Here is a 108021-nt window from a genome sequence, read left to right on the forward strand (position 1 = left end):
ACCCTTTCCAGGATCTTAACAGAAAAAAGTCATGAAATACATAAAAACACTATTAAAGAAAAAAAAAAACTACTAAAGAAGTAGATACAGTGTGCCCTGGTTCTTTGCGGTTAACAAGTTCCAGGAACTACACGCGATTAACAATTTCCGCGATAGAGTGACAAACTATTTGTCTTATTATTAAACATGCACAACTCTCCCCATGCTTATATTAAACCACCTCCTATCTGTATTACCTTTTCCCGCACTCTTACCGACTGTTTAAAACACTTTTGTGTCCCACATAAGTTGGAGACTCACAGAACCGAGCGCACTTCCGGATGCTGTCAGCCAATAGAATGCGCGTATGGTATCACGTGACTGCCCACCAAAAATCCGCGATGAGGTGAAGTTGCGAGCGTTGATGCGTGAATGCGTGAGGGCAGACTGTAATACCCAGGCTGTTTTTCTGGTACTATTCAGGGGGCCGCGCCAAATGTGGAAGCGGGCCGCATCAGGCCCGCGGGTCGTAGTTTGGGACCACTGATTGAACATGTAATGGAGAATCTGCTGAGGTGGACGTGACATCACGGTGCTTTTTTTATGTATTCGGTGGGACGTGACGGTAAACACAACCTGGCCACCCCTGCTCAGCTCAGCATGATGTAACAGGAAGCTCTTCACTCCAGAAAGCCTACCTCTGGGGGTCAAACTGAAGCCTCGTGTTAATTTTTGGACTCCAGCATCTGAATGACAGTCAGCTGAGGACAGCAGGTTGTTCTTTATGTGAGGGGGCCATTCAGCACTAAGGGCTGCTCTTTGATTCTTTTTTAACGGTCTGCCATCTGCAAACACCCTTCGGGGAAGCTTCAACCTGCGCACACACACACACACACACGCACACATACGCACACACACACACACACACGCACACATACGCACATATACTGTAGATACATCATGATTACCATGTCTCTGCTGTTGCAGGCATTAAGTCGTCCAAAAGTGGCGTCTATTTCTGTGAGCCCATTAAGCATGGTTGTAATTCTTTCTCCTGACAAGGTGATGGTCTATAGTGTGAGTAGATGTGGAGAGAAAGAACACACCAACAGTCGTCCCATATTTGCTAAGTAAGGCCTTCAAGCCACAGAATACAGTCCTGTTACAATCAATCTTCAGGATAAAGCAGGAAGGAGTCCAACTCATTTGTCCAGGAATTGTTGCCTCCTTCTCTCTGCGGGCTGGGGGTTGTAGCCTTCCCTCCAAATAGAGTCAGGAACAAGGATCCCTCCATGCCAAATTCTTTGACTTACAACTGAGTGTTGCAGTGTCTGTAATAAAAATGAAAATCAATGCTGGCGGCAGCAGAGATGAGATTCACTTCTATATATCAGAGGGCTGATTAAAGCATTGGGGAGAGCTGTTTGAAACATTTATTACTTCGCTCCCAAAGCATAAGCCCTGCAGACACTTCCTCACCAGCGTGAGGTGCAGCAGTGTCTTTTTTTTTTTTTTAAATCAAAATTGTCAAAAAATCTCTGCAGCAAGGATAATGACATTGTTAAACATTCAAAACGACGGAGGCCAGGTAACAATTTTTAATCTATTTTTCTATCCTGGTTAGAGATGAAGACGGCAGCTTGGAGACACAATAAATGAGTCATCGCCCTCTGTGCCTAACTGTCATAATGTTCTCTGCACCTCCTGAAATGAGCTGCTCTGGAGAAAAATGTTCAATCTGTTCTACTGTTTTCCAAGAATGTGACTTTAATTAAAAAGAAGACAAAAAAACAAACAAAAACTCCTCCTGTGTACATAAATGTGGTGCTTTTCTTCTGCACCATGGTTTAAAAACCAGGGTTTTTGAGTCAGCATAGTCCTGACCAGCATCTAGGCTCTGACATTAAATCCTGAAACAATACATGAATGTCAGCACAGCAGCAGTGAGGTGAGGTTCAGATCTTCCCTGGTGGAACGAAGAACCTCAGCCTTCAGATGGATGCGCCTGTTTTCTTTGTTTAGTAGACACTCACACAGACTGCCTGGGTACCTGACCTGCCCTCTGGTGCAAAAGACTGAACAGACTGACAAAGAAAACTCTCCTGTTCATTCCTGTTATTTCATCGGCATCGACATTTCGTTTCCACAACAGTCTGGTGTGGGTAAGTGGGAAATGTCAGCAGCTGATCGCCATGGCAACTCTTCCTCTACCTCAAATAAAGTTTTCACAGATTAGAGGACTGAGAGGATTTTTCTGATCACCTGAGGTAGGTGGATTTTTATAATCTGAGGATTAGGACAGGGACCCAAGAAAGTCAATCCCCCCCAGGAAGAGTCAGGGACATAACCTCTTTGAAACATGAGGCTATTAACTTGTTTTTCCTTAAGAAAGCAAATCTAAGACTCGAGGATAAACCTTGTGTTTGAACAAAGAAAACTGCAGTTATTATCACCTGAGAGATGGGAGAACATCTGTGCAAGGAGGAAAACCCCGTCCAGTTCAGACTAGAGTCTGTAAAACGTCGGAGAGAATGAACAGATTTAGAACCATCTGTAAATGTCTAACATGTTGAAACTTATGCTAAATATAATGAGGATGCCCCACAATGCTCTTATTGTACAAGGTGTTGACATCACTTTTTACAAGTCACCCACAACCAGCTAACCCCCACCCCTGTACAGCTCATATGTCTTTGGGCCATGTCCATGACCTTAAGCATGCTTTCTCTGATGACATCAATAACCACCTGACTATGTGAACATTGTAGTGCAGATCCATGTCCAGTGTTGTTTCTGTCCCTTTGTCAACAAGTCAACAAATATCTTTGAAATTGGGCAAATACTGCTCCACGTATTTCACATATTTCAAAGCCGCACACTGATCACAGGTATTATCTACATCCATTGGTGCTAGGAGGCCAGTAGATTTCTGATCGGAAACAAAGCTCCGCTCCAGCTGTCACATTTTGTACCGACCCCAATCACATTCAAGCAGCGTCTCAGCGCCGGGGATGCTGCAGAAAAATCGTTCGTTTGCATCACAAGATATTGTTAGCTAGTCTTTGGTGGTTCCACATTTGGTGTCTCTCGTCCAGTGAGAACAAAACAATTCACACCTCTCTGCTTCTAGACATCTTAAATATTACACTTAATTGTTGGACTTGTTTTACATGTCTAACTTCCAGCTGCTCTCCTTCCCCTTCCAGACGATGGAGATGAACATGACTGCGTTGCTGAACTACAACTGACATGTACTTCTGGACTCCACCTTTCTGACTCTTCCCAAATCAATCCAGATTTAATTGTTTAATGGATGATTCTGCTTCAAGGGACTGTATTGTGCTGGTTTTTATGTTGTTTTCTGGTTCCTCTAATATAAAATCTAAAACAGGTTTATTCTTGGACAAAAACTATGTTGATTGTGCCGATGCATATAAGAATGTAAAAAAATAACACAACTTGTCTGCAATTCCCACTTCAATGAGCTGCTGAGTTCTAATGACAACCCCAGACACAACTCTGTGTGACGATACATTACTAATCTGTTGCATTAACCTCTCCATTATGGGAAACAGGTTTTTAGTTATGCTCCCACATCCTACTACCTTTAGTCCTCCATCCAACCAGGAGAAGAGTAGAAAGAGAAATGGTGTCTGAGCCCTTCAGCAGTTCACGTGACAGAAAACTCCACATGGATGACACGCTTCGCATGAATTAGTGGCAGGAAATACACCAAGCGCCAGTAAGCAGACATACAGTATGTACGTGGGTGTGACTTTTCGAGGTAAGCACTGAGTGACTCAGTATGCTGTGTCCCCTATGCAGTAGGAAACTACTCACAAATTACCTCACAATTATCACAATCGGTGCAGAACCAAGACTGGATCACAGTACAGTGATCTAAACCTGTAACAGAAACCGTCCAAGCGGTACAGACTTCTCTTTGAATGTAGACAAAACCAAACTCCTGCTGGACGTCACGAGAGTTTCTGTGAAGCCTTTGGGCCGTGAAGCACCGCGTCTTGGCCCCGATCATGTGGTTGTTAACACCTGTCACCTGGTTTACAGTTGGTCATGATGTACTGAAGATACATTTGATTCTTCTGGTGATAATGTGTCAGGAGGATAACAATAAATACGTTTTTATACTGCCGTTTTCAAATTTCTTCACAGCGATGTTTTCGACTCTTTGAATGCTGTCTGACTGAAACGCTTCACAGGATCGTTATTTTGCTGTCTGAAGGTCAAAACTGCTCAAAGAACTCCTCACTAGTTTTTCAGTTTTCATTCTACACAAAGATTACACAGCAGACCTCACGCCTTACACGTTCCACAGCTGTCCTGCATACACAAACATCGACTATGCTTCTTGTGTGTGTGTGTGTTTGTGTGTGTGTGTGTGTGTGTGTGTGTTGAAACCTTTTAATTTCCTTAGGCTGTAACGACACAGATGATCGACGCAAGATGATGTAAGAATTCAAAATGAAGGAAGGAATCTGACTAAACAATCCAGCACACCAACAAACGTGTGTTTCTATTTAATGATCATTTTAACTGGAGACAATACTGGATGTTTATTTGTAGCCCAACACAGTGTAAACAAAAACAGCACGTGAGCTGCTTCTGGTAAGTACAAATAATATCAGGTAAATAATTAGAATATAGAAATGAATCACAAAAACAACTGATACGACAAACGAACAATATTTCCAATTAATTTCTCGTTTTTCACAACCTGAATCTACCCTTTTTGGTAAAATAACCCACTGCCCTGCTGTGTGACAGCTTTCTTCAGGGCAGTGCTTAAATTTTCTGTCCCCTAGAAAGGAGAAGCATCAGGTTCATAAGTCTGCTGCTGTGTGAGCATGTGAGAAAACATAATGGACGTTAACCAAGTGGAGTAGCTGAAGATAAAGAGGTGAGCTGCTGGCTTCAGTACATTAACAGACATCCAGCTTCATGTTCACACAGTGTCAGACTGGAGAACCGAGGAGCCCAATATTTATTCCACTATGTGACGACAGACTGGCATCTCTCTTAGGGTTAGTTAGTATTAGTTAGGATCAGTTAGGGTTAGTGCTGAAGACGAGACGATAACAATTGTCTTGTCTCTTTCTTTTTGGAGGTGGGAGGAAGTTGAAGGACCCGAACAGAACCCACACAGACACGGGGAGAACACACAAACTCAGAAAGGCTCAGGCGGGATTAAACCACGGACCTTCTTGCTGCGAGGTAAGAGCGCTACACGCTGTTCCACTCTGCTGCCTCAGCCTGCTTTAAAAGATAAAAACAGATAGCTCATATCCTCCACTGCACAGAGACCATTTTAATATCCATGATGTCTGATAATCCAGGCCACCTGTTTTCATAAGGCCTTTGTGATTCTGTGTTCCTCTCCACTCCGCGACATTCCTGTCTGGGACAGAAACAAACAAACACACATTCTGTTATGGTCTAAAAACCATCTGCTTCCATAAATGCGGGCTGGGTTGTCTTGATGATGTGCTCTTCCTGGAGCACACTCGTCATTTTCTTTATCGTCTATCTGACCTCACTTCACATTACTGGCAGCACTCACCTCTCTTTTATCCCATTGTCTCATCCCTCCTCCCGTCTGTCACTCTGTCCATTCTGTTGGATTTGTTGTACCGGGTATAGGGATGTGGGATTAATATTGCTACCAAAAAGTATTAACCATCTCCGATCAACTGAGAGTTAGACCAGGGGAAATATAAAAATAAATAAATAAAAAGAATACTCATTCTGGAATGCTGAGCACCTATTCCAGAAGATTCCAAAAGGCCCAGAATTTATGTTGAGAAATGAATCTGATGTTGTGGGTTTCAGAAGGAACTTCATGAACTTTATGACTGCGCAGGAAGATTTTTGCAATAAAATATTGTAATTCTAAACACCTTTCTAAAAGCATGGAGCAGGTTGTGATGGATGCACTTGTTGAATAAAAAGCAACAAGATCTCGTCATATAAAAGCACCTACTGTAGGTATTACCCTTCACTGAGACGGCTGTCCTGATAGGAAGGGCTGCGGGAGTGGAGGACGGTGGGTGGGACCAGCCTTGGTGCTATATGAGGCTTTCTAATGACAAGGCATCTTGGAGTTTGAAGATATAAATAATTTGTAAAAAATGTGACAGGCTGGGCGGACAGGGAGTGTGCCAACGAACTCAGAGTAGACATTTAGACCCTTTAACTTGACGTTCTTCCACGGATGTTCTCATTTTAAACACCTACAGAACACACAATCCATCCTCTGCTGTAAAATTGTGATGACGCTTTTAAAACGTGTTGCCTTCATTTCCTGTAACGTTTTGCCTTCTGCCAACTCTGTGGGTGAAGTAACGAGAACTACATTTAGACAGAAGGACCTTTGGAGTCAGACAGAAACCTTTTAGTTCATGTTTCTTGGTAGTAAAACCTGCTTCGCCAAACAAAATATTTTCCTGTTCGTCATTTTTTACAGTGATTCTGACCAGACGCTCCTCTTTCAGCTGAACCAGATGTGTCATGTTGTGTGTGTGTGTGTGTGTGTGTGTGTGTGTGTGTGTGTGTGTGTGTGTGTGTGTGTGTGTGTGTGGGTGTATGGTGTCATTTGAAGACCACATTTGAATATATCCTGTACGAAGTGATGAACCTGAAGCTCCTGTACTTTATGACAAATCACACTAATTCGGTTTGCAGCAGTAACGCTGATTCATTCTTTGACACTTTACAGTCTTAGAAATAATTTTGTAGCTTCAGTTTTTACATTTATACACACAGGGACAAACATGACTGCCCACGGCAATCCCATCCCATCGGTGGATTTGTGAAATCAGAATAGTTTTTTGGAGGCAGCATTCAATAGTAGAAGGACAAATGACGTCAGTGCATTCCCAAGCTCGCAATACATGAACCTTCATAACATAGTCAACAACATTTAAAACTAGAACCAAGGCAGTCAGAGACTCCAACATCCCACGACTTACCCTGACCTACTTTCAGGGTAGGGTGTGTGTGCTTGGTTGTTACAGGGGCCTGTATAAAAAACATATGCATGATTACTGACCATGACTGAAATCATAATCATTTCCCTACAGGAATAATAATTTCCCTACGGGAAATAATTTCCCTACGGGAAATTATTAATATAGGTAGGGCTAGGTTCATGTTATCATGAACCTAGCTCTACCTGACCCTAAATATATTTTAACATGCTGTGAAGTTCATCCTCTCACAGAATCTCCTTTTCAACCCTGGACTATCACTTAAAATAGTAAGACCATCACTAATACTGGGTGCGTTTAACCGGATATACAGTAATACACCCAACAAAAAATACTGGTCATCAAAATATGATGACATGTGAAGAAATGGTTTTCTTTCATTTTAAAGTGTGACATGTCTGACGAAATTACGGTAGATAAAAGTGACCCAAAGAAAAGTTCCTATATTACTGAAAAATTAGAAATTGGAGAACAAAAAATTCCAAAAAAAAAGAAAAGAAAAAAGATAATGATACTGGAAGCTTGGTCTTAAGTCTACTTGTTTGAGACTTCCATGGCGAAGGCACAGTCTGTAGGAAAAAGCAGGCTTTTGGGTAGGAAAACAGCCACACCAAGCAATGGTGCTCTAGGGTTAATGCAGTAGTGATGAAGCACCTACAAAATAAATGGTCACCACAGGTCAGTCATGATCCTTCATGCATTTACTAAGCTCACACATACATCACATGTTTGCATGTAACACTGCATATGTGTAAGCCTTATATAATTGATGTATTTATTAGGCTGCTAACCTCCTGCTGCACAGCATGGTGTTTGATGGTGTGAAGCTAAGGTGCTAACAGTGTGTGACAGTTCAGCTGGATCAGCCCCAGTGTTTTATATAGAGGAGGAAAGGACAAAACAAGTACCCCCCCTGTTTCCTCTTGACGGAGCAGAGAGCGTCATCTGTCTGCTGCTACGCAGAAGAATTGGTTCGCTGCTTTACCACATACTGTATATGTGTATGACATCATTGACAAACAAAAGAAAATGACCTTTGTTAATGGGAACTCTTCTGTGACAGATTTATACACAGCTTCTTGTAGATTTTCACTTATCTAAAGTAAAAGTGGTTAATATTAAATTTCGCAGTTCAGATTCAACACTAAACTTTATCCATTCTTAGTCAACTACCATTTGCCTATTCAGCTCATGCGTGGCGGTAGAGTGTAATCCAATAACTGGAAGGTTGCCGGTTTGAATCCTGCTCCATCTGGAACATTCCCCACTTATATCACACTGGTGTATGGATGTACGCATGAATGTGAATGTGTGTTTGGTGGTGCCCAGAGAGGCTGCTGGTGCAGACTGGCAGCCATGTTTCTGTCAGTCTAGCTAGTTGTAGTTTACTACCGCTGGTGTGACTGGAGTGAGTGAATAACGGATTCAGTGGAAAGCGCTCTGAGTTCTAGACCCAATCCATTATTATTAAAATATACACATTCTCTTTTCAGACTATTCACAGGCTGTTTGAATGCAAGCTGACATGAAAGCATTAAGAAATCTTCACCTCTATTGTTGATATAATTCAAATTTACTGAATCTAATACGGGTGTCCTACATTCAGACTAAATGTAATTTAGATGAAATTATATTTGGGAGCAATTTGGGCTTCAGTTCTTTGCCTGAAAGCATATCAGTATGTCGACTGCTGCTGCTGGTTATTATTAAGAAAAAAATAAAAAATAAAATAAAATAAAATATATTACTGAAAGTCTGTAACTGTGAAGCATGAAATCATCAGGTGCGGGTGATTTTCAACAGTCAGCAGGGACATTTTCAAGGAAGTGCTGCTATAAATATAAAGGTGTATGGGTGTGTTTGTGTTGTGGGCGGTGGGGGTAATTCATTTGTTGTACCATTTTCACTGGTGCCCGACCCAGGACTGCACCGTCCAACACAGCAGCACTTGGTTACCTGAGCTATGAATGGGTCCCACCCATGGGTTTGACTGGTTGGCTGGTTGGATACGTAGGTGCATTGGCTGGTTGGTTGGTTGGTTGATTGGTTGATTGGTTGGATGGACAGTTGGCCAGCAGGGAAACCTTGTGGTTTCTTGAGCCAGACTGGTTCATGTTGGTAAGGATCCAGATAAAGATCCAGGGTCTGACTTAGTGAAGGGAATGTAACACAAAGACTCGTGTGTTATTAACAAATACAGACAGTTATACCACCAGTACACACACAGAGCAGTCGCCATCAGAATGTACAGCATCCATTGTCAAAGGCTTTGGGTTTTCAAATGATGAGGGACAGTCATGTGTGAGGAATTCAAACAGGTAGAAGACTGAAAGCATGCGGACAACGAATCAGCCCAGGGTCTCTAATAGTAAAGTCTTTATAGAGTAGCTGTTGTTAGCTGCTTCTGACCTGGATGCAAACACCACAATGACTCTGATCTTCTGTTGTGACCTACTGGCATCATATCAACATGCATTGAGACTTACTTCCTCATTGACATGCTGATACTGTAACATGTCAGACTCGGGCAGCGAAACACAACCAGAGATGTTTTTGGTTGTTTGTCTTGTGTCATTAGCGATAACCACCGCTCTGCCTTCTAATCCGAAAGTTAGCGAAACACACCTCACACCTCCCTGTCCTATTATTCAAAGCACAGTCATCCTTTAGTCCTGCTTAATGTCTGCAACTCCCCTGGGGTCAACCAATCATTCTATTCTTTGACAAGTACTTCCATCAGCACCAAAGCTGGAGGCTGCTCTACTCATTACTGCATACACATTATTCATTAATACACCAAGTCCTCTCTCACTGAAGTAGGGGGCAAAAAGTCCAGATGAGCTTTGTTAGATCCAAACGGGTATAGATCTGTTGCTGGATTCTATATTCTCTTTGTTAAATTAGTTAGCTGCTCCACAGAGTTGAAGTTCTAATTTTCTATGACTATGAGAAGCCAAAACTTAAAACAAGTGCTTTCACAGTATTATTAAATTGTCATGTATTTTAGAAAAAAATCCTTTATTTAACAAAAAAAAAGAAGTAAAAAATACTTTCCACCATTAAAATAAATACATTTATTTCTTTTAGTGATAGTCCCTACATCTGCCATCTAAATCTGTCTTGTTCCTGTGACGGTGGAGACAGACTGAGGGAGCAAAACACTATAAGACTGTAGAACATGAGAAACAGATTGGAGTCATTGGGAATTCTCAAGTCTTGGTGTATGAGGCAATAAAGTCTGATCAAAATATAGCCAACATTTTGGAGGTGACACATTTTGTAGATGATTTTGTAGAGGCATGAGGTCAGTCCTGTGATGTTAGTGTGTCCATCCAGTAGCAAGATCCATCTGATCCATTGTCTTCTGATTGGCTGACTCTATCCATGTTCTAGCTGGGTACTTGGGTATTTTAGCAGTGAGGACAGGGAGCTGAATGAGTACACTGTGGTTTGGGGGTTAGACAGCAGTGCAGTAAGTGTGGGAAATGATCAGTGTTACAGACAATCCTCCATTGAGCAATCTTCAGGAGTCCTCAGCAACTTTTAAAGATCAGTCGCACTTAACATGGACGTGAATCAAATCTGTTTCAGCAACATTTGAGCCACATTTTCACAACTCAGTATAAGTATCAGTTGCTTTTCTGACAGTCGGTGGCCACTACGGGGTGGAAAACCCAAGAGTAGAACCAGTACTTTCCAGTTGAAATGGGACTTTTAAGAGTTGTTGCACGTCTAAGTTTGTGCACCCCATAAATTTGAACATTTGCAGAATTCTTTAAAAAAAAAAAAGTCTGGATCCCGTCGATGATCCACACCACCACTGAAATCCCAAAAATCCCAAACGTTTCTGGATTGATCAGACTGGCATTGGAACCAAACAGACAGACATCCCAAGTCTGGGAACATTTTGAAGTGGTGCCGCAGGTGAAGCGTTTGCTTTGTTCTTAGCACCTGACGTCCGGTAACAATTGGTGACATGAGGTCAGGGGAACGCATGTCACCGTGCCATGTCACTCATGGTAGGGGGCGCTGGTGATCCCGGGGATTCGGCCGAGGATTCTTCTTCCTCGGCCGTAGAAGAAGTGACAGCGAACTACAATCTATAGTCAGAGAGTCAAGTGCAGCCATTCATTTTTCAGTTTTCCGCTCGCCTTGCCTTACTATAAAAATGGAGGATTACACAGCTCAGCTCCAAATTTTTTCGATGCTTTTGTGCAGAAAGAGCTGCACATGGACTTCATTTATAAGTAAACGTAAAATATATAAATGCTGCCACGTTTACAATGAATGGGGCGCCGAGTAACGACACAGTTTTCGGCACAATTGTCCCAAACGATTTGAAGCCCCATGGGACGCCATTCGGACGTCACTACCCACATGCAGGACAGCAGTGGAAAAGCTTTCACTTACAGTTTAATCAGATAAGCCAAAAGTCCAAGAAACACAAGAAAGCTCAAGAAGTCCAACAAACTAGAGACGTGAACAAGGATGCAAAACAATCTGGCACAGAACCAAAGGAGAAGCTGGCTTAAGAAGCCTCAGGCGAATCAGTCTGATCAGGTGTGGAGATGAGGAACAGGCGTGGGGACGGGGCTCTGCCCTCAAGTTCAGCCTACCAAACCGTGACAGTACCCCCTCTTCAAGGAACGGCTCCCAACGTCCCAAAAACAATCCAGGACGGGGCTCCAGGACAAAACTGAGATCAGGTCCAGGGTCAGGATCAGATCTGATCAGGCCCATAAACAGACTTGGGTTCAGGCTGGGGAAATTCCTCAGACACAGACTCAGAAGGAGGCTCAGGTCCGACATAGGATACAGGCTCAGGATCAGGATCAAAAACAGTTTGGTCCAATACGTGTCTGTGAACAAAATTAGGAGGACAATATCAGTGAGTCAGATTAAAGATTTCATGTGATCAAAAACAGAGTCGATCACAGCAGAGGAGGTGCAGTGTTAAAAGGCTTACATGAAGAGGACAGATGTGTGTGCTGATGGCTGCAAACAAAGTGGACGTATTTTTCATGATTTTTGACAGACAAGCAGACAATGTACTTTTATTAAAACCTCTGTACATACGTACAATGATTTACTGCAGCAGCTGCGTTTCAAGATGTCTGAAACAGCTACAACATGGAATCAGAGTGATGTTGGAATGCAAACGTCCTCCACCGCCCCAAAGTCCTTGACATTATTCCACTGGTACCAGGTCCCTTTCACCATTTCTGTTACAGTCTGATTATTATATATCTGCATCTGTGTCAACAATACAAGAGATACTTTAAACTTTGGAAGGGTTTATGAAGGTTTATCAAAATGTTTGGTAGACACATTTGCATAAGTCTGAAGATTTATGCCAAAATTCCAGGCCCTCATCAAAACTGAATCACCTCTAGGATGGTTAGGGTCTACCTTTGATAAACACTTCAAATCCATCTTTTAGTTTTCTACACAATACTAACAAAAAGTCAAAAGCAGGCAAATACCCCAAACCAATCCTTGATGGAGGTAATGACTAGATCGAACATGTGACATTGCTTTCATATTGGACCAGTAACCCCTCCTTAAAAGATTAAAGGAGTGAATGAGATCAATAAAATATTGAGGTAACAGCTTATTAAAATATTAGATAATTTAATCTTACCATACTTTATTCATCAATAAATAAAAATAGCCTTGATTGTTATTATGTGTAAAAAAAATAATTTAATAGATGTGAAAACATCAATTGACATGAAGATGTACTTATTGAATAAACGGACAGCTACTGGTCTGCAACGCTTTGCTTCTCTAATCTCTCTTCCATATCATCATCTATTAGAATAATATCTACAGTGTGTACTTCATGAATCAGCTTTGGAAGAGGTCATCCCCCTGCAGCAGCTTGTGATTTAAGCCGATAAAGCTTGCTTACTCTAACATAAAAAGCCACCCTACTGCAGCTTAAAGGCACCTCATTGTGAGGTCGTCTCATGTCAGTCATTCCTGGCAATTATCTGTACTTGATACTGGCAGAGTGATAAATGGTGTGTGTAGAGAATGGACTCTTTAATGTGAGCATTACGTATTTATAAGCAATGATGGTGACGATGATAATGATGATGATGATGCATAGAGGCTGACAGAGTGTAGTAGTGACGTGATCCTGCCTTAGAGGAATCAGGATGACTTCCTGGCAGTGAGTACGATGATGTTCTCTGTGTCAGAGCAGCGTCTGACACAGAGAACATCATCGTATTCGTCTTCTACTTCTCCTAAACTTGTTACTGTAAAGTCTAAAGGAAGGCGAGGCCACACCTGGGGACACATGAACACCAGAAATGGGCTAGTGAGATGACACATATCAAACTAGCAGGGAAAAAGAATGGAACACAGGTGAAGTGGGGCACAGGTGAAGACAATGAGTACGATGAGACAGTCAGGATGATGGGAGGACACAGGAGGAGGAGACAAGAACAAAGACATGGTCCAGCAGGACTGATGTGTGGTCAGTTTCCTCCTCCAGTTACTGCGATATTTATTTTTGTTTTAATTTGTCAGAATTTATTTCTAAGACACAGAAACTAATGACGGGAGGGAACAACATGCAGCAAACCAAGCCTGTCGCTGCTGAGGACTCCCAGTGTTGTTGCTATTCAGTAATAATTTTAATAATCCAGTGGGCAAAATGCCTGCATGGTGCGCATACTTAAAATGAGACCTGGAGAGGGGTAAACTATTGGAGATGTCATTGGGACACAGAGAGGGGATTTAAAAGGATCCCACAGTAAACCATGAGTTCATGCAGCCTGTAGTGATATCGTAGAAAAGTCTAAAAAAGTGTAAGGATATTTAGCATCAAGCGGATCTCCTGAGATTCAAATAACCCATAAAGTCAGCTCAGATGTTAAATCGCGCGTTTTTATTCCTATTCTGTCCCTAGATGATTATCTTCCAGTGACTGGTCTGTACATCTTTGCTGACAGGGCCTGGTTTCCACAACAAAAGAGAGGGTTTGAAGATATAAATTGCTACTGTGAAGGTTAACAAAATGTTTCAGTATCCTAGGGTGTTATTACAGAACATGCATGTCCCCCCAAGGCTATTTTCGCTGAACAGAACCATGAAATCAACCTGACCACAGAGGCAGTAAAGAGCCGACTGTGAAGTTGAGGTTCTGTTTAAGGCAGCAGGTCTGTCATTATGTGAGCCCAGCTCTGGGTGTGTCTGAAAGGCAGCCAGGCAGAAACGGGAAACCAGGCCACAGCAGCAGAACATCTGTCCCTCTGCAGGCGAGGTAAGAGCACGACTCCCCCTGCAGGACTCAAGCAGTACTACAATAAACCCCCTCTGATGTGTATATTGTGCGCCACACTACAATTAGCAAAGAAAATGTACAAATCTTGAGAGGAAATATAAAGTATGATGCAACCTCATAAAAAAGAAGCTAATAAACGTGTTATTTTGAAAAGGGGAGACGTTTTCTATACTGCTGTGTTAAATGGTATCAGAGAAAAGGATCAATGTTCATAAAAACACTCTCAGAGTGTCCAGAAAGGGGATTAAAGATTGTAGTGAAGATAATCTGTTTTTTAAAGGATAAAAGAAAAAGTAGGTCTGCAAACTTGATTCAATCAAAATATAGCTTTCAGCCATACTTATGTATGTCACCTTCTTTTATAGGCTCATTTTATATTTATTTAAGCCTATCCCTCCTGGCTACGGGCGAGAGGCAGGGTACACCCTTGATGTGTCGCCAGCGCATTGTGGAAAAAATGCTAGTTTTGATCATTAAAGGAAGTTACAACCATCTCTTGGTTTGTAGATTATAATATCGCTGTAACAAGCAAGTCAAGTAAGGTTTGGTTCTCTCCACTGAAGGAAAACTTAAATTTTTAAAATTATTATAATTAATTAGTTATTCAACCATTTTGCTGGTATCTCAGAGGCATCGGTGGAGCTGTCAGATGCTCAGGTGGGTTTTAAACCATCTGGGAAGTTAATCATCAAACCTCTTTACTTTGAGACAAACTGAAGATGAGAATCCAATATTTATTGTAATCTTCAATGCTCATTAATAAAATCACTGCACACAAGTTCAGTCAATCAAAGCTGACAGGAAGAAGGTTCACCGCTGTGTAGAGTTTGTATGTTCTCCTGGTGTCTGTGTTGGGTCTCTGGATGCCTCGCACCTCCAAAAACCTGTAATTTATGTGAATCAACCACTCTGAATTTGACCGTAGATTCATTCATTCAAGAAGATGAATGAATGAATGAGTGAATTCATGGATGACTGAATGAACCGCTTCAGACAGAGGACTTGTTTCTATACTGGTTCTCTTGGACCTTAGTGCGGCGTTTGACACAATTGACCACAATATTCTTCTGGCACGACTGGACCAAACAATTGGTATTAAGGGATCAGCACTGATGTGGTTTAAGTCCTATTTAACTGACCGTTCCCAGTTTGTTCACGTTAATAACAACTCCTCTCAGTCAAATACAGTTAGTTATGGAGTTCCTCAAGGCTCGGTTCTTGGTCCAATACTGTTTATCTTGTACATGCTTCCTCTGGGTAATTTGATAAGGAAACACTCCATCAACTTCCATTGTTATGCCGATGATACACAATTATATCTCTCGATTAAACCTGACGAAGTCAGCCAGTTGTGCAAATTACAGGCGTGTATCAAAGGGATTAAAGATTGGATGACGAATAACTTTTTGCGTCTGAGGTTGTTGTGCTCGGCCAAAAAACTGTTAGGGATGTAGTGCCCAGTGATGTAACCTTGGATGGCATTACTTTTGAGGCCAAAACCACTGCGAGGGACCTAGGTGTCATCTTTGATCAGGATCTCTCGTTTAACACACACATTAAGCAGGTTTCTATTACGGCCTTTTTCCATCTCCGAAACATTGCTAAAATCAGGCATATTTTAAAACAGAATGATGCAGAGAAATTAATCCACGCTTTCATCACTTCCAGACTAGATTACTGTAACGCACTTTTTTCAGGCTGCCCCAAAAAGTTGCTGAAGACTCTTCAACTAATTCAGAATGCTGCCGCCCGTGTTCTGACCAGGACCAGTGCCAGAGACCAGGTTCTGACCAGGACCAGTGCCAGAGACCATATTTCTCCTGTGCTGGCTTCTCTGCACTGGCTTCCTGTGAAAGCTAGGATAGATTTTAAAATACTCTCTCAACATACTGGCCTACTGGTGGTTCCTAGAATTTATAAAAGTAGGACGGGGGCTAGAGCCTTTTGCTATCAAGCCTCCCTATTGTGGAACCACCTCCCTACCTCAGTTCGGGGGGCAGACACACTCTCACTATTTAAGACTAGACTTAAAACTTTTCTTTTTCATAAATTTTACAATTAATGGCAACTTAGGTTACTACGTTTATTTTCATATAGACCTACACTGCTGGAGACCCAACGTCCAGACTCACTGAGTTCCTCTCTCCTCCCCCCTTCTCTCCAACCATCTCTGTTACTCCTCCTCCTCTCTGATGTCACTCTCCAAGTCTCCAATCACACCCTACTAACTAAACTTCTTCCCTGGAGTCTCTGTGCTCTATGTCCTCACAGGTTTTTCTCAGGTTCACCCCTCATCCGCCCATCTGCTATGGACCTGCTCCTCCCATCCCACCAGTACCACCCCTAACCTAATTATCGCCTGGGGTCCGGCTTCCTTTTTCCTCCGTGCCACCATACTGTTCCACCCCTCATCCGCCCATCCGCTGTGGACCTTCCTCTGTGGACCTGCACCTCCGAGCCCACCAGTATCTCCCCCATCTATCCATGTACTGTGGACCTTCTCCTCCAAGCCCACCAGTACCACCCCTCAACTATCCATCGGCTGGGGTCCTGCTTCCTTTCTTCCTCCGTGCCACCATACAGTCATCCACGCAGCTGTAATTGTGCCTTGACTTTAGCAACCTTAACCATATTGATACTGTCTCTATCTGGCCTATCTGTCACTCTCTCTCTGTCTCTCTCTCTCTGATGCTGTTCTTATCTTCCTTTGATTTCTTTTCCACCCAACCCGTCGAGGCGGATGGCCGCCCAAAAGAGTCTGGGTCCTGCCTGGAGTTTCTTCCTCATCGAGGGAGTTTTTCCCCGCCACTATCGCTTATGCTTGCTCTGGAGGGTTCAGTTGGGTTTCTCTGTCTGTTAAAGCGCTTTGAAATGTCTGCTGCCATGATTAAGCGCTATATAAATAAAACTTGATTGATTGATTGAGTGGTTGAATGAATGCATCGACACACTCACAAAGCCATCTCTAGTAAAGCACACATAACAATTAAAAACAATGGTTGTGGATAATTTGGTCGGACCTGATCTTTTAATAATTGCTCTGTCTGATCCACAGGTTGTTTATTTCACAATGAGCTGAATTTGTGATTGTGTGAATTAATGAAGACCACCGAGCCCAATGGAGCCACTGCTGTTTGTTTCTAGCTGGTAGCGCACCCTAGTGGCCAAAACACTCACTGGTCTCATGTATGTGCTTCATCTATTTTGAGTTAATACAGTATATAATAGTGTGATCTATACATTTATGTTGTGCCCCATGAGCCTTGAATAACAGTTATAGATGTGTTTACCTGCAGCATGAAATACATATTGACGGCTGTAGAACAGCAGTATCTTGCTTGGGAGAGAAAAAAAAAATCAATAAACTTCACATGTAATTTCTCCCACACTCCAAATGTAATATTTGTGTTTAATATATCAATATTTTACTTGTAATCTCCTAAGGGCTATTCTGCTGTTCTATTCTATTCTTTGTATGCATATATTCTGTTTTGGTTTTGTAATTATTATTTGCATGGGGGAAGTTTTATTTTGACAAGGTGCATCTTATTTTGTGACCTGACTTCCTTTTTGGCTTTTTCCTGTTTCCCCCCTCAGTCAGATCGAGGCCCTCTTGTGGAGAGTTAAGGTCATGCGCGAAATGGCTAATCTTAGTGTTTCAAAACCCCTGCCTTCTATAATTTAACTCAACATTAAACCATAAATTATTATTCTGCAAATTTTTTTAACCAATATTTATGATTTTATCATCATTTTCCTTCATTTATTTTGGTCTCAGCTACATTGTGTGACAATATAGCCAATATAGCTGTGGGGTGGTGGCCTGTGACAGGGAATGAGAGATTTTAATGAACACCCCAGTCAGCTCACTGGCATGGACTTTTGGTTCCTTCCCCAGTACCTCGCCTGGGCCAGCAACCCTTCTGGTATTGACATCTCACTTCCTGTTCCTGAAGCCTCAGTTGGGTACCACAGGACAGCGGTAAATACTGTGTGACCATATTTGGCCTTACAGCCTTAAAGCGGGCAAAGAAATGGTTCCGTTTATCTGCCTGTGAGACGCCGCCATGGCCTGTTTATTGTCACTGTAGTTAAACATTTGTTGTAATACCACACTTTTCTAGGTTTATTTCTAGTGAAGTGCTCCTCAATTTTCCATTTGTAGGCCTCCTTGGCCTCTTTTATGCCTAACTTTGTTTATATTGTCCACACAGTTCTTCATTTATGAGAGTGCAGTGTACATGTGTACTTTTGTACTCATATTGTGGTTGTAATGTTCAAAGAATTCCCAAGGTGTGCTTAAAAAACAGTGCTGTAACTAAGGGAGATTATCCTCATTTGTGGCTTTGGTCGCCTCCACAGAGATTTTACCTGAGGCTCTGGTTCTGTCTTGCTGGTGTAGCGTGCGGTCCACCAGCTGAATTGCAGTGTCGGGGATTCATGACTGAAGTCATGTCTCTGATGAAGATAATGCTGCAGTTATATACATAGTTGTTGGTGGTGAGTTATCATTCTAGTTCATCCACATTGTGGGTGATGGATCTGGTTTTAATCAGGAAGATTCTCAGGAGCAGTGGGCTATCCTGATGTTTTGTCAGCCTACCATCCAGACCCGACCTGGTCCTACTTCCTCTCTCTCCACCATCTTTGTATCACACTGGACATTCTCACCATCCATGGAGATCCATATTCTCCTCAGCTCTAAGGTTCCCATTAAATTTCTCTTTGAGACTGGGAATGATTTAAAAAAAATCAGCAATTGTTGTTTGGTTCTACATTTGACAGAATTCTTTTTGGTCACTTTTTGAAACTTGTGAATCCATTAGCATAACTTTTTTATGTGGTTTAAGACTCAAAAGTTTTACCTCTCAAAGCTTTTCATCATGTGGCTTCAACTCAAAAAATGTATGACACACAAATATACTCTTTGTTCTCCAGCCAGTACAGAGTTGGATGGACAAATAATGGGATATGGGGCCTACTCTTACAGGTCTATGCAGATGAAGGACCTAATGCTAACAACAGATGATAATGTTGTCAAGCAATGCACCAGAATAGAGTGTAATTGCACATCTGCTCCAGCAGGTGGCAGAGGCGATTTCACAGCTGCATGTAATGGTTCTGCAATTAATAGAGCGTACACAGATGCAAAATGTTTTCTTCTCTGTAGGGGGGACTTAACAGAAAACAGAAAACAATTGAGAAGCCCTGCACTAGACTAAACCCAGGCAGCTTGGCATATAAGCTAATGTTGCAAAGCTAAGCTAATACTGAACACCTGAAACAAGTTTGTTAAGAAGAAGAAGAAGTATACTTTATTTATCCCGCAAGGGAAATTACATCATCACTAAGGTTGGTATAGTATACAGTCCCCCTGAACACAACACACAAGGGGGCCAGTAAGCATGCAGTTAGTACATACAGGTACACATCAAACTACACGCGTCAGGAGGCAGAGTGACGGGCAGCGGCTTCTGTAACGTGCCCCAAGGCAGCTTGTAGGGGGGACGGCGCCTTGCTCAAGGGCCCTCGGCAGTGGCCGAACATCCAACTCACACTCAGTTGGATTTTCTGGCAAGAGTGGGATTCGAATCCCCGATGGTGGGGCGTTCCTGTCTTCAAGACGATTACTCTACCGCTGAGCCATGGTTTAACATCATGAAGTAGACCCAGTATAAACGCACTACACAAACAATAGAGTAAAGGTTTATATTTATTAACTTTGATATTTTTATCTCACAACAAAAATAATTGCATTTCTGAAACAGAAAACAAAAGTATTTTTCTAAAAAAAAAGATAGTTGAAACAGATCCCAAATCACTACTTGCACACCTACATCCAACAACACAATCACATATTAACAAACAAATGTTACAGAAATTAGTCGCCACATGTTCTCTCATATAAATTGGTCATAATGATTAATATTCTAAAATACTAAGATGCTATTTGTGAATATTTAATAAAAGAGCATTTTAAACCAAGGTGGCGTCCTTGTCTGTGAAACAGTAAGTAGTCTTTAAGCTCGTCTTTCACCTTTGTTTCTTCCTGTAGTGAACTGGTTTCTTAACACGACTATCCTAGTAATGGTAACACAACCGCTTGTAATCATTAACAGTGTTTTAGCTCAGAATTTGACCTCGTAGGCCAGCAGATAGCCGTCATTGTACATGTAGAGCTGCTTGTTGGTGGGGTTGTAGCTGAGACTGGCCACACCTTTAGCCACCTTCTCCAGTGGCAGTGCTAGTGTGTTGTCTTCCCTGCCTGTTGATGTGTCAAAGGCGTAGAACACCTCTTCACGATTTTCATCCACGTAACGCGTGGCATACATCACGCCACACACCATGAAAGCATTGCTCACCGCCTTCTTGAACAACCTAGTCTCCCACGTTTGTGAGACATTGAGCGTTTTAGCATCACTGTCCCATTCTAGCCGGCTCACCACTAGGTTTCCGTGGTTACCAACAGTAGCATAGAGGGCCCAAAGTCCTGTCTCATCTGCCTCCATGTCAATATCACTATTGGCACGGCAGTCATAGTAACAATAGGGGAACTTGTTGTTGAACCCCACTCCGGACCCTGGGAGAGTGACCCGTTCGATGGCGTTACTCTTCAGGTCGTAGCGGCAGACGTCCGCCGAGCGGTAGCAGTGGTAGTACAGCGCTTCACCATATAGAACAGCATTAGGACCCTCATTGCTGTTCTTATGACTATGGGATGGAGCAAAGGTGAAGTCCTTGTGGTTAACTGAGGCCATGAAGTCTTCATAATGTTGGTACACACGCAAAGTGTTGCCCCAGATGTGGTTGTGGACAAGAGGCTGAACCCAGTAGCTGTTCTTCATCTCCTCTTCATTTATCTGCGCCTGTTTGCCCCATGACCCAGAGATGAAGTTCTTACCGTGGGGACTGATCTTACTGATGATGGGATCACTAATTTTGGTGATGAGGCCCTTGAGACAGTACTGGTCACGACCTGGAAACAAAGACAGTTGAAAGAACCTGAATATCAGGGATGTACCCTACAGTCCCCAGTAGAACCCTGGATGGAGGACTTGTATTGGAACACAGAAGACAGGATCATGAAAATTGAAACTTAGATATAACAGATGTACATACAGAATACACACACCAGGATAGCTCCACTCTGATCAATGTGTTGCATTAAAAAAACCCTGATTTGTAGCTAAATATTCAAACTTTCATATCTAACACTTGAAAGTAATTTTTATTTACTTCTCCAGTTTTGATCCATTAATCCTTGTATCTATCTATCTATCTATCTATCTATCTATCTATCTATCTATCTATCTATCTATCTATCTATCTATCTATCTATCTATCTATCTATCTATCTATCTATCTATCTATCTATCCATCCAGCTATCTGTTTTGATGGTACTGTACGTATCACCAGTCATAGCCTGACACACATGACCTACGAAGCTGTACCACGTTTAAAGTTTGATGTTTGCTGTTTCTATTTAAACACTGTGAATGCACTGAAATATCTACATGTGATGGCATCCATTAATGTTAACATGGTCTTGGAAATGTTTCAGGGGCGGCTGTGGCCTGGCGTCGTTTATTAAACATTACTGAATAATTTACGAAAGATGAAAATTAACATATGGCTACCACTGACTTATGCATTAGCTTCAGGTCTTAGATAATGTTAAGGTTCCGGCAGACATTTTAGACTTTAGCTTCTGTTTGTCATGAAGTGTTGATTATAATTTGACTGTTGACTGCAGAGGCACAGCACACACCAAGGGCCAAAATTCTGAAGGTGCTACAATATGGATGCAGAACATATAATCATTCCAAGAAAAAGAATCAATCAATCAATCAATCAATCAATCAATCAATCAATCCAAAAGACTTCTGAAGTTTAGTATATTTATCAGTTTGTATCCTGTTTTCTTTCATTCATTTAAAAAAAATATTTTTGGGTGAAACACCGCCATCTGCTGGTGGTTCATGTTTCTACATTCTGTATACTGGGCAGGGGGAAGATCCTCATAGATCACCAGCACTTTAAGAGGAAATTTATTTCCAAGAAACTTCACTCTGACTTTCTGATGAGGACTTGCGCTGTCATGACACTTAAATTGTTTTACAATTTTACATGTTCAAATATTTTTTTTCATTTAACAATTAAACAATTAAAAAATATTATGATTTTCCTAATGTTATTTACACCACAACTGGCCTTTCAATAATTTATTTCCAAATGCAAACTGTGGCCTGTGGATGAGCAACAAGGTTTCTTTTTCTGGCAAATTTAAGGCATATAGGTATGACTGACAGTTGTTGTAACGAATGAGTGAGGGCAGTTTTACTCAGGTGTTCAGTACATACCTCTGAAGTCTTTGGGGATTGATTTGCAGGACTCGGCGCTGTTCTTCAGGTAGCGTAGTTTCTCTTTAACTGTCTTCATGTTGATGGTGTTTGACATCTGCATCTTGTCTACATCTCTACGCAATTTAACCACCTAACACACACACACACACACACACACACACACACACACACACACACACACACACACACACACACACACACACACACACACACACACACACACACACACATAGTTTTTAGTTACAAGGTAACCAAGACAATTTAAATATACATGTTGCGTTACCTGTTTTTTCTGCCTGTCCAGTATGATGGGAAGGCAAAAATACTGGCAATACTTGTCAAAAGTGTCTATTTTGCAATATAATGTGATGTGATAAAACAATTTACTGCAATACCCAACTGTAAAACCCATTAAATGCAACTTCAAAAATTTCAAATAGCTGACCTCCTGTTACTTTGTGTTATTAATGTGTAATGGCTTAATTCCAGTGATGAGATCTTATTTTGTTGTTAGTATAAACTCAATAAGGGTAAATGTGTTTTAATCTGCTCTATTAGATTCTTATTTTTTCTACTGACTGGTGACGTTTGCCCTCATGTTAGTCTTGCAGGCTGTTGCTCAACCTTTTCTGGAGACATTTCTACGCGTTCTGCTCTACCTCTTTGGAGAGCTTCTGTGTTTGTTCGTTGTTCAGCTGGCTGTGGACGGCAGTGATGTCAGTTTCCAGTTGGCTTAGCTCCTTGCCCAGCAGACGCAGAGACAAGGCCGTATACAAGCCCTGGTGGTGCAGGTACTGGTAAGGCTCCAGTCTGGCTGTGATATTCTGAACCACATCTTGAAATCGAGGGAGATCCTGATTGGACAGTTCCACCTGCAAAAACACAAACATAAGCTCTTCCCTCTCCGTAACTGGACACAGAATCAGGATTCTTCCATCTTTTCTCACATTTTCCTACATTGTGTGATGTTACTTTTTTAAGTCACATGTAGTGCAAGTCAGGTGAGCTGAGCATTCAGTCACGTGATAGTTTCAAGAATCAGAATGTGAATCCTATCACAATACCAATTTAGAATAAATGTAAGTCGGGCCAATACAAACTAATGTTTAAGTTACTGGGTACTGTGTACCTTTACTTCTTATTGGGTTCTACAGTGAGTAAACATATATTTCTTACCAACATTCTAAAGTTGTCTTATATGCAATTTATGTAATGATATAAAAACAACTTCAAAGTTGGATATAATATACAAAAAACAAAGATATGGCCTTTTGGAAAATCATGACAAAGAGCAGCTAAAATGGGAAAAATAAGCTCTGAATAATATAGATAGATAGACAGATAGGCAGACAGACAGACAGACAGATTGATAGATAGATACTTTAGTAATCATGCAGGGAAGTTCAAGAAATCATAAAGAAACTTCTAATCTAGAAAATAAGATAAAGATAAAAAAAATAGTGAATATCTGTCAAAACAAGTGAAATCATGTCCTTTTTTCCAGATCTAAGATTGTGAAATACGGAGCAGTTTGCAGCGGTCCTCCTGTACTCCAGCTCAGGCTGCCCTACAGCCGTGAACTCTGTGGACAGCATGAGATGCAGTCTGCATGAAGAAGCAGTCATCCTGAGCGCTCACCTGTTCCTGCAGGGCATCTAAAGACACTTCACACGTCTGAATCTGCTGCAGCACAGCTTCGTACTTCAGGGCGGGGAACGACCACCGGCTGAAGTCCACCGGACACACACACGATCCGTTCCTCCTCAGGCCCAACACACGCTGAGCCTGACTATGACCCTGCAGCCACATGCGTCAAAGTGGTGGAACAAAAGCAGCAGCATAGAGTCATGAAAGGCAGTTATCTTCCACTGTTCTCCTCGATTTAGGACATGGAATAAGACTCACGGGTGCCAGCAGCAGTAGAAGCAGCAGCAGCATGTTCAAAGCTGGTGAAGAGACAAAGTCAGAAGTAGTTAGTGCTGGAGTCTTCTCTTCCTCTTATCGCTTCAGATTCAAAAACAAACTCACTTTCCTGTTTCTCATTGTCAGTGAGTCACGACAGAATTTCAAAACCACAAGGATGTCAAACTAATGTCAAACTGTTTCACACAACTGATTGCAAACTCAGGAATTTCTGACATTTCCCCCTTAATTTATGCAACACTTGTTATCTACTCACAATATCCTCTGCAGAAATGTTGCTAGAATATTACACAAATGCACAATACATTCAGTAATCTATGCAGGTTATCGAATCAGAATGATGTAAAATCGCTGCTTCTCATCAGGGCACCAGTAGATCTGAATATAATAATAATTAAATATTCTATTAAATCAACTTATTCCTACAGAGTCTGTGTGATTACTTTATTTTTATTGTTTAAAATTGAGATTCCATCTACAGGGTGGATGGTAAGGTGTGAGTTTATCCCTGATGCAGTAGAACCTCAAGATACAAGTTTAATTTGTTTCGTGATTGGGCTTGTAAGTCAGACAACATTTCCCAATTTAAAATAAATACAATCATTTTAATCCCTTCCAGCCTTGTAAACCCCCCCCCCCCAATCCCCCAAATTACGAAACAACAAATGTATTTATCAACCAATAGACACGCAGACTTTACCTGTGGGTAATTAATTATATACAAGTTATGTAAACAATGATAAAGAATGAAAAGAAAGGTAAAAGTCACGTGAACACACGAGCTACGTCTTTACTCCAACAAAGAGAACGAGATCCGGTCTCAGCTGATGTTATATCCATCCGCCAACACGGTAAAGAACGAGATCCGGTCTCAGCTGATGTTATATTCATCCGCCAACACGGTAAAGAACGAGATCCGGTCTCAGCTGATGTTATATTCATCCGCCAACACGGTAAAGAACGAGATCCGGTCTCAGCTGATGTTGTATCCATCTGCCAACACGTGGGAAAGAACGAGATTCAGTCTTGGCTCATATGCTTGTGAAATACTGGAAATTAACTTCAGTGGTGGAAGTTCACCTTCACTTCCACATTTCCACATCACGTTTCTGGATGTGTCTCAATTACGTTCTTTTTAGCCGCTGACCACAGCTGCCAATCAGTGTTGTCTCTGTCACCCAGGCGCTATGACCTGGGTGACAGAAACGCGCATTCAGAAACATCCTCATTGGGGTCTTAAACAATCCAGATAGATTCATTCAGTCTACTTTTAGCACTTTTAGTCAGTTTTTCTTTATCTTTGTGGGCTGGGGGGGATCCAATGTTCTTAGTCAAAGTGGATTTGATGCTGTTTTGTAGAAATTTCTTTTTTGGTTTTTGTTTGTTTGAAAAGTGCTGAATAAATAATGATTGACTAATAATTGTTTAATCTGCCTCCACTGGTGTTGAAATTACACATTTCACATTCCAAGCCCGAAGTATTACTCAGTTCACCATGTTCTTCTTGCTTTTATGCAATGTCCAACAGGAACATTTTCTTTTCAAAATATTTTTGAACTTTTTTGATTTAGTATGTGGAAAATTTGTGAAGCTGCTGCAACCTCAACCACAAGGAGGAAGTGATCAAATCTAGAAGGAACTGTGATACTTTACACTTTTGCTCACAGTCAGTGCTCACTCTGTAGGAGACCCACCATGATGTTGCGTGGGATCACTCTTCTGTGGGCTCTTGTCAGCCTCACTCAACAGGTATGAAAACTCTGGAATATATACAGTATATATATATATATATATATATATATATATACGTATATATATATATATATATATATATATATATATATATATATATATATACGTATATACGTATGTATATATATAAAGATGACTTGTTAATAATCTTAATTTTATTTTAGGCACCTTCACAGGACAAGTGTGTGTGTGAGTTTGAGAATTCACAAAATATATTCCCACGTGAAAAACTCAGTACGGTGGAGGAAGGCGCTTCAAAATGCAACAGTGACATCACGCCACAGCAGGTAACTCACTGCATGATGTCTTCAAGCAAGACTGTGAAGAACAAACCGTTTTTATCGGCTATGATTTCTGCTTTTTCTGCAGACTTTAGACCTGGAGATTCTTCTGCTCGGTTTGAAGCGGCGTCTGCCCCAGCTGGAAGGAGACGTGTCAATTCTGGAGAAAGAGGATGATGGAGATCTGTATGGAGTTGTCAGCCTGCAGGTGGTGGAGAACGAGCTGCTGGAGATCCGTCAGCTCCTCGACAGGCTCAACAGCACCTCCCGGCGATACCAGCGTCTGACTGTTGACGCCACCAAACAGGTAAAGACAGCGACATGCTGATATGGGTGTTGACATCACTCTGCAGGGCAACAACTGTGTGCAAGCTAGATTTATTTATTGCATTTGAATGAAAATACACTGCTGCCCCAAAACGTCAGACACACTCTTGCTTCTTCAAAAACAAAAACACAATACCTTCAGAGCTCTCTCTGCAACTTGACTGAGTTTTTATCTTTAAAAGCTGGGTTCCATGGAGGAGCTGTGTTCCAAACATGAGTTAATGTGTCATTTGTGTTGGCTGGGAATCAAGTGTTTTATTGAGACGCCGGTGAATCTGAATTAGATTGATCCCACACTCAGCATATTTGACCGGACGTGTGCTCTCCCGCTGTCTCTCAGCTGGAGGACCTAAAAGAGGAGATGGAGGAGATGGAGATGTTCGACACGTTGCAGGTGGTGAAGGGACAACAAGACAACCAGCGCTTGAAGAGAGACCTGGACCAGTGCAGGCATGACTTACAGCCCAGCATCCATCCCACAAGACGTCCTGAACGTGGTATGTCCAGGAGTCACACTGGAGTGTGGGGATGTGTAGTCTGATGTTTATTTCTGAATAGTCTGATTTTGATAACTGATCCAGAACGAACACCTTTTGGACTCTCTCATCTCCCTGATCTTCATGATGGTCGATATTTGTACTATTTCTCTCCTTGTTGTCATTTCTTCATCAGCAGATTGTCCCCATGGTGATTTTAAGAACATAAGTGGGCCCAGGGTGTATACAGCAGGGGAGTACCCTGGCTCCTACATTTATGGAGCCTGGGGTCAGGATCCCAAGCCAGAGGTGGGGAAAGAGGATTGGTACTGGGTCGTAATGTTGACCTCTGGGAACAAATTCTCCAACTATGTCCGTCGTTACTCCAGCCTGAGCTCTCTCGTCATTGGGAAGAGCGTTCCAGGTAAGGAGCTGCAGTGTTTTAGCTTTTACGGCTTGATTTGTCAAATATACAGTGTGAAACACTGTGTGTTTGTGAAACATAGTGTTTCACAAAGTTTCACTTCTAGTTACTCAAGTCATCACACCTATTGGCGAAAACAAACAAAACAAAGAAATGCTGCCAACCAATAGCTAAATTTCATAGAGAAAACATTCTATAGAAAAAAAAAGGATTAGAGCATGACTTGTATTGCCTACGCTGTCATATGATGTCGGCTTGTTGTTCTAATAGTCAGGCAGCCTAATGGAGATACTAAACATCAGTATGTTAAACATTTTACCAATTAGACAGGACAACATAACATAAATATAGGCAGAAAAAATAAGTCATTCATTACTTTCTTTGGGTTTTTTTTTAATGAAAAAAAATAAAAGAATAGAAAGTAAACTAATACTTCATTTTTTCATTTACATGGTGTTTTATTTCCTGCAGGTAATACCCTGATCCACACTGCTAACCCAACCACCAACACTATCCAGGGTCCAAATGCTGTGCTGTATGGTGAAGCCTTATACTACAACTGTTATAACCAGGATGCTGTTTGTCGATTCAACCTCACGGCCAAGACTGTAATCAACCTAAAGCTTCCTCCGGGCACCAGGTACGAGGCTTCAGGGTTTCTAGGGGTTCTGCTGATGCAATGTAGCTGGGGTAGCTTACCAATTACTCATAATTAGCACATTAGTCAGGTATTAACATGAAAAACAAGAACCTGTTAGTTAACAACATAAAATATAAGCATGAAATACTTTATCTGCGACTAGAAAACCAAAGTTTAGACTGAGTGATGCCAGAACATCAAGTTGTTATATCTACGTCTTAGGAAAAAAAAATTACTTCTCAAAATTTAGAAAAAAAGATTTATGACATTTTAAATCACCACATGAGATGCAAACAGACAGCATTGATGGACAGACACACCCCAGTCTCCAAATGAAAGTTCAGTTGGTAACCATGGTAACAGACGAATGGAAACCAGGGGTGCTCAATGCATCAACCAGTCGATCTTGACGGTATTTTGGGTTTAAAAAATGACAACAACAACAAGTTAGCTAGCGAGTTACCTACAAATTTTGGCCCTCGTTTTTTTTGTCTGAAACTTTAAAAAATTATAAAAATGAGTGGGGGAGTTGGACCAAGTAAGAAAACAACAACTTAGCATTTTCATGTGGAATGGGAGGGAGGGTCTTTTTTTTAACTATGACTTTTTCGAAATACTGTTGCCTCATCTGCCACCATGGCAATATCCAAGAAGCGCAATGCAGTGGGGGCATTTTTAGACCGTTCACAGAAACTACAACGACAACTTTGCTGAAACGGGAGCTGAGAAAGAGAAAGGTGAAGGAGCTAAAAGGCTGGTTGTCCGGATAGCAGTGATTTTAAAGGTGTTATAAAGAATTCCCCTCATATTTAATAAACATATGTTTTGCATTTTTGTAGTAGGAAGGTCATTTTGACATGGTCATTTCATAAGTAGCTCACATGCTGAAAAAGTGTGAGCACCCCTGATGTAAACAGCAAAGGTTCGAAAAATTAAATAGTGGAAGGTGTTTTTGAAAAATAGTATGAGAAATGGCACCAACTACTAAAATGACCTTACAGTCAGTCGAATTTATAAACCACCATAATGCCCCCCAAAAAAAGGCTTAATGACAGATGATGACCCCCCCCCACCGGCAGCCGTCCTGTCCCCCTTGGTTTAATGTGAAAACATTAGTGCACTGCTTCTGTTTGTAGGTATAACTCAAAGAGTAACTTCTGCCACCTTGATGAGTGCTACCACTTCACCGACATGGACCTGATGACAGATGAGTCTGGCGTTTGGGTCGTCTATACCACCACTCAGGACCATGGAAACATTGTGTTGTCAAAGATGACGGATGGCGAAGAACTGAGGCTCACCCAAACATGGCACACCTCAGTTTACAAGCAGGGAGTGACCAATACTTTCATGATTTGTGGTGTGCTGTATGCCACTCGATACGTAGACAAAACCATCGAAGAGATCTTCTACTCGTTTGACACCATGACGGGTGTGGAGAGGTTCGACATTGGAGTCTTCATCACCAAGATGACTCCCAACATTTACTCCCTGAACTACAGCCCCGTAGACCAGATGCTACACGTCTACAGTAACGCTAAGATTCTGTCTTATAAGGTTATCTTCTCATGAAAGAGAAAACACTTTCTATAAAAACTTGTTTTCAAATGAGGTCTGCAGGAAAATGGTCAGCAAAACGAAGATCGATGATAAATAAAGCATTGGCAAAATGGTTAAATTAGTATGTTAAATTTATCCTTGTCTATACTTAAATTTTATTGAGTGTAAAACTGTTGTTGTCAGCGCTTTGCTTCCCTCTTTATCATCTCCTACAGTTTCATTTATTAAACTGAATTATTTCTGTGGTTGAAACCAAAGACTTCATGTAGATGTCAGAAGTCTACCAGAAAGGAAGAGACTGACTCACGTTTAATCCTCTTTATAAACGACTATTTGGGAAAGCGATGATTAAATAAAGTTTTTTTTACTTTTGGAGCCAATTGCTGGAAATTTTACTGAATAACCACCTTTGTAGAAAGTGTCGCATCAACGCCACAATGGACAAAACAATTACCAAAAGCACAATAACTTGTGTTAAGCAAACTCTTGTCAGCACAAATCTGCGTTCAGACCGGCAGCCAAAATCCGATTTTTAGCCCATCCAGATTGAGAATGACTGACTTTTGACAGTTACATTTTTGTGAGACGGATTGAAACCACATCGGGGAGGTAGTTTCATATCGCATTTGTCGCTCCACGTGATGCAAGAGCCAATGCGCGCTACGGAGCTTGGACGAAACCTCCGTCCCGACGTTGTTGCTATGGCAACCTGTCAGCTCGGCCAATAATGTGGCCCAGTCTGAACAGAGAAAGATCCCATTTGGACACTTGCTAAAAACAGTGTTGAACAGTCAGCCCTAAAAATCAGATATGAAAAGGAATCTGATTGGAATCCGATGTCTGCAGTCTGAACGCCGCCATAGATGCTGCATTCATAACACTGTCATTATAAAGATAATTTGAGATTATATTTCATTTTGATGTGGTATAAAACATCTAGTGTATGAAGATAAGTATTTTATATTGCTACATTCTTCCTCTTATTATCATCATTATTATTATTAAAACCAAATACTGGATTACAAAACAAAACAAAGTAGTGTTCATGAATGAAGCCGTGTTTCCATCTGATGACCTGTAATTAGAAAACGCTGGTTCAGAAAAAAAAAAAAAAAAGGTCACCTGACTCTTGAAGTTCTGACAGGAAGTCTTTATTTGTTACTTGTTGCTTGACCAGTACATGGACAGAGAGAGTTTACTTTGTATATGTATTTACATCATATATTTAAATTTTACATTACACATCTGACAACAAAGCAGGTAAGAGTCTTTCTACTGACGTGAATTGAAACAAGCTCATAGGGAAAATTCCCACAATATGAAACAATTCAAATGAAAGAAAACAAAGTTATTGCTCAATACAAATCAATAATAATGGCAGTAAGAAGAATAGTAGTAGTACACATGAACTAATATTCTACCAAGAGGAGACTGCAACCTATTGTTGTCATAAAAAAAGGGAACTAAAGTATATGAAGTTGGGTTTTTTTTTTCACAATACAGCAGTGCTAGAGCGTTCAGTTAGGGTAACTCACTCTATAAATAAAATGTATCTACAAGTGCAAGGAGGACCAAGGTCTATACAAACTGATCCAGTGCCAGCTTACTGTTGACGTTCAAAAATCACTACTGAACTACTTATAGACCTTGAAGAGGAGCAGGAAGGAGAGAGATTTCAGATACAGGGTTGAATGTCAGGGATGGAAGTGCAATCCATAGTGGGGGGGGGGGGGGGGGTTCGGAGAGGCGTGGGTTGACGATACTGTACACCACTTCAAGAAAGGGAAAGAATACATTCAGGAGCCCCCTAGGCAGTTTGTGTAGAAGTGGTGTAGGAGGGAACCGATGTGTAGATGGCAGAATATAGCTTAGTGAACATGAGAAAACAGTGAAAGATGATTGTATACCAATTGCATCAGATTCATCTATGAGGCTCTGAAAGGAGTCACTGAGGCCTTTTATCGTCTTCTCATAATCTCTCCCTCCACCTGTTTGTGTCTTTCTAAACAGACAGCTCAACAACTCTGACAGAAACACATTCTTTTTCCATTAACATTCACTCACAATCTCTCTCCGTGTTCTGGTGCTATCCCCCATCGATCTGCTGCTGTCACTGGGCCCGTGGTGCTCAGACACACGACTAACTCTACCAACATTTTAAAAGTGACTTCAGCTGATAGCCCTTGAGGGTGCGACTGGGTTTGCCTGTGAGAGCCGGGGCACCTTGCGATTTTTTTTTAGAGGGAAAGGGGTTGTTTTTTTAAGGTGGCTGGGAGTTGCCCTACATTCTGAGCTTGGTGCCCAAATGGCTCCAAAAAAGCCCCGCCCCTTACAGGCCACCCTTGGAAAGCGCACGCCTTAGCGATTGGAAGCTATTCCCCTTTTGACAAGGGGAGCAAAGGGTAAAACTGGAAACAGGACAGGGTGACTATGAACACTGCACACTAACTAGCACACCACAAAACCAAGGGACCCCATCTCCCATTGACAAGGTGGTCCAGTATTACAGCAGAAAACAGCACACAGCATCACTAAGTCTAGACCTACACACATGCTATATCAATGAGAGTATGTTAACTCAGCGGATCAAGAGACACATTGACCACATCATGACTTCCATCTTGCGTGTGATGGGTTTGTGTATTTCTGTCTTTGGCTTAGTCCCCTTACAAAGCACAGCCCACAGTGCCTCCATATGAGATGCTTGAAGTGTTGTGCATGTGTGTGATTTGTGTGCTTGTGTGTGTGTTTCTATAGTCAATATGATATTTAGTATAGGTAGCTTTGGTATATCAACAAAGAGGGGCAGAGCGTTGTAAGGGAAGGCTGTGAGTTCTTTGGTGGTGACCCACAAAGGGAGTGGGGTCAGCCTGGTCCTGCCTCGGTCCCCCGGTGGGGTTTGGTTTGAGTCAGGGTGTGATTGTCACTTTAGAGACCACAAAGAGCCGACTGTGGCCAGAACCACGTCTATACACTGGAGTTACAGACTGATGATGCATCAAGGGTCTATCTAACCCACCAGCAGTAATGGAGAATGCTCTATCCCTAGATACTACTCTAACATTACTGTCACATTCACATGCAAATACATATTAATAAACACTCAACACTATATTTAATTTCTGTTTTGTCTATGAAATATGGGATGTTACAAAGCTAAAAGGTGCACTCTTAAACATTACTCTAATGTTACTCCAGAGGGAAGTAAAAATGGTTTGTAGTCGTGTGTAGAGTACTGATGGGTGCGGATGGGATAATGTCTCATAGTTGTGGATTATCCGTAGTGTTGTGAAGCAGCTCAATTCTTCTGCTGAGATAAAAATATTTCCCTGTTCACAGTAAGAGTCCAGCCTAACGTCTCAAACCCTAACGTGTAAAGATGTGTGAGATGGATTTGAAGTCCTCAATGGAGAAGCATGCTTGATGACATTCCATCCATACGCTGACATGTGGAATACACGTGACTGCTGAGAACACTCTTTCTCATGCATGTTTACAAGTTTGACTTGAAATATTATGGGGCGCAGTTTAAATCAATGTGGTGTGAGCTAGTAAAGCACTAAGTAAGCTAATAAATCCTCTCTAAGCACTACAGGTGCACTCGGCTACAACAAGCTGTGTTCTGCTGTCTGTGGAACTCTGGACACACCTCTTCTGAAGCTGACCTGTGACTCATGGACAGAAACAACCAACTTTCCTACACCAGAGAGAGATATGTCCAACATTGCTTTACTGTTTACAAACTACTAATGCATAAGAAACCCCTTCAGTCATTCTGCTGAACAATAAAAGTTCTGCTTCTCAGCTAAATCTGCAACTTTTACTTGTCTCACAAGATTTACAGCAGCTCATTATCACATATTGCTGTGTGTGTGTGTGTGTGTGTGTGTGTGTGTGTGTGTGTGTGTGTGTGTGTGTGTGTGTGTGTGTGTGTGTGTCTGTGTGTGCGTGTGTGTGTGTTTTGTCGGGGGTGCAGGTTATAGAAGTTCAGGCAAAGAATAAGGAGACACTTTGCAAACACAAGAAAGACACTGTGAGGAAACCAACAGTTAAACTGTTTGGGTGAGGTGACAGGAGTGGTTAGAGGTTCTTAGTATTACTTATGGTATCTTACAGTGACTCAGGGCAGAAGGGGGCAGACAGAGAGACCTGGAGGAGACAGATGAAGGAAGAGAGCCATCCATCTTGGTGAACTTCACCCATCATTCCTTACCGCCTCTCTCTTTCACCCATCTACCCCCTCCCTTCCTCTTTGCACAGCTGGCTGACTTCTTAGCAGGACACCTCCATGGTGTGGGTGACCGTTCCCACTCCCTCGGTGCTGTCAGAGTGGGTGCAGGCCCGGGAGCGGGACCCATCCATGGAGCTGGCGCTGGTCAAGGAGGCCGTCCTGGAGCGAACCAGGCGGGTCATACTGGCGGAGGGCACTGGGATGACGGGGAGAGGAGGGGTGGAGGGAGAATTCAGCATCAGGGCGTCTTATTAAAAAAAAACAACTGCGTTCTGTTGATGTTGGGGAGATGTGGGGAGGACATGCTAATGGGGAAGGATACTCTTTTTGGTAGCTGGTGAGAAAAGGTTGCTGAGTGGCTCCAAAAAGCCGCAGGTTGTTCATGAATGCTGTTCACACAGAGAACCAGCACCATGCACTGAAGCAACCCCACAGCCGAGTTCTCCTCCAAGAGCAGAGCTTCACCACGATGGAACCGCACCAGATCAGATGGAGTGCATTGCTTTAGTTTTATCAGGTCTGTATTAAAATTGCTTTTCAACACGATAGTGGTAAAAATTATATTCTGGTGTTAACAAAGTGACAAAACCTTCACTTGTTTTTATTCTTATTCTATAGTAGGGTAATAGCTTCCTGAACAGACACTGCTGTCGTCCTCTGACTTTCTCTTCACATGTTTGTGTGCATTAATCCTCTCTGTCATCTTTTATGTAGCCGCCTGGTAACAATTCTGACTGTTGTTTTCAAACATAACACAAAACAGCCGCTAACAGGTGTCAAATTAAAGCCTGATAGTATACTAAAATGTGGTGGCTAAAACATTTAAGTAAGAAATAGGTTATGTAGTGGAAAATCTGTATTACATTTGATCAACGTTGCCTAATTTAAATCTTAATCTGAGACATGTGAGCTTTCATTTCAAAATTAGGCTGAAATATAGTTTGATTCAAAGCCAAGGAAAGAAATATTCAATCAAACTTCTCCTTCATATTCAAACGTAGCTTGATTATATTTGTCTTTATAGAGTGAACAACACCACTTGCAATAGTTTTGGTCTAAGTCTGAAGCGCTACTGTCACATCTCACATCAGTGTATGTGGTATATTATATTAATCTTTACATTTGAACCTCAAAGGACATCTGAAGGAGTACTACATTAGTGTTGTTTATTATTTGTGTAACACTGACTGTTTTTGGTAGGTGACAGAAAGTAGTAATAAATTTGGCCCATTCAACTTTGACTTGCAATTATAGGTGTCATATGAAGTTGTTAGGGTGAGGTTGTTGTTCCTGAGTACATAGAACAATACTATTATCATATTTGTGGTCAGGAGTAGTCAGTCCAACACCCCAAAAAATGCACCACTATGGTGCTGATGGGTTCACAAGAGTTTAAAAAAAAATGTATAGGTCGTTGTTTTAATTATGTTAACTTTCCATTTTATTACAGATTAAGAATTATGTTTTGTTCTGTTGACCATTCCCCTTTTTACCTATTACAATCGCACTGTGGGAGACGCCGTCATCTGTTAGAAACTTTGCTCAAGGCTAGCTGAAGGCCATGCAAAGAGCAGTACTGAAAATGCAATGGCAAAAGGAATGAGGGGAGGAGAAAGTGAGGGCAGTATATTTTTCCTTACGAGGAAAAATTATCTTTTGATAAAATAAAAATGGGTTTTAATGTCCTTGGAATCAAACAAAAAAAGTATATATAAATGATAGCAAACATAAAAGTAATTTTAACAGCCCAAAAATATTGTATTCATCACAAAATCTAATTAAATTAAAGTTTAAAATGCCAGAGTCGTCGAACAGGGCAGCCATTAGAGGTCAGAGGTGAACAGGGAGGAGGAAGTACCTGGCCCTCCACTCAACCTCCGATCCTTCACATAAGCGACTGAGAGAACGGGGGCAAGGGAGACAGAGTGCAAGATTAACACGTGTCCCCCTGCATCAAACACATCATCTGAAACAGTGCTGCTGAATCAAACGGTTACAGGAAATCTTAGACGGGCAGAAGTATTAATATAAAATGTGACACGGTGTATTTTGATTGGATACTTACTGTAGCCCATTCCTTGCAGGAAGTACTTGAAAGCTTCTGTCAGCTTGCCAGGCTGGAATACAATAGGTCAATGAGCTGAAGGGGTCACATATGGATGGTGCGTTTGAAGACTGCTGGGATTTTTACCTGCGTGAGCTGAGGAAGTCCACCAGAGTCGGCCATCTAACACGAGAGGAAAGGTAGTGGTTGGCATAGGTAGAAGAACTAGAGCTGTATACATGCTCCCCACATTTCAGCTGCGGCTAAAGCTACAGCTAAATGTGTTCAAAGGATTTTTGTTCAATGGTCTATGATGTCACATCCCTCTGACTGAAGCTGAGGCGGCCCCAGGTAAATCACCAGTCTGTCCGTTGCTGCTCTCGCAGCAGAACTGATCAACTATTTATTTGACTATGAAATATTTACTGTTTTTGACATCAAATGAAAAGAATTACATGGTTGGTACAAAAATAAAAAAAGCTGGACTACATAAAGGCTGCCACTGACAACTCTTTTATTGTTCAATAGTAAAAGATGGCAGGTGTAGATTGAAGTGGAGCGCGTTACCTTTAGGAAGGTGGTGTTGGTCGGGTCCAGTTTGGAGTTACACTCCACCTTATTAAAGACAAAACAGCAAGTTGAACAGAAAAACCAAAACAACTACATCGTCTGATCTGCAAAAGGTGATGAGAGTCGAACGTGTGTATGGAGACTCCATCCATCCATCCGTGTGTGTGTGTGTGTGTGTGTGTGTGTGTGTGTGTGTGTGTGTGTGTGTGTGTGTGTGTGTGTGAGTAACCCAGATGCTGCAGTGTGCTGCAGAGATGAGTCACACAGGCTGACAGTACAGCCGCAGTGCACACACACACACACACACACACACACACACACACACACACACACACACACACACAGACACACAGACACACACACACACACACACACACACACACACACACACACACACACACAGACACACAGACACACACACACACACACACACACACACACACACACACACACACACACACACACACACACACAGACACACAGACACACACACACACACACACACACACACACACACACACACACACACACACGCACGCCTACACACGTACGTGGATAAACACATGAAATATGGTTTGACATCTTGTTGAGTTTAATCTTTAATCCTTAAAAAGCCAAAATAAATATTCCATTGCCCAAACATGTTTAATTTCTATAAATAACAGAAATATCAAACGTCTTAAAGCTCTGGTGATGAAGAGTTTTATAAAGAAGCTTCATTTGAGGATAAAGTGTCGGACGACAAACCACCTTTACACCTTGCAGTGGCGAATGCTTTGCATTGCATGAAATAGGAGTGTGAAATGTGCAACGGTGTGTGAAGGGATGCGTCCTATGAGTGGAGGTAAAGGCAGCAGCCTCAAGTGGTCATGTGTGTGTGTGTGTGTGGGGGGGGTATAAAATATTTACATGACCTCCATCTGTCATGTCTAGTAAACAGCCCTCATTTCCATCCATTGCCTTCTCTCCATTTCCCCGTCACTTTGCATCTCTCCATCTTTCTATCTGTCCAAGATGTTTTATAACAGCCCCCTCCCTCCACACACCTCTGCCCCATTTCTCCACTGGACGGAGGAGTGATTTGATTTAAATTCCAACATGCAGCAGATTAACTGGTGCAGAAGCGTAAATATCTGGGCCAATTCAAACTAGGAAACCCGTGAGACAGAGCCAAGCCATCTGGTCCCCGGAGAACACACACTGACACACACACACACACACACACACACACACACACACACACACACACACACACACACACACACCTTTAGGATCATTCAAATGCAGCGTTGTAGAGAGGGAGAACCAGACCGACGCTGGACGACTTGTTTCTGTTTCTCTAAATAAGACGAGTTGCAGTGAGGATCTACAAGCTATATTAGATGTTGGTACGATGTGTTTTTTTTTTTTTTTTTTTTTTTTTTTGGGGGGGGTGTGAGGGGGTGAATGACTCACCACTCCTTCCTCAGCGGGGGCATTGTCCCCCACCACCAGCATCACAGGACACCTGCAGGAACATTTCAGATTTTGTTTGCCTGGAGGAGATCATTACTGAGCTTACATTCACAATAACTGCTCTTTATACTGTATATTTGCCACTTTTTAAATAAACTTGATATTTATTTTTTCCTGCTGAGTTTATTTTTGTTAGAAAAGATATACTGTACTGTATTTCTTAGATAAATAAAAGTAAACATTGAAATCCATAAATTTTCTAAAAGTAAAACCCATAATTACATGAGGTGTGTGAACAAGTTTAGTTTGGAATATACTGAAAAGTTTTGGGGTAACGATCTGGAAACTGGAATCTCACTCATAGTAAAACGCTAGATGATAAATACAAGTTTTAGCCGTGGAAACAAAATACAATCCTAATTAAACTCATATTCACAGTAATTGTTCTTCATAATTTATCATCCTGACCACTCTCAGCATTGGTATTAAGCTGCAAATTATTACCATGATAAATAAATTATTTTTAATTCTAGACAAAGCAAAACGCTGTATTTTAACAGTTTGCTTTTAAATTCCAAACTTCCAAATATTCTAAAATTGCTGACTGATTCAGCTCTTCTATGGAGCACAATGCTCTCAGGTTAAAACAAACACATTTTTCCAGGTATTCGGGTTATTCAGGTTGTTGCAGACTCACTTCAGGGTCTTGGCGTTGAGCACCGTCCCACTGCGATTCATCTCCAGGTCCCTCCGGCTTTAGAAAACAAGACACAACTATTGTTAAGATAAAGTGTTTGGGTGTTTGATAAAAGCATATAAATGTGGGAAAATCCTCTTCCTCCACCTGTTGTACATGTTCCAGAAAAGCTGCAGGTTGAACTGGTTGATGGTGTTGTTGATCTGCTGTCGGTAGCTCTGCACCAGCTCCGTGTTGTTCATCAGCTCCTCCTGAGAGACACAAAGCACATCAGGCTGCCTCTACACAAAAGTAACTTCACTTCCTTCATTTGATTTGGGAAAGCCATTTTTTAAAAATTTAAGATTCACCAAAAAAAAAAAAGAAAAGAAAGAAAACAGTAAAAGAACGCCAAAATCATCCAGATTGAATCCTTCACAGTAAAATCACCTGGCTGAAAAGATGAGGCAGCACAGTATCTGGCAGAGCGCTGGTCAGACCTGACAGCTGGGGGTAAAACGAGAGATTATCTCTGTCAGTAAATAGGAGGTGTGAATTTCACAAAACCCCAGTATGTTGCAGGAGATGACACCTTGGTGGCTGCCCAGTCAATCCAGCCTTTGCCATTGGGGTCTATGTTGAGCAGAACCAAACCCTCCACCAGGTCGGGGAAGATTAGCTATGAGCAGAGGAAACGTAGAAATATAAGGTTAGTCAAGGAAGCAGTTTTAGTATAATTAGCATTGATTAGCACGAGGGAGAGGAAAACAAGGATGTAACTTACAGCAAACTTGGCCAGAATGTAAGCCCCAGCTCCCACTCCGATCCCAACGATGCTCTTGAACCTGAAAAATATGGTTATTCCATTAAAATAAGGCAGTTATAAGGAGAAATAATGACATTCAATTGCAAAACCTTTCAGAAGCTAGAAGTGTCTGCTGCCTGAATGCTGGTGCGGAATGCTAATGTTGGCAGCGCAGACTCAATGTGCTGTCTTGTCTGCTTGTGCATAGCAAAGTGCAGTGCATCTCAGAAGTGGCTTCAACCGGATGGCCAGATTATAATCAGATGCTTTTGGCAAGAAACAACATTAATTTGATATTGTCTCCTCTACAATCCTCTGAAAGTGTTCAGGAATCTAAGTATGCATCCGCAACGCAAAGAATCAGGACTGCAAAGGAGAAGTGTCTTCTTGTGATTGCTTTATGCATCTTTGAATTTGTTAAAGGAAACACACACATTTTGTGTCAGTATTTTACTTTTATTTTGCAGCAACAAAAGGTCTTTGCTCCGTTTGTTTTCACCAGCTCGTGGTAAAAAGAGTTCACAATGTCCCTGCAGACTCTTTAGCTTTGCCAGCTCTGAGAATTCATGTGGAATATGTTTAAGAGCACCAACCCAAAGTGCTGCACCACAGTGGGCAGCATCCCAGCCAGCTGGTCCATAGTGGGGTACTGGTACCTGGACGGAGAGAACCTCTAGTCACAATGGCATCAAATTTCAACAAACACATACCAGTAATGAGCAATTATTAATCTATTAGTGCTCACTATCAAGTTAATGTTGGGTCATGACCGTAAGTATGCATGCATTAGTTCCATATTTTTTTTCATACCCCTGGGGCAACTGTGACGCTCCAATCTGCTGTCCTGGAGCATCAACATGGCAAATCACAAAGTGCTTGGTGATCTCCTGCATGTCCTCATTGTTGAAGAACGTGTTGAAGCACAGCTTGTCTGCAGGAGAGCAAAGGGGGGAGGAAAAATACTATAAGCAGAGGAAGCAGAGGTGAGAAGATGGAGACATGCAGTGTATGTGTGTGTGTGTGTGTGTGTGTTTGTGTGTGAGGGGGGGGTTCAGGGTGTGTATGGAGGGATGAGATCGGAGGAATGTGATGGCATCAAACATGAGTCACACTCAGACAGGTCCTTGAAGGCACCGTCTGTGCAGCTGATCCTGTGCCAGAAGGAGAAGTCAAAAACATTTGCGACATGGAAAACATTAAGTGCAGATTCTTGTTATTGGATTTAGTTAGAAAAGGTTAGTTTTCTCGTATATCCAGGTTGGATTAGACAGATTTCTTTATCGTGTTCGACTATCTGTCGACTGCTGAAATCATTCCACCTGTTTTGTAATCTGTTTCTTTACCAGTGAGGGGTTTTATAATATGTTTCATACAAAATAGTCAAGAACTGTCAAGAAATATCGAGGTGTTTTGAACAGAAACCGTGATGTGAGACAAACCAAGTCAGAGAATGATGGACATTTAAATAACGAAATGAAAAAAATTAAAGGAAATAAATGATTAAACAAAGGCCATTCAGTTCTGAAAGCTTTGTGGAAAAATATTTCAAGTATAATAAATTTTTAAAAAAAATCATTGAATGTATAAAATATTTGAAACCCTTTTTTTCTCATTTAAATAATATGCACAATTTTTTTTTTCTCAGATATAAAAGCTCATGACAAATTTTAATTTACTGGATGGACAGACGGACGGATGGATGGATGGATGGACTGGACCAATTCCTCCTTTCTCCTCCTCACCTAGCAGGGGGTTATAGGAAAGGATTATGAGGAATTAGAATCATATTTAAAACCTAAAAGACTAAACATAATCTCTTTCCTTGTCTTATTTGGATGAAAGCTTTATTTTGAGAAGGATTCAAGAGGATTTCTAAAATAAAATGCAGGACTGAGTAGAGGAAGCCTGAAAAATTGCATTCTGAAATAGCTCCATGTTTAATAGATGTGGGTTTTTCCTCCTCCCGCTGCCTCTGGAGCTGGCCTACTTTAAGCACATGTGTGTCAGACGCAGTCAAACGCAACAACTTTGTTCCTTCCTTGGGCTCTGCTTGATTTCGTGCTAATTAAACAGACCGATTAGCATGACAACTAGGTTAGAGATGAAAAGCACGCAGGCTATAAAAGGCCGCGTTTGGTTCGCTCCTGTCACCACGTGAGGACGGAGGTGAGAAGGCGGAGTCTCTTCCTCGTGCGATTCATGCTGAATCATCGATCGGCACTCACCATTTGCACTCCCACTGGCTCCGTGACCCACTTTCCCCCTCTGAACTTTCTTTTTCGCCCTGTTTAAGCCGCTTTGTTTGTCATCACTCTACTCCCTGCTCTTTTATCTATTCTTCTTCTTCAGTCATTTTGCCCGCCTGACATTTCCAATCTATCTCTTTTTTAAAAAAAATTCCTGTTCTTTTATGTTCTGTAGTTTTAATCATGTACTGGCAGAATATTCTAACCATCTACTGAAAATGGATCAAATAGACGACGTATTTTTTCCTTTCTTGTCCTGGTTGACTCTTTTCATTCTTTTGCTTCCCTGCTTCATCCTCTATGATTTCACACCACAGCCGAGTGATTGTGTGACGAGATATGAATACTAATGGTGTGTTTCTTTGCTGCTGCAGCAGAGAAATCCACTATTACTACAACCTGGTCCATTAGTATAACCTGGTCTATTGTATTCTGTTGTCTAATTCAACACCATGTCTGACTTTATTTCTTCTTCAGTTGTATTTTTTTTATTCTTCCCTGGTGTTTTGGACTGAATTATCTTGTTTTGATTCATATTTTGTAAAAAAAAAAAAAAAAAAAAAATGAGGAGGCCCGATAAGTCCGTGGACAGAACCTCATGTCTGCAGGGAGCAGAGATGGATGAGCTGGATGGACACACCGTCCTCTCGAGCCCCAGCGCCGCCGTCAGATCTGCTGGCCCCGCCCACATGTCTCCACGGGATGGGATGTTTTTCTGACCTACATTTCATCAGTACTGCTGACACCCACCCTTTTATTTGCTTCTTCATCTCTTCCTTTTTTTTCTATTTTTGTCACAACACATCACACATTAAGACAAAACGCCCTTCATCGATTTTATGTTCTCTCCTTCTGTCTACGTATGTATCCTTCCTGTCCCACACATATATTAATATTGGTATCCCTTCCTTTACTAAACTACTAACCAGCATGAATTTAAGGCTAACATTCAGGGGATGACTTTGGGTGGATGTTGTGACGGTTCAACATTTCCATGTGGGGCTTCAAATCTATATCCTGAAAATTCATTACAGATGCAATTTCATAACATCAGTTTTCAGCAAATCAAGTTGATGATCATTGTTTGAGGGCTAAAAACACATTTCCATGAGAGGAATGGATGGACATTTTACTGACTGTAGTTGTCTAATTGGACATTCTTCTCTGAATGATGACGCCTGCTGGTGCTAATGAAGGCAGGCAGGAACTCTGACACCTGCTGGGTGTGGAAACACCTTGCAGACAGGATTGGAACAGCTGTCACACCGTACAGACACAAACACACACACACACACACACACACACACCTGCACACACTCCATGGATACTCACGGTTCAGTCCCACATCGTGGTAGGTGAGAATAGCAGGCTTGTTTCCTTTGGGTGCGCCACGGATTATCACATGAAGCATCCCATACGGGGTCTCAATATCATGTTCCTGTCAAACACACAAAAACTCTGATAGTTCACACACAGTCATTTGTTTCACAGTGTGAGCAGTGACTCATCAATACGTCCTCAACAAGACTCATTATTTAGCAAGCTGCTTGACTGGACCTCAGGTAGACACGTCTCCATAACACCGAAATATAGTCATCTAAGAAAGACGAGAAATATGGAGAGAAAAGTTTGAATACTGTTTTTAAACTCCTGAAGGAAATGTGGGAAATGACAGTTGGAATTACACATTAAAGAACGCTAAACATGGAATTCTGTGGATAAATATAGTTTATTTTAGAATTTATTCTAAGCCACATCATATATTAATATGATTCTGAGCCGGAAGCATTCTTTTGATCCCAGATTTACAAAATTTGATCTTTTTCCAACCTGAGAACAAATCAGACAATAATTTAAATTCTATTAATGACTTTTTTGCTCACTTTGATTTATTTTTGGTGTACAGCAAAGATCCTCAAAAACATGCGCCGGTAGTTAGCTTGTTGTGTTTCCAAACCTCTCGTCATGACCCACATTTTCTCAAGATCCACTAGTCACAGCCAGCCAAATCAAAATGGAGGCAGGAGGTACAAGTTACTGCTAGCTGCGCATTGTAGGCACACACACACACACACACACACACACACACACACACACACACACACACACACACACACACACACACACACACACACACACACACACACACACACACACACACACACACACACACACACCACACAACGAGAGCTCTATACTGTCACACACACTTTGCAGAGATTTCAGTAACTACCGCTGACAAATGAGAAACGTTTCTAGATGAAGGCAGCTGCTAAAATTCTGCATAATCCTCCAACCCCCAGTGGCTCCATCGCACAGCCAGCAATTAGCAGTTAATCCATCCAGATTATCTCTTTATTATTTCAGCACCAACATCAATGTTATCTGCAATCAGCATTCTAATAGCATCAGAGGCTTTGCTCTGTCTGTTCTCAGAGACTGGATTCTGTTGAAGACACGGCGACCTTTCACAAATGCATGAACTACTGATGACCTTCAAACACCCACGAGGAATTTACAAGAATAGATATTGAAAAGCATCTTTCAAAAAAAATTGGCAGATAGGAATGATATTTAAAGTGAAGTGGGGGCAGAATTTACTTAATATAATCAAACTGAGGCCATAAAAGAACAATAATCTTATCTACACCACTGAAAATAGTAACACAAAAAAAGAAGTAAAAAATCCCAGTGGCCAAAGTTCTTTTTTTGTTCTTCGTTCATCTGTTTTAACGCTGTCAAAATGGGTGATACTGCAAGAGAAGCGTGCACATTCACACATACGTCACATGTTTATCCGCAGAGGTATGGGTATCGACACATTTGCAAATTAGCGAGTCTAATTGTGTCAGTGGGCCATTGTGAAAGAATGACCCATTTTGTTTAACCCAACACCGTAATATCTTATCATAAGGGAATACTGTAATAAAAAAATACTTTCTATGGTCACTGTCGCACTGCTGCATGTCAACGACTGTCAGAAGAACTGATTTAAGCTCGTAATATATACAAAAAAACCATTCAGAGGTAAATACAGGGGAAAAGAAACACGTTGGAAGACAATATGCAAAGATGGAAAATTATTCTCTGAAGCAGTGATAACAGATTCATTCCCTATATCATCCAGTCACACACACGCGTGCACGCGCGCATGCACGCACGCACGCACGCACACACACACACACACACGCACACACACACACACACACACACACACACACACACACACACACACACACACACACACACACACACACACACACACATACTCAGGTACAATATGCATCCTTCCATATTCACACACTCACCCCATCCCAGCACTCAGGCATGGCTCCACTGTTCTCTCTCAGCCAACGAAGAAGAGGAGGTAGAGGAGGAAGATGGGTTTACAGACAGGTGGTCGAGCAGCCAGACCTCTCCTGTTTTAAAGGACTAGGTCCTGGGGAGTACTCAGTGCAGGACGGGGAGCTGGATGATAAATGCTGCAGGCTGCTGCAGTGTCTTTGTTTGCTCTGCTCTGTTCCCACCCAGACTCTTCAGCTCAGAGCATAAACCCACCTCCTCCCTTCCCTCCCCTTCTTCTCACACTCTATAGGCAACTAACAAGACCTGGTATGGGCGGAAGCTGGAGAGGATTTGCTCATTCCGTTTCCTCCCCTGCACAGGATTGGTCAGCAGTTTTGTGTCTATTATGGAGATTCTGGCTCTCTGTCTCATCAGCACCACTGCTCCAGCCATGATCAGTTTCTGCTTCACAGATGATGTCTGTTCCCTCTTTGGGGGAAAACAACACACTTCCTCTACATCCATTTACAGGCAAAACACTCCATGCTATATTGCTTTTTGCTGCATTTCAAGTTTGAACTCAAGTCAAGTCTGTGTACTGGATACTAAATGATAAAAAAAATAGTTTAGCAAATCTACTGCATTACCTCTTCCACTCTCTAATCCTCTGAATAATGAAATTTAATGTTCTCTAAATTTAATTTACTGAATGAAAATATAAATAAATGAGATGTGTAGTGTCTACTGTAACTAATTCTAACATACTATATACAATGCATGACAGCTACCGTTTGTATGGCAGACAGTGAGCCCATCTACAGCTATTAATGCAGCACAGTCCTATTGACTCCACTTGTGGATCGATGGGTGACTAGGGTTACAGTGCATTGAGGGCCAGTGTTGTTCTCATTTGAAGACGCTATTTAGTTACTACGATAGCCAGTGTTGGCTTTACACACCCACGCTGGTATTCTTCTTTTCCTTTCGGCTTTTCCCTTCAGGGGTCACCACAGCGAATCAATTGCCTCCATCTAACCCTGTCCTTTGCATCCTCTTCTCTCACACCAACTACCTTCATGTCTTCCCTCATTACATCCATAAACCTCATCTTTGGTCTTCCTCTAGGCCTCCTGCCTCGCAGTTCAAAACTCAGCATCCTTCTACCAATATATTCACTATCTCTCCTCTGGACATGTCCAAACCATCTCAGTCTGGCCTCTCTGACTTTATCTCCAAGACCTCTAACATGTGCTGTCCCTCTGATGTACTCATTCCTGATCCTATCCTTCCTGGTCACTCCCAGAGAGAACCTCAGCATCTTCATCTCTGCTACCTCCAGCTCTGTCTCCTGTCTTTTCCTCAGTGACACTGTCTCTAGACCAAACAACATCGCTGGTCTCACCACAGTTTTATACACCTTTCCTTTCATTTTAGCTGAAACTCTTCTATCACACATCACACCTGACACTTTTCTGAAACTGTACTGATGCTCACAAATGTTCACTTCTGCCCTTAGTCTAACTTCCACTACTCTCTCCCATAACTTCATTGTATGGATCATCAGCTTTATTCCTCTGTAGTTGCCACAACTCTGCACATCTCCCTTGTTCTTAAAAATGGGCACCAGCACACTTCTCCTCCATTCCTCAGGCATCTTCTCACTATCTAAGATCCTGTTGAACAACCCAGTCAGAAACTCTACTGCCACCTCTCCTAGACACTTCCAAACCTCCTTCACTCTTCATCCTCTTCAGTGCCCTCACTTCATCCTGACTAATCTTTGCTACTTTTTGGTCCACAACAGCCACGTCTTCTAGTCTTTGTTCTCTCTTATTTTCTACGTTCATCAACTCTTCAAAGTACTCTTTCCAATATTCCCATCACACTACTGGCACACTATAGGCTTCCATCCCTATCCTTAATCACCCTAACCTGCTGCACATTCTTCCCATCTCTGTCTCTCTGCCTTGCCAACCGGTATAGATAAGTCTCTCCCTCCTTACTGTCCAACCTAGCATACAAGTCATCATAAGCTTCTTGTTTGGCCTTTGCTACCTCTACCTTCACCTTACGCTGCATCTCCCTGTACTCCTGTCTACTCTCCTCAGTCCTCTCAGTGTCCCACTTCTTCTTAGCTAACCTCTTTCTCTGTATACACTCCTGTACCTCCTCATTCCACCACCAAGTCTCCTTATCTACTTTCCTTCCAGATGACACACCAAGTACTCTCCTACCTGTCTCCCTGATCACATTAGCTGTAGTTGTCCAGTCATCTGGAAGCACATCCTGACCACCCAGAGCCTGTCTTAACTCCTTCCTAAAAGTCATGCAACACTCTTCCTTTTTCAGCTTCCACCATTTCGTCTTCTGCTCTCCCTTTGTCCTCTTCATCTTCCTCACCACCAGAGTCATCCTACACACCACCATCCTATGCTGTTTGGCTACACTCTCACCTACCACTACTTTACAGTCACTGATCTCCTTCAGGTTACACCGTCTACACTAGATGTAGTCTACCTGTGTGCTCCTACCTCCACTCTTATAGGTCACTGTGATAGATGGATCTCACCCTGCAGTGGCGCTTGATTATGACGCGTCTCTCCAATCAGCTGAGATGATCCCATGTTTGTTTACAGTGTGTGTAGATGTGGTATTCATATCAAGCACCTTTATGGTCACAGCTCAGCAGAACTACTGTGATAGATGGAGCAATATGTATTTATGTTCAGTAGCAGGTTGTTCGGTTGCCTGGTGTGTATTGTTTTCTACATAGTGACATCTTTACATTTCTATGTTGGAATGTATCCTATGTTTGAAATAATTGTTGTTAGCTGCAGCAGGCTGAATACAGAATTCTGTTCTTGATGCTGACAGTGAACCTGGAGCAGCAGTAATACCGGAAGGCTCCAGCAGGGGGAGCATAGGATCGTGGGGCTACACTAAGGGACACCGTTCTTTCTCCCCTCAGTCAATACACTTCCGACATGAGAAAGTTTGTGTCCGTGTATGCTTGAACTAATTAATCCCTTTTCAGGGCTTTTACATCACCCTATGTTCCTGCCTCTTCTGGAAGAAAGTATTCACTACAGCCATTTCCATCCTTTTTGCAAAGTCAACTACCATCTGTCCTTCTGCGTTCCTCTCCTGGATACCAAACCTGCCCATCACTTCCTCATCACCTCTGTTTCCTGCACCAACATGTCCATTGAAGTCTGCACCAATGACAACTCTCCCACTTCTAGGTATGCTCTGCATCACTTCATCAAAGTCCAACCAGAATTTCTCCTTCTCCTCCAGCTCACATCCTACCTGTGGGGTATACCCACTAACAACATTGAACATCACACCTTCTATTTCTAGCTTCAGACTCATCACTCTATCTGACACTCTTTTTACCTCCAGGACATTCCTAACAAACTCCTCCTTCAAGATAACTCCTACTCCCTCATTCCTCTTCCCATCTACACCATGATAGAACAACTTGAACCCTGCTCCTAAACTTCTAGCCTTGCTACCTTTCCACCTGGTCTCCTGGACACACAGTAAGTCTACCTTCCTTCTCTGCATCATGTCAACCAACTCTCTACCTTTTCCTGTCGTAGTTCCAACATTCAACGTCCCTGCTCTCAGTCCTATACTCTTGTTGTTCCTCACCAACAGTATACACACCAAGAGTATGTGTATCAAAATTTACATGGTACATGGTAATGCTTGTGTGGTTAAACTTAAAAAATGAATTTGATCAGAAATGCTGTGGAGCTTTAGTAAGCAGTCAGCTGCTAATTAATTCTGACTACAAAGCTGTCACTTATCATTCCACTAGGTGTCGACAATAACACTTATCTAGACCAGAATTAGTGGGGATGTGAAGTTTGTGTTTTAGAAGGTTTTTTGTGGTCATCTTCACAGGAGATGTCGCGCTAAATCCTGTGATTTTGACACCAGTAGTTCAGAGAATCTAGAGAGTAAACTAGACAAAGAGAGCAGACTCTTAGAAACACAAGAGTTTCTCTGTTGGCTGACACATCTTTAGAATTACAAAATTCAAGATATGATTTATATGGGGCAGTGCGGGAGCACAGTGGGTACCACTGTTGCTTCACAGCAAGAAGGTTCTGGGTTCGATTCCTTTCTGTTTGTATGTACTCTGTGTGGCTTCTCTCAGGGTTCTCTGGCATTAGCCCCACCTCCAAAAACATGCCGCATAGGCAAATTGAACTACACCAAATTGTCTGTGAGTGTGAGCGTGCGTTTGTTTCACGTGACCCTGCAATGTGCTGGCGTCTTATCTGGGGTGTATCCCGCCTGTTACCCTTAGCCAGTTGGGAGGTTGATTACCGGCTGTAAACGAGACGATTACAGTCATCTCGTTTACAAAAAAGGGATGGATAAATCACTGCTCTGTCCCCAGATGCTCCATTTCATGTGATGCTCATTAAACTCTTTATGAGAAAGAAAGGAGGATGATATTTGTCCTCAAGTGATGTACAACTTGGGTAAGTTTGATAGACTTTAATGTACAAGTAAGGTTTGTGCATCTAACAAAGTGTGAAGAATCAGCCGGGGATAGAGATTACCTCACTCTGCCAAGTCAAAAATGAAGAATTTTTAATTTAATTTAACTAGTTTCTGTGTTTTATACTGACTTTTTCAGTTTGCAAACAAGGTAGCATTACTGTTAGTACTGTTACCATCCACAAGCTGGCTCCGCTGTTGGTGGAGTAGCGTCACTCTCATAGTTGCTTAGAGGGTTTTATATTCTGAGCTGGTGTTGGTTAGACACACGCTACATGCAGTCAGTGCAGAACCTCATAAATTAAAAGGATTTATTTTATAACCCAGCAACATGCAAACATGTTTTTTTTCTGTGCAACTGTAATGTTTGTAACTTGAATAAATAATATATTAATATATTCAGAGTAAATTAACATTGAGGAGTAGTCACATTTATTTTAGATTACATTGAGTTACATGTACATTTATAAGTTACATGTGGCCCCTTGAGAAGAGCCGTTATGCTGTGGCCCTCGGTGAAAATGAGTTTGACAACCCCTACTCTAGAGCTAAACATTGCCTTGGGCAAATGGTGTGCAGAGTATCTCCGCAGTTACCAGTTAGTGATTTGCAGGATGAAATTATTTTCCTGCAACATTTTTTTAATGAAGTACATGCATAACATCTGCAGCTTAAGGTGTCTAGGAGCTTTCACTGGAACATAGAGCTAGGAAAACCAAACAGAGCAGATTTTGTGTACATACGTATATATCAAGTTCCTCTCAGGGCTCGCTAAAAGTACTGCTCAAAAATCATTTAGCACACCTAAAGAATACTGTACTGAAAGTGCCTAAAAATGTTGTGTGCCAATGTCTTAACACTACATTATCTTGTTAAACAAGAGGTCGCAGTGAGAGTCAAGGAAATTATTACCTCTGTCAACTTTTACTACACACACAAAATGTCTCTAAAAAGGTTGCCATTATTCCAAGCATTACTTTTTATGCTTTATTTAAATGCACATTTCACGAGTGGCTGCTTAATTAAAGATAGCACAGCTCTTCAAATGCTGTTATGTTCTGAAACCTAGAACTGTCATGTTTAAGTGTGAAAGAGGTGTTTCATGGGAAAAATGTCATTCTGTCTGACAATCAGCACACGTCTGACAAAAATAAACAAGCAGAGCTGTGCTATGTGCGAAACCCCACGTACAAAAAGACAAAGACTTTCATTCGATGTATGAAGTCCCTTCTTACATCATCACAAGCTATACTTTGCAGTAAGCATTTACTTTTAAGTTCAAATAGCAAAGGGAAATTTAGAAAAAAAATGATCAGGTTCTTAACATGAAAGTAATCTGTTTAAGTCTGGATATAAAAGTGAATATTTGTTCATTTAAAGATTGGTGAAAAATATTTGCTTTCATATGAGAAAGGTTTCCTGACTGAAAATTGTGTTTGTGTAAAATGGTACCCTCTAGATTTGGATGTCACAATTTGAAATTTGATGCCTCCAGTATCAAACCAGTCTCCATACTGAACGCACAGACTCCAGACTCCAATACAAAATCAACAAGTGAATGGCTCTTCTTCCTCCATCGGCTGCAGGGATTCAACATGAGTTGCAGGATACAGCAACAACATACAGAACATCCTGACTGGATGCACCTCTGCCTGCTCCGGCAGCTGCACCTCCCTAAACTGTAAGGCTTTAAAGACGGTGGCGAAGTATGCTCAGCATGATGCTGCCTTCCTACACCTGGTAGTGTAGTAAGAAGACTATTATAATTATTAATCTACAAACTGCTCTGCCTGCTGCCCTCTGGCCGGTGGTGCAGCAGCATTCAGGTCCAGACAGGGTCAGTGACAGCTTCCTCCCTCCGGCCATGAGACTCCTCATCACCACACGGTAGAATAATCTGCACCTGGAATTCTTCTACAATGGAAATAATCTGATTTGTTTTGATCATATTTTGTTTTATTATTTATTAGTGTTAATATTTTATCTTATGAGGTAGTTTTATTTACGTACTGTAATTATTACTTCTTTTACACATCGTATGCGTGAGCTTGTGACACAAGACTGCTATGCAGCTTGTCCCTGGTCATGGAAGTGCTACATGATAAACATATGGAAGGAGATCATTTTCTATCTTTAATTATATCAATGTCTACATCAAGTCACCCTACGATGACCTGGTGTTTCACACACACACACACACACACACACACACACACACACACACACACACACACACACACACACACACACACACACACACACACACACACACACACATATATATATATTTACATTATATATCCATATATATCTAATGTGTCATCTTTAATCTTTAATCAGACATTTAATCGTCGCACACACACACACACACACACACACACACACACACACACACACACACACACACACACACACACACACACACACACACACACACACAGTCACACCTCTATCTGATGACTGGCTTGTTATCATTATTATTAACACTTGTTATATGTATTCTCGTGAAACCACAGATGCCGAGCTCTTCTGTCGGTCCTCTTACTTTTCTCTCTCTTTACTCACGCGAACAAGCATGAACGGGAAGGCAAAAAAACAAATGAAGAACATTTGACTTAAAAAAAACCCAAAAGATGTGACATTCTCATTACTTTGGAGGAGAGACGGACGGCTCCATCTCAACATAACGACCACACACATGTCACTTCATACCTTCCAATCTCCTGCTGGCATCAGCTGTTCACAGCTCTCCTGCAGAGGAAGACAAGCAGAAATAGAAGACAGGAAGAAAAGGATTAAAAATAGAAAAAGATAAGACGTGTAACCACACTGTTCACCTAGTAAAGGGTGCATCCAGGGTTGGAGATGAAGTCAGTTTGACTTTAAGAAGAGCAACACCAGCTGAATGAAGACTGTCGGTCCAAACCACAGACAGTTTCCCAGAAGCATCTTAGTAAAGTATTTTGTGCTTAGCTGTCTCTAACATACACAGGAAAGCTGTAATAAATTTATTACCCTTCATAAACATAAAGGACAAGGCTTTCCAAGTAAACTTCACCAAATGGATGTGACTTATTTAGTCGTGCTGTGCATTAGTATGTCACATAGACAAGAGCCTCCATTTTTCTTATGAAAAGAGACAGTGATGACAGAATAGTGTCGGTTTTATACATTCTACATTGCTTTCACATTGAAAGATACCCTTATTGTTAGTCGTAGAGACAGTAAAAAATACTCTACTTGCAGTGCATGCGGGAAACTGTGAGCAAAACAGCAGTAAGAAGTGAAGGAAGCTTGTGTTTGAAATAGAATGAGACAAAGACCAGCAGTCAGATTTTGCTCACGGCAAGCAACTTCAAAATCATCTACAAACATCATCGTGTTTTATCCCAAAGACGTGCTGAAGCCTCAGCCTATTAAGATGACATCTTTTTCATCTGGCCACAGCGGCAAGGGGAGACTCCTGCAAACCAGTCTGACTCCTCCACTGCCAAAATAGATTTGGAATTTGAGAGACAAGCTTGATGACAAACTTGTTTCCTTAACGGTGGCTGCTCCAGCAAAAACATTTGGAAAGGTAACTTCCAAATGCTACAAAATGCCTTTGGGTGTTTTGAAGAAAAATGTTGAATGTGGTTGGGAGGAGTCTTGTCTCGAGGTGTTTTGACATTAAAAGTTGGGTTGAGGTTAGGTTAGCCATCATTTGGCGCACACTGATGTGCTAGAAATGACAGTCATTAAGAGCAGATGAATAATTTCTGCAATGATTTTTGTCATTTTTCAACACAGAAGTTAACGCTGGGCTATCTTAACCTTTCGTTTCAGCTCTACAAACTTATTCCTGCTTTGTTGCCTTTGTAAAATTCAGAGCAGATACATCTGGAGATCTGGTCAAAAAAAACAACAAAATATTAAGAACATGCTTGTGAGGTCAGTCATACAGATGGATCCCACAGTGCTTCCTTGTTAAACATGCACAAGTAAGAGCTTGTAGTATGTGAGGTTATGTGGGAATTTCTGAAGATGTTTCTGAAAGAAAATATGACAGGATTAAAGATGTAAACCAGACACATACAAAGTCAAAAGGAATATCGGTGAATTGAGGTTGGAGAATAGAGTAAAGAAAGTTTAAAGTCATTAGCAGTGAAGACAGGAAAACAAAGGATGGGAGTCTCATTCCACTGAGTGAACTAAGTCAGATCAGGGACACACCTAAAGAGAGAGAAAGATGTCACCATAGACAACAGCCCCCAAAGCTGCCCCTGTCGCAAATTCAAATAATACTATTTCAAAACGCTACTATATAGTTACATCAGCATTTGTTGATGTGAGGGGGAAGAAACCCAGAAGATTCAGTTCTGATCTAAAATGAAATATTCAACTAAAAAGGGCAACTTGAGTCCCTGTTGATTTCATGCAAATGGGTTCTTCAGAGGGAACGTGTTAGTGATGACAGTACGGTGGTCGGACCAACAGGTGACACTCTTCTCCTTCCTAAAACTGTCATGCTGCAAGTAGAGAACGTGCAGCAGCTGAGCTCAGCGCCTGGAGAGGCGAGACCCAAGGCGCAGAGGAGATGTGTTGCTTCTCTGTTTGCTGTTGTGTAATTTGTCCTGGATTTATAGCTTCATGAAAGCAGCTAAAAATCACCATTACCACAGCTCTAAATGTTGCTACACTGTCAAAGGCTCATAATAAAAGTAATGTAAGATTCATAAAATGTGCATTGAACAGTGTGAATATTAATATGTGATTATTCATTTACATTTTCATTTAGATTTTCAATGCAGGACTCACATGTAACAAATTTACAGGACGCTATCTTTACTTGTGTAAATAGGAAATGCTTGTTGACCTTCTATCATTCTGTGCTGTTTCCTGCTGTTCCACTGAACAGACTCTGGGTGGAGATAAATCCTCTACAGCCACTGATGGTGGGAACAAACGCGTCTAGTGTGTGATTGTGTTTTAACGAGACATTAGATGAATCTCTCTCTCATGATTCTGTGTCATGATTTTGCACTACGCCATCAGGTGTTCCGTCTTTCAACCAGCTGACTTTAGCTGTTCTCCGTGATGCCTGTGTGTAAATGATTCGGTGTACAGTATTTGCATTCAGAGATTTCTGCTTGTTCTGGTGCTTCTGGTAGTTACCGGGAGGACCCCACTGGTTCGACGGCGAGTCTGGCGGAGCCAGTGCCGCGCGATGACATGCCAGCGGTGAGTGGGGCGGCTGGGGGTAGGGGGTTGGTTAGGGGGCGCGGGGCTGACGGGGCACGGTGGGCCCCCTGGGGCCTCCTCTCCTTTAACCTGCTGTGTTGGAGAGACAGAGCAGCAACATATAGCAAACATAAAACATGCAGCGCCCATCATTCATGAATCTGTGGAGTTTTTTAGTCCACCAGGTCGCGGCAGATCTCTGTGTTGATTCAAGTCAACAGGACTTGTAGGAAAAGCTTGAAAACAATCTCCTGTCATCCAAAAACGGAGTAATTCTCTTGGACGAGAGAAAAAGCATCTTCAAGCTTTTCCCACAACTCCATAGAGAAATGAGACATTTTCTGATGAAATATGTGTTACAATATTTATTACTTAAATATTTATAGTATTTAAATCTCAGAGATGCTTTTTTTAATGCTTTATGCCTTTGGAGCTCCAAACAATTTCTAGACTCATACTGCTCTCCATTATTTCAGCAGTAAGATCAAGTTGAAGATCCTTTTCAAACTTTCTCTAAAGTAATAGAGAAAATAGTCAAAATTCCACTGTATTAAAATGTCGACATACAACCGTTACCTACAACCATGATACTTGGAACATGGAACCCTTCCCCCCAAACACACACACACACACACACACACACACACACACACACACACACACACACACACACACACACACACACACACACACAGTGAGTCAGACTGTGCCAGGAGGTAATGACAGAGTAACTGTACTTGAAGGCCATTAGCATCATTTTCACAACATTGTGAAGCTCCAAAATTCAAATGAGCAGAGCAGGAGAGCTGCAGCAGATATAAATGTGAGAACTTCAAAGCTTCAAGATAACAACAAAATGGACGACCCGCAGTGTCACACAATCACACAACTAAATTGACGTAGCAGAAATGGATAATCAATAACAGATTAGATATTTGCATGTATGTTATCTGAGTTACAAACCCTTGACCTACTGCATTTCCACATGGTGTTGTTTCATTTTGACATACATTTTGGTAAGTCGGTCGTCATTGACACAGTGACTGGCTTCATTTGCTGCCTCACTGATAACTTCAGCAGAAAAAGAGGCTTTTCATAAACAGAAAAATAATAAGTCAGATAATGATCTTAATGCTATTCTGGGCCGTAATTATTTTGACGCTGTTATCTTCCCACCCTGATAATAAAAGCTGTCTCATAAATGGCAGGTCTAATTTTTTTCCCCCGAATCATGCCGCCCTATAGGAATAATAACCAACTAATACCTAATGCTAGAAAAATATAAAAGGAAAATCTGAATGGCATCAGCACAAATAATGTCTCTTGCATGGTAGTACTATTTCTGTTGTGCCTACAACAAGTGGCTTTTAACTTTTCAGAGACCTGGATTTAGCTTCAACCCGTTGCTTAGGTTAGGAATAAGTGGACACAAGTATGTGGTGTTTATGTAACCACCTACTGCCTATTCCCTCCTCTGTTTTCATCTTTGTCCTCCATCATGCAGCCCCATTCAAATGAGCTTTCATCTATTCAGTGTCTTTATCTGAGTGTCGGGGCTGGATGGGGTTCATTAATTTCCTCCTCCACTGCTAAACAAACACATTGACTAATTATAAAGCATCACAGCTAATGAGCACAAATATCTCTGTCGTAATTCACCGTGAGTTTCAGAATGGATCATTCTGCTCACATTAATCAGACGGTTATTTCTCCGACAAGACGATTAGTAGCACAGAAAACGCACACAAATAAAACAGGTGGACTGACCATGTCTGAGTCCACTCCTCGCTTCTCTGGCAGCAAGGGCTTCTCCTCTGTGAACTGCTGCTCCTTCATCCCTGCCATCCTGGACAGCAACCTGCAATCGCCATGGCAACGTACACAAAGAGACGCAAAGGTTACACTATCATTCTATCGTGCAGAGTATGGTGTTGAAACTCTTTGTTGGCATTTGTTTTGGTGTTACTGGCTTACGTGTTGACTGACTCATACTGAACTGGCATAAGATGACCAGATAAGAAACTGACTGGGAGAGAAGATGTACCATATCAGTCTGCAGACCCGCCATGATTTATCCAAATGAGTATTTAAACATGTTGCAAAGAAAAGACAAATTCAAACATGAAACCAGCAAACAATAACCCTAACCTACATGACAGAGGAAATAGCAATGCAAAGGTCCAGCATCATCAAACCTTTATGGAGTAACTGTAAAACAGAGGAGAGAGAAGCAGTGATGCTTTAACATCAGCTTGCAAGAAAATCATTTCCAATATCGGAGGTTCTGTGTTGACATTTAAACTTTACAAGTTATCTTTTCACATTGCGGATCAACTTAACGTTTGTTTATCATACATAAACATGATATTTGCAGCGTTTTGAAGTCTGTCACTTTTATATATGTTTACATTCAAATAGTCTCCTGTAACTGAAAAGCTGCTTTATTGCTGTCACCCATCTGAAGGTTGTTCAACAGCAAAAACAAAGTGCATTTGTTTGACGCACCTGTGTCTGGAGTAAAGGCATACAAATGAATACAGTAGACTCTTAACACGTTGTCTGGTAATCAGTACTAGTGGTGAAATTCAGAAAGGACAAATGCAAAAAGAATATTTACATTTATGTCATTTAGCTTACTTTACGTTCTTTACAAGCTTACATGTACATGTCTTCATTGTTACACCCATCGCCAACAAAAATATGTTTGTCCTGACTGTGGCATTAATGGTCACAGAGATGGTTATAATGTACAACTTTATTTATGTAAAGCTTAATGATGTGTTATCTAGAAAATATAAGCATATTTAACAGCATAGACCTTAGTCTATAACCTTTACTTTAAAATCGATATCTCAAAGCAAAAGCAAACAAAACTAAAACTATCATTAGAGGGAAAGCTTTTGCAACACCTTCTCAGTGGTATTTACAGAGGTATTTACAGTTCATACAACACCTCGACATGTCCTTCCTCTCTCCTCCAATATCTGTCTGTGTAATATCAGTTGTCCTCAGATGTTCTCTCTCTGGCAGTAGTGCAGCGTAACCTGTTTTTATCTGATGCTCTTAAAGAGACAAAGCCCAGATGCCACTTCATATCACCCAAGCAACTGATGTGTGTCCCTGTGCATGACTCTAAAGTATCACAGTTACCAGTTACAGTACATAGAATAATACACACTCAGAAACACACAACTTTCCAGGAAAGTTTTAAATCTAATGTGACTATCCATCGATCCAACCATCCATCCATCCATCCATCCATCCATCCATCCATCCATCCATCCATCCATCCATCCATCCATGTCCTTAAAGATAAGACGATCATGCTGTGGTGTTGCTGAAGCCTGTTCCAGCTGGCTTCAGGCAACAGGAGGGGTACACAATTAATATGTTGCCAGCAAATCATAGGGGCCAATACATTTTCTGTCTCAGTTTCAAATTCATTTTTTGAAATCTTCTTCTTCTCATTACACCTTTTCCCTTCAGGGGTCGCCACAGCAAATCAATTGCCTACATCTAACCCTGTCTTCTGCATCCTCTTCTCTCACACCAACTACCTTCATGTCCTCTTTCACTACATCCATAAACCTCATCTTTGGTCTTCCTCTAGGCCTCCTGCCTGGCAGTTCAAAACTCAGCATCCTTCTACCAATATATTCACTATCTCTCCTCTGGACATGTCCAAACCATCTCAGTCTGGCCTCTCTGACTTTATCTCCAAAACGTCTAACATGTGCTGTCCCTCTGATGAACTCATTCCTGATCCTATCCATCCTGGTCACTTCCAGAGAGAACCTCAGCATCTTCATCTCTGCTACCTCCAGCTCTGTCTCCTGTCTTTTCCTCAGTGACACTGTCTCTAGACCAAACAACATCGCTGGTCTCACCACAGTTTTGAACACCTTTCCTTTCATTTTAGCTGAAACTCTTCTATCACACATCACACCTGACACTTTCCTCCACCCGTTCCATCCTGCTTGTACACATTTCTTCACCTCTTTTCCACACTGTCCATTGCTCCGGACTGTTGACCCTAAGTACTTAAAATCCTCCACCTTCTTGATCTCTTCTCCCTCTAATCTCACTCTTCCACTTGGGTCCCTCTCATTCACACACATGTACTCTGTCTTACTGCGGCTAACCTTCATTCCTCTCCTTTCCAGGACAAACCTCCACCTCTCTAGCTTCTCCTCCACCTGTTCCCTGCTCTCACTGCAGATCACAATGTCATCTGCAAACATCATAGTCCATTGAGATTCCTGTCTAACCTCGTCTGTCAGCCTGTCCATCACCATAGCAACAAGAAGGGGCTCAGAGCTGATCCCTGATGCAGTCCCACCTCCACCTTGAACTCCTCTGTCACACCTACAGCACACCTCACCACTGTCTTACAGTCCTCATACATGTCCTGCACCGCTCTAACATACTTCTCTGCCACTCCAGACTTCCTCATACAATACCACAGTTCCTCTCTGGGCACCCTGTCATAAGCTTTCTCCAGATCTACAAAAACACAACACAGCTCCCTCTGGCCTTCTCTGTACTTCTCTATCAACATCCTCAAAGCAAATACTGCATCTGTAGTACTCTTTTTTGGCATGAAACCATACTGCTGCTCATAAATGCTCACTTCTGCCCTTAGTCTAACTTCCACTACTCTCTCCCATAACTTGATTGTATGGCTCATCAGCTTTATTCCTCTGTAGTTGCCACAACTCTCCACACCTCTCTTGCTCTTAAAAATGGACACCATAACACTTGTCCTCCATTCCTCAGGCATCTTCTCACTATCTAAGATCCTGTTGAACAACTCAGTCAGAAACTCTACTGCCACCTCACCTGGACACTTCCATACCTCTACAGGTATATCATCTGGACCGACTGCCTTTCCACTCTTCATCCTCTTCAGTGCCCTCCTCACTTCATCCTGACTAATCTTTGCTACATCCTGGTCCACAACAGTCACCTCTTCTAGTCTTTGTTCTCTCTCATTTTCCTCTTTCATCAACTCTTCACAGTACTCTTTCAATCTTCCCATCACACTACTGGCACCTGTCAATAGACTTCCATTCCTATCCTTAATCACCCTAACATGCTGTACATCCTTCCCATCTCTATCTCTCTGTCTTGCCAACCTGTATAGATCAGTCTCTCCCTCCTTACTGTCCAACCTAGCATACAAGTCATCATAAGCCTTTTGTTTGGCTTTTGCTACCTCTACTTTCACCTTACGCTGCATCTCCCTGTACTCCTGTCTACTCTCCTCAGTCATCTCAGTGTCCCACTTCTTCTTAGCTAACCTCTTTCTCTGTATACACTCCTGTATCTCCTCATTCCACCACAAAGTCTCCTTATCTACTTCCCTTCCAGATGGCACACCAAATACTCTCCTACCTGTCTCCCTGATCACATTAGTTTTAGTTGTCCAGTCATCTAGAAGCACCCCCTGACCACCAAGAGCCTGTCTTAACTCTTTCTTAAAAGTCATGCAACACTCCTCCTTTTTTAGCTTCCACCATTTCGTCTTCTGCTCTGCCTTTGCCCTCTTGATCTTCCTCACCACCAGAGTCATCCTACACACCACCATCCTGTACTGTTTGGCTACACTCTCTCCTACCACTACTTTACAGTCACTGATCTCCTTCACATTACACCGTCTACACAAGATGTAGTCTACCTGTGTGCTCCTACCACCACTCTTATAGGTCACCCTATATTCCTGCCTCTTCTGGAAGAAAGTATTCACTACAGCCATTTCCATCCTTTTTGCAAAGTCAACTACCATCTGTCCTTCTGCGTTCCTCTCCTGGATACCAAACCTGCCCATCACCTCCTCATCACCTCTGTTTCCTGCACCAACATGTCCATTGAAGTCTGCTCCAATGACAACTCTCTCACTTCTAGGTATGCTCTGCATTACTTCATCAAAGTCCAACCAGAATTTCTCCTTCTCCTCCAGCTCACATCCTACCTGTGGAGCATACCCGCTAACAACATTGAACATCACACCTTCTATTTCTAGCTTCAGACTCATCACTCTATCCGACACTCTTTTTACCTCCAGGACATTCCTAACAAACTCCTCCTTCAAGATAACTCCTACTCCCTCATTTCTCTTCCCATCTACACCATGATAGAACAACTCAAACCCTGCTCCTAAACTTATAACCTTGCTACCTTTCCACCTGGTCTCCTGGACACACAGTATGTCTACCTTCCTCCTCTGCATCATGTCAACCAACTCGCCACCTATTCCTGTCTCAGTTCCAAATTTCAATTTTCCTACTCCTATTCTCTTGGCGTTCTTCTTCTCTTTCTCTCTCTCTCTCTCTCTACGAACACACTTTTTTCCTCTCCTTCTACCACCAACAGTAGTTCAATTTCCACCGGCACTCGGTAGGTGAACAGCACCAATGGTGGTCGTTGTTAACCTGGGCCTCAACTGATCGGGTATAGATGTCATAAATTTGGTTTGCATGTTTGATTTAGCAGAAGTTTTACATCGGATGCCCTTCCTGAGACAACCCTCTGTATTTATCCAGGCGTGGGACCAGCACAGCAAAGCACTGGCTTGTGTCCTCTTGTGACTACATTAACTTAATTTTTTGAAATAAATATTATGCTTATTCTGTGCGGCTTTTCCCACTGGAAAGCATGAGACCCGATAACAAACCCTTCTTTGCTTGGAGTTCCTCAATACAACATCCACGAAATATATTTTGACATGGACCAGCCTGGTGAGATTAAAAACTAAACTGGATCCACTGAAAATATAAGTATTGAGGAATGCAACAAGGAATTTCACACAAAAAAGATTCTATTGAATCTCGTAGATATTCTTATTCTTGGCAGTTTCTTCTTCTTTGTGACCAACAAAATTCTGGAGTCCTCAGAACTGCAACTACGTCTTGTATCTCAGTGTCACCTTGATATCAGGTCAAAATCCTCAGTCTGATGAGACATTCTTGTTGGACACCATTGATTGATGAATTTAATAATTTACACAAATTCCAGTACTTCTCTAGATTCATTCAGAATTTTTTTTGCAGTTAGTTACTCTCACAGAGCATGGCATGAAAATTATATATTAATGTTGGGCAATGGCGGGCCGTACATTTCACACCTAGGCTTCAGTGATGTCCTACTTTGTCAAATCTGCATGAATACATCCCATAATACTGTAAGTGGCTCCAACCGCTGCCACCAATCTAGCACTCATAACATACCATTTGAGAGGCGTTCATAACGTCTCTCAAAACCATCGCTTTATAACGGCATTATAATGAAAAAGACGCTTTTCAATATAAAAGATTAAATAAATAAAATGCTTGTGTTCACCAAAGCAGGTGTTCAAACAGCTTATTTCAACCCCAAATCCATTCTCCTTTTTTCCCTCAAGAACACTTTGATGACTTGGTAGTACAGTTTATCCGTGCGTTTTAACTCCAGCAACAAATCCAGCATCTAAATTAGCTAGTTGAGGGATCAGACAACCCCGTCTAACAAGAGCTTCTCTTTAAATTTGTGTCTGCAAAGCATCTACACAGCGCCGTCTTCTCAGAGTGAGTATCCAATCACAGGACACATACATGTCAGGACAACGTGGGCTAGCTCGCAGGTCCTAGAAGGCCAACTCCTGATCTGATTGGCTATTGCATCTTTTTATTAATGGTATTTGCCCATTTTCTCACAGTGCAGGGAGTCCTGCATTTGAGATTCTGAAAGGCTGGCGCGATTTCATTCAACCTGGCAACACAAGCTAGAGAATTTTGATTGGATAAAAACTCTCTAACCTAACATAGAACACTGACCCAGTGTTTGTTCATGTCATATTATATACCAGTGTATGTATGCATGTATGTATGTGTGTGTGTGTGTGTGTGTGCGTGTGTGTGTGTGTGTGTGTTTGTATTTCAACACACACACACACATATATCCATATATATATATGGAGATATATATGGATATATATATATATATATATATATATATATATATATATATATATATATATATATATATATATATATATATATATATATATATATATATGTTGAAATATAGTTATTTAAGGAAAATGCATTAAAATAAAATTAATACAAAATTAAATACATTTCTGGTTACATTTGGCCAATAGAGAAGACTTTGCTGGCCCTGACGGCCCACCACTAATATTGGGACATGAGAAATGGGGCAAGCGAAACCTATTTTTTATGATCAGTGAGTCAGGTAATCACCTGCATTTTCAAGTTAAGTTTTGTTTAACTTCACTTTAATTTTGATGTATTTCCATTACGTTTAATTGATTTTAGGATGTCAGAAACATTCGAAATTTGGTTATAGCTTAGTCACTTATGTCCTAATGTCCATTAAATAGACGATTATGGTTATGAGTTGAGGGATTGCATTAGTTAATTCTATGTCTTTTATGACCATGTGTGAGAGGGTGAGAGTGGCAGTGAGGCTGAGAGTGACAGAGTGAGATGATGAGAAAAGAGAGAGGGAGAAAGAGACGTGCTGTCCCTGTTGGAAGCTGGTTAGCTGATTATATAACAGGCATAAATGTGTACTTGTCCTGTCTCTGATACCACGTCCTGTCAAATGATGCTGCGCTCTTGCAGATCATTTGGTTTCATTACATCACAGCAATGAGTCGCCTGAAACTTCAAAAAGGTTGTCAGTTCAAAGACTCTCCTCTCACCTCCACGTGCTTTTACCATCAATGCTTGAGGTAGCTGTGCATCCTTTTCAGACTTTCAAGATTTTGGAAATACATTTCATTAATTCATTTATCTTCTAACCGATTTGTCCGCTGTCGTGGGTCACCGGGAGTAGAAGCCTATCCCAGCTGACATTTACATTTTATTTTTCCTTTGTTGCTTCTGATCATGTGTTTTCGCATCACATCTTTCCTAAAGAGCTGTATTTTATTGCAGTTATATTGGGTATTTTTCACATTTTCACAGCTTTGGCTGATATGTTTCACTATCCATTCTACCCTGAAAGCCTTTGTTTTCACAGATCTTTATTTCGAAGGTGTACTTGTAACTGATCAATATAATCGGATCTAACCTGTTGATTAGATCTACTAATCAACAGTTTGGTCAACAGCTACTGTTGTTCAAACCAACTTGTTTACAGCTTTCCATGATGTTGCTCAGTATTTGAAACAAAATGAAAACACCAAAGAACAGTCACTCAAAGTGACTGTCTCACCCAAGCTGGGTGTAATGCAGGTCCATGTTAATGGACTAAGTGGTGGTATCGTGTCGTGCATGGAATTTAATGGACAGTGTTGGTAAAAGCACTGCTGTGTTGAACATTGACACACTGAGTTATTACAGTCCACTCCACAAAATGGAGAGCCTAACTTCAAAGCGTCTCTTCATCCCTCAACCAACTGTGTTCACGCAGCCAAAGAGTCAGTGGGTGAGACGTTATTCAGAGGACTGTTTGTTATATCCCCTGCTTCATGAAGGAACACTGCCAAAAAATAGGTTTTTCTCCCAGAACACGAAGTTGTTCTTTTTTTAGCTTACTTGAACAGCAGTTTGTTGATGAGCAAAAAACAAACATTCTTTACTTTTATTACTGTCCACCGTCTGAATGTTTAAAAAAACTATAATATATTCTTCTGTAATCAGTCACATGTAAACTGTTGTGTATCTTCACTCTTCACTTATTAAATTGTATTGTATTGTATTGTATAGAATACATAAATAAAAATTTAAAAATGATGGAATATGGAATATTAATAAAAACTGAAGGGGCATGTCTACACCCTTAAATAGTTGCCTGTGAGTTTTGCTAAAGCAGTGGAATTCAACACAACCTGCAAGAGGTCTGAAAGGTTAGCCCTGCTCAAAATTTCTAGAGTGAAAAACTCCACTAATTCACATTTTGCATTAAACAAAGCATAAAATATGTTAAATTTGCAACAAAATGATTTGGACATGATTAATATTAACCCAGTGCCAAACACACTACTCTGAGGTCTGTGCTGTCTGCTGACGTCTTCTTGACCATTTTGTCAAGCTTGTGCAGCTTGCTGACAGCTAATGACGCTGCATTGATGAGTGCTCTGAGTTGTGGATAATGACATTTCTTATGACGTTGGTCAGTGACTGTGTGGGACTTGGGGGCATGTGATCATTCCTGAGTGAATACATCTAACAGTATGTATAGCCTGGTTGATGTTGGTAATGGATGCACTTGCACAATGGATGATGCACAATCCGTGCAACTACCTATGCATTCGACAGAGGACATTAATTTATCAGCTGAACTTCCCAGAGACTCACTCCAACTGCAAAGCTTTTTTTGATTTGCATAGTTACCTCACCTTCCATGAGAGATTCTGCTTGTTTTCAGCAGAGCAAATCTCAGTTCCAATATGTATTTTTACTAAGCAGAGATTGCTGATTTTGTTATTAATCATCTTATCTGGTGATGTGAAACCAAGGCTGACCCTGAGTTGTTTTGTACCCTGACACCGTGTGATTTTAAATCCTTACGTTGCCTTAAAGTTGTTTTTCTAAATGTGCAGTCTGTTACCCAAGACCGACATGACCAGGAATTAGGTCAAATCGACAGATGCTGAGACTGCTGTAATTTCTGGAACTTGGCAGGCCAAATTTATTGCTGATGAAGATTAACATGGTTGGACACATCTTATTTTATGCCAAAAAGGCTCAGTACGGTGCTTTTTTTTTTGTTTTGTCTTTTAAATTTTAGATTCAAATTTGATGCCTGGATAGTGCAGTCTGAATCAATGCGAAGAGCTGGATTGTTTGGCACTGAATGTGGAAATTGCTAAGGGCCCTTGCATAACGGTTGTAAGGTGCTACAGGCCTCCTTCTGCCTGAAGCGAAGCATTAGAATCTGTGAAGTGTCTTTTGTCTGGACTGAATTATAGTGCTCTTGTTTCAGCTGGAAATTTGATTGGGGTTGGCTTAAAACACTTTCGCTTTCTGATTTTAAATCCCTCTGAGTCTATTAATCTTACGCAATTTACACACTCAGCCAAACCTTCAAAGCCCCAACAAGTCCATCGTATTGATTTAATTTTAATGAATGTTCCCCCCGTGACCTGCTACAGCAGATTCAGCGGCAGAAAATGAATGAATGAATGAATGAATGAATGAATGAATGAATGAATAAATGTTCCTCATAAAATCACATCTCTGGGTGTCTTCTGCAGTGACCACTGGGTTGTTGCTGCTATGAGAAACACTATAGTGGTCAATTCAAAAACTTGTATCATTTATAAGAGGAATCTTAAAAATTTGAGGAACATTTCTATCATCATGATTTACCTCATTTTGAGAGGGAACATTTTATTAGATCTGTCTAATTTTGATTTGATCTCTGATGTAGGGAAGGCTTAGACATTCTTCAGGGATGCACAAAAATATGCCACATTATGGAGATACATGGTTAAAGGGCAAAAACCCCAGGGCTAGCAGATACTATTCATGAGTGTAACCTGACTTTTATTTGTATTATACTATATAAAACAATATTTCAAGGTTAGATGGGGAGTGTAAAAGATTCCACCACAGATTGGCTTCTTTTCTGACCAAAGGAAATGATTTTATCTGGTCAAAGACCTTGAAGCTCTTTTTATGAAGCATGTGTAGGAGTTTGTACGTTCAAATGACTATCTATTCATTTGTCGGAAGTGTTAAAAAGTTTTCAACACTCAATTGAAAGCTCCTTGGTTCTTAAACTATCTCAATAATAGGATTCAGTGAATTAAATTTGATGGTCTATGTTCTCATTTTGTTATTGATCACAAGGGCATCACACAGGTTTATGTATTCGGGTCCTTCTCATTCATTATTTATATCGATGATCTGGATGTTAACGTGTCAGATACTATTTCCTTTTTTGTGGTAATTCCACAGTCATTAACTGCTGGGGCTCAACTCAGGTCAATGAATACCTGCAGAAAATGTTTCTTGCTGTCCAGCACTGATTGATTAAGCTGAAACATTTTGTCTAACGATCCGTTCAGTGACCGCTCTCCAGGGAAATGACATTCATCTATCCATCCATCCATCCATCCATCCATCCATCCATCCATCCATCCATCCATCCATCCATCCATCCATCCTATAGGTGGGAACACAAATGCCTGTGATAAAAAAAGATGCCATGTAAATAAATAAATAACAACTACATCAATAAAAATAAATAGATGTGTTTACATCAGCTTCACCTGGAATAGGAATGATACTTTCATACACATCTGCCTCCATGTGAGAGAGAATGCCCACCGAATCCCGATGAGAAAAGTATTTAGAAGTACCTTCTTAAAAATCTAATCCAGGATGCCTTTCCAGACACTTTGTTTCATGAGAGTAATGTTCCGTCTCCATTACTACTAATGTACTTGTCACATAATGCTCACACTTAATGTTAATAGATATTTTCTGTATATAAAATAATGGTGTATATATATTCACTCCTCTTCACTCCCTGTTTTGTTGTAATCTGTCCGTTTAACAGCTAAATGGAACACAAGTGTTTCATTTGTCTATTGCTGTGTTGCTGAATGTCAATGTAAAGTAGGTGAGACAACAAAAACAATACAATAAAAGAGACTCAATTCTTAGTAGGTTTACATAATTATCTTCCCTAGGGTGGACATTAAAAGTGAACTCTATCTCCTTCACATTAGTCTAATTTGTGACAGTGGCTGATGGAATATTTGGAGCCAATGTTTTAGCGCAAGTCACAACAGACAGGGAAGCAGTTCAGGCAATGGAAAAAAGTCACAAAGGGGGGCTTCCTGTCCACAGGAAATTGATTATCCAGCCTTGTGGAAGGGAAATATCTGATTTAATGTACAACCACTGGATCAATATTTGGAATCTGGGACAGCATAAGTGGACAGCGGTAGAGAGAGAATGAAAAAAAATGCAGAGGATTAACAACTTGTTACAGGAAACAAAAAATGAGTGATTATATTTGAGGTGGTTGGTCCTCCATGTAGAAATAGTGGACACCATTTCAAAAGAAGGCACTCAAGCTGTAAAATTATCGTGGAATGAAAGTGTCAATGAATGCACATTTAAACGCCCGTCTTTGTTTACATGTGTAGTAAAAGTCAACTGGGTCAACAATTGAATCCCCCTGCTCTGGGTAAAACTAATGAACTTCACCTTTCCCATGTCGGACTGTGAAATGACTATGGGCTGCAAAAAGTGATGAGTTTACCGTCATTAATTTAGGGCATTGGTTCCCAAAAGCTCAGTCATGATCAACGGGTCGATTGCATAGGTCATGCGGATAGATCACACCTTCTACTGAAGCTACACACATTGCTAGTAGCTTCTAATTTAACAAAGGGTCTAAATATAAAACATTTGTTCTCAAAGCTGCAGCATCATGATTGGAGCAACCTCCAAAGCCTCGTTCATGCTGTTATGCAAGGTAAACCAAAATATATAGTAAATATAAGATATACAGAGGACGTGATTTGTTGGAGGGGATGGGGGGGATCATCCCCTTTGTTTTTTTTACATCTCTACCTCAGCTGAATGAATTTTATCCCTGTGCAATGTAGAGACTAAACCAAGCTTTAAGCCACTGAGGTATTCCACAGCACTGATGCTGTTCCTGGTGATCAAAAGTTCAACTAAACACTTTTTCTTTGATTCACCTGTTTTATTTACATTAAGTTTCTCAGTTTACTCGACCAATATTTAACATTAAATAGCAAAACATTCAGAGTTCAGCGTTCAACGGTGGAACGACTGTTAATGCTTCCGGGTAGAAACCTAACCCTGTCAACATATGATCGGCCCTTATATTAGAAACTCAACCAACCTACTCTGATATAAAATCTAGCTGATTAGATGAGTGTCAAGATCTTCAGGATTCCAGATCAATGATTGTCAAAACTTAAAAAGACTTAGGGAACAACAGCAGACAACTCAATTCCTCTTCTTCTTTCTTTGTGTTTATTATTTTAATTACTGGTAATAAATTGCAAAGCAACAGGATTATTCAATCTGTGTATTGTCATTTATTTGTTTTTTTTCCTCTAAATAAAATAAAATCTGTTAAACTAACCTTCAAATAACGTACCAAGACTACCCAGGTATTTAAGTAACAATTCTCAAATTAATTCCTATTACATTTCACTTTCTGTTTTTCCTCTTGTCACGTGAAAAATATGAACATAATTAAAATGCAGCATTCTATATTTATTCTACAATAAATACTGTGAAATTTACATCAAACATGGAACAAAATGTGATGAAAATTGAGCCGAATAAACTACTGGACCAATCAGTTAACATTAGCTTTTATCATTTCCAAATTTTACATTGTTGCAGGAGGCCTAGAGGAAGACCAAAGAGGAGGTTTATGGATGTAGTGACAGAGGACATGAAGGTAGTTGGTGTGAGAGAAGAGGATGCAGAAGACAGGGTTAGATGGAGGCAACTGATTCGCTGTGGCGACCCCTGAAGGGAAAAGCCAAAAGGAGGAGAAGAAGAAAACATCACTGACAACAAATCAGTTGTAATATTGACCGTTGTCTTCCGATCGTGTCATAAAGATTATCTTTCAGATTAATCATGGCTGCCTTGCAAGACAGTGAAAAATAAATCAGACAACAATGCAATAAATAAATGGATCACAAACAATAATTAATAATGGAGCAGTGGAGTTGGGAGGAAGTCAGTAATCTGCTGTTCTCCATCAGTAAAACCAAGAAGGTCATTATGCATGTTAGGAAATGACAAATAGGGTTAAATGGGTGGAATTAGTGCAAGAAATCAGTGTGAGGCTCCAGGGAGTCGTCATCACAGAGATCCTGAGATGGAAATCACATTTACATGAAAGAAAGCAACTTCAGTTGAAGAACAACTAGAAAATGCTGTTAACTTTTTTTGAGTGTCTGTGATATCACTGGGTTAGTGCAGAGTCCAAGGATACTGAAACGTTACACCCACACCAGCCAGCCCCATCAGCTCTCCCTTCAGCCAGGAAATAGTCCATATTCCATATAGAGTATTGGGATGAATCCCTACACACACACACACACACACACACACACACGCACGCACGCACACACACACACGCACACACACACGCACACAGAGAGCATAACTGATTAATCCCTAACTCTGAGAGGCCTGTAATAAGATTCATTTCAGATGATCATACAGTTTTCTCTTTTGTTTTCTCCTTTGTATTTTGTTACATTTGCTTCAGTGTCATTTTTTGCAGGCACACAGAAAGCAGCCTAAAGTCAAGTACAAAAAAAGACGTCCACTCTTTCAAAAGGCAACAAAGAAATCATTGGGAAAGCTTGTGCTGCTCAAAATGATTTCAAAGCCAATGCAGTCAGGAGATTACAGGAGATGTGACTGCAGGTCTTTAATTAATCTCTCAAACACATGTCTGATGTCTCACATGGGTTTGTATTATAATCATTCAACTTGTAAAATATTTTTGTGCCTTTTTTTAAAAAACAAATTGTTGTTAAAAACTGGCTGGACCCTTTAGCAGAAGTAAATGTGTCATTTATCTTCATACAGGCTCCTCTAAATGTTTTGCTTCATGAAATATATATTTCCTAAAAACGTTCCCAGCTCAGGACTGGATGATGGAGGAGATTCCTCTGCCTGAAGTGAGAGCTGTGATTAAAATGACGCCTAGTCTGGGTCTCTGCATACTTTTACTCTCCATATGAATTAATGCGGCTGCAGAAAAGGCGTCAATGGTATTCAGGTGGTCATTTTTACCTTTTAGAAATCTTGGTAAGATTATCAATACAGTATTTTTATCATAATGACCACATGACGATAGGAATATGCTGATAACCAGCAACGATTGAGATCACATATACTGTAACTGTTATTTGCAACGATGTGTGAGTAACATTCATGAGATGAGATGAAATGTGATGTGAATGTAAGCTGACTCAACAGCCAAGGACAAGAATGTATTCCAACCACAATATTAATATCGTGTTCATTCCTTTATCCACATTGTCCATTAATCACACTTACATCATCACAGTTAACTATGGTTATTGGGGGGAAATGTTTAAATTTCATTATCTTCACAGTTATAAAATGTGAATGTACCTACAACTGATCTCAATGAGGAGTAAAGGTACATAACTACTATTTCCACAGTATGATGCATCACATTATTCTTTTCTTTTCTTCAGCCACACATTACTAACAGCTGCGTGAAGGAAGCAGTTGTGATGAACCAAGTAAGCTTGGTTCAGTGTTGTGTTTTCAATTGATAATTAGACATCTGAGGAGAAATCACACTAATGGATTTAACACATAGACTATGTTTGTTTTGGTCTTCATTCTTCCCAGAGTACCAATCTGCTGGATAAGCCTGAAGTATGATACATCGGAGTTGTGGACGACACACCATAACCAGACCTGCTCAGGGAATGTGTGCTCGCTTGTTTTATGCGTCACGCTTTGCTATCTGGCAAATGACAATGGACAAAAGAAGGATGCTATGCTGAGGAACAATTGTCAGGGTTCACTGTCCCTCATGTGGTTAAGATCATTTGGTTCCCTTTAAGGAAAATATAGAAGCTGCATTATGCAACTTATAAAGCTTACAAAATATTGTCCTTCCCACGTAACCATATAGATAAACAGTTTCAACATGGCAACAATGTCCCTGTTTTCAAAGCCAAGTCCATGAAGGAACGTGTAACCCAGTTTCATGTGGGAACCTTCACTAACTTGCACAGAGAAGTGGCCTCAAGATGAATGGACCTTGTCTGCCAACATCAGTGTTGGACCTGGTTGAATAGGAGCAAATCTTGCTGCCAAGTTTCAAAATCTGGTGGGAAAAGTAAAAGCTGAATAGCAATGTCCATGGGTTTTGATATATTTGTCATATAATCGTGGCATTTTGGTGCTCATATACGCTTAGATTTACTGTGTAGTAGTGGAACATTGCCTGCCACTATATCCTCTGTGATTTATGACATCAGTTTCATTCAGTTTTAACAAATGTCAAAGCTGAGACACATGAGCCTCAAACTGTCACATCTAATCTTTTCCTGACCATGCATCATTCATCACCTGTACCCTACTGAGGTCTGGAAACATCAACCGTCGTCTGAATAAGGCAGCCGGCCTCAGCCAGTCATTACGTGTTAGTTCACCACAATGCTCACCAATATTCATGCACCATGATGAGTATTTATTGGCTCAAGCTGAATGGCACAGTTGGGTCTCCTATGCAGCCACACAGAAAGACCAATCAAATGTCAAATCTAGTGGTTGTGTTGCTAAGGTTCGCTCACAAGGCTTTGGGAGGGATGCCAGCTGGACAGATTGGAGGACGATCTGTGGGTAGCAGCAGTGCACTGTGGGACAAGGGCAGCGTTTTTCAGACTCCTTCCTGAATCAAACAGAGAACCAGATGTCCAGGAGCAATGCTGACTGGGGCCAGCTGAGTGCATGAATGGCTTCATGAACTACCTGCCATTGCGTCCTTCAACTATATATGATTTTATTGACTGGTCCACTGAACACAGGCCAAACCAGAACAGCAGTGTTGTACAGTATTTCTGAATAGACATCAGGTGTAAAACCACAGAATGTAAAATGATGAGAGGGTTATTATTGTCCAGAAAACATATTTGGAAAGATCTCAAATTGATGGGAGGTAACATAATAAATAACGTTAATTGCAAAAAAGTAGACCAAACTTACTGTCAGATATACGTTACTTTATTTTATCAAACTCACAGTTGAATTTATGTGTAAATTAGTTTCCGTTGTGTTTTTCTTTTTTGAGTGTGAAGAGACAAGTCAGAAGACTTTAACGGTCTGGAAAAACACTGAACCAATCTAAGTCCACTGTATACTGGGATTTGTTATAATGGGATGTACTGAAATATTTTCAGACATATTATGAATCATATTGAGTGTTTTCATGTTTCTGTTTAATAAATACGTAATGATAAAAATGTATGTAGAAATAAAGAATTCTTAGATACGTAACTTTACTAACCCTACCAAGTACACTAATTAAATCATATGATCTATTTTTTTTCTCATACTATCCAGTCCCTTCCAGTGAAATCTTTTGTCACTATTTTTTTCATAAATGTATTACTTCGAATGGGGAAGTGACAGATTTATTTTGTATTCTGTTAAGATGACACTATTTAAACGTACATCCCATCAATACTGGCATGATAAAACACTGGTTTTATCATGCACCTTCAATTATAAATACTTTGACTATGAGGTTATTAGGACATTGGTTAAATTAATGTTTAAAACAAAGTAAATCAGCCTATGGTGCTGATTATGCACATGCTTAGAATTGAACACCTAACAAATGTAGACTAAGGAACTCAATGACCTTGCAGCCAAAATAAATAAGTAGGTAAGTAAGTAAGTAAATGAATAAATGAATACATAAATACATTCATACATACATAAATAAATATATGCAGCTGCTTGTGAGACATTACTTTTTATTTATGTATACCTTCACCCAAAACCCTTCCAAAATGAAGGACATTTAAAAATCTCAATACAAATCTGAGTGGTTAAAGTTTTGTTACCCTGAATAATCTGCACACTGCAATAGTGAAATGTCTTCATTTCACTATTTAATGTAATGAGCTTCACACATTCCCTCCATTTGCAAATACTATTAAACAAAAGTTGCAACAATGACTTGAAATAACTCGTGAACAATTGCTGGACTGGGTTAGTTTGAATGGTAGCTGTGTGTGTGTGTGTGTGTGTGTGTGTGTGTGTGTGTGTGTGTGTGTGTGTGTGTGTGTGCGTGCGTGCGTGCGTGCGTGCGTGTGTGTGTGTGTTTAATCCCATTGTGGTGACATGATAGCCACTGCTGACATTGGACTGAGTTTTCCTTTAGCTGTTGCTTAACACTCAGACAGAGCTGAAGGGAATTTAAGGAGGTGACATGGAAACACTCCACATGCATTATTTTTAGCTTCATCTGTAATGATGTTGAAATGACAGGTTACTATTTTGGTTCTGTGTAGTCTCTAGAAGAAGCATTTCAAATCTATCTCTGTTTTTGTTAGGAGAGCGGAGTGCATTCAGCTTTTTAATGACTAGTAACTAGAGGGTAGAATATAAAATCACCTTTCAGCCGTTCTTGCATTTATAGGATGAAGCATACTCTGAGCACAATGAGGCTTTATGAAAGATGCACAGCACTAAATATATAATATAATATATGCATGCAGGAACATGGGGAACATGCAGTTCCTCCTAGACTCACTCAGACAATCACAGGCAATTGCCAACACCCACGCTGTCATTTCAGAGCAGATGGGTGACAGTAATACGTAATCAACACATATCAAGAAAAAAATATATGTGTCTACTAGGGTGATGACAGAACATGCTGTTATACTACAGTTCTCCCTCGGTATATTCAAGTTAACAACAGTGAGATTCACCCAAGTAGCCCAGTGGACATCATTCTGCTATTCACTGACTGCGTATTGAAATGTTGTAGTCGCTGGCAGGTCAGATGGGGAGAAAGCTTGAAGGTACCATGGTTCAGTAATTTCAACTATAATTATGTATGAATATTATGATTACCTAGTAAATGAAATTATCTGCCCTGAAGGATAATGTAAAAAATGCACATGCACATCTGTAATGAGCTACTTTGAACATCATGGGCTTACAAATATGTGAAACACTGGACTGACTGATTGACAGAATGGAACAAATGGATGGAAATGCTATCAATAAATCCACACTCTAAAAAGAAGGGACCCGGGTGCCACAGTATGATGCATTGTAGGTAGGTAAGGTAGCTTCTCCATCCTACGTACATGGTCTGCAGGAGGCTCTGTGGAACCGTGCAGCCAGCCTTGGGAGGGAAGTTCCAAAACAATCCAGGTCCCATCTATCAGCAGGTATGAAATACAAGAGACAACATCTATTGTACTGGTCTTGGTGCATTGCAGGTGAAAAGGCAGTAAAAAGATTCAAGTAAGAGGTCTTCATGCAATTAAACTACACAGAATAAAATGGCCATACTGTACAAATGAGAGAAATTACAAGTTTAACAAATAATCATGAGTACTAGTCTTTGACTATGTGAATTATTGAGGCTATTACATCTACTGAATGATTTTTTTGAAAAAAACTAGTTTTGTACCATCCTTAGAAAACCTTTTAAAGCTGTTTTAAATACTTTGTCAGCATCTAAGATGCTGGCTGTAATCACGTTTTCCCATTTTACAGTATATACTAAATAATTACAACACAATTACAACAGAAACATCTCGCAAAGAGCAAAGAGCGTACAAAAGACAAAAATAATAGCACTTCTTCTCCAGTGGCCCACTTGCTGTGCCAACCTCCATTGTTTAGCTGTTAAAATTGCCAGAGGATGGAAACATAATGACAGAATGGGGGTTGGGAACATGGTGAGGCCCAAAGGAGGAAAAGAGTTACTCCAAAAAATGATGAGCAATAAGAATGAAGGAAACTATTCAGATACTATCACTCAAAAGCTTAAATTATGTCTGTTTGATGTGAAGCTTCTCTTCTATGAGATGTCCTTTTTTGTTCAGGCTATTTCCATCCATCCATCTTCTAATCGCTTCATCCGCTGTCACGGGGAGCTGGAGCCTATCCCAGCTGACTGAGGGCATGAGGCAGGGGAAACTCTAGAAGCGACGCCAGTGCACCGCAGAGCCACACAGAGATAGAAAAACACGCACGAACACACTCACAGTTATAGTCAATTTGGACCAGCCAATCAACCTCTAGCGCATGATTTTGGATGTGGGAGGAAGCCGGAGAACCCGGAAAGAACCCACGCAGACACGGGGAGAACATGCAAACTCCACATAGACTGGGACGCGAACCCAGAACCGCCTTGCTGTGCGGCGACAGCACTACCCACGTGCCGCCCTCAGGCTATTTTATCTTGTTAATAGTTTCAGCTTGCTAAGCATTTGACTATCCCCCTTTGCTAAATTTACAATTTTATTCAAAATATTTTTTCTTTCACGTTCTGTCAGCGTAGTAATGAACCCATAAACCCTTCCTTTCTAAATTTACCAACGAGTCTAATAGACATAACCTTTTGTGTAGACTATAAATGCTTGCTGAAATGTTGGTTGAATTCATTTGCAAATGTTAGTGAATCATACTGAATACAGTAACTATTTCTTCATTCTGTATTTTGAGCTTACTACCAAGCTGGTTAGCAAGTTACATTTGATGTTCCGATATTTTATGTTATTTTAGGTTGCTCAGAAACAAACAAGCCTCTCTTACTAAAGCTTTGAATCACATTAAACATTTTTGTTCATTGTATTTTAACACCTGCTGAGCCACTTGCTGTGTTTCTGCAACGACAAAAGGTTCGGACGGATCTCCTCAAAGGTAGGAAATCATAAAGTATGATGGGGAATGCGTAGCCAGAGGCGCTAGCAGCTGACAGCACAGTTTCCGGGTGGCTTCCAGTGTGCGATAAACGGAATTGAATTGATATTATAGAAACAGAGCAGCACTGGAAACAACTGTAATTTTTAACAGACAGAAAGAGAGACAGATAGACAGACAGAGACACAGACAGACTAGTACTGCATTGTATTGTGGCTTTGTGAAGCTTAGCTTCAGGAGTCTATTGTGCTGTAGATCTATTAATAAACCCACAGCTAAGAAGCTGATCCACTTTAAAGCGAGGAGATCTCTTGGCTTTGGTTGTTTTGTGTACTTAAGCAGTAGCACAAGTTTAACAGCTCTAAACAGATCAACAAAAAGCATCCCTTCATAGAAAATAAAAAGGGGGATGGGTTCTGAATCATGCAGAGAAATTGTGTAAGACTGAAATTCATTCAGTCACGGTCGCAAAGGTTTTTAGTAGTTCTTCTTTACGTGGATGATCTAGTTTTGATGTGAAGGTTTATAATTACTAACAACCAGAACAGAGGCACTTAAAAACCATCTCAGTGAGTCTCTTTCGATAAAGCAGGAAACCACATTATTTCCAACGCCAGGCATTTTGTATTATAGTCTGTCTCTTATAGTCTGTTGGTAGCACTGTTTAGTAAACACAGGGAGTTTCCGTGCCCGGCTGATGCCAGTCTAGACCAGAATTAATCCACTTTCATTACTTCTTTCTGTTGTGACTCTTCATTCAAGCACATCAGGCAGCTTCAAGACACACATTGTTTTCTTCAACACACGCTGCTCCCTTCCCTTGGCTGCTGCATGTAAATCAGTGGAAACCTACAAACACGTCGGCTAGAACCAGCAACACATCAACTGTAATTAATACGTAGAGACACTGCCTCTCAGGTCAAACATGTACCAGTCTTTATAGCTCTGTGTGTGTGTGTGTGTGTGTGTGTCTGTGTGTGTGTGTGTGTGTGTGTGTGTGTGTGTGTGTGTGTGTGTGTGTGTGTGTGTGTGTGTGTGTGTGTGTGTGTGTGTGTGTGTGTGTGTGTGTTGGTAGGGGGTAATTTATTCTGTCCAAAGCTTCAGCAGTTTAAGATTCACACACATTGTGCAAAAAATCCTGCTCTCACTCTGACATCGTCGTCGTGTCGCCCTGTGACAGACAAACATTCAGCAAATGGGAATATAAATCTTTCTTTTTGGGGTAAAATTAGGACAAAAGAAAAATATTCAGTTAATGTTAGCATTAGGAAGAATTTGGGCTGTTATTGCAGATGGTTGATGACTGATTCATGTACATGCTCTGACAGAAGCTGCTAAAATCATGCAGACAGATAAAGCGTTACTGTACCTGTGGTGTAGCTCAGAGCTCCTCTGGTACGGTCTGCTTTAGCTGTTTTCTGGTCTCTGTGTTTGTGAGCGTCCCTCTGGCTACTGAAGACTGGAGGCGGGCACGTCACCCAGTGTTTGTATCTGTGGGTGCACTAGACAAAACCAGGGAGAGGGAGAGGGAGAGAGTGGGGGGGGGATCACAGTTGTCCTTCCTCTATGCTTTCTCCTCATTCTCCCTCCCCTGATGATAAACAGAGAGCACGTGGCGTCACCGGTGATGCAGAACATCAAGGATTACAGCACTGAGGAGAGAGGAGACGGATAGATGGAGGCAAAGAAGGGAAGAAAGAAGGATGATGATGGGAGGAAAGGAGAGATGTCTGACATCAAATGACTCCATATTAGTTCAGTCGTCTCATCCACACACAAAGCAGCAGGGAGACTTTATGGAGTTAAAGCTAACGTCAAAAAGACGAACCATGTTCGGGTAACGTGGGCATGATACAATACTAGTGGGTCATTGATTCATGTGGATCCACAATAACAGTTAAACACAGACTCAACTTAATATAATGTGGCGTTTGATATTTTCTTTAGGCTTTCCGTTGTTTTTTCAACCCTTGAAACCATCTGTCCATTTTCATACGTTTCCTTTATGTTTTTTTCTGTCATGGCTCTAAAATTAATGTTTGCCTGTTCATGTTTTATTTTGTTAATTGAATTTTCCATATTGTATCATTTGCTTTACACTTCCTGACTTGTGTTCTATCCCTCAACTTGGATTTTTTGTTGTAAATGTAAATGTGTATATTCTTTATTAATCCCCCTTAGGGAAATTATTAATGGCTATTATTATACAGATGAAGCTGCAAAATGTGATGATGCAGGGTAATCCATCTGGTAGATGAGTGTACGTAAGAATACATTTCAAAAAGCATTATCTTGCTACTTAAAAAAACAAAAACAACAAGATCAAGATTCTTGCCCCTTTTAACAGTTACTTCTATTTCTAATGCCAACCATATTTAATGAGGAGTTAGTAAATGTGTGTGTAATCATGCTGTCCTGCAAAGTGACAAGCAGAAGAAACACTTCCATCCATCCATACATCCATCCATCCATCCTTCCATCCTTTTTCCTGCCCTGTGCATGTCTGTTCTCTTTGGGTCAGTTTGACCTACTTACACCAGTGACTGACCGCAGCTCCAAACCAAAGTGTTCAACTCTCTAACTTGTCTTAATCTAACATCTGATCTATTTTAAAAGCATCAGACATATGACGCATTCCTACAGTCCTTTACAGTGTGGAGGGAATTTATTATTGACTCAGACTTGTTAAATGGAGCTGTTATTAGCTTGTCTGTGCTCATTATATAACATGCAACCTAGTTTTCCAGATACGCATAGGCTTGACCTAACATTGTACAACTTGAAATCAGCAACTTTACTCTTTATGAAGGATTTACTCATTGTTAGAAATAGCAATAACATGATTCTGAGGTAATTCCAGGGTTTCCAATTTAATCTGTTTGCTTCAGTTTGGTTGCAGCCATTAAGACTATATACAGTATATACAGTATATACAGTGTGTATATATATACATATATATATACACACACACACACACACACACACACACACACACACACACACACACACACACACACACACATATGTATATTAAAAGTTCATATAGATAGATAGATACTTTAATAATCCGGGAGGAAATTGCACATATCCTCTCCTCAGCCAAACACCAGGAAAAAACAAAAACAAAAAAGGACATACCACAAGACATACACTACACTAATAGACACATGTAGTATTAACAGTAAATATACTAAAAAAATTAAAATATAAACAGTATAAAATTAAAATATAAACAGTATAAAATTAAATTAAATTAAATCCATTTAACCGAGTGCTGACCTCACCACCTCCCCCCTGCTCCTCCTGAGAGAGTCATTGAACCCCCTGATGGCACGGGGCACGAAGGAGGACCTCAGCCTCTCTGTGGAGGCGCTGTGTGACAGCAGTCTGTTGCTGAAGGTGCTTCTCTGCTGGGAGAAGGTGGTGTGCAGGGGGTGGCTGGTGTTGTTCATGATGGCCCTGAATTTAGACATGGTCCTGCTCCCCAGAACTGTCTCCACAGAGTCCAGGCTCAGCCCGACCACTGAGCCCGCTCTGCGGATGAGTCTGTTAAGACGGTCCATATCTCTTTCCCTGGCCCCCGCACCCCAACACACAATGGCGTATGACAGCACACTGAAGACTACGGACTGATAAAACATGAGAAGGAGCTCAGGACAGATGTTGAAGGAGGCCAGCGTCCTCAGGAAGTACATCCTGCTCTGCCCCTTCTTGTACACACAGTCCGAGTTGAGTGACCAGTCCAGTCTGCTGTCTAGCTGCAGTCCCAGGTACTTATAGTTTTCTACCACCTCCAACTCACTGCCCTCGATGATCACTGGTTGTGGAGAGGGAGGTGCCCGCCGGAAATCCAGCACCATCTCCTTGGTCTTGGAGACGTTGAGCTGGAGCTGGTTCTGTTGGCACTACTCCACAAAGTCAGCCACCAATGCCCTGTACGCCCCCTAATCACCCTCCTGGATACATGCCACAATCGCAGTGTCATCGGATATAAAGCAGTGTCATGGTTATAAGGTTATCGCAATGTCATGGTTGTAAAGCTCCTCCGAGAGCTGCCACCTTATTGTGGTGGGGGAGTTTGAGTGCCTGAATGATCCCAGGAGCTATGTCGTCAGGAGCTTTATGCTCCTGCTAGGGTCTTCCTTGGCAAACAGTTCTTGGGTGACGGGCCAGACGAAGAGCAGTACAAAAACCTCTATGGCAAGAAATACATCAACGACCATGACGTCACCCGGTATGACGCAACCAGGGCCCCATCCTGGAGCCAGCCCCGGGGTCATGGCTCCTATGCGAACACCTGGTGGCCGGGCCTCCACCCACGGAGCCCGGCCGGGTTCAGCCCGAAAGGACGACGTTGGCCCAATCTCCGGTGGAGTCACCACCCGCCGAGGAAACCGTAGGGGACGGGTGCAGTGTGGATTGGGTGGCAGTCATCAGCATGGGGCTCGACGACCCAATCCCCAGACAAAGAGTCTATCTCTAGGGACATGGAATGTCACCTCGCTGGGGGGAAAGGAGCCAGAGCTTGTGAGGGAGGTTGAGAGGGGCAGAGCTGTCAACCGATCACCACCTGGTGGTGAGCTGGATCCACTGACAGAGCAGGGGGCCGGACAGACTTGGCAGGCCCAAACGCATTTTGAGTGTCTGTTTGGAACGTCTGGCAGAACCCTCTGTCAGTGAGGTTTTCAACTCCCACCTCCGGGAGAGCTTCTCCCAGATCCTGCAGGAGGCTGGGAACATCCGAATTAGAAATCATAATCAGAAAAAAAGCTTATTGCCAGGTACAGTAAAGTTTACCACACGAGGAACTTGATGCGGTGTCAGTGCATTAAAAGGTGGAAGAGAACCAATAAGGAATAATAAGGAATAAAAAGAACTATTCACAATATACATTATGGTGAGATATATATGGTTGGTGTTTACAGGCGGATAAAAGAAGTCCAAAGAGTCAACTGTCTTTGCAGAGTGATGAGGGGCGGATGGTTGTCTGGGGGGGGGGGGCATTGTTCATGAGGCTGACTGCAGTGGGGAAGAAGCTATTTTTGTGACGTGAGGTCCTGGTCCGGATGGACCGTAGCCTCTTGCCAGAGGGGAGGGTCTGGAACAGGTTGTGGTCGGGATGAGAGGGGTCAGCAGTTATCCTGGCTGCATGCCTGCGGGTCCTTGTGTCGAATATTTGAGTCAGAGTGGACCATTTTATCCACCTCCATTGTCGAAGCGGCCACTCGTAGCTGTGGTCGCAAGGTCTCTGGTGCCTGTTGAGGCGGTAAGCCCCGAACCCGGTGGTGGACACCAGAAGTAAGGGATGTCGCCAAGGTGAAGAAGGAGTCCTATCAAATCTTGTTGAGTTGTGGGACTCCGGAGGCAGCTGACAGGTACAGGCAGGCCAGGCGTACTGCAGCTTTAGTAATAGCGGAGGCAAAAACTCGGGTCTGGGAGGAGTTCGGGGAGGCCATGGAGGAAGACTATCAGTCAGCCTCGAAGAAATTCTGGCAAACCATTCGACTCCTCAGGAGGGGAAAACAGTGCCAACAGTGTTCTTACAGTAGAGGCGGAGAGCTGCTGACCTCAACTGAGGATATTGTCGGGCTGTGGAAAGAATACTTCAAGGATCTCCTCAATCCCACTACCATGTCTTCCACAAAGGAAGCAGAGGCTGAGGTCTCAGAGGTGGACTCTTCAATCACCCAAGCTGTAGTAACCGAGGTGGTTGCCAAACTCCTCGGGGACAAAGCACCGGGGGTGGATGAGATTCGCCCTGAATACCTCAAGTCTCTGGATGTGCAGGGACTGTCATGGTTGACACACCTCTGTAACATCACATGGCAGTCAGGGACAGTACCTCTGGATTGGCAGACCGGGGCGGTGGTCCCTCTTTTCAAAAAGAGTGATCAGAGGGTGTATCCCAACTATAGGGGGTTCACACTCCTCAGCCTCCCGTGTAAAGTCTATTCCAGGGTACTGGAGAACAGGATTAGACCAATCGTCGAACCATGGATTCAGGAGGTAAAATGCGTTTTTCATCCCGGTCGTGGAACACTGGACCAGCTCTACACTCTCCATCGAGTGCTCGAGGGTTCATGGGAGTTTGCCCAACCAGTCCTCATGTGGATCTGGAGAAGGCAATCGATCGTGTCCCTGGAAAGAACCCACGCTGTTAAATTTTAAATAAAATTTGAAACAATTTGAAACCAATATTAATGTACATGTGCATCAAGAAGGTTCCGAGTTTGATTCCTTTCTGTGTCAAGTTTGATTGTTCTCCCCGTGTGTGACATTGGAGGCAGAGAGAACCCAAAGGCACGGCAAAGGTAAGTCCAAATTCAAGGTTTAATTCCCAGCAGTGTCCAAAACCAAGTGATCAATAAGAACAAGCAAACACATCCAATAGGGAGCAGACACATAGGCAGAATACAGGAGACAGACAGAATTAGAACACAATAATCACACAGAACTGGAAAGTAGCATGAATCACTATGCAATCTGGCGGAGAACAGACGGCTGAACAGAGTAGAAGTAGTGTGCTGTGTAGGTTGGTAGACTGATGAGTAGCAGGTGGCTGAGCGACACAGGTGACAGGAATGAGCCGACTGCATACAAGGAGGTGAACTAGGATTCCCAAAAAATGAGGAGATGTTGGTGGTGGAAAAACAAAAGTGTGGGTAGAGTAAATGAATAAACTTTAGTCTTGTGACGGGTTGTGACATCCTGTCTGCGTCTTCTCACCAGTTTCTCTGGTTTCACCAATGACACTAAGCTTAGGTTGGTCACATCAAATTATCTGTTTTTGTGAGGGTGAGTGTGAGTGGTTTTCTGTCTTTCATCTAGCACCGCAGTGGCCTGACGTGCCATCTGAGGTGCACCCCCTCCTTTTGACCATAGCCGATACAATAGGCTCCAGCACACTTGTGACCCACAAGGAGGTCAAACACCATATACAAGAAGCCAGTGAAGAGTCAAAGGTTTCAGCAACAACAACAACAGGTACGGAAACAGTCATGGAGGTTGTAATTATGTACATTGTAAACACTAAAGGGGTAACGGAAAAGAAACATAACACTTAGTATTGCTTACAATACTGCCTCCAACTTTTTTTGGTTGTATTGCTCAATTTCATCCATTCATTTCATCCATATTCTGTGAACACTCTGTAAAACATGCAAAAAAAAGGTTTAAATTTAACACAGAGCACAGATGGAGATTTTTACATATGTCTTTAATATTGACATAAAGCCAGCAGCAACAACTTCTCCGATATAAAACCGTGCAGCATGGCTGGAAACAGTAGCTGTTCTGTAAATAAATAGTCAGGGGTTCAATCTATGCAATCTGTCTACTCGGTCATGTATCCTACAAATATTGCTTGGGGCATAACATCACACCAGTTTCTTGTAAATTGCCCTTCACAAAGTCAGATGAATTACTGGACAGTAAGACAAAGCCTAAGCATAAATTGGTATTTCCAGAGGATAGGTGACGGCCTATTGGAAATAATGTGGAAGGATTCATGACAGGTTTCATCTATGAAAAATACAGTTCTGAAGGACAGAGAAGAAATCCATTCATACCCCCTCAGCTAACGGCTCTCTATTGTTTGTCCTGTGGTCTCGTCTGATTACTGCTGACTCATGTCAGAAGCTTTAAGATCATAATCTAGTTCACTGATAAAAATATGGCGTTTCTCTGATAAATTGTTTCTGCTGAGTCTTTCATGTGCAAATTGTGTTATAAATTATAAATTATTAATCATTTACTACTATGAGAGATAGTGATTAAAAATTATGTTTGTCATCAAATGGTTGCACAAATGTATGTTGAATTTTGTTGCAAACAAAAAAATTACTATTATCCGGGAAACAGGGAGCAATTATCCAACTACTCTTTACTCTCAATCGATCTTCACAGAATATTTAAACATCCATATATTATTAGTCATATCATGTAGAAATTACAATGTATGCGAGGTGTCATGACGTGGAGCAGCAGTGGGACATAAATCTAACCCTATCCCTAACCCTAATTCTAATCCTAACCCTAACACAGCCCACCATCACACTTGTTTGTTTTAGCCACCACTGGCATTTTAGAATTTCAGTCAGTCAGTAGGGGTCTTGTGAGGGAGGGGGGTCCCGTCCCTGTGTTTTGAGGCAACCAGATGAGCCAGTTTGTTCCAGCACTGGTGGTCTTGTGCCAGCTTCTCTGTATCCTCCACAGAACTCCCTGTTGATGGAGGTTGCCCGCAATGGCATCGAGCCATTGGGTGAGGGGCTTGCCTCGAGGTCGTTTCCAGCCTGTAGCCTTCGGGTCAAACTAGAGAATGGCTCTTGTTGGGTGATCAGGAGGAGGCCAGAGGACATGATCAAACCAGTGGGTGTGACATTGCGCAGCCTGGCAAGATGCTCTTGGCTGGCATGTGCAGGCTCTAAGCACTTTGTTGGAAACCTGCTGGGGCCACATGATGTTTTGGATGATTCTGACAGCCCTGCTATCAAAGCTATCTAAACTGGCAGCCAGGGTCTTGTTTAAGGGCCATGTTTCAGAGCCATTGGACAGGATGGTGAGTACGGCATTTTTGTAAATTTGGAGCTTAGTCTTGCGTAACACTGTCTTATGCCGCCAGAGTGGCTTCCAGAGAGACTGCAGAGCTGATGCTGCCAGAGCTCTTCTGCGGAGAATCTCTGGTGTGAGGTCCCCATTGTCTGTGACTTTTGGACCCCAGATACATAAAGCTCTTGACAGGCTGTACAGGGCTCGAAATTGTGCCCATTTTGGTCGCATATGCGCCCAAATTTTTATCAGTGCGACTATTAAATATATTTGGGAGCATCGGTGCGACTAGGGAAAAAAATCTGGTGCGCCTTTTTTTGTGAGACCGCGCTCCTGCGGTCCTGCCAGGAAACAATGAGAGTGCAGCGAGGGAGAGAGGCGCGAGGAACGGAGATAGACGGAGCGGTCTCTATCGCTCCGTCACTGCCTTGCTTTTGGGTAGGTGCTCCTAAAGTCTTTGCTGGTGCTACTAACTTCTAAATTTGGCAGCACCTGTGCTACCAAGAAAAAAAGTTAATTTCGAGCCCTGAGGCTGTAGAATGTCATTACCGAGCTGCAGAAGATGTGGATCCGTCACCGACATGCATGAACTTGGTTTTAATCCAGCTCCCTTGTAGGCCAAGTTGCTCTGCCTCTTCTCTGTGTATGCCCAGGGTGTCTCCCAGCTGGCTGTGGGATGTGCTGAGCAGAATGGTGTTGTCAGCATACTCCATATCAGTAAAATGGTAGTTGCTGAGGGCCTCGCTCACAGACTTTGGACATCAGATCGTCAATGATGTAGTTAAAAAAGTCAGGAGCGGCCACGCAGCCCTGGCGAATGCCACTGGAGATGGAAAACCATTCAGAGTCACTGCCGTTGATATAACACAGCCCTGTGCATTGTTGTAGAGTAGCCTGAGCAGGGCAACGAGCAGGGTGGTGCTCCAAGGGTCTGTAGGATACCCCACAGTGAAGTATGGCAGACGGTGTCAAAAGCAGCCTTCAGATCGATGAACCCGATGTATAGATGGCGATCTTTATGGAATTAATGGGTCTTCTCTATGAAAAGGCAAACAGCGGAGATGTGGTCTGTAATGGAGCGGTTAGGCACAAAGCCAGCATGCTGGAGACAGCGGCAACTTCTGATAGCTGGGAGAGCATGGGTGAGCAAGATCCTGGCAAGGAGCTTGCCGGGGATGGAGAGTAGTGTAATGCCTCTGTGGTTGCTGCAGACTAGCCTGTCATCCTTATGTTTCCAGAAGGATAGGATGACCCCTCTGGTCCAGTCTCTGGGAAACCTCTGTCTCCCACACATGGTTGAAGGTGTGGGTGAGCCACTCAACGATTCTATCACCACCAGATTTTAGCATCTCGGTCGTTACTGCACAGATGCCGGGGGCTTTCTTGATGTTAATTTTTTTCAGAGTGGCTCTGACTACTCGGGTGTTATTGGATCTGAACTACAAGCATCGACAAACACAGACAAACACGCACTCACTTACTCATACCTACGTGCAATTTGGAACGGCCAATCAATGTGAAGTGCATGTTTGTGGTGGTGGGAGGAACCCAAAGAACATGGAGAGAACCCACCCGGGTACACGGTCAGGTCACCTTTCAGCCTTGCCTGGCACTGCCGGTCGATGACGTGGAGTGTCCTCTCCAATATCCAAGGCTGTTTGAGGGAGGATAGGGAGCATCCACGGACATTATGAGCTGACTACTTGAGGGTCTGCCAATCTGTCACTTTGCTGGTAGCCAGGGCATCGAAGGTGTAGCAGATGAAGCAACTGAACTCAGCGGCGATGTTTGGATCACTGAGGAAGGTGGAGTCCAGGCGAAGTTGAGTCTTGGTGTGCTGGTTGGCTAGCAGCTTTAACTTAAGCTGGGCCACCAGCAGGCAATGGTCAGTATTGCCAAGCTCTGCTCCTTTGTACACACCGCAGTTGGTGGCAAATGACTTCCAGCATCGGGAGATGAGGGTGTGGTTCAACGCTTTCCTGGTTCTGCCATCTGGGCTGTACCATGTCCAGTGATGGATCAGTTTCCGGGGAAACCAGATGTCAGAGGCTGTTGTGATAGCAGAGAAGTAAAAGGTGTTGACCATTGTCGTTTGTAAACCTGTCAGCAAAGGTTGTGTTGACATGTGAGCCTGTGGATCAATCACTGCTGGAAAGAGGGGTATTGGCGTCAGTGAGAATAATGGTGATGTCTTGTGGTGAGGCTTGGCCAACAGCGTGATGGAGTTGGTCAAAGAAGGCATCCTTCGCATCCTCATCAGCAATATCGGTGGGAGCTTAGGCAACAATGACTGTCATCTTGCCGTGTTGGTGGACAAAGCGGATCGACAACAGTCCCTCAGAGGAGTTCAGCTAATGAGGCACTTACGAAGGGCCTTTAGGAAGGCAAGTGCCACACCATAGAGGCCTGTACGTCTCTTGGGGCTGCTCCAAATGTAGCAGTGGTCGGCTGCTGTTTTTTCGCCATTACCTTGCCATCGTACTTCACAGAGTCCTACCAGGGTGATGTCAAAGCGGCAGAGCTCTTTGGACAGCATAGTGGCAGCTCCAGGGCAAAGGAGTGTCTGGACGTTCCATGTGGCGACATGGGTCCTACGATGAAGGTTGATCCAATCTGGGGCAATCTGGGGTCCATTATCGTGTTGGTCAGTCCGGCTTCTTTTTCTGGTCAGTTCCGTAACAAAGGAGTTTCTCCTGGGTGGGCTATTAGCCCTCCGCAAGATAGTCGGCTAGTGGGGCCACTACCTCACTGTGTGCCGACAAGCTGGGGTTTGTCTGTAACCTACCCTGGAGAAGGGCCCGCCATGGGTGACCCTACCAGAAGCAAGTTCCCAACGGTATCGCTCTCCAGGGTAACTGGAACGCACAAACTCCCTCGCCACGCCAAAACCAGACCCAAAAGAGGGTTTTAGCATTTATACAAGCAATTATTTTTCACCTATCAGGAGATTGTCAAGCTGTGGTTGTGGCTGATAAAGCAGATGAGATGTTTGGTGTGTTTCTGGTTGTTTCTTTTTTTAATCCACCATGTGTCCAACCAGACACTGAACACATGATCTCACAACATCAACCAGTTATTGCATTTTATTATTACTTATTTATAAGTACAAATGACAGCGTTTCACTGTCCCAATGCACTTTACAGTAAAAGAAGCATTGAACAAAATACAGCATGCAAAAGTAAAAAGGACAAACTTGAACAAACCCAGGTAAAATGAACAGAGGGAAAAATGGTTGCTGTATACATAGTGATGTACAGTATACAGCACAGTATACAGATAAGAGTTTCAATAAATTAAATGTTCTGAAGCCAATGGAAGCCAACTTTGTGTTAAATGAGGGAGTGACCAGGTGAGTACCATCAACAGAATGGAAGGGAGGAGCTGGTGTATATGGAAGGCTTTGTAGGCTTTAAGAAGAACATTAAAATCAGTTCTCGCTTGCCTTGGTAGCCAATTTGGGAAGGCCAGAATTTGTGTTATTCATTCATTCATTCATCTTCCATCCACTTCATTTGCTATAGCAGGTCACTGGGAGCATGAGCCTATCCCAGCTGGCTTAGGGCGTGAGGCGGGGAAAACTCTGTGCGCAACGCCAGTGCACCGTGAAGCCACAGAGACACAGACAAACACACACTCACTCACTCACACCTATGTGCAATTTGGAACGACCAATCAATCTGAAGCACATGTTTGTGGCGGTGGGAAGAACCCAAAGAACACGGAGATAACCCACGCAGACACAGGGAGAACATGCAAACTCCACACAGAGCGAGAATCGAACCCGGAAACCGCCTTGCTGTGCAGCAACAGCGCTACCCAATGCGCCACCGTGCGCCCGAATTTGTGTTATGTGATCGTAATTTTCACTTTTAGTCAAGATTCTAGCCGCATCATTGTGGAAAAGCTGTTAATTTCAACTAGCATTTTGTGGCATGTAAAAGACGAATGCACTTCATTAATAAAGCGGCAGAGACAATAGAGAGAGGCGACAAAGCTGCAAAGCTTCCCCCTGGGTATGACCCTAGTGTTCATCTGGTCTAAAAGCTCCCATTCTGTGCAGTGAACCATAGGAATTCAGCGTTCCTCAACTGCAGCAAGCAGCAACACTGATCCCTGGGAGGTCTGAGCCCCTGTCATCATCATTATTATTATCATGACTCATAGAGCTGCTATGCTGCAAATTGGCCTCTGTAGATTTCCCCGCATGAGTGGCTATTTGTGTGAAAGGGCACTCAGACATATTCAAATGCATACAGTACACAGTAATTAGCTGATGTCAAAGAGGGAGGGCACAAGGCATGTTTTACTTCTCATCCAAGAGACTGCATTACTGCTGATTTGGGTTTAGGGAATTATCCAGCATCAGCTGGGACAGAATGAAGAGTCGGTTGTTGTGTTGGACATGCACAGGTGAAGGGGTGATTCTTTTCTCCATTCAAATGAAAGTTTTTCAACCATGAGGCCCTGACTGCCCACTGCATGACAACAAGACAGGTTGCAGGTGACGCTATCACCGTGAGTCAAGCTTTGTCAAGCCACTTCACACAGCTGCAGTTTTCCTTTCATCACTCCGACATGCTTTTTGTCTTGTGAGCCTGTGTTCAGATTCTGTGTTCATAGAAAATATAGCATCAATCATTTACATGTAGAATTATTTGTTACAACAATTCATCAATCTCTTAGTTATTACATTACTTATATTTAAATAAATATCACATCTAAAAACATGGCAGAGGGAGAAATAACAATCATTTGGAGAGCAAAGCGGGGGCGTTGCTTCAGATACAAGTAATCCTCACACCTTTTCAGTGAGTTGCTGGTCGCTGAGATACTCGCCTGTGTCTTTCCTCTGTTTACTCACATTTTCTATGTTTTTGTGACAATCAGTCCCCCTCCATTTGTTCTCATTTCTAATTCCTGTTATTTCTTTTTTTCCTCCTGCAGATGGAGGATAATGCAAGATGTCTGTGTAGGTACTCAGTTATCCAGGTCATGGTTATCCAAAGCTGTTTAAATCAATCCACTGTTCTTGAAGACGTTTTGTCTCTCATCCAAGAGACTTCTTCAGTTCTGGAGGATAATGTATGATTATAAGGATAAGAAACAACAGGCTGATTAAAGACAACAAACATTTTCAGTTTTGTCGACAATTTATATATTTGTACATTTTAAATAAGATATTAAAATAATGAAAGCCGTCAGCTTGCTGACATTTATAGCCAAAACCCAAAAATTGACTGTCTTATCTACAGACCTACTGGACGCCTCCCTAGGGAGGTGTTCCAGGCATGTCCTAACGGGACGAGACCCCTGGTGGTCATGCTTCATAGTGAATCAGTTGCTTCCATCCAACCCTGTCTTCTGCATCCTCTTCTCTCACACCAACTACCTTCATGTCTTCCCTGACTACATCCATAAAGCTCCTCTTTGGTCTTCCTCTAGGCCTCCTGCCTGGCAGTTCAAAACTCAGCATCCTTCTTCCAATATATTCACTATCTCTCCTCTGGACATATCCAAACCATCTCAGTCTGGCCTCTCTGACTTTATCTCCTAACCTCTAACATGTGCTGTCCCTCTGATGTACTCATTCCTGATCCTATCCTTCCTGGTCACTCCCAATAGAACCGCAGCATCTTCATCTCTGCTACCTCCAGCTCTGTCTCCTGTCTTTTCCTCAGTGACACTGTCTCTAGACCAAACAACATCGCTGGTCTCACCAGTTTTGTACACCTTTCCTGTCATTTTAGCTGAAACTCTTCTATCACACATCACACCTGACACTTTCCTCCACCCGTTCCATCCTGCCTGTACACGCTTCTTCATCTCTTTTCCACACTCTCCATTGCTCTGGACTAAGTCTCGACCCTATGCACTTAAAATCCTCCACCTTCTTGATCTCCCTGTAACCTCACTCTTCCACTTGGGTCCCTCTCATTCACACACATGTACTCTGTCTTACTGACTGCGGTTAACCTTCATTCCTCTCCTTTCCAAGGCAAACACCACCTCTCTGGCTTCTCCACCCGTTCCCTGCTCTCACTGCAGAAACATCATAGTCCATGGAGATTGCTGTCTAACCTCATCTGTAAGCCTGTTTATCACCATAGCATCCTCAAAGCAAATACTGCATCTATAGTACTCTTGTTTGGCATGAAACCATGCCGCTGATGCAAATCGAAACCATACGCTACTGCAAATTGATTTTTGCAGTAGGGTAAATGTCACTTGAGTGAGAAGGCACCTGTGTTTGCTGCTGTCCAGTGTTAGCTGGTGTTAGCTACTCACAAGCTGAAGCTGATCAATAAGGTGATATTTTTCCATTTATGTAACTTATTTTAAACTCGTATTTTTTAACTACACTCTACCAACTACGGCATCTCCCGCCAGCCTCTCCTCCGTCTCTTCCCCTATCTACTCTTGGTCCAATTGTCTTATGTTCAGCTACACCTCGACCTCCATTAGCATGTCAGGAATTTGTCTGAAGTGTCAATTTGTTTTAGCGCTGGAGGCGAGGTTCAGTCAGGTCAAGGGGCGACTCCGCTCCATCCAGCATAGGCATAGCCCCGCAAAAAGCAGCCGTAGACAGGTTTAGTGGGAGTGGAGCGCCCTAGCTTAGCACCGCAGCTAGTAGGCCTGGCTAGCGTTAGCCCTAGCATAGCTTCCCAGCTAGTAGGTCCCGCTGGCACTAGTCCTAGCTGCCCCCCACCCTCAGCGGCCCCCGAGCAGATGGGGAAACAGCATGGTTGGATAACTGTGAGGCGGAAACATAGGCAGAAGAAACCTACTGGACAGCACCAACCTCAAACTATTCCGGCCCCCTATGTCTGTGTCTCAAACAAGTTTGCCCAACTCAGTAGCACACCGACTGAGAAGCACACTCTGGTTATTGGCTCTTCTATTGTGAGACACTTTAATTTAAGACAGCCGGCGGCCACAGTTACCTACATCGCTTGGGCCAGTGCAGGTGACATCGAGGGAGAGTTGAAGTTAATAAGTAAAACTAAACGGAAGTTTAAAAAAAATTGTAATTCATTGTGGAGTAAATGATAAGAAAGTATCATAAACGTAAGAAAGTCAGAGGTCCTAAAAGCTAACGTAGAGTCGGTGTGCACATTTGCAAAGACCCTGGCTGACGAAGTAGTTTTCTCTGGTCCTCTCACAAATTTAACTAGCGATGAGATGTTTAACCGCATGTCATCTTTTAATCACTAGCTGACTAGGTGGTGCCCTAATAACTGAGTAGGCTTCATTGATAATTGGAAAGCTTTCTGAGGCAAGTCTGGTCTCATTAGGAGGGATGGTATTCATCCAACTTGGGATGGTGCAGCTCTCTTATCTAAAAATATAGTTCAAAGTCTATCCTTTAAATCTTGACATGCCAGAGTGGAGATCAGGCAACAGAGTTGCAGTTCTACACGCTTCTCTGAGGTTCCCCTACTGCAGTCCCCGGCCATAGCTAACTCTAACTTAACTAATACACACGTCTGTAGGTCCCTCAGACATAGACGTGTTAGACTGCCAAAATCTAGAAATAGTGCTTAAATTAACCATAATAACTTCGAACAGGAGAATTAAATATGGTCTTTAAAATATTAGATCATTATCATCTATGGCTCTTTTAGTTAATTATATAATAACCAATCACAGCATTGATATCTTTGGACTAACAGAAACAGAAAAAAGTAGAAAGAGACAGGGCAAGGAAAAGAGAGACATAGAGAGAGAGTGGCAGATAGGCCAGATAGAATTTGCAGTCCAAATTATGCTGTAGTTGTGAAGAAGGGGTGGAATTTCCAGGCCTGTGGATTTCCTGTCTTCTCAACTTGTTCCCCACCTGTCGAGCAGAAACACAAAGACAGCGGCAGCATCTTGCAAGCATTTGAAAAGTGTAATTTCATATTAGTAGGAAAGGCAAAGAAAGAGAGGTAACAGAAGCTCTAAAGTAATTAAGTAACTCCCTTTAACAGGAGATACAGAGAAAATACCCTCAGCAGTCCAGGCCTATAGCAGCTTATCTAGAAGAATCTGCGTTGTTTGTAGTTGTAATCTTTATCAAAGAGGAGTCTACTCTTAAATAAGCTAAGGGCTACCAACAAAGGCATGAATGATTTTGTCTGCATCTTTAAAGAATAAGAAGTTTCTTATCTTAACAGTGCTTCATAATTGAAAGAAGGCTGTCCGAGACACAGACTTACTATGAGAGTCAAAGGACAAATCTGGATCAAAAATTACTCCCAAGCTCCTGACATCATTAGGAGAGGATAAAGCAATATTAAATATGTAAATTACAATGTTAGATGCTAAGATGCTTGAGCCCAATAATAATAACTTTGGTATTGTTACTGTTCAACATTAAGAAGTTGTGAAGCATCCAGGATTTAATTTCCCGGAGGCAGGTCTCTAATTTAGTTAGTTGATCAGACTCGTTTGTCAATCAGACGAAGGACTTTTTGCTTAGCAAATTAAAGGTTTAGGAACTTTTGTATAATTATATATATATATATATATATATAATTATATATATATATAATGGCACAGTGTTGATTATAGATATCAAAACTTGTGAATATTCATTCATTCATTTTCCAACCCGCTTAATCTGCTAACGCAGGTCGCGGGGTAGCCAGTGCCTATCCTGGCAGTCTCAGGGCGTGAGGCGGGGGACACTCCGGGCACGACGCCAGTGTACCGCGGAGCCACACAGAAACAAACAATCATTCACACACACACTCACTCCTATGGTCAATTTGGGACTGGCCAGTCAACCTGAAGCGCATGCTTTTGGAGGTGGGAGGAAGGAAGCCGGAGAACCCGGAGAGAACCCACGCAGACACGGGGAGAGCATGCGAACTCCGCACAGAGCGGGACTCGAACCCGGGTCGGCCGTGTTGTGAGGCAGCAGCGCTAACCACTGCGCCACCGTGCCGCCCACTTGTGAATATATTTTCATGAAATACGTATATTATGCAATCACTCTTACTCACAAAGGATAACAATCCAAAGAAATAACTGAATACCAATATTGCTGGGGCAATCATGTCCTTCATCAGTGTATGTAAATTTCTACCAAACCAGTAGACTACTACTTCTATTCCCTCAAGATCGTGGGATGAAGAGTGTCATTTTGTTTAGTGTAAGTAAGAAAAGCACATAAAGATGCTGTTCAGTCTTTGAGAGAGGAGCCGACTACTGTGGAAGTTCACCCAGAAACCTTCATCCTCCTTTTTCTGTTTGTTTTCACATGGTCAATAAGAACCCTGAAGAGATGGAAGTTGGTCTAATGGCAGGTATAGAAACATGAATTCTGTCTGACAAGCAATAACATTTCTAAAGTCTACGGTTACAAGCTGTGTGTTTTCAAGGTGGAGGTTGATGTTGCTTCTCTTGTTAATGTTTTTAATTAAGACACTTATGTCGCTGAAGGTTGTTCTTGTGCTGTTAAAGTACTTTCTCCTGAGCAACTCTTAGAATTACATGTCTTGAGTTGTGGTTCTTAGAGGAAAATATTCCTAAATTTAAAAAAAAAAGGCTCTGCCAGTTCAAAAACACTCAGTGTGACTTGCAATTGTAACTCTGGACACAACAGCTGAATGGCTGAACAATACATTGCTGGGACTGGACTCAATTAGATTGATGTTATCATGGTTGGGACACTACCCTGTCACTTCATATTTTCAAGAGTCTCCAAATTTACAGACATTAGACGGGGTCTCTACTGAACTAGGCAAAGAAACACAGAGATCACTGACCTGACAGTTTAGTAGCTTTTCCAGTTGAAACTTCCTGATCAAAAGCAATTGGCAAAGGTTTTGATTGTTGTTATGATTCATGCTAATTTTAATAATCCTACAGTGCATCAATTATCTGTTGTAATATTATTAAAGTTAACAATAAGTACAGGGCAGCGCCCTGGAATCAGGAACCATGGAATTAAAAACAAAAAACAACTGCAATCAATCTCAAACACCAGTGAAGTCGCAGCTCGACCAAAGACCCTTGCAACCAGCTTTTACAATAGTAATTATGAACAAACAACTTCTTAAAAAATAGAACACATTTTATTAACACTGGCACTAGCATGCGTTATGAGTGCATGGGTTGCTAGCGCTGGCAGCTGCGAGGGTAGTAGCGATGTTACTTTGACTAGAAGCAGTGATGGAACGTGAGATTCACGGCTGGTGAGGCACTGACTTCATCATGATCAGATGAAGATGTCTACAAACATACTAACCTACAGTGCATCTTAGTCACCATTTAATAAGCAACAGTGAGTGGGCTATTTTTAAGTCTCATAGCAGAACTATTTACACATACAAACTGTAACTGTATAAATAAGCACATTTGATTAAAAAACTGTTGAAAAAAATGTTCTTACCTGTACGTTTTTTATGTTATGTTCACTTGTAAATGAAGTCCATGCGCAGTTCTTCCTGAACAAAAGCATCGAAAAACTTTTGAGTTGAGATATGTAATCCTCCATTTTTATAGTAAGGCAAGACGAGCGGAAAACCAATGAATGGCTGCAGTAGTTTGCTGTCACTTCTACGGCCAAGGAAAAGGAATCCTCGGCCGAATCCCTGGGATCACCAGTGAAGCAGGAGAACTGCGTGCCTCACTTCGTGCTTTTTCCCAGCAGTTTTAATAGCGACATATAGAGAGATAGCATTATGGTCTCACTATAGCATGCCAGCACAGGTAGTCGAGCTATTGCGCAATCCATGGTGAGGCTTGGCCGGCTGGTGCCTCACCACAGGTCTCTTCAGTATTTCAGCGGTAAATGTGAAAATTCAGCGATTTTGAGTACAAATAATGTAAAATTGATGACGTTAAATGTAAATTTACTGTATAATACACATCACTGGATAAATATAACCATTTGATTTCCATTTTTGTCTTTTATGATGGCAGGTGAGGCCGTGCAGTAGAACACATACCATATAAAAACATGTTAGACTTACATGCAGAAAATGGCAGTGATAGAGGGTGATAGTGATGGAAAGAATCAGCATTGGGCTCCTCGTGCACAAATGGTTTCCCACCAAATACCAAATGTCAGAGGCCCTTGACATAGACATGAACCAGAAGTGGTGTAGAGTTTTATCTTAGTCTCCTGGACACTTGCTCACCCACGCTATGCTTCAGCTGAACTTGGTTGCTTGAACCACCAGATCTTACAAACACTGGTAATGAAAAGCCAGTACTTCTTTCTACACAGAATCAGATGCCCTGTTTGCTTCCACTTCTTCGTGTTGATTTCTCAACAGAATTGGAATTAATCTACTTTAGAAAAATATTGGAATTAGATTGTTTGATTTAATTGATTGATTCTTTTCATAATTGTTGTTGATGATTTATACCACTAACTTTCAGCTTGTCCGTTTAAGGGTCGCCACAACGTGTCATTCTTTTTCCATTTTAGTTTAATGCTCATATTTGGTTGGCTTTTGCCCCCGTGGGACTGCAGATGCCAAGGATTGAACCCATTGCAGCATACATGCTAATCATCTGCCAATAACTGAGAACCGCAAATATATGGAAGTCACACGTTTTTCGGCATTTTTTAAAAATGGTTAGTTCGCAACTGCATTACGTTGATAAGCCTGGAAGGCTCCCTCCCATGCATGTCATGGAACATTCCTACATACAGTATGTTTCACTATTCAGGACAATCATTTTTGTTAAGAAGCACAAGATGTTGCCAAGTATTACTTAAGAAAATTATTACTGCACAAAACACAATTACTTTCAAATTATGTATCAACCTCTTTTGTAAGAACAATACCACGAGCTCGTCTATTCTCAAAAAAGCAACATTGTCTCAGTAGTGAATTTTAGTAAATTTGGTTGTTCAACAAATATGAGTCAGTTTTCACCGCAATTGAAAACACAATCGAAAACACACTCATTTGCAGTAGTTCAGTTGGCTTGTGGCCAAAAAATGTCACACTTCTCTTTTGTAGATGAAGTGACACATTTAAAAAGCTCGGTTTGTAAATCATTTTTTGACAACATTTGTCTCAGCCTTTCTGGCCAAAGAAAAATTACTATTGAGTCTTCTGGAGTTCTGCAATCTGATAAATGACAAAAAACAATCAGCAAACTTCAATCACATGTTTTTCACACGAAACCCAAAATTTGTGCTTAGTGGTGACTTGGCATTTCAGGATCCTTCCCTTTCATGTGGGTGAAGAATATTGTGACAAAATGAAGTTTATTTAAACTTCATAAAATGAATTGGGCTGGTAGACCAACTACCTTAAAAGCTGTGGGCATGACGAATATAACAAGTGGTGTTTTTCTGCAGACCCCTCTCTGACAGGACAATTCCATAAACAAGATCAATGGTGACAGCCTCGAGGCGACATCAATATTTTCACATTCGTTGACCTATTTAACCAACTAGCTGTTCATCATCTGATCCACAGTTATCACAGCAAATCGGCTAGGTTGGTTGCTCCAACATGAGCCATTGCAGTGATGTTAGTTCATATTACTCCAAGAGGAGTTGGTAATTTTTCCTCAAGGTTGTCTATGTACAGTGAATTTAAAAAGTGGGATGGATATGGTTTTGGTAGAACTCAAGCCTCAAATGTTCAAGCAGTGTTGCTATATATGGTTGACCTCTGGTGAGCATTTAAATACTTTGAAAAAGGATAACACATATAATGAAGGCCCCCTGGGCCTGTCCTGGGTGCCCTGGCGTTGGCAGCCGCTGCCTCCTCTTGGTTTCTGAATCTACATGGTTCTCGACACCCCCGGTGGCCCTCTAGGTGATGGCTTCTGGATGCCTCTGGCTGCCCGAGGTTGGGGTGCTCTGCTAGCCTGGCCCTGCTGGGTTCTGGTAACCTCTCTGGGTGTTGGTTTCCATCACACATGCATGTTGGTTCAGGGCTTACAAGCTTCTGTCGAGTCCAATTACGGCTACATTTTTAAACACTCTAATCTAAACATTTAAAGCATTTAAGCATTTAATTTCAACAAACCTTTATTGACGAATTGGCCAGTCTTTGTTTTTAACTACATTTTAAATGACTGTATAAATGTGCTTAACGGTCTCATGTAGCCTACTTAGGGAATTGACAATCAAAAAAACAACCACAAAAAGACAAAAAACCAACAACAACAATCTATCACATAATAACAATAGTAATAATACATCAGCACCAGGCTGTTGCATTCTCTTCAAGATCCAAATGATGGTAGTTATAAAGGATTCATTAGGTTCTCTGAAAATACTAAAAAAGAATGGATTCACATGTCTAATTTTAGTACCAAAACAGATGTCAGCAAACAATTTTGGAATGGTCCTCTTTATAAAAGTGAAAGATTTTTACTGCTCAGGCATCACTCTCACTGTGATTCTGAAAAATGCAATTAAATCTCAGATCCCAAATGTAACAGGCTTAGTCCATATATCATGTTGATAAATGACTAATGCATCAAAAAGTCTAAATCATCAGTGGATATAGAGGAACCATTAATAACACGGTGTCATCTGCATAGTTACGTACAATCATGTATGAAATTTTTTCAAAGGCCTGAAATTTAGAAGTTTCTAATAAATAAAATTAAAGCCTCATATAAGCCTTGATTATAGCAGCTATACTATCAACAGGACTCAATGATATTCTCCAGGAACAGTCAGATGTTTCTACTTTCTATCTGCTTTTATTGTTAGAGCCAAAGGAAATTAAAAGGACCAAAATGTTCAAACCACAATAAAATGTCAGGTATGGACTACAGACTTGAAATGTTCACTTGTTTTACAGACACATTTATTAAATCCACAAGATCACAATTGCCAGCCCATCTGGAGCATCATGGATTAGCCTCATGTCAACCTTTTGAAGCTTTTCCTCCACGACAAGCTCACTTGATAAAAGTGACATTATATCAACAATAATCAGCAAATTGAAAGCATTACACAACAAATGACGCACAGGCTTTGCTCTCATGGTGGGGCAGTAAACTTAGGAATGGGCTGTTGTACATAGCAGCAGTCCATTCATCCACACAGCTGTTGTACACAGCATAGTTTATCTATGATGCAGTCTTTATGCTTTAAATGGACTTCCTTTTCACATAATAAGCCTCATTATATAAGAAGCCTTGATGGGAACGTGGGTGCCATCTTGCAGCCAATTACTCTCGGAATATCTAAAAGAAATTAAAGTTAATAATCCAAGTCTGAGGTTGCAGGATGATGTCATTAAGAGAACTTAGTTTATTTTTCACAATGTAAAACAAGCACTTCTCCCATGAATTAACACAAATTGTTTTGTTTCATGCTTTTTATCGTGCACATATTGAAGTATAACAAGGGCAAGAAAGCTGTTTGAAGCATATGATTTACTTACTGTGCACCACCAGATGTCACTGTTCTGTGTGGTTTCAAAGCCCCACAACAGTTCTTTTTCTGGCACAATCAGATGAACCCTGTGGAAGATTTATGAGGCTTCAGCTGCCCATCCCTATAATTAACAAACAAGAATGCTGGAAAGTAGGAAAGACCACTGCCTAACTGGCAGGGGGACTGAGGGTTAAGCAAAGTGTATATAGTGTGGAGATTGGTTGGGAGATGGACTACAGGTGGCCGCAGCAACACATGACGGGAATGAGTTGACTGAGTGCAGGGAGGTGGAAAATGATTCTGAAAAGACAGGAGACATTAATGAAAACAGAAAAAGCTAAAAGTGAATGATATTCACATCATTCACCTTGGCCTGAGTCCAGACACATGTTGAAGCGAAACAAAACTACAATAGGAGACTCAAATCAACGAGCCAAAGGAAGCTAGAAAGTGTGCATAACTTAGGATAGCTGCAGAGGAAATCGTTCAAAAGTTTAAGTGTGACAGCAGGGAGGATATTTACTTTGTACAATTGCTATACAAGTATAATTGTTACATGACAACACCACCCTGGAAATTTCACCGATAGAATTTGTAATCAATTCATCGCACAAATTTGTTTTATTAAAGCAGAGACAAGGTGGGGCCAAGGTGTTGTGATGTTTTGATATTAGATAGTGACGCCTTACATTTTTGACCATTGCGAGATAGATATTAGATATATATTAGCTATTAGATGTTGTGATATTAGATGGATGGATAGATAGATGGATGGATAGATAGATAGATAGATAGATAGATAGATAGATAGATAGATAGATAGATAGATAGATAGATAGATAGATAGATAGATAGATAGATAGATAGATAGATAGATAGATAGATAGATAGATAGATAGATAGATAGATAGATAGATAGATACATACATACATAGATAGATAGATACATAGATAGATAGATAGCTTTTCCTGTCTGTCATTGCCACCCCTATAAATACAGGCAAGAATGGGCAGGACTTCCTAACCCTAAACCTAACCCTAACCCGTTCCCATAAAGTCATGGTGAAAGTTGTCAATGTGTGTCTCCACAATGGGGAGAAAGCCTTAAAAACACACGCAGGCCTTGATGATGGTGCTGACAGGTCCATTCTCCTTCCTCAAGCTGTTCAGTTGTTGGACCTCAGAACTCATCCCGAGACCATCCCGAGACCATCTCACTACGCACAGTAAGGCAAGATATAGTGCAATTAAATGGAGCATCTGTATCCTTTGAAATTTCTCCTATTAACCGACCAACACATAGACATGTAATCAGTAATGCATTCACTGCAGACAATCTTGGCCTGTCAGAACACACATATCCTGTGAGACAGCTACAAGAACAGTATCACCACCTCGGAGATGTTCCATTGCAACCTGTTGACCATGCGTGCCCCCTTGTACTAGTCGGTTCAGATTATGCCCATCTTATTACAGCCACAGAGCCAAACTCATGGGGCCCCCTGGTGGCCCATTGGCTGTGCATACTGGGCCAGGATGGGCTCTACAGGGTCCTGCCGGTGTAGCCCAAGCCATGACCCCAGATTTGAAATAGCAGCTGGCTCGTGCACAAGTCAACTTTCAATGCAATCCTCCATCTGCACCACATATCGGGGGAAGCTGGGAGCGAGAGATTAAATCAATACAAACGACACTCCTCACTGACACGTTGAACTTAAAGCCCACTGTGTATATTTCCTCTGACCTTGCCGACCTTGATCCAGTTGTACCAATTTTTGCTGCAAAATTGTGATTTTGAAATCTATTTTGAGATCCAAAAAACTCAATTCAAGACCTAACTATGTCAATTATATAAATAAAAGCATTTTCAGAGTAAAGTCAACTTTGTCATGTTTTGCAAGGAAAAAATATATTTGAAGTAAAATGAAAGTTTTTGTTTCTTCATTTCAACAGCATTGATGTAATTCTGTCTGGTGCAGAAAAGGTGTCGCAGTGGGTAGCGCTGTTGCCTCACAGCAAGACGGTTCCAGGTTCAATTCCTGTTCTGTGTGTAGTTTGTAAGTTCTTCCCACGTCTGCGTGTTTTCCTCCCACCTCCAAAAACATGCACTTCAGGGGAATTAGTCATTTCCATATTGTCCAAATCTGTGAGTGTGTGCATGACTAGGTCATATGGTACACCTTTCACTGACGCTACCACAGGCAGTGGCCTTCCACAGTTTCTAGTCCTACTGTCCTTTTTCCTTTAACCCTAGAGAACCCACACCCATTCATCCTGACAAGAAACTTACTTGGGTTATACCACAGACCAAGTGGACCATAGAACATATTTCTGAAGTTTTTTTCAGAACAGTAAGTTTTATTGTTAAAAGTTTTATTATTATTTTATTATATATATATATATATATATATGACCGATGTATGTCTTCTCTGCATTAATCACACTCTGGAACTCATGTGGTGGCAATAGCTCAGGTGGGGGTTTATTCTGCGTTCAACAACAAATGGACACAGGAGACAGTGTACAAGGTGTCAATTTGTGGACCAAAGCACATATCCTGTCTGTCTCATGAAAATCCTCCGGCGTACTGAGGATTTCCCATATAGGCTACTATACTATACGTATATGATTTAGTGATCGTAAAGTGATTTTTATACAGCCAGATGAACAAAGCAAATCTCATTTCCTCTTAAAAAAATAAAATACAAAATAAATGTAGCATATTTTTCCACCATTAACTATTACCATCTTTTTATATTATTTTAGCTTTTTTAACCAAATCACATGAACTTGCAATAAAAAATACACATTAAATTATAACACTTGCAACATACCTGCGTTCAACAACAAATGGACACAGGAGACAGTGTACAAGGTGTCAATTTGTGGACCAAAGCACATGTCCTGTCTGGGGAAACACCTGTTAGCTAGCTGTACTGGACACGTTCTTTACCAGTGAAACAATGTACACAAAGTTCATGTTTGACCTAACACAAAATGAAACAGAGTTAGTCTAATGGTGTTTCCTTTCAGGCATGTATCCCAGATTAACTGTTAAGTGCTTTTCAAAATTATAATTTATTTTGTCCACAGACGCACGGACATTACCTGTCTAATGAAAATCCACCGGCGTACTGAGGATTTCCCATCATGCTTCGCTAACATGAAGCAGGCATGATGCAAACATGTACAACAGTAGATAGCGTAGTTTCCCCATTTTAGCGGGATTTTAACTACAACTTATTCAACTATGTTACATACACCCCCCTAAAATCCTGCTAAATCGGGGCACAGACAAACTCCAAAATTCAAAACTCAAGTCTTCAGTTAAAGAATGCAGCCGTCACGTAAGAGCAACCAAAGTTCAAGTCAGTTAAAAAAACTTTCCACTTGGAATTAAATCAGCCAGGATCACCTCACTAATATAAGACACAAAAGATGCCATATACACCTTTCAGTTCATAACCAATGCTCTATAACGAGTCAACTCAACTAGAAAATACTTTTTGCAACTATCAATACATGTAAAAAAAATAGTAACAAAACTAAATCATCAATCTAGCCAGAAAACATTTTCTTCATGAAAGAAAACCAGTATCAACACTTGATATTGACACTGAGTCATCAATGATTTGTTCATTCATGTCACAAATGAGTCGAACAGGCGGCTTAACTACTCTACCAGTCCTAGTACAACGTGGACGTGGCTGTGAAGACAACACTTGGTCATGCGTGAGATAACCTGTCTGCATGTCAGCTGCGTGTGGTTGTGAGTTATCTGTCTGCATGTCAATGTCAAGGGGAGGGGAGTGGACTTGTTGTACTGCTTCAGCCAAGGGCTGGGAAGGTGAATCCGGGGGTATTGCGCATCCAGGAGGGGGGGTAGAAGAAAGGGACTGTGCAGTCTCTGGCGGAATATCTGAGGCAACAGAGACTTCACCCAAAGAGTGGGGGACTACAGCCATTTCAACCTCAGACGATGGGGCAGCCACAGCTCCAGCAGAGGAACAGTCAGACTGACTGGCTATTTCATCACAATCACTCCCATTCTCCATTTGCAGAAGCCAGTTAATCGCCTTTGTCTCACTGTCCTGTACATCAACAGGAACTACAGGGCCACTCTTCTCACTTTCAGCCACTAAAGAGCGGCTTGCCTCAAAACTATCATCATCCATGGGGAGAAAGCTCACAGGGAGGAGCAAGTTTCTGTGAACAACCTTTTCCTTAGACGAAACAGGGTCACGGATGCAGTACACATTTATTCCAGGCTTCACAGAAACCACTTCATAAACTGTAGAGTCCCATTTGTCTGCGACTTTCTTCACCCCTTTTAGACCACGATTAGCAAGCAGGACTCTGTCACCCACTATGAGTGGAGATCCTTTCACCCTGCGATTGTAATTCTCAGCTTGACGAGCCTGTGCTACCCTACTGTTTTGCTGGGCAATGCGTGCAGCCTCAGACAAGTCTGTCTGAGGTATTGACAGGAGGTGTCTCCGACTCTACGGGGCTGTTTTCAAGATGACTGACTGGGATGTTCTGTGTGATGTGCATAGGGAGGACTTAAATTGGCTAAGAGATAGCAAGCACATAGCAACTTTTGTACAGATATACTGTATTCCCCACAAAATTTGGATCCTGTTTCTCCAATAAATAAACCTTGGGTAACTAAGGACATCAAAGCAACGCAACTCTAAACAGGAAGAAGGCTATCTTAGGGGTAGTGACAAGGAGGAGATGGCAGACTGAGCTGAAGGATAAAACAATAGAGAGTAAGGAGTTCTACAAGAGGAGACTGCTCGGCAAACTCCAACAAAACACTGTGAGGGATGTTTGGAGTGGAATGACTACAGACCAGTGGATGTAACATCCATCATTAAGTCAATGGAGAGGCTCATCCTGAAGCACCTTCAGGCAGTTGTGAAACCATCTTTGGACCCCCTACAATATGCTTGTCAGCCCAATATTGGAGTAGAGGATTCCATCATCTTTTTCCTGCACATGACTTCATTGTCATTGCCCAAATGTTGTTGAAGTCAACAAGAGGAACGATGAAGTCTACAGTCTTTGAATACCATTCAGTCTCCCTCCATAGAATCCAAGAATGCCAAGTAATTGTATTATAGTGCGCCCTCGCCCATTCAGGCTCCAACTATTGCGACTCCACCTCATTGCGGATTTTTAGTCGGCAGTCACGTGATATTGTACGCGCATTCTATTGGCTGACGGCATCTGGAAGTGCGCTTTGTTCCGTCAGTCTTGGACTTTCATGAGACACAAAAGTGCTTTAAACAGTCTATCAGAGTGGGAAAAGGTAATACAGATAGACGGTAGTTCAATATGAGTATGGGGAGGGTTCATAAACGTTTACATTACCATAAATAATAAGATAAATAGATTGCGATCTACATTGCAGATTCCTCAATCGCATGTGGTTCCTGAAACGCATTAACCGCAAAGAACGAGGGCGCACTGCATATAATTTTGCTGTCTTTGATGTCTTTGATCTCAGCATCAAACATCAAACTGTCCTTTGATCTAAGAAAGATATATATGTATAATGTCTTGATAATAAGAAACAATTTTCCAATATGGCAGCCCAAGAAAGCATGGTTGAAGATCAAGGTCAACCAGCTGAGTTTTCTGAGAATGCTTTGAAGGAAGCGTATGAAATTGCATGTGCTGTCACACAGCAGTATTTTACATTGCTCTTCCAGAAAGTAACTAATCTCAGTGAAAATGTGATGGTGTTACAGCAACAACAAAATAGCCATAAGGAAGAGATGGGGGCTCTACAAAAACATACTGATGATATGAACAAAGATATCCACACAAACCAGGAGCTTTCAGAGCAAGTCAGGGCAACTACGATAAATCAAGAATATGATAACATAAATGAAACAACAGCGACTCCACAAAATCAGACAGACAATTTGGTGGAAAATGAGAAAGCTATTGATGAAACTGACAAGTTTTCAGACCAAAAAGAGACTACAGACATCAAGCGGACAGAGACAAATCGCCAGTTCATGAATGACTTAAATGAAACCATGATGACATTAATGCAAGACAACAAGAACATGAAGGAAACAGTGGGGACTCTAGAAAAAAAAACAGAAAATTTGTTCAAACTTGTGAAAGCTACCAAGAAAACTGAAAAGCCTCCAGACCAACCACCCACTGCAGACATCGAGCAGACAGAGACAGATCCCCAGTTTATGTGTGATGTCAATGAAACCATGATGAAGTTAATGCAAAACAACAATAACATCAAGGACACAATAGTGACTCTACAAAAACATACAATCAATTTGATCAAACTTGTCAAATCTATCAAAAGAACTGGGAAGTTGTCAGATGAAACAGAGACAAGAGACATTGAGCAGACAGAGACAGATCCCCAGATTATGAATGATACCAATGAATCAATGACAAAGTTAATGGAGCACAACATGGACATCAAGGAAACAATAGTGATTTTACAAAAACATACAGTGAATTTGATCAAACTTGTCAAATCTATCAAAAAAACTGAGTTTACAGACCAAGCAGAAACTATAGACATCGAGCAGACAGAGACAGATCCCCTGTTTATGAATAATGTCAGTGAAACAATGATGAAGTTAATGCAAGAAAACAAAGACATGAAGGAAACAATAGTGACTCTACAAAAACATACAGTGCATTTGATCAAACTTGTCAATTCTATCAAAAAAACTGAGAAGCTCCCAGACCAAACAGAAATTACAGACATCAAGCAGAAAGAGCTAGATTCCTTGATTACGATCAAAGCCAAAACTGGGGAGCTTTCAGACGAAACAGATAGTACAGACATTGAGAAGACAGAGCCAGATTCTCAGATTATAAATAAAGCTCAAACTGGGAATCTTTCAGACCAAACAGAGACTACAGACATCGAACATACAGAGACCGATTTCCAGATTATGAATAAATCCAAAACTGGGAAGCCTTCAGACCAAGCAGAGACTACAGACATCGAACAGACAGAGACCGATTCCCAGATTATGAATAAATCCAGAGCTGGGAAGCCTTCAGACCAAACAGAGACCACAGACATCGAACAGACAGAGACTGATTCCCAGATTATGAATAAATCCAAAACTGGGAAGCTTTCAGACCAAGCAGAGACTACAGACATCGAACAGACAGAGACAGATTCCCAGATTATGAATAAATCCAAAACTGGGAAGCTTTCAGACCAAGCAGAGACTACAGATATCGAACAGACAGAGACCGATTCCCAGATTATGAATAAATCCAAAACTGGGAAGCTTTCAGACCAAGCAGAGACTACAGATATCGAACAGACAGAGACCGATTCCCAGATTATGAATAAATCCAAAACTGGGAAGCTTTCAGACCAAGCAGAGACTACAGATATCGAACAGACAGAGACCGATTCCCAGATTATGAATAAATCCAAAACTGGGAAGCTTTCAGACCAAGCAGAGACTACAGATATCGAACAGACAGAGACCGATTCCCAGATTATGAATAAATCCAGAGCTGGGAAGCTTTCAGACCAAACAGAGACTATAGGCATCGAGCAGACAGAGACAGTCCCCCAAATTATTAATGATGTCAAAACTGGGAAGCTTTCAGAGCAAGCAGAGACTACAGACATCGAACAGACAAAGACAGATTCCCAGATTATGAATAATGCCAGAACTGGGAAGCTTTCAGACCAAGCAGAGATTACAGACATCAGACAGACAGAGACAGATTCCCAGATTATGAATGATGTTAAAACTGGGAAGCTTTCGGACCAAGCAAAGACTACAGACATTAAAAAGACAGACACAGATTCCCAGATTATGAACGATGCCAGAACTGGGAAGCTTTCAGACCAAACAGAGACTATAGGCATCGAGCAGACAGAGAGAGACCACCAGATTATTACCGATGTCAGAATTGGGAAGCTTTCAGACCAAACAAAGACTACAGACATCAAGCAGACAGAGACAGATCCCCAGATTATGACTGACCTTTGTAAATCCATTTACCAGGAAAGTCAAACAAGTCAAGATATCAATATGACCGACACCCTCTTTGAGATGTACAATGAACTGAAGCATACATTTGAAGCCAATAACCAGGATATACAAAACAGCTTGCACAGACTGTCCATTGAAATGAACTCTAAATTTAATAGTTTTCATAAAGCTAATAAGCAGCTGGAATATGGTTTGAAAGCTATTTGTAAACAGCTGCAAAGTCTTAAAAATGAGGATGCTACTCATTTAAGACAAGAACGCAGAGGTAACTTGAAACATCTTACTGGTGACCAACCTACCATTCAGCATTCTCGTGACCCATCAGTGAAGTTTGGTAATACTACAGGATACCCAGGACGTCCCCCCCACATACCATTCAGCGTTTATGCTCTGAAGGACATGCTACAGCACAAGAAAGTGGGATCCATAACATTCCATGACCAGTTTTCACAGGAGACGGCTGATGGACATCACTGTGGTCACTTCCTAGTCAAAGGGAGAAAATGCAATGTATATAAAGTCCCAAAGCCCAAAAAATATTGAAATAAAATCATCAGAAACACCTCTTAACTCAGTTGATGAAATAATGAAATACATTTTTAAGATGGATGAATGGTTGGATGGATAGCTGAA

The 108021-nt window shown here is 41.6% G+C and overlaps 3 protein-coding genes across 14 annotated transcripts; 1 reads left to right on the plus strand and 2 right to left on the minus strand.

Annotated features, from left to right (window-relative positions):
• Window positions 1-19580: 19580 nt before the first annotated feature.
• LOC137593736 (olfactomedin-like) lies at window positions 19581-24669 on the minus strand. The gene is made up of 5 exons (XM_068312680.1): window positions 24547-24669; window positions 24280-24438; window positions 23301-23513; window positions 22639-22771; window positions 19581-21253 (listed from the first exon to the last, which is right to left on the minus strand). The coding sequence occupies exons 1-5, from the start codon at window positions 24577-24579 to the stop codon at window positions 20406-20408; spliced, it is 1386 nt and encodes a 461-aa protein (XP_068168781.1). The 5' UTR covers window positions 24580-24669; the 3' UTR covers window positions 19581-20405.
• Window positions 24670-26179: 1510 nt separating this feature from the next.
• On the plus strand, window positions 26180-30404 carry LOC137593731 (olfactomedin-4-like). Of its 2 annotated transcripts, none has more exons than XM_068312673.1 (7): window positions 26180-26313; window positions 26481-26603; window positions 26686-26904; window positions 27265-27421; window positions 27597-27824; window positions 28296-28464; window positions 29601-30404. In XM_068312673.1, exons 1-7 carry the CDS (start codon window positions 26260-26262, stop codon window positions 30034-30036), a joined length of 1386 nt encoding a protein of 461 aa, XP_068168774.1. In that variant the 5' UTR covers window positions 26180-26259; the 3' UTR covers window positions 30037-30404. The 2 variants fall into 2 exon arrangements, with proteins under 2 accessions (XP_068168774.1, XP_068168775.1); XM_068312674.1 differs by having other exon boundaries at window positions 27600-27824.
• A 761-nt stretch (window positions 30405-31165) lies between these two features.
• Window positions 31166-77989, minus strand: ndrg4 (NDRG family member 4). Of its 11 annotated transcripts, none has more exons than XM_068312251.1 (19): window positions 77845-77974; window positions 74909-74982; window positions 56839-56929; window positions 55006-55161; window positions 52564-52602; window positions 43384-43489; window positions 40616-40736; window positions 40399-40461; window positions 39785-39845; window positions 39593-39679; window positions 39451-39507; window positions 39169-39272; window positions 39022-39078; window positions 38325-38376; window positions 36867-36914; window positions 36447-36482; window positions 36321-36372; window positions 36114-36152; window positions 31166-34451 (listed from the first exon to the last, which is right to left on the minus strand). In XM_068312251.1, exons 2-19 carry the CDS (start codon window positions 74980-74982, stop codon window positions 34297-34299), a joined length of 1398 nt encoding a protein of 465 aa, XP_068168352.1. In that variant the 5' UTR covers window positions 77845-77974; the 3' UTR covers window positions 31166-34296. The 11 variants fall into 11 exon arrangements, with proteins under 11 accessions (XP_068168352.1, XP_068168351.1, XP_068168356.1 ...); XM_068312250.1 differs by having other exon boundaries at window positions 55006-55164; window positions 77845-77973; XM_068312255.1 differs by lacking the exon at window positions 74909-74982 and adding an exon at window positions 70038-70111 and having other exon boundaries at window positions 55006-55164; window positions 77845-77967.
• Window positions 77990-108021: the final 30032 nt, after the last annotated feature.

This window comes from Antennarius striatus, chromosome 4, assembly GCF_040054535.1.
Source record: "Antennarius striatus isolate MH-2024 chromosome 4, ASM4005453v1, whole genome shotgun sequence".
Lineage (NCBI taxonomy): Eukaryota > Metazoa > Chordata > Actinopteri > Lophiiformes > Antennariidae > Antennarius > Antennarius striatus.

Bases quoted from the DNA above. Each gene is read 5' to 3' on its own strand.
- ndrg4 (XM_068312250.1), bottom strand. From the start codon at position 74,982: ATGGGACCTGGATTGTTTTGGAACTTCCCTCCCAAGGCTGGCTGCACG. The intron at 56,930-74,908 runs GTACGTAGGATG...TGGCGATTGCAG, and splicing joins CAGAGCCTCCTGCAGACCAT to GTTGCTGTCCAGGATGGCAG. The intron at 40,462-40,615 runs GTATGAAAAAAA...CTCTCCGTCCAG, and splicing joins GCGTCACAGTTGCCCCAGGG to GTACCAGTACCCCACTATGG.
- LOC137593736 (XM_068312680.1), bottom strand. From the start codon at position 24,579: ATGCTGCTGCTGCTTCTACTGCTGCTGGCACCC. The intron at 24,439-24,546 runs GTGAGTCTTATT...ATGTGGCTGCAG, and splicing joins TTCTACTGCTGCTGGCACCC to GGTCATAGTCAGGCTCAGCG. The intron at 23,514-24,279 runs GTGAGCGCTCAG...GTGTTTTTGCAG, and splicing joins TAGATGCCCTGCAGGAACAG to GTGGAACTGTCCAATCAGGA.
- LOC137593731 (XM_068312673.1), top strand. From the start codon at position 26,260: ATGATGTTGCGTGGGATCACTCTTCTGTGGGCTCTTGTCAGCCTCACT. The intron at 27,422-27,596 runs GTATGTCCAGGA...TTTCTTCATCAG, and splicing joins CACAAGACGTCCTGAACGTG to CAGATTGTCCCCATGGTGAT. The intron at 27,825-28,295 runs GTAAGGAGCTGC...TATTTCCTGCAG, and splicing joins CATTGGGAAGAGCGTTCCAG to GTAATACCCTGATCCACACT.